General features: G+C 41.7%; 3 protein-coding genes across 4 annotated transcripts; 1 reads left to right on the forward strand and 2 right to left on the reverse strand.

The window, feature by feature from the left end:
* Positions 1-4,086: 4,086 nt before the first annotated feature.
* On the reverse strand, positions 4,087-13,014 carry LOC130185433 (glycerophosphodiester phosphodiesterase 1-like). Its single transcript, XM_056401904.1, has 6 exons — positions 12,215-13,014; positions 10,036-10,211; positions 9,456-9,561; positions 6,887-6,979; positions 6,387-6,598; positions 4,087-5,527 (listed from the first exon to the last, which is right to left on the reverse strand). Exons 1-6 carry the CDS (start codon positions 12,473-12,475, stop codon positions 5,380-5,382), a joined length of 996 nt encoding a protein of 331 aa, XP_056257879.1. The 5' UTR covers positions 12,476-13,014; the 3' UTR covers positions 4,087-5,379.
* A 126-nt stretch (positions 13,015-13,140) lies between these two features.
* LOC130185434 (dynein axonemal assembly factor 5-like) lies at positions 13,141-38,264 on the reverse strand. The gene is made up of 13 exons (XM_056401905.1): positions 37,520-38,264; positions 36,446-36,630; positions 36,105-36,223; positions 35,827-35,945; positions 33,432-33,664; positions 32,693-32,917; positions 28,303-28,446; positions 26,680-26,848; positions 23,369-23,516; positions 20,051-20,201; positions 18,171-18,327; positions 17,647-17,838; positions 13,141-13,630 (listed from the first exon to the last, which is right to left on the reverse strand). Exons 1-13 carry the CDS (start codon positions 38,055-38,057, stop codon positions 13,476-13,478), a joined length of 2,535 nt encoding a protein of 844 aa, XP_056257880.1. The 5' UTR covers positions 38,058-38,264; the 3' UTR covers positions 13,141-13,475.
* Positions 38,265-38,858: 594 nt separating this feature from the next.
* On the forward strand, positions 38,859-103,138 carry prkar1b (protein kinase, cAMP-dependent, regulatory, type I, beta). Of its 2 annotated transcripts, XM_056402043.1 has the most exons (11): positions 38,859-39,015; positions 40,404-40,591; positions 54,143-54,313; positions 57,676-57,767; positions 77,624-77,685; positions 81,618-81,664; positions 84,722-84,880; positions 90,032-90,092; positions 92,482-92,603; positions 100,755-100,836; positions 101,617-103,138. In XM_056402043.1, the coding sequence occupies exons 2-11, from the start codon at positions 40,418-40,420 to the stop codon at positions 101,787-101,789; spliced, it is 1,143 nt and encodes a 380-aa protein (XP_056258018.1). In that variant the 5' UTR covers positions 38,859-39,015; positions 40,404-40,417; the 3' UTR covers positions 101,790-103,138. The 2 variants fall into 2 exon arrangements, with proteins under 2 accessions (XP_056258018.1, XP_056258019.1); XM_056402044.1 differs by lacking the exons at positions 38,859-39,015; positions 40,404-40,591 and adding an exon at positions 50,552-50,956.
* The last annotated feature ends 12,318 nt before the right edge of the window (positions 103,139-115,456 follow it).

Consider the following 115,456-nt stretch of genomic DNA (forward strand, 5'->3'; position numbering starts at 1 on the left):
CTATGATGTTTTTGGGAATTTTTGTGCCATACTATATAATGACCTTTTTATGCATTATTATGCCATATTATATTATTTCGTCTCATGCATCGCCATACTACGACATTTATATGACCTTTTATGCCTTAATATACTATGATGATTTTTTGACGTTTTATGCCATACTATACTATGATGTTTTTTGGCATTTTTATGCCATACTATATTTTCATGTTTTTTGGTTCTGTTGTGGGATACCCCCCTTGACCCGGTGGAGGTAGTGGGTGACAGGAGGATGGTGGCTAAGTTATCATACCTGTTTGAAAACATCTTCCACCCCATGCAGGACACTCTGACAGCACTGAGCAGCTTGTTCGACGACAGGCTGCTGCACCCACGGTGTGTGATGGAGAGATACTGCAAGTCTTTCCTTCCTGCTACTGCTATACTGTACAACAAATTGTATTGTGTTTTGTTTGTTTTGTATTTAATGTCAAATTGTAAGTATTATACTATTTAGCGGTTTTTAGTACTTGGTACTAACATTTCAGTTTTTTCTTTCTAGTGCTGTCACGTTGCTGCTGTAATACTGCAAATTTCCCCACTGTGTGACGAATAAAGCAATATCTTTTCTTTTGTTTTCTTTTCCCTTCTTATCTTATACGATATACTAAAGGCTAGCATATATTAAGACTTTCTTATTCCTTAATATACTATGACATTTTTGTACCTGACTTTACTATGATGTTTTTGTGCTATACTATATTTTGAGGTTTTTTGGCATTATTATGCCTTACTATATTATTTTGTCTTATGCCTTGCCATACTATGACCTTTTTATGACCTTTTATGCCTTAATATACTATGATGATTTTTTGAAGTTTTATGCCATACTATACTATGATGTTTTTTGGCATTTTTGTGCCATACTATATAATGACCTTTTTATGCATTATTATGCCATATTATAGTATTTCGTCTCATGCATCGCCATAATACGACATTTATATGACCTTTTATGCCTTAATATACTATGATGATTTTTTGACGTTTTATGCTGTACTATACTATGACGTTCTTTGGCATTTTTATGCCATAGTATACTTTGACGTTTTTTGGCATTTTTATGCCATACTATATTTTCATGTTTTTTGGCATTTTTATGCCTTACTATACTATTTTGTCTTATGCCTTGCCATACTATGACCTTTTTATGACCTTTCATGCCTTAATATACTATGATGTTTTTTTTTAAGTTTTATGCCATACTATACTATGATGTTTTTTGGCATTTTTGTGCCATACTATATTTTGAGGTTTTTTGGCATTATTATGCCTTACTATATTATTTTGTCTTATGCCTTGCCATACTATGACCTTTTTATGACCTTTTATGCCTTAATATACTATGATGATTTTTTTGAAGTTTTATGCCATACTGTACTATGATGTTTTTGGGAATTTTTGTGCCATACTATATAATGACCTTTTTATGCATTATTATGCCATATTATATTATTTCGTCTCATGCATCGCCATAATACGACATTTATATGACCTTTTATGCCTTAATATACTATGATGATTTTTGACGTTTTATGCTGTACTATACTATGACGTTCTTTGGCATTTTTATGCCATAGTATACTTTGATGTTTTTTGGCATATTTATGCCTTATTATATTATTTCGTCCCATGCCTTGCCATACTATCACGTTTATATGACCTTTCATGCCTTAATATACTAAGATTTTTTTTTGACGTTTTATGCCATACTATACTATGACGTCTTTTGGCATTTTTATGCCATACTATATTTTCATGTTTTTTGGCATTTTTATGCCTTACTATATTATTTTGTCTTATGCCTTGCCATACTATGACCTTTTTATGACCTTTCATGCCTTAATATACTATGATGTTTTTTTTGAAGTTTTATGCCATACTGTACTATGATGTTTTTTGGCATTTTTGTGCCATACTATATTTTGAGGTTTTTTGGCATTATTATGCGTTACTATATTATTTTGTCTTATGCCTTGCCATACTATGACCTTTTTATGACCTTTTATGCCTTAATATACTATGATGATTTTTTTGAAGTTTTATGCCATACTGTACTATGATGTTTTTGGGAATTTTTGTGCCATACTATATAATGACCTTTTTATGCATTATTATGCCATATTATATTATTTTGTCTCATGCATCGCCATACTACGACATTTATATGACCTTTTATGCCTTAATATACTAACATCTTTTTTTATGTTTTATGCCAAACTATACTATGACGTTTTTATGAACTTTTATGCCATACTATACTATGATGTTTTTTGGCATTTTTGTGCTATACTATATTTTGAGGTTTTTTGGCATTATTATGCCTTACTATATTATTTTGTCTCATGCCTTGCCATACTATGACCTTTTTATGACCTTTCATGCCTTAATATACTATGATGTTTTTTTTAAGTTTTATGCCATACTATACTATGATGTTTTTTGGCATATTTATTCCTTATTATATTATTTCATCCCATGCCTTGCCATACTATGACGTTTATATGACCTTTCATGCCTTAATATACTAAGATTTTTTTTTGACGTTTTATGCCAAACTATACTATGACGTTTTTTGGCATTTTTATGCCATACTATATTTTCATGTTTTTTGGCATTTTTATGCCATACTATATTTTCATGTTTTTTGGCATTTTTATGCCTTACTATATTATTTTGTCTTATGCTTTGCCATACTATGACGTTTATATGACCTTTTATGGTTTAATATACTATGATGATTTTTTTGACGTTTTATGCCTTTCTATACTATGACATTCTTTTTACTTTTTATGCCTTACTATACTATGACATTTTATGAATTTTTATGCCTTACTATAAAATGACCTTTTTATGCCTTACTATATATAACGATTTTATATACATTGTTATACTATGATGCTTTTAGGACTTTTTATGCCTTACTATACTATGTCGTTTTCATGACTTTTCATGTCTTACTATAATATGAGGTTCTTATGAATTTTTATGCCTTACTATACTATGATGTTTTTATGACTTTTCATGCCTTAATATCCTAAGACGTTTTAATGCCTTTCTATACCATGACGTTTTTATGACTTACTATACTGTGAATCATTTATGCCATACTATGCTATGACACTTTTCTGACTCACTATACTGTGACTTCTTTATGCATCACTAAACCATGACTTTCTGTGGCTTAATTTTCGGTGAATATTTATGCCTAACTATACTTCGACTTCCTGGGCCTGGGGCCTTTCTTCGCGGAATATATGCCTTACTATTTTTCTTACTATATGCTATCACTTTTTTTTATTCCGTATTATACTATGACGTTTTCATGCCTCATTATACTATGGTGTTTTTTTATGGCTTACTATACTATGACTTTTTTATGACTAACCATACTATGATGTTTTTATGCCTTAGTCACTATGACTATACATATAACATATATGTCCCTATATCAAGAGTGATGTTACCATATGTGTCACATATAACAAGATATATTATTATGACATATATATATATATATATATATATATATATATATATATATAAAACCTCTGGATATATGAAGACAAAAGTTCATAACATATGTGATATACTCATAGTAAAATGTATCTTCATGAAACAACATCCTTTTTAAAATTCTGTTTGTCACTGATTTTCTTAATAATATCTCTTTGAATTTAATCATACATGTCTATCTTTTATATTTAAGTTCATAATATGAACATATACTGACAGGCTTTGGGATGGATTTATATTTATGTAACATGTTTGTAATTTAATTTTCATTTTGGAAGGGTAGCGGGATTGTTGCGTCCCTTCCGATGTTGATACTAAACCTATGCCTATGCACACACGCCTCTGTTTATAATGCAACCATGCTTAACTATATACTAACAAGTGGCACTGAGGTGGATGAGTTTTGTAAACTGGTTTTACATTCTAAAAATTTAATAGAGCCAAACAAGGAAGATTAGATATTTTGATGATTTGTCTGTGGTGTATGTGGTGTAAGCAAATAAAAAAGAAGGAAATGCAAGAGAAATGTTGATTTCTTTCTTTCTTTATTTAATTTTTATTTCAGAGAAAGTTGTCAACAAGATTAGGTTGTTAAGCCTTTTATCTACAAGAAACAAAAAAATCAAAAAGGAAAATCTTTTTTGGTTTGTTTTGTTTCTGGGACTTTGGAGTTTACATTCTGCAGTTACAGACAAGTTATGGTGGGCATCTTAAGGCTGAGTCTGATATTAGTCAGTTTCTCTAAATTTGAATGTATCATTATGTGGCATGTTAAAATTGACAGAAAATATAAATGAAATGTTTGAAAGGAAATTTGATTGTACATATGGTACAGAGGTCTTTAGTGTTAAGTCAAACATTTCTTTCTCAGGCAGGATGGATGACACTGAAAACGAGTTATCCTTCTCCATTGATGATTCATGATGTGTTTATCAAACAAGTCACACAGGTATGGCAGAGTTCATCTAAAACGTCTACTTTCCCTCAAAAAAGAACATCTTTGGAGCATACAATCAAATTATACTATCATTACAGCCGAGTCATTCAACATTTTAATATCTTGCAGCAAAGTTTTTAGTGTATTTGTGCAACTGTGGCACATAATGACAGCAGGCAAGTTTCTGAACAATCATACAATCAAGTAATCAGTGTAGAATATTCACAAGAGATCCGCTATTAAATAAATATCATGATAGCAGGCGTTGGTATGGTGCCAACATGTCTAACGTTACATCTATTTGCACTGATGTCTCTTAAAGGTGCAACAAACATCAGCACAGAAGGTAAAAAAGATCTTTAAATTAGCATAATCCTAATCCCTGGTCCAGGAGAGCTGGAGGTATTGCTGCTGGTAGTAGGATAAGGACATGGAGGTTTACAGTTTAGCTTTCATGGTTGCCTGTAGAGTTAAAGGGAAATTACCTGTATGCCAGCTACAGGTAATGATGTGTTCTTAATCTACAGTATTTCATACATGCATATCTATAAAGCTTGGGTTATTCGATTACCACTACAGAGCTGGTTAGCACCAAATTTTTTTCTTCCTCCTTAAATTTAAACTTAATCTACTGTATATATCTCAGTGTTTTATGTTCATTAAAAAGACAAGAAAATATGAATGTGAATATGAAACATGATTTTTTTTTTTCTTTTTTGGCCAATCAAAAAGTTTCCAATGTCTACTTTCTTCACTGTGAAGCTGTGGAACATTACTTTTTCTTTGAGGTTTTGATCACCTCTGTATGTCTTGAACTGCTGTATATGTGTGTGTGTGTGTGTGTGTGTGTGTGTGTGTGTGTGTGTGTGTGATAGACCATTCCTTCAGTATTGAGGATCACAGTCTTCCAGCAAACTGTCAGTGATGTAGCCAATCTTCAGCTGGTTTTGGTAGTAGTCTTTCTCCACAGCGGTGTTTACAGTCCAGCCCACAACCTCCACACCGCGCTCTGCCCAGTACTGAACATAGTCTCTGAGTGAGAGAAAGGAGGAGGAAGATAGGAGAATATAGCTCAGTCAATAAGGAGCAGCACCCACAAATTTTTGGTTGCAAACAACACATGATATGGAATGATATGGTTCCAAACCTTTTGGCTTGTGACCCCATTAAATTAAGCAAAAATGACCTATGACCTGTCATCATAGTTTATGGTCTTGCTGTAGACATGAGCTGCGAGCAGTTCAACAAAAACTAGATTTTTTCTTTTTCAGATTGTTTCATTTGAAGGATTTTTGAAGGGTGAATTGGTCAAACTGTCCAGTATTTTGTGAGGAAAAAAAATAGAGGGAAGTCAGAAAAAGTATAGACAAGCTGCATAACAGAAATATATCTTTTTTGTATTTATCCCTTTAACCACTCCCGGATTTATCTTGGGAGTCCTCAGGGGATCATGATCGCCAGTTTGGCCTGGTGTGGACATGTCTCGACACCAAACAAATGAAACCATTTTGAACAGCACAGAACAATGTTGCAGTTTCGAGGCCCCAGCTCCAGCAGTTACAGAGATGTAGCACACACTGGTGCTTTTCAATCATGACTGATCTCTGCAGTTACTATGGTTAAATTGGACAAACAGTTCTGTGTGGACCTATAAAGACAGCAATTTTCTTGCATGGAAAGAATCTTGATTTTTTGATGTTTTGAATGAATTTCTTTTCAGTGATTCAAATGAAAACCAAATTGCAATTCTTCCTAATTATCAAGTTACTTTTAAATGAATACACCAAATAAATACAAAAGAAGCGTCCTCTTAACATCTTAAACACTGACAATTAAAACACATCATTGTGGCCGTGCAGTGCAGGGATAAATCACTTCTAATTTCACCTACAGTGAGATGAAGTCTTTCTGCACCAGGATGGCAGAGACCCCACAAAGTTTCCACAGGATGTGGTGGTGCGCCCAGTCCAACAAGACATCGAGAACCCCCGTCCAGAGCTGACCTGATGTTGACAGGGTCCGAGAAGTGCCATCACTAAAGCGACTCAGTCTCCAGGGCCGGTGGGTCAGGGCCGTGACCACGTTGGGGTCAGTCTGACGCATCTGTGGATCAGAAGAGGTCAGAGGTCAACAAAAAGCTGTCTTATTAGAAATTAGAAGCAGGCCCTCGCATTGTCTTAGATTATTTATGTGACAAACACTTTCAGTCAGTGGGTGTTGTCATTGCTCCTTTTACATACATGCAGACACGGACTCAGACAAAATTGATTTTGCATTCGTACAATGTTGTTAAGTTGGAAACATTGGAAATATAATTTCCTCTAAAAGATTAAAATAACTGTCCAAAGATGATGATTAGAATTTGTGTTCATTATTCATAATTTTTGTTACCTTGTAGATAACTTTGGGCTCCAAGGACGAAACAACACTGGAATTGTAAAGGGCAGGGAACTTCTTGTAAATCTCATGAAGCACTGATGCTGCCTGAAAAAGAGGAAAACGTATTAATATTCCATAAAAATGGGGGAAATGACCAAGAGAACAAGAGAACAGTGTGTAACTGTGATTATATGAAGAGGCTACTGGAAATTGTGTTTCCTAATAGAGTCGAAGCTCAAAAATGGAAGTATCCTGAGTGTTTCTGAGACTGGTTGTACATTGTACAAACAGACAGCTGTAACTTAAATGTTTCTGATCACTGCATTGAGCGTGTCTTCATGTAATTAGTCTTATCCATGTCATCATTTCAAAAGCAACTGCATATTTGTTGAAATTGTTCAGTTTGTGAAAGGTGCTCCACATACACTGTATACATGTACATATACATATACATAGTGTACATAGACATACACATCTAAATAAATACAGGAAAAAGGAGTTAGGGTGCAATAGTTCATCATCATATGCATCATTTTAACATAGTTCAAACATTTCATCTGTCTTTTTAATAGGAAAAAATGTTACCTCTTTTATATATCAGTATATAATAACTAGAAAATTCCAGGGAAATTTTGAGTGCCACGGGGGCTACTGCCGGGATGAGTACATGATTTATTTCCAGTGTTCAAAAGTCACCCTGATCATATTCTGGTTTTGAGAAATGTCTTGATATAAAAGACTCTGATACAAAATAATGTCACATCCCTCCATCATGTATTATGTGGGAAATATCTCATATTCTGTGTTGTTTTTTTTAATAAAACAAGAGGCGACATGTCTTCAAACTGGCATTTAAAGGGTTAAAATCCCAAAAACTAATAAACATTTGGTAGGTTTGAGCAGAACTGAAGTGGTTTAAGAGATTTATGCAAAAAAAGCTGAAAAAAATATTGATATATGATGATTTTATAGCATTTTCTTTGTGTGTCCTTTTTTGGACGCGAGGAACACCAGAGGGTACAAAATGTGTTACCAGTGTATAATAGACCTGTAATAGTAACTGACATTAGATTTTAAAAATATGTAAAAAAAGAAACTTTCTTGCAGAAATCCATACCTTCAGCTGTAACACAGCCAAAATGATCAGCAAATCAAAAAAGAAAATGAAAGTGAAGAAAATGTCCAAAAAAGGACAGAGGGACCCCTTAGGGTTAATAAATCCCATGAACCGCCATTTAAATTACCACTATTATGTTTCTTTCTGTGCTAAATTTAACATTACTGGGGAGGAGAGCAACGCGACTAGAAGTGACAGCGAGAGAGGGCTAGTAGCTTCTCCTCTCCTCTGTCTCAGCGGAGACCGTCACAACTTCATTCACTCTTTTAACAAAACAAAAAAAAAAGCAACGAAGGAAGCAGTAAATGGACTTACATATTTAAGACCTAACTAAATGTAATTTAAGACCTAACATGCGGCTAATGTAAAGCTAGCAGAGCTTGGAGAGTTGGTTATCTGGTTGCTAGGCGCACGCACGCACGCACACAGGTCAGGAGCTGCCGTTGCCATGGCAATGTGAAAATCTGCCCAGAATTTGGCTTCTACATGGCTTCAAACAACTGCAAATTATGAGAGAACCGTTACTTCTTTTCATAAACCGAAAAGACCGTGCCAGACACTGAAGCCAGAAGTTTCTACAGTCTCTATTTTATTCAGATATTCCTTAAAATGAGTGCGTAAGCTCAGTGCGAAGACAGAGAGAGATTCTTTTGAAAAAAAAAGACGATTACATTAGGTGTCAATGAAAGTGAGACAGGTATTGCTGCCGGACTCGGCACCCCCGTTTAAATTTTGTGCAGACCCTGCCTGTCAAAGTTACATTTTATGAATCCCAACAACTATGTCTACATTTTCAGAAATAATTATTTGTCTCCTTTTTACGGTTTGGCCGTGAGCTCGAGTTAAAAATAAAAATAAAGGTTATTTTTTACTGCTTCACGCACTCTAGCCAACTGACGCTTTCACTCTAACTTTGAAGAAAAAGTGATTTGCACTCCTCCTTTGAGTGCTCACAGTTTGAAAAGTTTACATGTTATGTAAAAACAGTTCCTATCTTTTTGAGAGAGCAGAAGTTTTCCTCCGTTTTACAGTTTGAATCACATTTCTACGTGCAGGTATGAGAGAGCTGGGTGACTCAGCAAAAAGGTGCAATTTTGTCGAAAAAAGGTGGGTTTCTAAAGAAAATTCCAATGCATTCCTAATGCATTATTTATTCCCAGTTTTTTGGGAATAACTTTGGGAAAAATTGGAATTTTAACACCAAAAGTCATAGCACCCCTTGCGGGATCAAGACGCACGTTTTGATGTATATATTACCGGGGTTTTCTCAAAGCTGCGGGACGAGTTACGCGCCGAAATTTGGCGGAAGAATAATAAACCCGAAACAGAATATTAATAATCCGCCCGAGGCAGAATATTAATAATCCGCCCCGAGGCACTCCTCTCAGCTATTCTAGCTGTAGAGGAGTGCCTCGGAGCTGAGCACCCGTGGCACTAAATATACTATGTCAGTAAACTTAGCACCTTATCGGGTTGACCTTTAACATCAAAGAATATGGTCAGCTGGTGTCTTATGCATTCCTCCACGGCCTCCTGCAGAGTCGGGACTTTCTCTCCACTGAACTTGACCCTGGAGATGAGAGAAACCACAGCAGTTTTGGAAGTTGATACTGAGATGATACAGTATTCATCATGCATCAGCATCACACATTCAAGTCTGTTTATCTTGTTCGCTTCTTTGAAGTCTTTGAAAACCAAGTAGGAAGAAAAGATTTTTTTCCTCAAACCACTCTGATGAAAAATAACAAAAGAGGCAAATATTCTCATATGTATAAAATTAAGTGAGATTTACAAACAAATAAGATAAGAGAGAGCCAAAATCTTTACAAAGTGACATATTTGTGAAGGGTGAGGGTTCACTGAAAAATAGCCTTTTTGCAACTCAACACAACTATTTATTTATTTTTTTTTTTTTTAAATTCAAGAACATCCTCACAGAGGATTTGCAATCCTATTTCATGGACACACTGTCCTTAGTTTCCTTATCAGAGCATGAAATCACAAGTTTAAGCAAACTGAAGTGACTGTTTGAGAGGAAGCATACTTCAGCCTGTGATGAGCAGCAGCATCTAATCTCCTTAGTTGGACAATTTGCAGTTTGTTAACTGGTCCAGAGCCGTTGGTGGTGCGGTCAACAGTCTCGTCATGCATCAGTACCGGCACGCCGTCGGCTGTGAAACTCAGGTCCAGCTCCACTCCGGTTGCCCCGTTCCTGCTGGCCTAAAACATTAAATCACCAGGAGGAAAAGAAGACAAAAAGACAGAAAGAAATCTTGGCAAAATGGAAATGTATGGGAAGTTTTTGTCATGGGGGCTTCAAACAATGGGAGCCTACAAAAGTCAGAAAGTGTGACACAGTGGCTCAGTGCTGTCATTTAACAGTAAGGATATACCCGTCGTTTCAGAGTGACAGAGACATGCTGATGTAAACAGAAGACTAAACTAACTATAGATGCCGACATTCTGTGTAGCAAGGAAGATCAAGAGGGTGAAGATAATCAATTAATTAAAATTGGGCTTGTTGATCTACAGGGTGGCTGCTCCAGTTTTTGGCAAAGACAACAAAAGATTATTCGACTTCACTTCCTTATGAGGACACAAAGCCTCAGTAATGTATGAGCCTAGCTCTTTCTAGCCCTGGCCTTTTATAGGAAATGATCAGAAGAATTTTTCCATGTTTGACTGGCAGTCAGTGGTAGAGGAAACAGTATCTAGTTGTTACCAAAAGCAGAATGTTCTCAGATGCGAGGTTAGATTAGACAGGCTATGAAAAGATTTACTCTGGAGATGAACATGAATAAAGCATGAGTAAATATTCCAAAATAATCAAAACAAAAAATATTGGCTCTAGTGGGGTTTCTTAGCTGGATAACAAAGACTGAGTGACATGTTAATCAAAATATAATTTGTCAAAAGTGACACCTGGAGGACTGCGAATTGCACACCACAGGAACAAAAAAAGCACATTTTGCACAGACGCTGGTCTCACCCAGTGACTGAGCAGACATGCAGTAGAGAAAAATGTGTGTGGTCCAATGCTTATGAAAGCACCTTAAATTACCAAAGTGAAAAAAACTAAAGAGCTTATCTCATAACCATGAGATAATATACCATAGACTAATGGAACAAATAGTTTTGTAATATTTTAGGCAACTTTGTGAATCATTATCACAATTTCCACCTGCAATAGGTTCGGCTATATCCCAGACATTTCAAAGGGATACATGATCCTGATCTCTTAATTATGTGATAGATAGTGAGTCACAATTATGAGATAAGGTCTTCAATTATTTTTTCTTTGTGTGGTTCTGTAGATAACATCTACAGCTTCCAAATAAACGAGGAAAAAATAAACGCTGTAGAGTCTCAATTCAAGTCACTGACTGATTCAAGAACAGTCTCCTCTCTGCATGTCTGAAGGGTGAACATAACTGTCACCAGAAAATGAAAATTCTTTTTGGTGGTTACCCAGACATACTTGTCTATAGTCAGTAATGTCAAAGACAGCATCAGCATCACTCCTCAGCATCAGCATAGTTAGGGTGTCCTTACTGACTGAAGAGAAAAGGTTATCTATTTTTTTGTAATAGGAGGCTGAACAATAGCTTGTTGGAATAAAAGAAACTCATCCAGGGGGTGAAGGAACTGGTCAGATGAGAGGTATGACCCCAGAGAGCTTGGTTAGAATAATGTAGGCATGTGGGAGCAGCTGATGTACAAAAACAGAAACTGTGAGGGAAGGGAGGGTTTACAAGCCTGTGAGTCAAGAGTTATGCAACTGTAGACTTCATCAAGAAGGTGGCATCAATTTATGGACAACTCATATTATAGAAAAGGCTATGCAGCACAATGAGCCACTGATCTGCAAAGGCTGATACAAACCTGTCTCACATTATTAGCTTCCCTGGCCATTTAGAATAGTGGATGTGGTGCTCTGCTAACACTGCAAAATAGCAGGGAAGTCACGACATGCGAATACTATCAATGTATTTATCATCAAAGAAAAATCCCTCGTGCATTTGCCGTAATATTTCATTAGGGCATCCCTTGCAAGTGTAGAGCTCTAGATCCCTACAGAAACTAAATATAGGCTGTCATTTAATTCAACGCTAAATATCTGCAGCCTGCATGTCTATAACCTTATTTTTTCGCTCTATAGTACAAGGCCCATGCACAGCTCAACATCCCCATCAGAACAGGTGACTAATGCATGTCAGTCTGACTTCTCTGATCGCTGCCAAGGTGTTCTCCGGGGCGTCGTGGCTCCCTCCGCGATGCGCCACCACAGGGACGCCGCCTGAAGGAGCCCTGGGCCGCAGGACGCGGCCGGCCTGGTCTGCTGGCACCGGAGGGAACCGGAACATCACCATGAAGACATAGAGGAATGCGGTGAGCAGGGAGGCCGCGGTAGCGCTCCTCGTCGCCAACACCACCAGCAGAAACACCGCCGAGAAGTACACCACCTCATCTCCGATCTGCAGCATGGCGGAAGGAGGGCGGGATAATTATCTTATGGCACGAGCGTACGGGAGGATGAAAGAGGCGTTGTTCAGAGAGATGGCTTGGATGGAGCTCTGCTGTCAGCAGCACGGTGGTGACTACATGTTGGTGGGTACGAGAGTAGATCACACACAGATGGCGGAGAATCAGCACTTCTCGCTTTGTGATTGAGCAGAGGACGGATGGGAGAAGGGAGGAGAGGGAGCGTCGCTGCTATCGTCAATGTCAAGTGTAAAAGAAAAAAAAAAAAACTAGAAATATATTTAAAAAATTATAAAAAAAAATACATTTCGCTATGTGTTTAAATTCAGCATGTAGAGCTGACGTGACTTGCTTAATGAGACCTGAATAAAAGTGCTATTTTGGCTTACAAAATATACAACATTTAAACATGGTTTCATTTAGTAGAGTCTATTTAAAAGATTGTGATTTATTTTTATGTGATTTGTATTAACACATCTCAATAGGTCAGTCTTTTTAACAAAATATATATAAAAAAACACTTTTATTTTGAAGCCAAAATCACAGAGCCAGCTCATCTCAGACTCAGCACCATCTGGAGGCTGGGATGTTGAGAGTTTGGTTACAGGAAAGTGATAAGAGATCTGATGAAGATTTCATTAAAATATGTAAACACAACCATAGTGCATCAAATATCAGTTTGTTTTCATTAAACTTCAGAACAAAAATCATAAAATGCAATGGATGCAGAAAAAAGATATCCTTGAACAAATGAAGTAAAGGAGAGATTCTGCATTAAAATACATACTGAAAAGTTAACCTAAAAACTGAAAGTTCAGTCATTTGAAAGAGTAAAAACTCCACTGAATTTAAGGCCAGCAGCTAAATAATGACTGACTTTCATTTTAAGTGAAAACATACTTCATTAAATTGTTATAAAACCGGCTTTGATGAACAAAAAGTGACTGTTCTCTGAATGAAGGCACAAACTTCGGTGTTTGTTTGTCTTGTATGAGTTTCACGTCACTCAGGACAGTCTGCTGTAGACTCTGTGGGCAGGGAGCTGATGTGCTGGAGCAGCTGGTCGCAGTAGAGAGGACTCCGCTGTTTGTCTCTCACAGCCTCCACCTCCCTCCTCAGAAGCACCGAGTGAACCAAGCTGCCTTTCTTCAGGATCTCTGGACACACACACACACACACACACACACACACACACACACACACACACACACACACACACACACACACACACACACACACACACACACACAAAAATGACAAGAGTCAGTACTCAGGATATGAGATGCTAAGTGGACACAGTCAAATAAAGGGGAATATTAAATAAAAAAAAAAAAACACAAACGTGTGAAAATTAACAGCTTCTTAATATCCTATTATTCTAACTAAGGTACAATTCCTGCATTTAAAACAACAAAATGTCCTTTAGGTGTCAAATGTTAAATAAATCATTATGCAGCAGAAAAGCCTCTGCCAGTGTTATTATTATTATATATTACAGTAGTGGATTATTATTACTGAATGATTACTGTGAAAGCAGCCTTTTCATGTTGTTGCTGGAGGAGGTGTACTGTTAACTACTTCATTCACCGTTTATCTACTTTAAGCTGTAACTGCACATCAGATTTTATAGACTGTTTTGGATCTAAAACCTGAATCTCAAAAGTAACCAGCAGTTATAACTGTCAAATACATGTAGAGGAGTAAATTATGCAATAGTCCCCTCTGAAATGGGTAGAAGTATAAAGAAGCATCCATTTAAATATTCAAGTACAACTTTGGGGTACTTGTGCTTAACTTAAGTTCAGTACTGGAGTAAATGTAATTGTAGTTATATTCCACTACTGAGGAAGACTTAAGATCAACTTAAAACTTAAGTTTGGAAGGATGTGATCTTCCATGTATTTCATTATTTAGTCATACCTGCCCTGATTGCATATGAACTACTTAGTTTCTAACTTGGGTTTAAGTCAGATACTGATTTGGTGTTTTCTATGTCAGAACAGCAGCAGATGGCAGTGATGAACTACAGTACATCCACTCCGCCATCCAAGTGCACTTTTCTTCCACTGGGAGGCGATAATTCTCTTTTCAAATCCTTTCTTCCCACCATTCCCACACCGTCTGCTGATTTTCAGAGGTATATAGAATTACTTGAGTTGCTGTCAACTACATAAATGCTTTGGAAACCACAATGAAAAAGTGCTGTTCCAGTGGTGACATGCCGTCACTCTGGATGAGTTAGCTCATGTAAACTCATCATCTGATACCTGCCTTTGTTCTTCAAGGAGACAGAGGGGATTTTTAGCTTTCGTGTATACTGTACCCGGCTGGGATGGAGGAAGGGGAGGTGGGACTCTGAATTAAAGGAGAACAATGATGACTTGTGAGAAGTGAGTTATGCCCGTGCCAACAGTCTGTGTGATTGAGCAGGTAGCAACCGTGCTGCCAGGACTGTGGGATTATCAGGGTGGAGGACTGAAGGAGTGATAGAAGAAGAGATGAGATGGAGGGGGGGTGGCGGTGCTGTCCATCATGCTGTCAGGACATGCTGCATACATCAAGCCACAACACAGATATGCGTTTGAAATCCAAGAAGCATAAGAATGGGATCAACTATTAAAGGAACAAAGAGAAAGAAATGGAAGAGAGAGAGTGGGAGGAAAAGAAGAAAGCTTCAAACAGGGCCGTCAGGATTGCTTCCACATTTGTGGCGCAGGCGGTTATGGGTGCTGTCAGATACAGACGATCACTCAGCATGATGTGAGGTCATCTCATTTCACAAAGAGACTCCGAGCTGTCTACCAGTCAATTGCACTTCATGGGGATCACAGTTTGAAAATCTGGGCTACACACAATGGCTCATATTTGTATCTTTACACTGTATAGGCCATATATGATGACACACTATGTACAGCTGACAAACATGTATAATGCACTTCTGTCGTTACTGATGCATCACCAACATTTTCAGATTTGATAATGAGGATGTTGAAAAAAAAAAAAAAAGAATCATTTCTATTCATTACTCTCCCTCAACAATATAAACGTAGCTCATTGGTTTTGAAGGTTAAAACTGCTTTTTTGAGCATCAATGGAGGTAAAGAGGAGTAAGATATATCAGGCTTTGGCAACACATCCAATAATTGTTAGTAGTGTCAATTCAGTGTTGGTCTTTTCATTGGATTTGTTGGCAGTAAGAACTAGACTTACCACCTTGTGGTTGTATGACTCTGCCACTCAGACTAGTGTCAGGTTTACATCCCTGTTTATCCAGAATCATATAAAATATGAACCATTTGTGTGAAATTTTGTCATAATTGCTGTGTGAAGTCGTGAGTTATGGCTAAAAAGGTGTTTTGTGTCACCGCAACCTTGTCCTTTGACCATCATCAGATCAGTCCATCCTTGAGTCCAAGTAAATGTTTGTTTTAAATTTGAGGAAGTTCGTCAAGGTGTTACTGAGATATTGCGTTCATCATGAGAATGGGACTGACAACCCGAAACAATATGCTCTGGCTGTCGCTGCCATCAAGGCATAAAATATAAATTATCAACAGACTTATCCTTTAACAAGTATCAGCTTTGGTGGGTAACTAATTGCCAGAGCGTCAGTTAAAGATAAATCAATGCAGCGTATCCAGCATAGCTTGAGACAGCAAAGAAATTCTCCAAAATCGTTCCTTTCATGTACAAACTTTAACATACTCTGTGACAGTATAGTTTTTCAAAGAGAATCCTTAAACCACACATGCACAGACATGACAGGAAATCACTCAGCTACAAGAAATACAGACGTACAGTATGAGGGTGAAGGCCGGTTTATAAAGTTGATTTATATGCGTTATTCTGCCTTCTGCAGTCAAGGTTACAGACACTTGATAACCACTGGCAAAAACAAAACTGCTTATCATCCTTACATGTCTATCAAAAGCTATCTGGCAGAGCTAGAATTCATGGTATGGAAGCTATTGCTGCATCTGGTGAGTGTGTGAATGCCTTCTTTTTTTCCCCCCTCTGTCTCGCTGTATGAAAATGAGAGATCCAGTAGTGAGGCCTCTCATCGCTGGCTAAGGCATCAGCGCTCACCTGTGTCCTGTCAGAAGTAATGACAGCTAACATCCATGAGAGTGGGAGAGAGTGAAAGTCCAGAGGAGCTGAGTCTCGGTTACGCACTTCAGGAGAAGCCACTCAGACTTTCCACTGACACATGAATAAAACACAGCCGTGAAGCTACAGGCCGTCACAGAAAACACTGGGTATGAGAGAAGGAAGAGAGATGGACAGATAAAAGACGGCGGGATTAGCCGGGAATGGGGGGGGGGGGGTCCCCATGTGGTTGTCATTAGTTGGGACCATTGTGCATTAGGGGGGGGTGGGGTTCCTGGGTGGAGAGGCAGAGATTTGGTGTATTAGAGGGGGAATTATACAGACCAGTGTCTCTCTCAGGTGGGCGCTTATTTTTATCTGGATCTTGTGTTTCACTCTTGAGGGCCACCTCCAGGCTAGCCCTGAAGGCACTTACTCTGGCAGGAGGAATTCAGCGGCTCTTGGTGATGAATTGCATGGAAAAGAAGGATAATGGGGAGCTTTTGAAATAAAGGAGAAGGGGAATCTGTTGGCAGCGTGCCAGTACAATAACCTAGTCCCAGACACAGCAGGCTGGTCTGCAGATCATCACATCTAAACTCTGCTATCATCGCTGGCTTACATTCACTATTATCAGCTTTGCTATCTGTATCAGCTAAATATGTGTATCAAATTGTTAAGGTCAGAATGTCCAGATCACATCATTTCAAGTCAGATACAGTATGTGAGCTTGAGGATGTTTCAAATTATGCATCCCATTGTTATATTCACAATCTTTCCTTAAGTGGTATCAAGGTCTGTCAACAATTCACTAAAGGCCAACAAGAAAAAAAGTTTGCTATGTTTTGTCAAGAGTTATGGTCACGATTAACAGTGAAGAGTTAAGGGAAACGCTATGATACATTCCATGTGGACCAGAAAATATTTTTGTCCACATTTCTAAGATCCAGACTAATTATTCATTTCTGCACCCACTTCAACAGATCATTATCAGGACATGTGCACATCTTCCCTTTCCATCAACAAGCTATCAACACTCCCTCCTCATCGCTGAGGTCGCTGTTTCAAACACCCCACCCAGTCTCACCGAGCACTTGCTCCTGCACCGAGGCATTGGGATCATCCAGGTGCAGGAGGAGCTGCTGGAAGAGGAGCTGCAGATGAGGAGCGCAGAGCTCGGGGTTGTAGTCTTTGGTCAGGTTGGACAGCCAATGCCCAAGGGCCTGCAGAGCAACGCCGCGCACCTCCTCGCTGCTGTCGTCCAGACGTTTCAGCAGCCCTGTCGAGGAAAGACACACACGAAATATAGATTCACAGGATTAAGAAATAAAAAATTCTAAAATATTTCAGTCGTTGAATGGGTTAGCTACTTTCATCCCCATAATTATCATGTTTAGTTTTGAGGATCAATTTCCTATTACTACACTTTTGGTATGTGAGATACACAATTATCCTGAATGAAAACAGATATTTTAAATCAAGTAAAATGTTTCCCATGCATTAATTAAAGCTAAATCTGTGACATGATTATACAGAATTAAGAGCAATGCATTCATGTGAAGTGTGACAGAATGCAGTCAACTAATTTCTGTGTGTGTGTTTGTCATTTACCAGGGTAGATCTTGTTGAGGGCCTCAGGGTGCAGACTGGTTCCGATGAGTCTGAGAATGGTAGATACAGAACGACAAGCCAACAGTCTGCTCATCTGAGAGTCCTCTTCCAGGGCCGACAACACATGGGGACTCAGCTTCTCCTCCAGACACAGCAGCTGCACACAGAAAAGGCAAGAGAAGCATACTCAGCTTTTAAATGTTAGATGATAAGATCAAAAGTCTGCCCAACTGTTTCATACAATACATCACTAAAAAGAGAAATCTGGTCTCTAGTTTACAAAGTCAGAAAGTTTGTCATTTTCCATTTAGATGTCCACAATGGTAAAGAATGCACTCCTCTATTAGAGGGCTGCATTGTCAGGACCACTTATTTTAATGTCTAAAATCCTGTCTAAAATGTTTGCTTCCAATTGTTTTACAAACCTGAGTTATTGACAATGATAAAAGGAAAAACAAGGCTGGTCAGTGAAAGTGACAACACACGCTTAAAGAATATTTTACACACTTTTCTTCAATAATTTTTTTTTTTTTTTTTTTTAAACTCAAGTGAAATATCAACTGAAAGCATGACAGATTCACATCAGGTCTGGATCAGTCTGTACAGACACATGGGCACAGAGCCCATCTTCAGAAGTCCAGTGAGGACCAATGTTTTCATCACACCAACAGATGAGAAACAGATGAAATGGACAAACAAGGTGAGGCTGAGCGCCACGAGCCATGGGGCCAAGAGGTGATGGCTAAAACCTCTGTCACCCCGTCTGTTTGCTATCGAAACCACGCTGGCAAAACAGTAAAGAAAAAAAACTGTGAGGGGAGAAAGAGAGGCAAGGAGACAGAAAGAGGAGGAAAATTTGGCAGAGGAGTGATCCGGCATTACATCAGTGACAATGTGAGGATGCCAAATGTAATTGGAGCTGCTAATTGTTTTCACAGGGAGCAGTGAGGAAACAATGTCCTTCTGAACGAAAGGCTGTTTGATTTGCTCGTGGAAATAACCTTCTGTTGTTATACCAGTCAGGACATGTTTATTTCATCTCAACTGGAACCTCATTTCTAACCTAAGAGCCCAGAGTAACACGGTCGTATTTAATCACCACTTTTCCACGTTTTCTATTCTTGTGAGGACGTTTGGGTGCCATTTGATAGTAAAAGTCTGATCACACACCTAAACCCACACACCCACACCCAAGCTCACATTGTCCCCCAGCTGTTTGCTTTGCCTTGTAGTTAAAGACGTGTGAATAGAGGAGGTGTGTGAGCCAGTTCCAATTGGTCACTCAGCACACGTGAGGGCAAACACAGCCAGATGTGTGCGTGTGAGCACACATACTGTATATGGGCACATGCTCCGACAGGCAGGTGCAAGGGCATGTCCCAGTGATAGTTCCTACATATAACGAGGGCCCAGAACACTGGACGCATTGTTCCCCAGGGACAAAGGTATGTGAACCCGCTTGCCCCCACGTACACCTGCTACCTCCTACGGCCAACTCTTTCAGCCAAGGAGAGAAAGATGGCCGATAATATATTTTCCTAAATGACCAGTGGGACCGTCTATTTTGTTGTGAAATGGATAAAACAGAGACTTTGAAGTAAATGTCAATTCCTGATGGATTAGAAGAATGCACTACCACATCTTTTCCTTTACAGCTGAGTCAATAAAAAAGTGTTTCTGCAGAGTAGAGATCAGGAGTACGCACTACTGGAGGAGGTTCACATCCGGTGTTTGCCTCCAATATTTATGAGTCCCTTTGCACAGGTGGAAGTAAATGTAACCAGTGTATCAAACGTGCCTTTGTGCAGGAAGATGTATTAGTAGATGTCATCTCTGCAGAGTTGGTGTGTGTGTGTGTGTGTGTGTGTGTGTGATTGTACCTGTCCAGGTGTGATGGCCCCTCCATGCAGCAGTGCCAACAGACAGCTGAGGGCTGAGGTGCGGACGGCAGCAGCAGTGCGGCCTGCGTGCCACACAAGGTTAGGAAGCAGGACGTCACACAGGAACTTCTCGGAAACACCACTGAAATGCCTGGAAGAATGCAGAGAGTAAGAACACGGAGACACGACAGAGAAACACATTTCTATTGCTTCATGTGGTAACTAGCGAGCCACCGTGAGGATGAGTGAATGATGATGGCGGTTGGGAATGGAACGTGACTGCTCGATTCATAAACAACTGCAACACAATGCCTTTACTGCAGTCATTTTCCCACACTCTTACTAAGACGGGCAGACGGGTGGTTGGGCAGTAGAGGAGAAGTGGGAGGCGAGGAGTACAACATCTGGGTGTCCTCTGTTCCCTTCTCCCTCTCTTTCCCATGCTGGCTTAGGCCCGACATCCTCACACACACTACCAGAGTCTGCAAAGCTCTTTGCTCCAATCCAACTCCACAAGCTCTGGTTGCTGCCTCTAGCCTCTGTCTGTTCAGCTGGTGTCACAATAAATTTGTCATGCATTTGATAAAGTGTGCTGTAATGTTTCAAGGCCAGCAGGGGGAGACGGTGTGCCACTAATACAGCCCGGTCTGTGCTGCTGTGTAAACTAAGTGTCTTCCTCCTGACAGGTGTTGAAAGCTCATCAAGAATGACGGCAGACGATGGAAAGACATATTTCCACATTACAGGGATGATGTCCAAGAGAAAGAAGACTAGGAGGTTTTTACCTTTCACTTGGATGTCTCTGCACACACACACAAGTGCCAGGGAAATTTGACTGTACATCTCATGGGTCTCTACACAGTGGAGCTGCCTGTGCTTCTGTAATGGTCACAAAGCAGCTGTAGAGCAAACAATTCTCCCTCACAGCAGAAAATCGACATCTTAACAAGCGACCGAGTTTGCCATCAAGTAGGACTGGGCAGTCATTCAGTAAAATAGATTTTCAGATTTCAGCAAAATCATTGAATGATGGTATCATATACTTGTTCTAGACATATCTGTTATCCAAATAACTTCATACAAATTCCTTTTCATACAAATGAGTTGTTTCAGTTTGTGACTGACACATTCAGAGAATTTGGTATCATGTGTTGCATAATACTGGAACACAGTTCATTATTCTTTGTGTGATTTTGCATACATTTGACATATCGTGATATATATTGGTATTGGAAATATCCATATTATTACTGTGATAATGTAAATTATATTACCTATTCCCCTCGTCAGGTTTTAAAATCTTATTTTCTTAAAACTGAGTTTCAGGAATTTTGTAAAATCTGTAACTGAATAAAGTGTTATTTTTGATACAAGCACAGTTGGATCTCCTTTATTTTGTCTCGTTTCATGTTACTGACAAGCATTATAGACAATCTGCAGAATCTAGGAAAGTCCTGGAAGAAGGAAAAACCCCATTTGGAATAAGAGGACCATCTCACCCAGAGCAGCAGTTTTGTTTGATGTCTTGAAAGCTGAAATTAACACTCAAGACGGATGTCTTCTGCCGTTCACACATGCATGAAAACACACACTCTTATCTCACTTGGAAGTGGCACATGTGTTTGGCCTGCCACATCCAGGGAGAAGAAGTATGAATTTTTTTGTCACACATCACCTTCTACTTAAATTTCACATCCAGCTTCACCGCACACAAATCCACATGAAACAAAACACAGTACCATGCACAAAAACATACTTTCCCTTTCTGCTTGTTGTGTAGTGGAGCTGTCATTAAGTCATTTTGGTTGTAGAACAAAGAGAAGAGGTTTTCTCTATGACTATCATTGTCCTCTTGATGACATACAGCATGTGCGTGTGGGCTACAATCTCCTGAGCAAAGATCAGGCCATAAATCATGAATGGAGGGATGAGATGAGTATGAATGGAAATATTATGGCAGACCACACAGCTCCACATAGTGTAAGTTAAGCATTTGTTTGAAACCTTTTGAAGGTGTAACATGATTTGTGTCTCCTGATGGTTCTGTGATTACCAAAGATACAGCTCAGGAAAGAGAGACGCAGTTAGCAGCACAGGTGGCCACGGGGAAGAGACAGAGGCTTCTTTTGTCTAATATTCACATCTATGGATAAAATAATCTGATGAAAGCTGAAAGCAAAGTTCCAATTTCCACGTTTTTGGCAAAGGAGGCAGAATATTTTGGCTTAAGAACACTTCCCGTTGTTTATGCAACATATTTCACTGACAAGGAGATAATTTAGTCTTGTATTCTTTACATTGTTGCCAGGTCCAGGCCAAAGGCACTTTCAACATCCTCCCATACAAAGATTAGCAGTTTATCCCCTTGATTATCCAGTGGAAACACCTACCATCCCGTACAGACCTTTTGGCTGTAGGGTTAGGGTTAGTGACATGCTGCGCAGATGTCTCTATGGCAACCCCATTGACAAGGTTTGTCTTTCTGATCCACAGGAACAGCTGCTGCGATCACCGTGACCCGGGATGGGCCTCAGGCTTAATGCATTCCCTCAGATTAGAGCTCTGAGCCCCGGGCTGAAGGCTGCACAGCTGAGGACTCGGAAGGGACCGTGGAGGGTGGGGTGGGGGGGCTTCACAGAGGGGAAGAATCCACAAACAGGAGCTTCTCTCTAGGTGTCAGACAACCCTCCAATCCTACTTCCGTCATCAGTCAATAATCATTTAAATTACTGACGAGACATTCAGACAGCATGTGCCATCTTCTTCTTCAGGCATGCTGGGAAGGGATTCATTTGAGTCAGTCTATGTGATACTCCCTAAGAGACTAATTCAAGTCTAGTGGGACCCGCTACAGTCACTTCTGGACTACCATTAACTGTATCACGCCTGGATATAACCCTATCGTGCACTACATGACTATCTGAATAAACCGCAGGTCCAAAAGAAACTGAGAGGGTTATAACAGCCTCATGGAAATAGACCATTTTGTGTGTTTATGGTTCCTTGTGGGTGTGGCACTAATTTGCAGGTTAATGTGAAGCAAAGTCTAAAAATCACAAGCCATGATAATAATGATGACTTAGAAAACTCAGACTAGATAAACCCAAACAACTGAGTGCAACATCATACAATAATGAAAAGGTGCAAAATTAACCAGCAATTCAGCATGCTGTGTGTGTGTGCCTTTGTTCAACGGAAAACTTGCAACTTTTCATTAACCTACTAAAGAAACATTTCGTTCCAAAATTTGTTTCATGAGTTACCTTGCTCTGTGTGTATATTTCTATGTGAATGTGTGCGTGCGTGCGTCCCTCTCACCCCTGGGAATCCAGTGTGTTGGCTGCGTCCAGTAGCAACTTGGCAAGCATCGTGAAGGTGCTCATTCTCATTTCTGGGTCTTTGTCTGGTTGGAGGCAGCTCCGGAGCAGGAGCATCAGCTGGCTCACAAACTCCCCTATCACTGGACCTGCAACACATACACAAACACACGCATATGTCTGTGTTGATACTGTAATGCTCCATCTGCTGAAATCAACAGTCAATTGACTTCAATACATTCTCATTTTCAGCCTCCCCACTAAAGACTTGACCTATCCTTAAAATCTCTAGTGTGTCTTTTTTAGAGAGAAGGCGATTTTCATTCTGCCTTTTAATTCTTAATTTTTTTCTTTGTCAGGACCAAATGTCAAATGGCAAAAAAGAAAAAGCCTACATGAACCGAAGACCTTTTTTTGTGTTAAGCACTGACCAGAGGGCTTGTGTTATTGAGAACTTGACTGAGTGGTGAGACAGTGACACAGAGCTCTGAGGAAATGAGGCATAAAAAGGTCTTTGTGTGACAGAGTGTTTCTATACAAGTGTCTATTACAGGAAAATGAGAAACTTGCAGTGCAAGTGTTCCCAGTTACACTGATGCCCACACACACACACCCACCAACAGTCTGACTGCATGTTTACAGAGCTATATATAGTAATCTGTGTGTGTGTGTGTGTAACCAGTGATAAGTGCCCATGCCCTGTTTGGACTCAATTGTACAGACATGAGAGTAGACGGAGGAAATCCTGCAACTGCCTGAGGGTGGCGGCCAACGTCATAAAGAGATATGGGAAAACAGAAAGAAAGAGAGAGAGAGAGAGAGAGAGAGAGAGAGACACATACTTCATCCAGCGGGAATGCATGAATCAAAGGGTGTGTCATTTAATCAGGGGTGTTGGAGGAGACGTCTGCAGGTCATCTCTCAGTGACTTCAGAGATGACAAGACAGCGATAGGAGATTTCACTACACTAATAGACAAACACACTTTTCATTAGTGCTTAGAAACACTGTCGACGTGTATCCTGTCCTTGGGCAAGGCTCTAAGACCTACCACAGAGAAAGAGAGAGTGGGAGATTGTGCCAATCTACACACAAAGGATCAGACAGTCTCACACCAGCTGAAGAACAAAAGACTGTGAGGAGGATATGAGAGAGCAATAATTATTCCTGTCTCCAACAAACACAGATGGAGTGTGTGAAGAGCTGATGAGCAAGCAAAATGACCAATTCTCATTGTCATTTTAACTACCGTCAATTGTTCAGCACAGGACCGATTTCCCTGAGTCATGTGCACATCAAACGCAATGTCCACACGCTGCCTGTTTTGCTGCAAGTAATAAAGTCCTAGGGCTGTGTTAATAGACCAAAGATCCCATCTGAAAGAACTAGAATGACCGTCTCGTGGTTGTGGGCCTCTGCCAACCATTGCAGTTGCAGTTTATATGCATGTTTGTGCAGACTCAGATAATATACTATATGTGGTGCTTGGCTTAACTTTGTTAAGCTTTGTTGTTCTTGTTCTACTGTATGTCTATTAGTGTGCAGGTTCATTAAAAGTCAAATTCCCTGTATGTCTTCACATGCTTGGCCAATAAAGCTGAGTCAGTAGACAATTCTTCAAATATGGATGTTGCTGCAAAGAAGCTACAAATTCTATAACATGGATGCTTCACTCACATCTGAACAATGGCCAGAAAATTGCTTTTGCAGAACATGATGTCACAGCGAAGTTGACCTTTAGCATGTGAATTCTTGAGTTTTGTTCACAGCGACCTTGACATTTGACCTTTGACCACCAAATTCTAATGAGTTCATCCAGGTGTTACAGAGATATGACATTCATGAGAGTGGGGCGGACACACGGACCATTGGCCACGGCTGTCGCCAGTGTAGAGGCATACTAAAACTTAGGAAGGCTTAGAGCAGCATTCAACATGCACAAATAAAACACACCCATACACACATGCTGACACACACGCACTGAGCTTCAAAGTGGCCTTGATCCTGGGGAAGGTCAAGAGCAGGCGGCTGTGGTGCTGTTTGATGTAGTGACCTGTATGGAGATGACTGAGTGGACTTCGACTGCACTGGTCAGTTAGCCGTGGGAGTGTGTGTGTGTGTGTGTGTGTGTGTGTGTGTGTGTGTTTCTGTGTGTGTGAGGATTAGAGGGGTACCCTGCTGCCCAGTCAATTAGAAAGAGAGTGGAGGGAGGGAGAAAGAGGTGGAGATGAAAGTGTGGCACAGGGAGGTGCTGATGATGGAGGATTATATGGTATAGGGGGAGGTAAAGTAAAGTCTCAGCACCAAAGACAGGGTCACAGCTTTTTAACCCACTGCACCACACACACCCATACCCACACAGGCACAGACTAACCCCTTTAGTCAAGTCTGAGACACACTGACTGACTGACAAACAGAGGGAGAGACAGGGATTTACAAAAGTCAGTAAGCCAACTGCTGCTAATGACAGCCATGTTTTTTTTTCTGTGTGGGTGTGTTTGACTATGACCCTCTCTGCTTGGGTAACGAAAAATAATGAAAACTTTTTCCACTATGCTTCTGAGTGAGGGTCATTGATGGGCATCCTTTTTGGACAACAGAGTGAAACCCCACACATCCGTCAGTGCATCAAGCAATAAATCATACAGAATTGAACCTTAAACATTTGACAGACCTCACATCTGTCAAGCAGCGTTGACACTTGCTCCAACCAGCACTGACACTCGTGTCCAGGTTTTGTTGCCTAATATTCACCTCAATAGTTCACCTCAGGAGCAGTCTGGGACTATAAAAAAAATACGGATGAGGAGGACGCTGGCCTGTTTTTGTGAGTGCGACTGCATGAAAGAGATACATCCGGACACATTTCAAACTATTTTAATAAACTATGAGGAGCATTTGTGCAAGACAGAATTCGGGTTGCTGCTTTGACAGTTGCTGTACTTGCCGTGATGATGGATCATGTGCTAACAGGACCAACAGCTTGGCGCTTAAAATATGATGTAACATGTTGTGTCTGAACAAGTTCAGGAAAGAATGGCTTCACCAATCACACCATGAAGTAATGTTTAATAAAACATTACAAAGATTATAGTCTCACCGACATGCTGGGGTGAAACGGAGCCAAAAACCATGTTCAGATTGATGACTGATGCAGTTATTTTCTTATCATTAACAAGGAATTTGACTGACCAATCTCTTAAAAACCACACTGTATTTCTTTGACCGTTATGGTGTCTCAATATGTGCAAACCTCAGCACCTGCGGTATGACTTGGCAATGTCTAGTGCACATTCAGGCTTCACTTCTCACCTGACTGTATGACTATGATATGCAGTTGGAGTCTCTGTGGGGAGTAACTGGACCAAGTGTTGACAGAGGCAGACAGCCAGTCCAGCAGCTGGCCCATATGTTGTCTATAGATCTCCATCACTGAGTCCAGGCCCTGCACCTTACACAAGCACTGTACACTCTGCAAGGCCTGAGGGAGAGAGGGATAGAGGGAACAAAATTATGTCAATTATGCCACGTTTTGAAGCTGCAATTTTTATTTGAAATTATAAAGAATTTAGTCAAAAAAGACAAAGAAACATCAGGTGGGTGAAAGATTAAATGAAGAAATCTATGAGAATAAGTGTTAACAACACTCTGTTTAAGTTGAACAATTACAGTTTCTTTCTTGTAATTTCAGGAATTCTTCAGGTCATGCTCACATGGGAGGCAGAAAACCATCATGTGAAACCACGGGAAGAACAACACTGCAGACATGACAAGGTCTCACACATAAAACCACTTAGAAACAAAAACCCTGATAAATATACAGGATGTCACAAAGGCACAGGAACCGACAGTAAACGCGCACACGCACAGACACACATCAATAAAGCTGGGCTGAGAGGAAAGGGCAGGAATGAGAGATATGAGAGTAAATAATTAGGGCAGGGTAACAGACCTTTAGGGCACTTCATAGTTCCCTTCATAGTCCCTCAGGGATGGACAGGGAGAGAGACAATGTCTGAGTCACAGATTGGGCCGTTCAGAAGAGAACTAGACAACCCTGAGCTGTCCACTGATGGGAAAGACATGCCCCCTTCCTGGGAAAACAAGTTTGACTTTTCCTCTGGGTCCGGAAGTGCCCAAGGCCATTCTCACCCTCCCTCTCTTTCTTAATCCATTCCTTCCCATCTCTTCTCTAACACTGCTGCCTGTCTGAACATACACACTGATGCAGACAGACGTAAACACATGCACACACTGGTGGACCATGTGGTGTCTGGTAAGCATCAGTGCCAGTTCCTTCCCGCTCCTCTCCCTGTCATTAGCCTCCTATGGCGACAAGAAGTTAGGCGACACACTGGTCTCAGACACCAGTGGCTTCCCTTCTCAATTTTCCTGTTTGTCGCTTTGTATTTGGAGGCTGACCACAACATGAAAGCCTATCATGCATATCAGCTTGTTTTTGTGACCTGAGGAGGTGTAATGGGGTTGGGCTGATGACACACCTGCTAAGAAACACAGCTCATGTCTCCCTATGTTTTTTTTTCTCTATTTCTGTCTTGTCTTTCTCTTTCTCCACCTTTCACCCGCCTCCTTTAACCCAGGACTGGATTTAAAGTTCCACTCCAAAGGTGCAATTTCAGCTCCCCTGGCTAAGTGGGTAATTATACTGTTAGCCATGCCCACTTTGAACCTGTACAAATGCTTACATTCCTCGAACAGCTCTCTTGCTTCATAAAACCTGCTTACCTTTCTAATAAAAAAGGATGGAAAAAAGAAAATTGAAGGGGAAAGGGGTTAAAAGAAATATGCCATTTCAGAGTAGAATTATTGAAGAGTTACAAAGATGAGGTGACATGCTGGTTTTCCCACGGTGAACAAACCGATGGCAGAGCAGCAAAGAATATGAATCTGTATCTTCAAGTTATGTTTTCTCACCTTTTCACTCAGATTTGCTTCAGTGGAGAGGCTCTGAACAGTGACCAGCACCTGCAGCAGCTGCAGGCTGACTGAGCCACAGTCTGACTCACACTGACACAGCAGCACATCCACACAGGCCAACAACTGTTCCAAGTACATAACCTGGGAAAGAGGGAGAGAGGAAGAAGTATTATGAGATTGTCTTGTCTGGTTTATGACAGATGTGACTCCTGTGAGACGGATTCAATTTGTGTGCTCACTGCATCTTCCAATGAACCCCATTCCATTTCAGTCCTCACGATCCCCTTTTTCTGCCCCAGTCCCTCTCCACTTTCTCCCCCAAAGCACACCATGTCCTTATATACTCTTCATTAACTCTAAGAGGTAATCCCACTTTAGTGACCACTTGTCTCTTATTTCATACAAAAATGACAAGAACAACAAGATACAATAACTCAAAGTGAGAACTCTGTTTCCATCTCTGAGAATGAGCGTGTGTGAGATTTCCATCACTTGTCAGCCAGTGTTGTGGTGAGCTCATGTTTAGACAAAGACCTGCGGCTCGGGCTAATTTCCATGCCATCACTGGGATCACAGCCTCTTTTCCTGTTTTCTCGCAGCCTGTCATTATAGCTGGTTGGGGGGGAGGTGACTTAAGAGCGTGTGTGTGTGAGTGAGCAAGAAATTCTCAATGTACACTTATACCTAAACATATTCTCCATCACTCAAAAAGCAGTCACTCAGATACCACAAACCAGAGCTCCATCACTAGGGGGCGCACTATCTTTTCCCAAATTTGAGTAGCTATTGTGCAGCACAGCTTGGCATTAGTCTGCAAGAAAAAACAAGTGCTAAGCCAAGTAAAGATGCTCAGAGCATTAAAAAAAAGCCAGGATTTGTGAGAAGGAATGGTCGCTAAGGGACTTCCAGTCTGTGAGACACATGAGCAAATGTTTTTATTTTGCAATGGAGTGCTGAGCACACAGTGGAAAAAAGTTTGTTACACATATCTTGAGTCCAGGGTGTTAGTTAAGTGTGTAAACACATTTTCATGAAGCAGTCTGAGGCTAAACTAAACTTTCATGCAGCTCTGAACAACCACGATTTGCCCTCATTTCTTCAGCTAACAAGGCTCAAAATACTTCCAAAGGGTTACAGCAGTGTGTTAATGCCCTACTTGTGTGAATATGTTCAAATAGTCATTGATGGGGGAAATCCCTGCCTGTGACCAACTTATTCACTGGCACATAAACACAGCAGGAGCTCAAGGGAGGTGGTCGTGGAAAAAACATAACAAACACATTAGCGTACACACATACGGACACACATAATATACATGGGCAGAAAGCAACCATTAGGGCTGGCCGAAAGAGGGAAAGAGGGAGAGCGGAAAAAGTGTTGCAGTGTAATGACTAGGTGGACACCTGGAGCCAGGTGAGATACACCTGGTTTCATTGGCCCGGGCACGCTCCAGGGGACTCATTACACAGTGTGTGTGCGCATCTGTCCACCACTGGATACATCAATTACACACACACGCACACGACTCCACTTTAAGGAGCCATACACCAGGCGATAGATTCCTATCCAGAAGGGAGCCCCCCCCATGCAGCTCCTGATGTTGCTAAGGCAACAGGAAAACAAACACTGGCGGTGGATACGATGCCGACCCCTTGTAGTACGGTAAAGTTTGCTCTCCTGCCTTTCTTCTCCTCTCTTCGTCCGTCATTCAACAGAGCAGTGAGCAGTATGCAGCTGTCATTAATGACAAAGGGCAGGCACGCAGGAGACATGCTGATATATCGAGGTATGTTTGCGTAGTCAGCAGAATACCGGCCGTTGTGGCAATGTGAAGTTTGTCCACGCACAGACAACATGAAAAGAGACATACTGATCTGTTCCTCCGGTCTACTGTAGGTCAGGCACTTTTTACAGAGTTTCACCAAGACAGCATGCTAGCTGTAAACAAGCCCGGCTATAAATATAACTGCTAATTCACTGTCAGGCCCCCTCTTTATGGCGTACTCCCTCTTTCTCAAAACTATCTTTACTTATTTATACTTTCCCTGCAGATACTGTGATGCCTACATAACCATGGCAACTCACAACACTGCCATACTCAGCTGTGTAAGGTGTGTGTGATCGTGGGGGTTTGTTAATCCTCTGTGGAATACCCCTTTAAAAAGAAGCCCATATGTGATTCATAAGCAAACACCCCGTACAAACTACACAGGGTACCTCAGAACACAGTGGCTTCTCTAACCACTGGTTTGCCTTTCATTTTTCCTCAAGCACTTGACATCATCTTAAATTTATAACCAATATTTTTATTTTCTGCTGAGCATCTGTCATGTATTTTTGTAAGCTGCCTTTTCCCCTACTGAAATAAAGAAAAGAAAACAGGCACTTGAAAGAGTGGCGAGGTTAAGTTGTGCAGAAGCATCATATATCAGCTTCCAATTCTTCAGCTTGTTCCCCGCACTCCCCACGGAGCCTCGCAGTTCCCCCTGCCTCTGTTCACTTTGAAGATTATTTATATTTCTTTTCTTAACAGGCTTCATTTTGTCCAAGTCAAATTTCACTTTTTCTTTCCCTCTGCCTCTGGTTCAAGTGGCACACAACTCTCTCAAGTTGGAACCAAATGCACATACTTTAAAAGTTCTTAAGATGCCTTATTTAAAAAAAAAAAAGTTAAATAAAATAAAACAAAGGTACTGAGTGTGCTATTTCTTTTATAGCTTCACTATTTTTGTGTCTGCAGATAATTAAACCGTTATCAAATAAAAGTAAATCAGTCCCCTGTGAAGGATCTAAAGGCTTACTAACACGCGTGCGCTAAGTGAGTGCACAATATTCTGGGTCAGCATTTCACCACAGAGACAAAGAGGGAGAGCGGGATGCAGGTGCTCCCGTCTCCAGTGGTGTTATTTACAGCTACACAGTGATCTGGCCCTGCTCCCCGCTATGAACCCTGTCTGTTGTCGAAGAATGTTGCAGGTGCTGTGTCTGGGTGAGCTCTTGAATCACAACGCTCTATGCCTTGCCCTCTGAAACAGAGACACACGGAATGACACATGGAGATAGATGGAGAAACAGACAGAGAGGAAGCAGAGGTCTGCCTCCATCTGTGCGACAACATGTGACCGTCCCGTCCTGTTAGTTCTTTCTCTAATTGACCCTGCTGGACAGCGATGAGGGAGGACAGAAAGGGGTCAGCGTCCCTCCCCATTTATCACCGGCCTTGACCAGGCAGGCTTTGAAATTTCAGGGATTCTTTCAATGGTGCAGCTGAACTGCAGTCCGGTGCAGAGACCTTACACATGGCTATAAAAAAAAAAAGACAAAGACTATGCACTGCCTTCTCTGCTCAGAGGGGTCAGGGCAGACATGCAGGGGTCACGTGAAATTACTGGATTTTTGTTATTATTATCCCAGGGAGGAAATTCTTGCTGGCCTCATAGGGAGGGGGCTGGGGTCATGGTTATAGGTGAGTCAGTAGTGCGGCAGGATCAGAAAATAACTCTCTGCTAGACAACGGTTATTTTGATTCTGAAAGAGAAACATATTTGGTGGAAGAGGAAAGGACGCGGGGAAGAGTCTGCTCCGGACTCAATGGGATTTTTCCACTGGCAGATTGTTATTTGTAGAGAAACGCCAGAGACATTTTTAACAATTGCTTTTACTATGTAAATAACAAACAAACAAACAAAAAAAAGACATTCAATGTCGAGGGAGCACATTTCACAGTTGCGTGTGAGCAGACGGGTTTGATCATAGACTGAAATGTTAGATTTGAAAAACACCATGTGGCCGGACTGTCACTTTAGCAGGGTCGGCATTTTGGAGAATTACCCAATGATGAACCCACTGAACTCACTGTGTACAGTAGTGCTATTGAAAACTCTTCAACTAAAGCCCTTTTAAAGAGATGTGGCATCTTATCACGAAACCTATTTCCATAAGGGACAAATTAGGCAAGAAATATACAGCTTGACTGCTGCACTGTCACTGCCAAAAATAAGAGACCAAGGTACACAGAGAGAGTAGAAAATGACCTTCTATGACACTGCCAAGATCACCTAACAAGACTGGAAGAGAAACAGCTGGTGCACACAGATCAGGGGGGAAAATCAAGACATGGCAACCAACGAGGACAGAGAAAACCTGGCAAACCTGTCATCAAAACAAGTCTGACTTTAATGTTTTAATATTTTAAACAGAAACTCTTTCCCCTTTCACAGTAAACTTCAGATGTGCTACTCCAATGAAGCTACTCAGTTAACAACAGTAGAAGGATGTGGTTGTACTGGGTGTGAATGAGGTAGATACTGGCAAACAACAGTCATTCCCAGGCAAATAAGTTAAAAACAGATCAACCATAACCAAACCCAAGCTTCCCTCTGCTGACCTGTTGATATTCCTGGCAGACGTCAGGCTGGGCCAGTGTGTTGGCGATCTGTTCGAGATGTGGTTTAAGGAGGGGTTTGGAGCAGCCACCCAACATCGCAGCAAGCACCATGAGGGGGGCCCAGGGATGGGAGGAAGAGTAGGGGGTTGTCACATGATCCAGCAGCAGCTTGAGGAAGACGGCTGGAGGGACAAAGGTCCCCAACAGTTTAGCAGCTGCCAGGCACTAGATGTAGGTAAAGAGAGAGAGAGGAAGACAGTGAAAAGAGACATGAGGGAGTGTAAAGGAGAGCAAGAACAACAGGAAATCCACTTTAAATCTGCCACACATCAAAGATCCGCACAATCCTCCTAACGTAAACAGGTGCATCCCAAGTCCTTGAGCCCTGCTTGGTCCAGTCTAAATTGAGAACTAGAAATGCTTACTCAAAGCTCAACAGATGTATCCTGAAATCATCCCATCTGGTAATAATTTAAATATCACTAAGCAATTCTACTGTGTGTGCAGAGGTCAAGAATTACTAAATGCCACATTTGACCATCCAAAAAAAGGAAGGAAATACAGCATCATGTATAACATCCTGCTAATATGATGACTGGGACTTACTTATTCCCAGTACACACAGATTTTCTTAATTGAAACATTAAATTAGGTCTTTCTTACTGTGCACCATTCACACCAATGTTGTTAAACTTGTTAAAACTGAAAGTCACAGACCCCACCCTCTCCTCAAACTTACATTGCTGACCACATCCCTCTCTGTGTCAGTGCAGGCCCGGTAGAGAGTGGCCAGCAGAGGCTGCATATGCTGGATGCTGTGGTCCTCGGCGTGGAGCAGCAGCAAGGATAGCAGCTGAGATGTCCTGACCCGCGTGGGGACCAGCCAGTCGGTTACATCGTGGGTGATGGCTGGCACCAGCCTTCCCAGGTTTCTCATCACCAACTCTCTGCAGCCCAGCCCTGGACGCTCCACTGGAGGAAAAAATTACGAATATTCACCTTTGCATAGATTTCAGTTTGTGATGTTCGGAACATTTGCTATTTATCTAACTTTCTTTTTTAGGAACAAATTTTCTCTCTCTGTGTAGTTTATTTTTTTAAGAACATATTGGAAACAGCAATTCCAGAACAATAAATATCACTGATTCACAGGTTTTCAAATATATGTTGACTGTGAAGCAACTCGTCACATTTTCTATTTGTAAGTTCTTATGATTAAGATTTCCCCACAAGAGACTTGTCAGAGCAAGTGAAACGCATTCTCAAATCCTGCAACCCCCCCCCTCCCTCTCTCTCTCACTTTCTTTCTTTCTCTGTCTCACCTTATTCTTCTTCTCCTAAAAGGCACACTAATGAGAGAGGAAGAGGTGACTAAAGGAAGACAGAGATAAATCAGAGAAACACACCAGGACAAGACAAAACAAGCCCCTTTCTGGTCGTCTCTCACTGTCTGACAGTGACCTCTTCACACTGGGAGGCCCAGCAGATTTATGACAGCAAGAAAGAGAAAGACAAAGAGGGAGTGGGAGCCTCTTCCTTTCCTTTCCTTTCCTTTCCTTTCCTTTCCTGTCCTCAGGCACAGTCTGTATTCATCCACATTGTCACATGTGTAGCTGTGGGACACTTATATTAGCTTTAACCAAAATGCAGGGCCCAAAAAACTCTACCCTTGACACATATACACTTAGCCTAGCCTCACAGGCAAGCCGTGGTCACCATGTTCAGGTTCACACTCATTCCCAGCCCCAAGGCAGACACTTATCTTTCCAAGCCAGTGCCTGCCCTGAAAACTACGCTGTCATACAAAGCATCATATTTTACTGTATATAATAATCTTGGACAGATGTAATAAAAAGAGATGATTTAATGCAGCAAGGTGTGGGTGATTACATTTACATTCAAAATTTACATTTGCATTTAACTGGTGTGACAGGTATTTCATTATGCATGGGGAGAGACCAGTGAAGCCAATGCACCTGGAAACTGCTCTGTTGTAACATTGGAATACAAACACCATTCCAACCTTAGATTTCACCTTAATCAATCCTTCTACTCAAACAGCCAAAAAGATCATCTTACAGGATGTAAGAAAGTCTGAGTTTATCGTCTGAGTTTAAGCTGAATCCAATGGATTTTCCTACTCAGGTTATTTCACCAAGTTAACACCAGGTCTGGCTAGACAGTCTAGGTCTTCCATCACACAGGCTTGACTTACAGTTTTTTCCTCACTGCTGTGGATGACAACAATGGATGCTAATAAGAGCTATAGATGGCAGGAGTTATAATGCTCCCGCATCATCCTGCACTCTCTAACCTATTCTACAGGGATGTATCTGTGTGTGTTCTTAACAGTAACAAACAGCCCACATCTTTGTAGAATTTGTGTATGGCGCTCAGGTTTTTTTTAAAAGCAAGTCTGCTTCAAACTTGCTGTTTAAATGCTTTCAAACCTCACAATGAGTACAGTGGTTCTTCTCTTTAAACCTATGGGGTAGTTATTTGTATTTTAAACAACACACAAGTGGGATGATACCTGGGCACATTCTTAAGGGTGAGTAGAGTAGTTCACATAAACATATATTACCCTACAGTACTGGTTGATTTCCCTTTAAGTCTTATTCATACCTTAAAACACAAGAGTAATATGCTACTGAAGAAACATGAGACTACTTTTATGGCCTTGAGTTTACATGAGAATGAAAACGGAATAGCACAGCTGTCTGATACCGTCTCTCCACACACATGGAATAGAGTTTGATTGCTCTGATTCCAGCAACTCACACAGTATATTAATAAGACATCCCTCTGTAACTGACCTAGTTTAAAGTGTGAGAGCCAGATCAAATAACTGGGGAGGATAAGCCAAAAGACAGAGAATAAACAAATCATACCCTTATGGTAAATATTTGTAGATCAAGATATAACAAGAACTCTTATATTTGCCATATATGAATGAATATGCACATGTAAAATCTAAGTAAGTGCAATTGTTGATTGTAAGAGTTCTTCATCATCCACTCTGTTAAACTTGGATTCTATATATCTCCCTAACAAATTATCAATCTGTTTGCCTATCTAAATTAAAAATGACAGAGAGCAGGGAAGAAGCTGCCGCTTTGCCAGCTGTGACTGACCTCCTGGTGGGTAGAAAGGAGGTGGGGTGAGGAGGAAGTCCATCTTGTCCTTGATGTCGTCTTCATTCTCCTTCTCCCACTGTGTGCCTACCTGTCTCCATAAATCAGCTGCTAGAAGTCTGCAGAAGGGGAATGAAAACATATGTTATAGATATGTTATAGATATTTAGATGCTCAAACTTCCCTGACCTTAAACTGAAGACTATTATATGACATATTTGTGTGGCATATTATATTATAACGTAAAGGGGGATGTATGACAGTGTCCAGTAAATTACCTTATTTCTGGGATCTCATCATCGATGCTGCTCAGCAGGATTGGGATGAGTTTGTGGAAGTAAGAGTATCTGTCTCTCATGTGAAGTAGCCAATCGCCAACAACTGCAGTCACAGTTTTCTCACCTGGACAACAAAAAAGAAAGAGACAGCGAGAGCTAAAATTTATCACATGCATGCTTCACTGAAGAAGTGGACTATTGGTTTATTTAATCCCAAAATGGCAAGCTTTGATGGTGAAGATGAGCGTAAGTCCTGGATGCGAATAACTTAGCAAGCAGCACATGTAAGGACCACACAGTAGGTAGGAGTTCTAACAGTGGATTGTTTGCAAAAACTGAACCTGTGGCGAGTCGTCAAACAGTCTCTGTGCCAGGTGAGAGAGTACGTCATCCACGTTTTTCCCAGTGCCGTGCTGAATGACTGCCCCGGTGGCTTCAATGACAGACACTCGTACTCGGGAGTGCTGATGAGCAATCGTCTGCATGAGAGGCTTGACCAGACTCTCAGCCTGCATGTGAAAGTGCTCTGAGGAGAAAGTGGTGAAATGCACTTCAGTCCATTCATTTCAGTTGCCGTAGATCTGATTGAAACATTTATATATTATAAATACTTTAATAATTTTAATAATGGGATAAATTCTGGGATTTTGGTTATCATAACATTACAATGTAGCTTAGTTATTTTTATTTCAAAGGATAAATTACAGTCCTTTACTGATTACACAGAATTTTTGATTGACAAGAGTGTCCATCCTCTGACACTAACTGAATGAAATTAAGAATTAATTCGAGATAATGTAGGTTTGTGAATTCATCTGACTGTCTGTGTTGTCCAAAAAGAATAATTAGGGACAACTAGGCCTTTTTAATCAGGGCTCTGCAGCTTTGGAACCATCTGCTGAAGTATCTCAGGCAAGCCAAATAAAAAAAGGGTTTTAAGGTAGATGAGAAGGAATGATCAATTAATTGATTAATCAATTAATAGAAAATGTATAGACTAAAACCGGGATTTTAGTCCATCTGACAGGGTGCAAGACATTCCTAATTTTTACTTGTGAATTACTGAAAAATTTCTTCAGGCACATGAAAATGATTCATATAAGGCAAAATGATTAACCTGATGTAAATCATACAGACATCTTCAACTGGTTTCAACGCGGCTGGCGTTGGTTGTTGTTGATCTATGTGTTAAGGGTCAAAAAAGTCCAAACGGTTGAGAACCCCCAGACTGAGCGATTAACTGAGAAAGTAATCTAAAGTAATAGAGAATATATACATTTTTTGCGTTAAAAAGTAATGGGAAGGCTGTGGATACTAATAATAACCCGAATTCAAGTATTTTAGCCACTCAGTTGTCTGGGTGCCTCGAAACCATGGCAACAGACTTTCTCAACAACAAAAAGCGCTTCACGAACCTGGCACACACTTCGCGAACTTTAATGTGCATTTGCAGCTTTCTCTTTTGACATCCGGGAAAGGGTCGACGATGGTTCTCTGCAGTATGTTGATCATTTCGTTCAGATATGGCGCTAAATGCTTCCCGCATACTTCCACTGTCAGAGTCAACATCTCCACGGCCGACAGCCGAAGCTCCTCCGCCGGCTCCAGGATCTCTTTCTCCCCGAGCCTCTGAGCCAGGCACGGCATGAGATAAGGCAGCGACTCCTCCGGTTTGGGGACACAACGAATAAACTCTGTTATCACCGCTATTGTGGTTTCTCTGCATCTTTCCATCGGATCTGTCAGACATTTGAGGAGAGGCTTGAGTAGGGCAGAGAAAACCTCCTGTAAGACGCTACTGGAAAGTCCTTTATCTACAGTCTCCCTCTTGATTTGCTCAAGAGCCCTCTTTCTTGTCGCCTTGTTGTCTTCGTTCAGACAGTTTAAATGTCGGGCAATCCCTCTCAAAACTTCAGAGGCAGCATGCTCGTCCCCGGCCGCCATCGCTGCCATCTTGACTGTCGTTATGGCAACCAGCAGCTGCACGACAAACAAATGCCTGCTTTACGATAGCTTCCGATTCAAAAACTCAATCTTTATTAGCATTCACAAACGCAACCTTTATTCTTGCATGAAGCCTAAATTTACTTATATCCTCTGATTTATGTCTATGTTTTTATTTGATCACTCCCGGATATTTGATCATTCCTACGTATTATTCAAATAATCCAATAATTTAATCTCTCGGTAAAGCATTTTGGTCCATGTTTGTTCCTTTTTACTGTGTTCTATAAATAAATGTCACCACACAAAATATACAAAATCCATAGTTTCATATAACGCCAAATTTCCTATTTTGAATTAAAATGAAAGCAATTATTATGTTAAAACTGAGTGTGAAATACACACAATTGTAGGATTATTAAGATGATTTCTCATAAAGCAGCTTTTTATCCACTTGGCAACAGCCCCACTCCCTCAGTTCAAAGTTTACAGTGAGGTTTGTATTTGACTGAATGCATTAAAAATAATTTGTAATATCATTTTTGCTGAAATGAAAGCCCTTTTGAGGCAGATCCTGTATAACTGGGGGCCACTTCTTGTTGCCTAATGGGCAAAAAAATCTAGTTTTATAAAATTGTAGGTTTAAGACTGGATATGCTGTTATAGTCTAAAGCGAGAGATCTGCCAAAAGCTGCCCCACTATACCTGAAATCAATCTACACTCCACTTTTTAGGGTGGATGTTTCCTTTAAAGATTTTTACCTGCAAACTGGCGCGTGCTCTGCCGCTGCGGTCGAGGAGATGACAGATTGACGTCATCGGGACTGACGCAGAGCGAGCCGTGGTAGCGGAGAGGCACAGCAGCAGCAGCAGCAGCAGCAGCATCATCCCAGCTAACAAACAGTACCTCACCTATCTCCCACCACCAGCGAGGTGTTTTCTCACTGAGCATCCTCCAAAAATAACGGTAGGGACACCAGCGAGAGCACCGGCTAAATGGTGTTATTATGAACACTAAAAAGCGGTTTAGACCTGGCCCTTGATAGTGTTTACGCCGTGGTAGTCGCAGTAATTCCACTTCGTTGTGGTTTGGTTGTCATTGTGAGGTTAGCAAAGCTAGCTGGGTTAGCTATGTATTGAATGCAACCGAACAGGTGCTCAGTTTCATCACTAGCTCCACAGTGTACATTGCAAAATTGCTATACGCGGGCACTGCTTTGCTATTTGCTGTGAAGCAACTGCACTCGGTAGATGTCATGCCCTAAAGTGATAACTGATTGTGATTTATTATGCAGCAAGAACCATACCGTAGATGCGATTTCCCATTGAGGAAGTGAGGGTAGTTGACAGTTAGCTGCACCTACTCATCTTCCTGGCTTGTTATGTGACATACTGCTATGTTATTTGACATAACTGTAGCCAAGCTTTTGTCAGTTGTCATACACTAACATTATTTGCTTTGCTTCCACATGCTGAAGTGTTTACTCTCACAAATAACATTAAAGCACCAGTTTAGGAAACGTTCATGAACAATCTTCAATTACAAAGAAACATACAACTGCATAACTTGTCATGCATTAGGAGTTCATTGTTTAAACATGAAGTGTACACTTTAGTAAATGTACGTGTTGAATACTGTTTATGCCATTTTTAGTTTAACCATAACCCTCTTTTCACCTGTCCACAATCAAAGACACAGGTAAAAGGTTTGTGCATTCTGAGAGACAATTTTACTATTAACATGTCAACCACACAAGAGTGGGTGGTAAGAATAAAAGTCTCTATCTTCACATATGTAACTGTATATTGCGATATATTGATATATATTGTAATTACTGAATTGCAGCATTACCCACAGAGGTGTAATACACTCAGAGATATTACATGGGTAGCTACCTGGATATAAACAGTATGGCAAAATCTCACAGTTTACGTTGTCCCACAGTATATATTGTTATATTGCTCAACCCAACAGGCAATATACAAACTTTATTATAGGTTTTTACAAGTTATCTGTCTTCAACTAAGAAAGGTAACATATACCTGCAACAATCACCTTTATCATACACTGTCATGTCTCGTTTAGGGTTTTGCCAACTGACAACAGTTCATTGCATGGGGCCATTCACAGGAAACTTTGGCAACAGGGTGTAAAATGTTCAGTTACCTTATTCCCACGATCCATTGCAGTTCCATTCTCTTCCATTCTCCCTGCTTATCATACTGTGTGGGCTCCCCATTTCGCCCGTCCCTTCTATTTTGTGTTTCCAACCCTTGTTCCCTGCTACCCTGTTCTCTGTTCTGCTTTCCCTCCCCTCCTCTCATGGTCCACCCTGTTTTCTCCCACTGCCACAGAGATAAAAGATAAGATGGCCACCTCCTCCTCCACTCTGGAAGAAGACGAGAGTTTGAAGGGCTGTGAAATTTTTGTGCAGAAGCACAACATCCAGCAGATCCTCAAAGAGTGCATTGTGAACCTCTGCATCGCTAAGCCTGAGCGTCCTATGAAGTTCCTGCGGGAGCATTTTGAAAAACTGGAGAAGGTTGGTGATAACAAAGTTCTGTGTTTATATGAGTTAGGACTCTATGTCTGTGTCTCTTTTTATAATGTGGGGTTCTGTGTAGCCTGATTTTTTTATGTGGTGAGCTTGAAGTTGTTAGTTGCCATGCACTTTTTAACCTGAGTATATGTGGCAAATGTTCATTGCAGTGTGTGCCAAGTAGTGATTTCTTGTCAGATTTCTCAGATTTTAATATTTTCTCACCATACAGTTTATGTGAGTGGAAGAGTCTTTAAATAATACGAGTTAGACAATGTTAATATTGGCTCATTTATTAGGTGGAATGCTCTTTTAATATTGTGGATACTTGTGTGTGTGAAAATACAAATTTAATCGAGTGCGCTGGTATTTCACATGTACCAATTTATTTGATACATTTTATCTGCTCAACTGATGTTTGTGACACCATCACATATGAGCAGACAAAGAACATCCCAGCCAGCCACTAACAAAAAACAGACTGTGCTCAAACTGTTATAACAGAGCTTTCATTTTTCATCCTATAATGGGAGAATCCATTAGGGAATGTGAGAGGAGCACCCATAAAAGGGCAGTGTCCTGTTTGCAGGCTGAGGGAAGAGACTGTTTGTATCTGCCTGTCTCTCTATCTGCCTGTCTGTCTGTCTTTCTGTAAGAAGAGAGACAAAAGACAAGACATTCATTAAAACTAACAGCTACAAAGGGGAGAGTAGGCTTTCGTGAACAGAGGGAAAAGAAATATCATAACTAGAAAACAGGTTAAAACAGGGGCAACCTCTGTAGCACATTCCCCGTGGCCCAGAAACAACATGACTGCTCAGCCTGTAAATGTGTGTGTATGTGTCTCTTTTCAGCGACTGTGTTGACTCCAGCGTGCACCTTCATATAGTGGCAAGATGTTTTCGTGTGTTTAGGAGGCACACTATACTGTCGGTTTTAAGAAATGCACTGACCAAGATTGTCAGTTTTTTTCTGCCTTCTATGAAGTATCATAGGGTTTACAGTTTTTATTAGTTACACCTAGCTAAAACTATATGCAATAAATTCGACCTTCATTAAGGTTATAATGTTCAATCTGTGGATTGACGGTGATTCAACTTCACGGTGCTGTTGAATTGCGTTAAAAAGACAGGTGTTTCTATTATTTTGTCCACCCCATTAATTGTTTTATTTATAACAGAAACACTGTCTGTATAATGCAAAACAGTTCAACAGCACCTCAAACTATATCCTCCAATATGATCATACAGTCGAATCAGCATCTCTTTTAGACAGTTTCAATGAAATCTGAAGTTTATGACCTTCATGAAGAGAGGATTCATTGCAGGACTGTTGTATAAGACTGCATGATTTTTAGGTGTACCTAATAAACAGACAACTGAGTTTACAGATAAATTGTTATTGTGCCTAAAATGCAAGTTAACCTTAAAACAGGCTGTCTCAGGATTGAGCCTAAAAGGATGTTCTTTTCTGATGCTTGGCTTTGATCAAGCAGAGATGCAGATGGATAGTTCGCTCATGAGTGGATCACAAGATTTGTTTGGTTGAACAATGGGCTCTAGTCTTAGACTACCGTTACAAATAGATCATAAAGGTGTATGAGGTGGCGCTGTAGGCTGTTGATGTTGGCCCTAAGATAATTTAAGCCTTGGAAAGAAGTCTCCAACAAGAAAAGTGATTGTGAAGAAACATCAGATATAGGGCGACTCAAGCTCACCATCCCGATGCCTTGAGGAGGGTCTCCATCCTTGCTGCAGTGTTTTGTGTGTGTGTGTGTACGTGTGGTAGCATGTGAGAGTCATCTGATTTGATCAGTTTTTAGAGTGACACATTTTCCGCACCTTTTGTTTTTCTCAGAAATCAAAGGTTTCATTATGTTATTACTTTACCTGCATGTTCAAGTGAATTACATTTATTCATTTGTTTATTCAGTAACCTGTCATTTATTTATCCAGGAAGACCAATCATGTTTATTTACAACAATTTGCACCTGCAATATATCAAGCCAAGGTTTCAGGAGAGAATGCACCAGAAGTTTTAAGGTCAAGATCAGAGTGTTCTTTTTTTTCTTGTGTGTCCTGCACTTGATTACGTGTATGCAACTCAGTGATCTCACAGAGCTCTGTGGTCAAGGAGACCGTGTTGAATTAAGCACAGCATTGATGGTGGAGCTACTGCTGTTAGTTTGGACTGTAATGCTGCATAGTCAGAGAGGCAGCATGAATACTAATGGATGTGATAGAGCTCGGCAGAAGCAATACAGTAGCAAGTTGTGAGGGATTCATGCTGTAAAATGACATACACTGCACACCTTCCCTGTGTGTATCCCATTTTGATAATAAATGAGCCTCAAAGATTTTCTTTTGTGATCAACACCTTCTTGTTAAGAAATTGTGTTGTTTGAAAAATAGGGTTAAATATTTCATGAATGTGCTCATGTTCTGGTACAGTGATGTAATGTGCTTACATCCTTATAGAGAACAGGGTATGAAAAATCAATTTATATCCGAGGACTTATTACGTTGTCAATATAGCTAGCACAGATAAATAGAGTATCGTACACACGCTCTGGTGTCCAAAGGCACCTGTTCAATCTTTATAAGTGGCTGGGGAAGGATAAATACATTGTTATTGGTGAAAAATAATCTTGCATGTGACATTCTTCACTCTCTGCAATGCATAGCCATCACACCCTTTGCAATAAGTTGATTTATGTAAGCTGTTGTGCTCAGTCTTGTTGCTTATGCTGCAACAGCTACATTACAAGTATCACAGTATCATCACTGCTGCTTCTTACATATAGCATTTAATCAGACCCCATTTCCTCATGTGCATCCACCTGTAGAGTCTTATTATAGTGGATTGGTGGAGGTGGAAATGTTTTTGTTGTTTTTGTCACTCCTCAATCATCTGCTGCAGCAAACATCAACGATTGCCATTATAAAAAATAATTTAACTAACAGTTCCACATAACATGTCTGTTTACATGACTGGAAATATTATTTTGATTATCTAGAGGAAATGGGTTTGCTTCAAGACAAAGTGCACCAATATCAAGAGGACACATATCTCGAGGACACCTCCTATACAAGTAATGTTTTCACTGTATCAACTTTGAATATTTTAGGAATTGTTCTACCACTTGATTCATGCCATTTTAGGCTCCCATCTTGCACTTACACTATAAATGTGTGTTTACACATGCACATAATGGCACTATAATAATATGTTCTTATTGCTACTTGTGCTCCTGTCTATGGGTCAAAGTTCTGGATTACAACAGAAACTTTTAAGGCAGTCATGTTGTTGCATGGTGTTCAGTGAAATCACTTGGTGTATATTTACTTGGAATAAAAAGCTCCAGGCTTTCAGTCCTTTTAGGCCCACAGTTGCCCAACACTATTCTAGTCGAGCCGTCCAAATCTGTTCTTGTGTTGTGAGGTCAGTCATTTGTAAAATTGAAACAGGCCATTTATGTTTTTGTGGTGTCCCAGTTATTTAAGGAGCTTATTGTGCTCCTTTCCCCCTGCACAGGGTAACTTTGAGGACAGTATTTGGTTCAACAAGCTATGTCCATTTAATCTGGATTTAGGACTGCAGACTAAAGATCTTATTTTCTGAATTTCCTATTGTTGGTCTCAAGCTTTATCAGTGTTCTACTGCTCAAAGTATTCATCTTAATGTCTTAAAATATTTTTTTTTCTCAGATCAAAATACATAAGTTGATTTTTAAATGCAGAACAACATCCTGAATTTCAAGAATTCAAATAGAACAGGTCGTCAGATCTTGTCCCTGACTCTGGCAGTCTTTCAGAGGAGGCATCTTTTGCTCTCAAAACAAAGAGAAGAAAAAAATGCACCTTTGTCATCACATTTCTCCTGTACTTCACCCTCCATGTTTGTGTGTGTGTTTCTCTGTCGTCTCTCACAGCCATTTTCATCAGCACTCGTCGCCCACTAGAGGCAGTAACCAAGGCAACAGTAGAGGATTGTTAGACTGTAGTCTATCCTGTGTTCAGTCAGCCCCTTTATTCACAAAGTTTATTCCTTCTGTCCTTTCATATGTTCAGCTTTTTCTGTGTGCCAGTTAGATCACCAGGGTAGTCTTTCTAACCTCATTTCATATCTGCACAGGATCCATTTCATACAGCTCTCACAATCTTATCTGGAAAATCTCTTTTCTCTGTCTCAGTTCCTCCATCGTCTGCATTCACAGTTCTTTGATATCTTTTTTTTTTTCTGTCTTCCTTCCTTTTCTTTCTTTCTTTCTTTCTTGTGTCTCTCGCCTACACACACACACACACACACACGCATGCACACACACACGCACGCACACACACACACACACACACACACACACACACACACACACACACACACACACACACACATACACACAGACACAAGCACAAGCTCACTAAATCATCAGTCTGACTAGTTTGTTTTTAACTTTTGTTTTGATATAATAATATGTCTCTGGTCCCCAGCCGGTGTTGTGAATGGGAAAATAACAGGCGTCTCGCTCCCTTTCATCCTGCCTATTTATGCATGGTAATGACGCCTTTGATCTCTACAACAGTAGCTTCAGATGGGTGTTCTCATCTCTGTATCTCTATCAGCTCAGCTCAGTGTGTAATTGCTGAGAAGTGAACCTTCATTTTCGGCATACTACACTGTAAAAAGGCATCATTCATGTGACACCTTAGCCTTAGTTTTTAAAGTATTCCAACATAGCTATCTTTCAAAAGATGTTCTCTATTTTTTTAATATGTATTATTCAATTTAAATTGGCTGCATAGATGGATGTTTACCTTACAGTGGAATATCTGTAATTAGGCAGTAAGTTTCTTGTTAATACAAAAGCTTATTGTAGGAGATTATAGCAAATGGATGGCTTTGAAACAGTGGTTAGAATGAATTTCTAATACACAGTGCTCATTGTTGCAGTCCTTTTTTACCACAATCATGTGCGTAATAAGTGAACATTCCTGCAGAAGGCTATTTTAGATGGTAAAATGAATGTGGCACTAATCCAGAAATGGTGACTGGATCTTATCAGTCTGTATCATCACAGATCTGCTAAAAAGTGCCAGGACTGAATGTGTGAGTGTGGATATGTCACTCAGTTTATCAAGTGGGCAGCTGCCACCGCAGATGTTTTATTGAATTAGGCACATTGCGTGTTCACAAGGCTCAAGGCCTTGCCTGGCCACATTTATGAAAATTTTGACTTGAATTTTGACATCCTGCTTCCTTTTGTAGCACTGTGTTACTATAGCAAATCTATCACGTATTACATTTATATCCCCACCCCTCTCCTCTTTCTATTACTTTCTGTGAGAACATATTTGATTACATAAGAGTTTTCACTTCAGCTATTTAGAAAGTCAACACTGATATGCCACCTGCACTGGGAACCAAATGTTCAGCGCATGACAGCCATCACTCCTCAACTCCATCTGTATGTGTTTGGTGCTTGGACATGAGTCTAAGCGCCACATTTGAGTGAGTAATGCTGCGGCACTCTTCTGTGATCTCAAATTGAAACTCATTGCAATGTGCTGTCCCTCATTAATTTCCGCTGACAGTTTTAGCATCTTATAGTTCATTCCTCCCTGTTTTGTTTTAAATGAACCCTCAAGGACTGTTCCTCGTCTGCCATAGAACAGCTGTGGAAAGTTTTCAATAGTAGCCACTTTCTGCAAAAGGTTGAAAATACTGAAAACTTTTGATAGTTCAGTCTGTGGTAAATTATTTAGAGGAATCTGAACATTGCTGTTGAGTTGTTTGAATATAACTTTTCACTGTTTTGAGCATCACAAACACAATTCCACTCACTTCCACTGTATTGTCGGGGGAGATTTTTCAGTAGCAAAGAACAAAAGAACTAAATCGATCTGCATGGCTAGATACCACTCGTGCTTAGGTGGGAAAGTTTGTCTTTTTATGATTTGGCTGAACTGACCCTTAAATATTACCATTCACATTAACAGTGTGTATATCTGTTTGTGTATGTGTATATATGTTTGTTGTTGTGATTGTGTTTGATTAGCAGAATGCTGCCTGTGTTCTTTAAGCTCACAGGACTGTCATAAGTTTGTGTCTCATGCTTGATGCCTGTTTTTTTTTTGCAACTTCTACCTTATCCCTCATCTTTTCATTGCTCTCGTTTTTCCTCAGGTGTCATATCCATGCAGATTTTCATCCACTTTTGCTTCCCTTCATCTGTCTTTCTATCTAATACCTTGCTCTTATAGTGCATACTTTTACAGTTACAGTTACTTTTATAGTTACATACTTTTCTAATCTCCCATTTCTTTCCCTCTCTTCTCTACATTCATCTCACACATATCATTTGTTGACTGTCCCACTTAGACTTGCTTGATCTCTCCATGTTTCTATGGAACTGAAGAAAATACATCTCCATTTGAACATCCATTCAATGTTTTATGTGTGCGTTTAGGATACATTAAATAAGATTTAATCCTGTAGTTTTAGCAACATTTTATACATTTATGAACTCTCAAGTATGTATGTATAAACGGTAAACCTTTAGATAATCAGAAAAAAGCTCTACTCTCTACTATCAACTCTTCTAAACAGCAGAATTACCTACAGTTTAGGATTTATATCTGATCATGTAACAGAGAAAAGTGCTTTTAAATGGAATTATTTGTTATTTCTGAACTCCAGTAACCTTACTCTCTCCTCCTGTTTTATTGTTTTAAAGTCTAACATAATAACATCAGGGAAGATTGAGGATACAGAAGTGGTGATGTTTGTTTGTCTACATCTCTATGTAGGCCAGTGTTGTAGTGATTGTGTATTGTGCACAGCTCATCATAAAGCATGTCGAGTAAAACAAATGTAAGCTCTGGTGCATCAACTCTGTTTGTGAAAGATCCCATCATGTTGTATTATGGGAGAGTTCCTCGCTCTCTTTTTGTTTCTCTATCAGTCAATCAACCACTGTCTCCCCCTCCCATGTAAGATGAGAAGCCTTTCTTGGCCGCCAGCCATTCAGCTGTCACCAGGACCTATCATAACAAATCCGCCAGTCCCTTCAAAGGCCTGTGATTGACAATTTGTCGGGAGGGTTTGGTTGTTTGTTGAGTCTGCTGAGAGCATTTTGAGGAGAATTAGGTGTAGCTTTGATTATCTTCTGCTTTCCCTTTTGTTTCTTTTACATGGTCCCTGTCTTCCTCTTGCTCTACCCTGAGACCATCGATCTCTATTTGTATGCCAGTGTTGTGTATGTAATAAATTAAGTTCAGAAATTTCAGCTGAGTTCAGAATTACAAACAGTATGTTCTTTCAGAGTTTCGCATCACAAGCGTAATTAGTATCTCCAGCCTCTGTTTGTTCACTCATCACCACTATGCTGCGAGCATGGTATTCTGTCAAAATCAGCCTGGGGTGCAGTGACCCAGGCCTAAACCTCCTCTTCCCTTGCCCACCCTGGGCCCCTACAGGTAATTTGGACCCCCAGCCGCTGTCTCCACGGTGGTCCTTCTTTGTCCTCTTTCATCTGCCCGTTGTATCCTTCCACCTTCCTCTACTTGTGTGAGAAAAGAAAGATATGTACAGAAACTACACAGGATTTAAGCAAAAGATGTTTGCCTGGGCAGTTAACGGTGGAGTAGGCAATTCTAATTCATAGACTGTCGAATTCAGTGAATATCTCCTCACGGTCCACTTGTCTGTTTTGTGTGTATGTGCTGAAAAAAAATATGGTGTTCCTACACAGCTCTGGCTCTGTAAATGTGAAATAAACAAAGTGAATATGACCGACAATTCCAGTCAACACAGAACAAGGGAAAGAAGTAGAAGAGAGGGCTGGGCCTGGGCTGCACCCTTAATGACAGGCACACACAGTGGGCCGTGGAAACTGACTGACAGGGCCAGTAAAAACTTTGTTTGTTATCCCAGAAACTGTATTCTCATTTACGTGTGTTTACTACAGGCCTGATGCCGATGGGGCAATAAAGTTGTTCCTTACAAGTAGTTTAACTTATGTGTATTTTAGGGTTAAGATTTAGCTTAAGGTTGGAGTAAATGCTGGTTATGGGTTAAATGTTAGCCTGTAGGTTTGAGGGTTTAGATTAAAGAATTAATATAGCCAGCAGAGAGGCGCTACTTGGATAGCAAGCTAAATTTATGTGTGTTGCAACCGTAAAGAGAGTGAACATCATCGAACTTTCTGTCCATTGTGGTGCTGTAATGATGTGGAACAGAGTGATGAGTAGACTGTTAGCTCTGCTGGTGGATCTGCTCTCCATGCTTCATTACCTGTGTGTGTGTGTGTGTGTGAGTGTGTGTGTGTGTGTGTTTGTGGCAACTTGTTGGTTTTGGTTCACTCACATGCTTTCAGCCCTGGCAGTGGAGAGTGAAATTGTCTTCGTCACCGGGTTGGGACTACCTAAGGTAACCACTTGCGGTTGTTTGCTTTTCTCTATCTAATATCTTGAATTAACTTGATGGAAGAATGGATATTTTGATGTATTTGCGCTGCAAGCCCACTGATCCTCCTGATGAGTTGAATACTTTTGCGCTGACCGTGATGTGTGGTTGGGCTGATTAACTCTGGTTTGTTAGAGCTATTAGGATGAGAGGTAGTCATAACTTTTGTTCATATCTGATTGGCGTAAATTGGTTCAGGGAATGAACAACACAGGAGAGGCCCATTCTAATATGACTCATCATCCATAAATGAGTTGAAATTGGAACTGATAATGGTTTAATAATGGTTACTTTACACAGAGCAAGGTTGGATGGGATTGGATGAGTGTCATCTTTTGTCTCTGTCTTCATTCTTTGGGTTAATCCCTGACCTACAGTCACTGTGTCCCAAATGAAAGGCCACTTTTTACAAAGCTTCTGTGTCCTGCTTACGCCTGTGTCCTCTGTCTCCCCTCCTATCACTGCTCTGCTGTCTTTTCTCTCTGGCACCCAGCCGCTGATGATGACGCAGGGAGAGCAGAGGAGAGGAGGGAGAGAGAAAGAGGAGGACACACAGCAATAGCACTTATTCTAGAGTCGAGGATATATTAGTAAATAAATAAAATTTGTTGGCAGGATATTAAAGGTGTGCCAGAGGTGTTCTTTTGCAGTTGGAAAGATATTTTATAATATTTGAAATAGAAATTGCACTTCCACAGATTGCGATATGATGGCAAAAAAGTAAAATAGTTGCAAAAAATTGAATGAAATTAGGTTTTGCTTAGCTACTGTACATAATCCTGGAAATAATAAATTGCACTAAAGTGCTGGTGAATACACGTTGCAGCTGTTCTCAGCTCACCTTAGACTAATGAAGGCTCCTCTGTAGATACTTTTACACTTACGATTAAAAGTGTTTTTGTGTCCCTGTGTTTAAGCTCTGGGGACACAACAGTATGAGGACTTGTTGGAGCCAGACACAAAGTCTTCACTTCATGGCTGACCCTCTGACTTCAGAGGAAAGCACTGGGTGGGGCTGGAGATGAGTAAGGACCGAGAAAGACACTGCATGTTACAGTACAGTGTCGGGCACAAACAGGGAATGTATGTGACGATGATGTATCCCTATAGGATTGTTTGGAGCCATTTGCTGGTTGAAAACGCACAGGCATGCCATTTGGTCACAACAGAACTCTGTATTGAAGGGTGTGACGTTCTCCCTTCTGTGAACTGAATCACTATAGATGTGTTAGTGAGAGAGAAGGAGAGAGAGAGAGAGAGGGAGAGAGGGACAATCTGTCAACAGACGTCAGAAGTGTTGTCTGCGTGAATGTAGGAGCGTGAGCTTCCTGCTCAGACTCTCCACCAACTATTCAGGATGCTCACAGTACCCAGTTGTCATAGTGACAGGGGGGAAGCGAGAGGAGCCCGCTCATTGCGCCACCTGATTGTGAGTGTGTGTGCGTGAGAGAGGGAGAGAGAGAGAGGGAGCGAGAGAGGGAGAGTGAGGCTGGAAAGCAGAGACAGAGTTGCGCAGGAGAGATGGAGAGACAGGCTTTTTGCTGTGATCAGTGTTTTCATCAGTAGTCTTGTTCTTTAGCTGCTGTGTCGTGGGGATTGCAGACATTTTTCCACTCGCACTCTCTCACTCTCTCATTCACTGATTTGGATTCTCTGTTTACTTGCACACATACACTCAAACCTGAGTGTGCGCACACACACACACACACACGCAGACGGCAGTCGCTGTACTACTATGGCAAGATGCTGCTGTGGTGTGGCATGTGTGTCAGATGTGTATGAGGTTGGGATCCATGTGTGTTGATTCCCATGCACACTCTGACACACTCACACTTTGACTTGATGCCTGGTGCCTCTGACAGGCTGAGGGACACACAGCAGGCCTGACCAGGGGCCCTCCATGCCATGGTAAATACTACTAAATACTAACCTGTATGATCGCATAAAGGCAGGAGTGTGCAAGTTTTTTTGCAAGGTAAAGATGCTTGGTACCACCTAGTTTGACTGATCGTTAGTGACTGTTCTAGATAACAGCATGTGAACAGTGTTTGCTAGATTGTGAGTCCGACTTGTAGTTTGTCTGGAGTGAGGAGAGAGATGTGTTCATATATTTTATAGTTTATATATAACTGTGTTTGAAGTGCTTGAAAGAAAGGGAAGTGAGTGTTTCCTTTTGCTTTACTGACACTGTCTTCAGAGGATGTGGTGTGTTACCTGATTGCAGACCTTGCCACCTTGATTAAGCTCGATCTGTGAGTTCACCTCTTCCCCTGCAGTCTGCCTGTGCATGTGTTTGTGAGACGGCGTGTGAGCGTGCGTTGATGCTGCTCTCTGGCTCTGCCTCCCCTCTTCTCCTCCTCCTGGCTGTGTTCCCTCAGGCAGTGACTCTGCGTAAGCAAGATGTGTGTGTGTGTGTGTGTGTGTGTGTGTGTGTGTGTGTGTGTGTGTGTGTGTGTGTGTGTGTGTGTGTGTGTCTGTGTTGCCCTGGAGTATGTTTGCTTACATCTCCGAGTGTGTGTGTGTGTGTGTGTGTGTGTGTGTGTGTGTGTGTGTGTGTGTGTGTGTGTGAAATCTGCATTATCACAGGGCACAGCATCACTGTAACCTTAGGATGTAATGTGCATCAGAGAGACAAAGTCAGGCAGAAGAGGGTGTGAATTCAAGAGACTGTGACAAAAACATCATGAGATGGAAGGACTGAGTGAAAGTGCAAGCTGACTGCTGCCTTCCAGATGACTAACTGGCTGATGTTTGTGATCATCACAGCATTACTGTATCACTGTTTCCATTCCCATTACATTACTCTTTTACATTGTGCATTATGCAGATAGTTGAGGAAGAATGTGCAAATAAGTGCTGGGTTGTGAGGTCTGGATTTGACTGCTCTGTTTATCTCATTTTTCAGGTGATATGACAGTCTCCTCACTGTCACCTACTCTCTCCACCTCTCTCCCTGGTTCTCCATGTTTCTGTGGTCTTTCTGATTGCGTTGTCACAGGTTGTCTCTTTCTTCTTCTCTGTCTCTTTCTGTCCCTCCCTGAAGCGGCAGCAATTTCTGCTCTCTGCTCAAGGCATTCAGTAATCACTATGCTCCCAGCTGCTCCAGGTCTCCCTTTTTCTTTCTCCTTTCTCCAGGTTTGCAATTTTTGCTTTTGAGAGAAGTTGCCTCAGTACATTTAATAGAAAATGCTGGTACTTGTATTATACCAGGCCCTCCTAAATTCAAGTTTTATGAGGTCAGTGGAATGGTGACTTAATGGTGACGTAAAATAAGATATGTCTTCTTAAAAAGCTCACTTTTGTCTGTATTTGCTGTTGGTGGCATGCATGTGTCTCATTGTGAACAAGCGATTTCCTTAATTGATTGGTGTCCTTGTTAATGATCAATAGTTGTTCAAGTGTTAAAAGCTCATAGAATACAACTACTTAAATCATAGATTAATGAAACAAAAAAATTTTTATTCGTACATTTACATAATCTTAAATGACACTAAAAAGACTGAACAAAGGCTTCAACTAATGATAATTTTCGTTCTCTCAATGTTAAACGTTAAAGCCCAAGGTGACGTTTAAAGATTGATTGTTTTGTTTGACCAACAGTCGAAAAAGATATTCAGTTTATTATCGTAGAAAAGCCAGAAATCCATTCACTTGGGAAGATGGAACCAGATAATATTTTGTCATTTTTGCATGAAAAATACCTTCCTTGATGAATAATTATCCAAATTGCCAAAATAGTTTTCTTGTTTTCTGATTAGTCGATCCACTAGGCAATAGGCTTTTCTCGAGGACATGAAGCCTGACCAATATTTGTATGAATGTAACGTCTGCAGCGGTCCGATCTTCTGACAAACTCAAGTTTCTGGTTTTCACTACGTGATGTGTGCGTGTCTATCTGGTAGGGAAACAATTGTCTGTTGACTGTGTCTCCTTGTTGAAATTCATTAATAATCAATGAAGTAATAACATTTCTAGAACAAATGGAGGAGAATACAGTAAATTTTGTTTAGTGATTGGACCAAGAAAATCTGTACTATGTGCTCTTTTTCTGTTTATTTCTGTCTGTGGGATGTTTCTGTACTGCAGTGTCAGAGCACCACTTGTAGTTTCACTTTCCTGTCTTGAGTTTTGTCTCTGAGACACCTTTGTTTATTTCTGACTGCACAGTAGCAATGCAGTGAACCAGCAAATAGAAGAAAGGCTCGAAATATACTGAAATGTTGCTAAAAAATGTGTTTACATATGGTCACTGCACCAATATCTGTGGTGGTGAACAACACTGCTGTCAACTCAATACCTAATGTGCTATTAGACACACTAATTCACTCAAATAAAGGAATAAACACGCAGTGCAAGCAAGAGGACACAGATACAGCTATTGTTAGATCTACACATGTACTTTGCGGTGGATACCAGTTACCTTTGCACAACCTGTTATCCCATTGCCCTTGCCTCAACAACCCTACAGTGGTTTTATTGTGTACTTATGCTAATGTTTTAATCAATTTGCAATCAATAATTCATCACCTGCAGAGCGTTCTGCAGTTGAAACAACCGCCAGCCGGAGGCATCCTGTCTCCCCTTTGATGTCTTTATTCCTTGTTGGTCATTATCTGAGAGGAGGAGAGTACCTGGTTAAGCCTTCTTCTCTCTGCATATTCCATTTTTGATAGCTTCCACTTCATACTACAGCAGGCAGATGTCCAGACAGCGTGCACTCAGGACTAGAACGTGTCCACTGTGCTCTCTCTGAGGTTTATTCTCTTCTGTTATCTGACCTGGTTAGGGATCCACATGATGCTTGGTGTTAGACAGGGTGTTTGAAGAGGTTTGTCAGCCCTTCTTCATGTGATTGTTTGTGTGGTTGAAGAATAAGACATGCTCTCAGATGATTTTGTTTGTCTTGCCTGAAGCTACCATAGTAGTTGTATCTGTTGCCCTAAAATACGCCTTTTTTTACACATTGAAATAATTTCTCTAAGACGGACGCTGTTTTTATAGATGTTCTATCTGTTTTATTTTTCTCTCCCTCACTGTCTCGCCCTCTCCAAGCTTGTCCCTCTACCAATCTTGTCTCTTCTCTTGTTTTTACAGGAAGAATGCAAGCAAATCATGGCACGTCAGAAATCTAACAGCCAGTCAGATTCACATGATGATGAGGTTTCTCCCCCACCACCCAACCCGGTTGTCAAGGCCCGGCGCCGCAGGGGAGGGGTCAGCGCCGAGGTCTACACTGAAGAGGACGCTGTCAGCTACGTACGCAAGGTCAGTCTCGGAAGATGGATGCATAAGCAAACATCCGTGCACAGATACACACAGACGCACATATCCAGTACATGCACACGCTTAAGTATGCAAACTCATCAACATGTTTGCACACAGATACAGGCATAATGCATATTACACAGATGAATTCATATGTTGCTGTAACACCGCTGTTTATTATGTAAGCTGTGTAATTTTATGACAGCAGTCAATGAACAGACTTTGACACCCCAGTGAATTTATTTCAAGCAAAATACACAGTTTATGAGTCAGCAGCTGAACTGATGTTCAGGACAGATGCTGAGATTTGACTGTGTTAGACTAATTTTTGCATATAATTGTCATCTTCATCATGAGCAGAGCAACTGTTTTCTTTTAAGCCTGTTTTACTTGCAGCTGATAACCCACATTTTAGTGTACTATCAGTATGTCTACATGCACAACTTAAACCAGGTTTTAGGCTGCAATTAACAATTATTTTCATAATTGATCTGTCAAATATTTTCTTCTTCTTCTTCTTCTTCTTCTTCTTCTTCTTCTTCTTCTTCTTCTTCTTCTTCTTCTTCTTCTCCTTCTTCTTCTTTCACTGTTAATGAAAGCTCAAGGCAATGTCCCAAAAATGTAAAAAATGTGGGAAGCAGCAAGTTTATATTTAAGAAGCTGGAGCCATCAAATGCATTTTTTTCTATAAAAAATGACCTTAACAATTAATCCATTATCAAAGTATTTGGTAGATTTCTGTCATTTATCTAATTGATTAATAAACTAATTTTTGCAGCTATAACTGTGAATAATAAGAAATACAAAGAAAATCTTTGAATAAGGGGAATTCTACCTGGAAAAACTAGGTCTCTCTAATCCCCTACCCTGAATTCAGAAAGTTCCTCTCTTGTCATATGCAGTTTAATAAATCAGAAATCAGAATTGATGAAAGCTGTGCATATACACACACTGACACAAAATCTGAAAGTAGACTTTTTGGTTTTATTTATGCTTGGATTTACTTTGCATCCCTGGTTTGTGAGACAGCTTGACATATATTATGGTTGAGAGATTAAGGGGAAGAGAAGCTAGAATCATTTCTTTTATAAAGAGACCACGTTTTTTCATTGTGGACTGCAAGACTGTTGGAGTTATCAGTCATCTTGAAAGCTGCCCTGTCCATTCCATACTTTATTGGAGCTATAGGAAAAGATGCTCTTTAGCCAGAAACTATAACTCACCTTTCCACATACACACACACTCATACGAACACACACACCCTAGTTGCTATATCATTACCGTGCTCATTCACTTGTAATTAACTTGACTCGCCATTAATTGCTGGGTAATGACATAACGGCATGAACCCTCATCACCACGCTGTAATCACACGGCCACTGAAGCATGTAGTGTGTGTGTGTGTATGTGTCAGGTGTGTGCACACACCCGTGTGCATTTGTGTTTATGGGTCTGAGATCTCTACCAGACGCTGCAGTCATGTGTCGTGGCAACAAGCCGGCCCCCTATCCCCAGCCTCATTTTCCTCGCTGTCCCTTGCTATCTCACGGACTGATACATACACAGACATCCCCAAACCACACGCAACAACTCACACATGCAACCACTCACACAACCACGTCAGCAGCATGTGAAAAAAGGAATTAATTCACATGCTTGTCCAACACAATAGCCCATCACAGAAAAGTGAATTAAAATTGAATTAGAATGAGAGGATTTCTTCTGGCCATTGAGGTAACACACACACAAACGCACATACACTTGCACATACTGTATACTTAGAGCCTATTTGCTGACATCTTCCTACATCATCACTTCCATTAATGACTCCACTGTGAAAATCAACAGCTGGTTTAAATGAACACAATCAATTAGCTAACCCCGTTCATCTGTTTAAAAAAAGCTTTGCCGCAAAGTGTTATTAGTCTTAACAAATTGTGAGGCCTGTCAGTCAGGCCTCATTAACTGAATGAATTCCAGAGCTGGCATCAGATTGATGGGAACTAGTGTGGACAACGTCATGACAAGGTGGGAACAAAATGGACATCAAGTCAGATATTTCCTCTGACTTTAAAGGGCTTTTGTCACATTAAATATTGAATTTATGGATTTTTATGCATATGTCACAACTAACATCATACTGTATATAATGCTGTTGAAGAAAAATAATATTTATATTGCAGATGGAGGCAAATAAGCTTGTCGCTACCCTGACTTTTTCTTATTTCACTATTGAAAACACATGTACTTTGCCCGCTGAATTTGATTTACTTCCTCTCATAACTTCTTGTAGTTGTTAAATCATTAGCAATCCATTTTTTCCCCTGTGGCTTTATGCCATCCTTTTTTTCCAGTTGGCTAGAGGCTAAAGATATCTTAACATTACGATGACAGGTTTGAAACTCTGAAAAATAATTTTGAGTGATTCAAACATTGGTTGCAAGCTGGTAACAAGCTGAGTGCCCTGACATTTAATGGTCCCCTGGGTGACAGTACTGGAGCTGGATCTTGTGGAGGATGATTAGGACGCTGACCTATAATCTTAATCTGAAAATTACTTCTACCACTGAGCCCCACTGGGTGTCTGTGCCCTCCTCCAACTCAGTTTCTAGGCCAGACCAGCCTCTTTCTCTTTCTGTCCACTAGTCCTTAGTAGTGCACAGAGATAAAAAATGTGGTACTTTTTATTTTACATCTGATGTGGTTGTGTGTGTATTTGTGTACAAGTTGTGCAGAGTGCTGCATGGTTGTCCTCATGTGGAGACATCTGTTGGTTTAACGTAATTACAGCCTACCCCCTCCTCTCCACCGCCACCAGAGACAAAACACATGCACACATTCAGTATATGCACACACACATACACACTCCTGTCTTTGTCTCAGTTATTCTGCAGTAAGAAGGATTTAGTTTTCTTACTCTTTCCCCTTTTCTGTTTGTTACTTTTTGCCTTTCTCACCATACGGTAAAAGGAGTTTCTCTTCTAGGAAGCATTTATTTAAATACGGACTTCTGTGGCTTTGTTGTGGCTACAGACTTTGCCATTCCCTCATGAGCACACACTCCACAGTCTGGGACATGAAAATGCATGTTTTATGAATGAGTTCAGGCCTCTTGTGAATTCTTAAGTGCTGTGTGACATTTTGAGTGTAATCCCTGAACAGATGGGCTCTCCCAAAAATACACAGACACATGTGTGGGATATTCCTTTCAGAGTTTGCCAATACACTGCTCTTTAATTACTCAATTTGGTCTGCTTTTGAAGTCAGGGTTATTATGTGTTTGTGCTGGTTTGTTTCATGTGTCCACCTGCACTGTGTTGTTGCAGTCCACTTTAATGGATATTACTGCCTTGTCTACACAGGTGATCCCAAAGGACTACAAGACCATGACTGCCTTGGCCAAGGCCATCTCCAAGAATGTGCTGTTTGCTCACCTGGACGACAATGAGAGAAGGTACAAAACTTGACCCAGATAGATAAAAATGTATTGATCTCGTGAGGGAAACTGTCTTCTTAAATAGGTTTGCACAACATCCACTCTGATGATGTCTGCGACAACTATCCATATGTGTGTGTGTGTGTGGACTCTTGAGTGCATGTTTGTAAACTGATAAAATCATGAACAGGCCATTGTTCCAGTTGGGTGTATTGCCCTTGTGGCCACTGTGTGCCAGTGTTGCCTGTTTTGGGAGCATCTCAAGTCTGCGAAGACACCGACAAAGAGAGAGAAGGAGGGGTTAACATGGACAGATGTGGCAGAGGAGGAGGGGGATGCAGCAAAGGGTGGGTAAGGGGGCAACTGTATGTTTTGTGTGTTGCATTGCGTTGTGTTGTTGTTATGGTAACTTATGTGTATGTGTATCATGTTGTGAATTCAGATATGGGCGGAGGTACAGTGATACATTGCTCAGAAATCAACGATTCGCCATAGTCGTCTTAGAGAGAGGGATGCCAGTTCCCCCCCATCCCTCCCTTTTTCTTGCCATCTGCTCCTATTCATTGTTCTTTCACATTTCTCCTCTCTTCAACCATCCTCTCTCCATCCTTCCATCTGGCCCAGATCTCCACTGATGGCTAGATCTGGCTCTGACAGGGAAGGGGGTGTTGTGGGAAAAGCTCTCAGGTGGCTGGCGGTCCCGCCCGCCAGCCGGAATAGTGTTTCATTGCCGGGGAGAATCCATTATGTCCCATGGAGAGGAAAACACCGGAGCTTTCCTGTTGGCTAAAGCCTCCACGGACCAAACCCAAAACATACTCTTTCCAGTCTTTCGTCAGCTGACAATTTACCGTGCTCCCTTGGCACAGGCACGCAGACCTCTGATTGCACGTCAGAGCCTCTGAAGCAGCCCCGAGCAGAGAGCAACATGTGATAGATCCGGACAGTCTAAAAAACCATGTACTTGGGTGGCTGATGTGGCAGATTAGAATTACACCACAAAAATATGTGGCAGTAGACCATAAACCATCAGGTTTTAATGTACTCAAGGCCTTTTGGCATGCCAAGCTTTGTAATGGCGGTGTCGTCAGCCCATGAAACCATGCATGATGTAGAATTTATTCGACTGGCTGTCATGTTTGCTGTCTCGCTACACACAGCTAGCATCAGCCATTAATGCTGTGCACACAGGAATTCGTTGTTGTGGAATTTGTGGGTGAACATGCAGCTAGCAGCGCTGAAGGCTCTTACTTAGTGTCTGATTTGCTAGATTGTACAGGGACATGGCAGCTAGTTGGCTTTGCCTTTTTCCTCTAACTCTCTATTCCTCTCTCTGTCGCTCTCTCAGTCTTTCCCCCTCTTTTCTGTTCTTCCTCACTCTTCACTTCAAGCTGATGATGCTGGACGGCTGGCTGCTTGGTTGGCTGGTGGCTTGGTCGCACTGCGGTTATGTTGCGGTTGTCGCGCCTGGAGCCCCTACAGATAGAAGTATATTGATATATGGCTAATGTGGTCCTCCAGCATGAATGAAAAACTCAACTGACACAACACAACAGAAAATTAAGCCGAATTCAGTTCTAGAGTAATAATTTTTGCTTATTCATGCCTTCTGTCATTGATATTGATGAAGTCACGCTATGATGTGCATTGGCTTCTTTATATGTGCTGAACTGTCAAGGACTGACGCACATTAGCAGATGGAGTTTGACTGCCAGATCTCTCTCTTCACATTTTGCTCTCTCTCTCTTTCTTGTGCTTCTCTCGTTCTGCAAACAGCTGGCCCTTTGGGTGATCAGATGTTCTTGCTGATGTGGTCTCATTGGGTGAAGAGGTAGTGACAGCTGACCGTTGCTCATTGACATCAGAGGGATGGGTCAATGCATACATCATTGGATGAGAGATAGTTACATGCAAAAAATTGCTTCTGACTAGTTTCTCTTGACTGCTAGTTGGTATTGGACTGTATGTTTTTTATTTTGTTCAATAATTGGCTTGAAGCATTCATAAAATGTCTATTTTTTGTTTGAGAGCTACGTGTGTGAGACAGACAGAGAAAAAACTGATGATAGCCGTGTGTGTGTGTGTTAGTGTGTGTGTTAGTGTGTGTGTGTGTGTGTGTGTCAAGGAAACATCTTGTGTGATTAGTCACTCACCAGTTATGTAAGCTGAACACCACACGATTTGTTCCCCCATTAGCACTATATTATGCTATCATCCCCTTCAGTAATGAGCACAATCGAAAACAATGAAGCCCTCTTTGTTTCCCCTTCTCTCTCCAGTGCTCTCCTTTTCCTCTCATCACTTTTTTTGCAGCCCTCTTTTATGCCTTGTTGTGTTACCCTCTCTCACCCCGTCTCTTGTTCATCATCTATCTCATCTTCTTAAGTAACTTATCTGCCTTTCTAGGAATCCAGGGAGGCTGCACTGGCTCTGTAAGCAGTGCATTTTTAGTGAGCTTTATAACAGACCCTTGTCAACATGGCCACTTTCTACTTTCTAATTTTCTTTTTTCCTGTTAAAAAGATTCTGTCTCTGCGGTAGTTATATATTGTACTGTGTTTGAGCATGTCTGTGGGAAGTTTTATTTTACAGCTCAATCCAGTCTTATACTCTAATTGGTAACAATCAAAATTAGTTTTCTATATTGTTCATGATTTATATCTTCCAGTGTAAAGACTAGGACTACCATAGAGTCAGATGTACAACTAAAAAAATATAAAACGTTTAGAACTTGGGTATAGTTAGTATCCATTTATCATTCCAATCCTTCACTTGCATATGATATTAGTAATAAATGGACTGCAAGTGTTGACTGTGTGTGACTTCATACGTGGTGTCCATATGGACACAGCTGGCACTGCAGGATTTAGAGGGTTTCCAGTAATTTCCTGGTAAATTAATTTAAATCCCTATTGAGACAGCTCTAGAGGATGGGCCAGTGATATACATCCTTGTTGCCTGCCTGACACATATCAGCCAAGTGCATGTGTGTAAAGAGAATCAACCGATTTTAGATTAGATTTGGTTCCAGTAATTCCAGTGTTAAAGCTACACCCCAAACACCCATATATATATATATATATATATATATATATATATATATATATACAGCATACATGTTTTTATATGGATGTATAATCACAGGAACAGGCCAGGCAGCAGAAAATTATCCATGAAGGTGTCATCAAGCAAAAGATTACTTGATATCATATCCTGTTTTGAAAATGCGTGTTTCCTCAGCTTCCATTGTCAGCAATGTAAAAATGTCTGGGTTTATGTTCTGGGGTTAGTGAAAACAGAAAATAAAGAGGGACATTTAGAAGAAGAGCAAGGGCTCTTGTTTTTCTAACAAACTAAATTACCAAAGTACATTCTCTTTTTTCACTTTGTTGAAGTGCTTTTTTACCTGTGCACAGGTAAAGGTGAGAGACAAAGAGTGAAAGAGGCAGAGACAAATAAAACTTTACTTTACAAAGCCATAAAAAGTTAAAATCACAATTGCATATACTCATACAAAATGCAAACACACAGGAATACAATATACTATCTAGTAAAATACATAAGGAACAGAAATGGTACACAGATTACCCAAGTCTGTTTAAACAGGTAAGTCTTTAGCTTCTTTTAAAAAAAAAAAAAAAAAAAGCTGGATAGCTAGTCAGATATAAAACATTTTTGTATCTAATTATGAGAGATGTTACACACTTAAAAACTAAAAGTGGAATCGCTGCAACAGTGGATCGTGCATGTTCAGTCATGTACTTATACTGATAATACTGTAGTAAGTAATTCCAGGAAAGATTGTCTATGTTGGTTATCCATCATAGTTTCATATTTTGGATGGTATTATCATGAAACGGGTAAATTATCTTCTGTATGTTTTAACAAGGTCTTACATTTTACATGAACTCGGTGTTCCCTGCAGAAACTTTATACTCTTATTTCGCTTTTCTCTCTTCCTTAAAACTCAACTGGCGCACTCAACTTTCTGTCTAATGTGGTCAGGTGATTGAGTGAACAACACCATTTGTTTGCTAAAAATGTGGAATCCTTCCTGTTAAACAACATAAACAGTAGTTCTGATGGAGACTGAAAGGCCAAAGTTGTTAAGAGCTTCAGAAAAGACACCCTAACCCTAGCAATACGGCAGCCCATGTGGTTCAAAGGTAAGTAAACATACTCTATACACACACGTGCATGACAGGGATTACTCACTCCAAAGTTCTAAAACTCAAACTGGTCCTCACAATGTATAGCCATACAAGTGCACACACACACACACACACACACACACACACACACACACACACACGCAAGTACATTCTCAAGTATGCATGTCAGACTTTGTTCCCAGTGCGTCTGTTCCAGCTGGGAGCGTGGAGTCTTTGATTAACACACCATTCCATATGTCAAACTTTATGGCCTCAAACTTTCTGAGCTGCACCAGCCGTGTGTGTGTGTGTGTGTGTGTGTGTGTGTGTGTGTGTGTGTGTGTGTGTGTGTGTGTGTGTGTGCGTGTGTGTGTAGTCCATCTTTCCTCAGCTGCCTGGAAGTGAAACCTTAACACATTTTGCCTTCCAGATTTCAGCGAATCGCTGTTTTTGCTTTGAATAGTATTTTTTTTTTTTCAAACACTTGGCAAGCTGAGGACATTACAGAAATAAAGACATCAAAGCACATATTTTTCTTGTACTAATGTTATTTAGGTTTATTCATCAAGACACACATAAATGTACCACTCATGCTTTGTACTATAACATACAGTGCAAAGATTGGAATAGTTTTTTTGTTTTTTTTTCCTGATAAAAGCAAAAGGAGGGAGGGAATGAACACATGCTGTACCATCAGGGGACAGTATCTCTGTGTGTTTATCTCTTTGACCTTGGCTGGACTCTTAACTAACATCTGAACTTCTGCCATGGTGTGGCTCTCAGCGGGCCACTGGGTGGACCTCCCTATTCGTCACCCATTAGCTGCCATAATGACCTCATTATGATATGCCTACACAAACAGACATACAAGCACACAAGATAAGCTGGGAACAGGTGTTTGATTTCATATTGTGCTGAGCCTGTGTTGCTAACACCCAAATCAACCTGCAACCACCTGTCTCAATACTGTAACCGTACAGTAGCTGTTATCATATCGACTGAAACTATTATCTCATCTTACCATCTGGATGTCTGATTATTCTGTTTTGGTTTCAGCTAACTTACAGCACTTAGATGATAGTTTTCAGATTACAGGCTTTGATAAGAAAATATCAGGAATGATAACAAAGAATCAGATTATACACTTTTCCACCAATTTAGATATCTGGCTTCAATCAAACTGTCAAGTTTACAGGTTATTTTGTGTGTATATGCATGTGCACGTGTGCATGCACGTACAGCGTGTTTATCCAGGTGTGCCCTCAGATGAGATTTGCCAGCCTATCTCCCCACCACTTCCCACTGTTAAATGGTCATTGAAAACCAGTCTTTTAATATGGTCAACAGTAGCGCTATCGCCTGTTTAAACACACATTCCTGCAGTTCCTACTGTAATAGGGTTTCTTATCTAACTTCCTATTGAAGTGATACGAAAATGAAACTTGTGATAGCAGTAGACCATGTATGTGTTAATGTTGGCCTGTTTTTGTAAGTTTTTGTGCACGCCTGTATAAATGACCTTGATGATCTCCCACTTTAGTATGTGTGAGTGCAGCAGTGGAGGGGAAGTAGTAAGGAACAGACACAGGAGCAATTCTTTGAGGTCACATTCAGTGAAAAATGAATTACAGAGGAAAAGGCCTCTGGGAAATCGGTCAGAGATGCATTTATCTTTCCCTTGACACAAACTAAACACTCACAAATAGACACATGTATATATGCTCATCAAGTTGTATTCTCCTGTCCGCCTGCATTAATCTAATGCCCTCAGACCACAAAACACTCTCCTGGGGACAGTAGAGACACGAGAAGCCCTGCTCTCTGTATAACCATATAAATAGTCTGGCAGACACAGTGAAACCCTGTTTATCTCATCCTTGAGCTGTCTTCGCAGAGTTTGAAAATATTCTAAAATAACATTGCCATCTGGTAAGAGGCGTTGTTAAATCTTTTCAGATCAAGAGCCAGTTGTAAATCAGGCAAATACTGGACTTCATCCTTGATATGTAGAGAAAGTGAACCGCAAAAACTAGAAAATACAATAAAATAGGATAATAATCTAAAATAAGCCAATTGTATATGATTCCATAAGAAACAACATTCAGTAAAACAATAAAAAGGAGAAAAATGGATTGTAAAGAAGTAGTGCTTACTGCATCCTGCCTGCTTTAATCCTCTAATTAACAAGCAGAGTAATTAGTTGATGAAGTGACTGATTAGTTGACCTCTGACCCCTAAACTCTGACCTCTACACCTTCCCCACTAGCCCCTGCCGATGGACGGGGAACATCTTTATTCTACTGGCACTCTTTTTCTGTGTGTGGTGCTTGAAGAGGTGCAAGAACAACAATAAATGAATCAGCGAGCGACAGAAAAGTTAAATAAACAAACAGCAGTGAAGGGAAAGACACTGAAACTGCCTGAGAGAGATCTGTGTTGTCTCGTGTTCCAGCGGAAGTTTATCTAGGACCCATGCGAAGGAACAAGACAACAAAGAGGATGCAGTGTGAGATAGCGTGCTGTGAAGCCATATCAGGTGAACACAGCTCTCATCATCATATCTGATAGCTCGCTCATTTGAATCAGGCTCCGTATCAATAGATGTACGACTCGCATCTATTGTGCTCCAGCGAATGAGTTCATACTTGAAACAGATACGCTCTTGCTGAAATGAACAGTACAGGCAGTATGGGTTTTGTGATGCAGCCACACACTACCTACATTGACATCCGCATGGACACAGTGACACTCTGTGTTGTTACCATATAGCAGCCCCTAGGGGGTGTTTTTGCCACACACAGATAATACTGATATTAACTATCACTTGAGTCATTGCTTCTGCTAGGAAATACATGTATAATATTATATATTATGTACTTGTTTGTATATACATGTACATACAAACAAGTACATATTATGTCCAAGATTATAGTATGCCTGTTGGCATACACACTTGTACACTTGTATACTTGTGTTAGGTGACCCCCTGCAGACTGTGATTCCTGGCAGCACACTGAGCACGGGAAAAAGGATATAGTGGTACTGAATAGCAGGGTGGGTTGCTGGGAGTCTTCTTCCAGCCAAATCTCTTTTAGGATGAGGACTATTGTGGAGTTGTGTGTGTGTGTGTGTGTGTGTGTGTGTGTGTGTGTGTGTGTGTGTGTGTGTGTGTGTGTGCGTGTGTTGGCTTTACAGTTATTTGTGTGTCTTTTCCTGTCATTGAGAGGACCTGTTTCTCTGTGTGTTCAGGTGGAAGAGTTGTGAGGATGTTTGACTGCATATATGATTAGTATTTTATGGTGGGCTTTGTAATAAGAGCCGTCTGCAGCATGAACAAATTAGCAGGTTTGTGTTGTGCGTTGTTTAGCCTGTTTGTTTGCAGTTGTGTTTGTGTTTCCTGTCTTACTGATTCCCTCTATGACCCTCTGTGTGTTCTCATCCCTGTTCTTCCTGAGAGCCTGGTGGTCCTCTTTTTCCCCTTTTCAGAATTCACTACTTTCTCTCTCTCTTTCTCTTCCTGTCTTTCTCCCTCTCTCAGTCATGCAGGCTCATTCCCATCTACATCCACACTCACATCCAGTCCCTCCCCCACATTCATGTGTAGTCTTCTCCCTCTGTCCCCTGCATGGCTTTGTGCTGCTGCCACAATGCCAGGGGCCAGGCGATGAGGTCACTCTCCACAGGAGAGCTGCAGGCCTGACTGAACCTCGACCATCCCCACAACCACCCAGTGCACAGAGGACTAACAGGCCAACAAGCTCACCTCCCCCAGCACATCACGTCTTCGCCTCCGCTCAGCAACTTCACCTTTATGGCCAAGCAAACCACAGGGCACGCACACAAACATATCATTTTTTACGAAGTTCATATCAGCCAGGCTGCATTCTTGCAAGCCAGTGCAGATAACCACAGTCATACATGCACATCAACAAGCGCACACACATATGCAGAAAACACACAGTTAAACACGCACACAATTGCACAGATAGCTGGAAACTTTTGTCCTCTCTCATACCCTCTGCTGTGTTTCAACCTGTCCCCAGCTGCCTCTTCCGCCCCCTGTCATCTTTCTCCATCCTTCCCTCCATCCATTCCTCCATCCAGTTCTTCGTAAAGTAATGAGTCATGTAGTAGTGTTAGTGTCTGGAGTCCTTTAAAGAACTCTGTATTCCCTCCAAAATGTACCCCAGAGTCTGTGCAGGACAGTTTTCCAGCTAACTATGATTCATCCCTGCCTTTTCAGCTGCTTATACCATCAGTGTCAGAGTGTGTGTTAGTGTCTGTGTGCATTTGCTTGTGTGGGCATGTATGTAGATAAGTTTGTGTATGTGTATGCAGGTAGCTGTATGCAAGATGTTTGCTTGATGCACATTAAGTGTCAAAAAAAGTGGCATGTGAATGTGTGCCTCTGTATGTGTACACATGTACAATGCATGTGAATGTTTTTCTTGCAGTAAACAGGAAAAGGGAGAGAAACCAGCCTCCGTTTTGGATCAGAACAGCAGTTAGATCAAATATCTGCAGTGGGAGAAGTAGTGAATCACCTCACTCTCAACTAACAAAATGGCTCTCAAAAATACTTGGACTACTGAGAGAGTGAAAGTCAAGTGTTGTGAAAAAGGGTATTAAAAACTGTTAACACTTGTAGGCTGAGACACCTGTGTGCATGTCCAGTAGTATATGGGTAGGGTGTGACTTAGGGCATTTGTGATCGTGGTCAGTGTCACGTTTCATTTCATGTGAATGAATATTTAGGGTAAACTTGCGAGTGTGCATGGCAGTGACTTCCTAACCAGTATTTGCCCCTGCTGTGAGGACATGATGTTCCTGCAACCCTTCAGTGCCTTTATAGCTCAGCCAAGCCCAAAGCACAACCCACACACTGACCACCACACATTAGCCGAGGACAGAGCAGCCCAGCGCCCTATAAAATAGCCTGGGTTGGCCCATGGCCTCCTATTGTATACATCCCGTTTGCTTTGTCTATGCTACTGTGATAGGTTCCAGTGCACAGGCACAGACAACAGTCTTGTTATAGCGTGTTAATTCTCCCATGACCTCCTCATTGGTTTGTTGGTGTCACTCTGGTTGCGTTTCATTTAGATTAGAGGCGCTCAGACCATTTCCAAACTTGATAAGGCTCAATATGTGACGTCTCATGGAGTTTCTGTCGTAGATTTTAGGCCATCATAGAGCATTGAGACTTTTAAGTAATAGTTTAGTAAAAGTTGCTAGATTAATGATGTTTTCCATGGCTGAGCAATCTATTGTATTAAAATTTACTATTTTCGTTCACATCACTGTGAAAATGTAGTACATGACAGTGACTCTGCTGTATTTGCATTTGGAGGGAGGTATATTGCATCTCGCCAAGCACTCCTAATTTACTCCATCAACAACTTGCAAGATTGTGTTACACCACATTATGAAGAGTGTAGAGGCACATCTTTTATTGATTTTAACATCTTTTCTCTTTCACTTTTGATTTTTATTAGGAATGGGAACCTCCAAGTTAAATGAGCCTTTTGACATGATCTGCTTCTTTTTTCATGAATTCAGGTCTTTGTAACCAAAGGAATGAGCTTTTTTTGACTGTCAGGCCATGTGGAAGTCTGATACTAACTAGATTAACTTCTTGCTTCTCAAAATCCTCAGTTTAGCCTGTTTGGATGAACATCTCACAATTTGTGGGCAATAAAACGTCCCTCAGTTCTTGATCTGTGTTGGAAAAAGGCCCAGACCTTATTTCTGTGAATCGTTTCAAACTGGAACGAAACCTTCAGCCATCTTTGAGGGGGATCGAATAGTTTGACGACCTAACGCAGGAGCACAGAACATTTTAAAAGCTCTTACAGACAAAGAAAATACTAAATAAATATACTTGTTTAAAATACATTTCCTAAGAAGTGTGATCGAAACTGGTACTAGCAGTTTTGAGTTAGAAAATTTTATTGTTTCCAGAATTGAGAAGCCCTTGCAAATTATAAGTTGGTGAAACAGTTAAATGAGGTGAGTTTGCTAGCTAGCAATTTGCTAACATTAGGGCATTCCATGGTGTTAGCACATTATTCACAAGGTGCTAGTTGGTTGCTCAACACGGTCCAGGTCTGCAGGCGGTGTGTCTGATGAAGCTGTCTGTTTACAGCAGGGAAGGCCTTACGTCAGTCAGATGTCAGCTATTGAATATCAACTATTTCTCTCTCCTCCATGCACCCAGTACACCTATTACCTCACTGCCCAGAGCGCTGGTTGATGAGGTTGTACACACAAAGACACAGACACACAAGTATGGTATACAGTTTTAGCCTTTAGCAGTTTTACAGCGGATACCTCCTCCTTCACTTCACTCCATCGAATCATCCTTCCCTCCCTCTTCCTCAGGAACCTCGGGCTTTTCGGAATTTTCTCTCCGTCTCAATTTCTGCATTTTTATCTTTGTGTTTGATCGTGCACGTATAATGTGCCTTGTTGTGTAAACACGTCTCAGTTTTAAACCCCAACAAAGGACAATTTGTGTCCTGATCTGCTTCTCAAATGCTTATCTTGTCCTAGCGCTTGTCTTCTGCAAGGTGGGAATAAGGAAGGGAGGGAGGGAGGGGAGGGCGGAGGAGAGAGAGGAGAGGAAAAGACATGCCTGCGGGACAGCGGCATGTCTTTTGATGTTTAGCAACGTGTCAGGATATGTGCGTCGTGTGCGTGCATGTGCGTGCATGCGTATGTGTGTGTGTGTGTGTGTGTGTGTGAAAGAGCAAGAGAGGGAGGGAAAAGAGAGAGAGGCACAATTCTTGGCACTTCTACACAATATGAAGGCTTATTTAAAGAAAGATGTATTTTTTATACAATATATTTGTGTGCATTCAGGGGAATTTACTCCTTTTGTCTCTCTGTCTGTCTCTTTCCGTCTCTCCAGTGACATGTCCCCTGTAGACACATCAGAGAGGTAGAGGCTTAGTCCTGTCAGGGCCTGATTTAGCCTGACCCTTTTTCCCTCTTAAGTGGAGGAAGAGCTCTCTTTTCCTGCCCTGGGGCAACAAACAATGGAGACAGTGGGCATTAAGAAAGTGTGAAAATGCATTGAGTACTGGAAATATGATCTAGAGAGACAACATGGAGAAAACAAGTTAAAATAAGCAGAAGAAAAATACGTTTTAGTAAAGATAATCATCAGTACAGCAGCATAATCAGTATACAAAGCAGATGTGAGAAGGGAAAGGGAAAGAAGGGGATATGCAGCAGGGTTGGACATGGTTGTGATACTTTTAAACTGACATCACGGCCGCCTCAGCAGGTGGTGTGTGTTAGATCATCAGGTAGGCCTGTAAAACGGCCTTGTCACGCGTAATACACACAGTAGTCTGAACAGAGGAGAGCAGGGAGCCTCTATCCTCGTCACCAGAAGGACAGCAATGTAGTCTGAGGTTTAGATGCATGTTATTTTTTTTATACCTTTTACTTTCCAGCTGAAATGTTAAAATCTGTTTATGGACATGATGGAGGAGAGAAGGAGAAAATACATTAGATATGGAACCACACGTTTCTTGCAACCTTAGCCAACTGTAATGTTTTACTTGTGCTTTGCCTGGAAAATTATTCAGCTATTCTCTGCAGTAACATATAAATAATCCCATTATTTGAAGATCAAAGGGTTCTGATGTAGCATATATTTACAATCAAGATACTGTGTCAAAGTCTGATGTTTGTTCTTCGTCCTGTAACACATCCTCATTCCTCCTCACATCCTCCTATCAGCCGCTCGTCCTCTCTCACTCTTTTCCTCCTCAGACTGGTCCTTTCTTCCGCTGCCATGCAACTCTGCCTCTCACCTCCCTGATGCCAACCAGGATGTGTATACTTGTGTGTGTGCGTGTGTGTTGCGTGTGGGTATGTTCCAAGCAGTAGTCACAGCAGAGGAATGAGACTGTATGACCTGCAGATCATTATCATTGCCACTGTTAAAACTGTTGGAAATGCTTGTAAAATTGCTTCTTCTTTTTTTTTTAAGCTCACATATGTGAGTGTGATTGTTTATGTGTTTGTTTGTCTGTTTATGCATAAGTGTGAACAGAGTGTTGATTAAGCTCAGTCTGGTAGAAGGCCTAAGCTGTCTGGTATTCACAGCATCAGCTGGCTGCTTCTCAACAGCGCTGGAATATGCTCAATTAAATCCCTTTCTCTTTATATTTTACTGTCTGTCTCTGTTTCTACTTTTCCTCACTTCCTAGCCTTCCTATTGCCATGCCAGCGACACAACAGTGCGAGGAAACGACTGATGCTACAGTAGGTGCTCGGCATGGTGTGGAGGTGAAGTTGCCACTGGCAGGCTAGCAGGGTCCAAGGTGCTGTTTAGGTGGCTGTTCAGCCTGATATTTTATCTGAGGACTGCTGCTTTAATTAGGCTCCAAGGTTTCAGGAAAGCTACTGTGTCAGTTAGTCTTTCCTCCAGATCGGTCATCTCTCCCTGCAAGGTGTTGGTTGTTTGAATAATTGGCAGTATTTGTTTTTGGGGCAGCTGTAAAGTATATTATCTAACTGCCTTGGCTACATCATTAGTGTAGCTACTGTTTACCATGGAGCAGTCACAGCAGGAACGAGGCTCCTGGATTTATTCATTCATTTGGTCATCTTACATTTTGAAACACTGCTGGTCAGATATTGACAAAAACATTTTTTGTCAATTTGGCAGCTCTCTGCTCGGCTTCATCCTGCTACATTTAATTGGACAAATTCACCACTTGCTCAGCTGCCAGTGACCTTTGAGTCTGATTTTCAAACTTGAAAACGAAGGCAGCTGTTTCAGCAATATAGACTTTTCACCTAGATCTGTTTCTGAATAATCTGAGCTGAGAAACAGAATAATTGCTGAATTTTATATTAACAACAGCAACTGCAGTGTAAATATTAATGAAGCGTAGGAGGTAGCAAGTCAAATCATCAACTACGTTCCCCATACTTTGCTGACTGGTCTGATATGTATCTGACCAGGCTGAATCAGTTCTCCAGACATCTCTAAGCAAAACAATGAGCTTGCAAGGTGTAGTCAGGCTAGAAAATGATGCATCACTGTTTTAACGTGTAAAAATACCTATTGGACCAAGTCGATGCTGCAGTTTTCTTGTAATGATCCATGTCACCCAGTCATGTGCAACATGAAATTGGGGATAGGGCAAACGAAGGGAAAATTGGCACTTCACCAATGCCCTTGTGATCTTTCAAACTCATAGGACCTGGAAATGTTCTCTCAGGTGGTCTGATCATTTCAGGACGTATGAATGACACTATTTCCTTTAGCAGGTTTTGGCAGCATTGCACAGGCCACACAGATCAGCAGCAAAAACGCAGCAGCCCTCAGGTGCTTCAGTCCTGCAGTGCATATATGTTTAGACACACGTCTACACTTTGAGGCAACAGGATGCATCCAGGTTTACACCCCTTATAAACCCACCAGGGCCAGGTGTGTGGGTTTAACACAGTGTGCTCCCTGCCCTCTGTTGGTTTTAAATACAACTTCCAACATTTAATCACACAGCTTACTCTAAGTGGACCTCTTTAGACCTCCACGTATGCAAACGTTAGCCCCCATTAGATCTTTGAGACCAAAATATCAGTCTAAAGTGCTCTTAAATTCTATTAAGGATTTAAAAAGTCTTCAGTGTGTAATAGCCCATTGTAAAGTAAAAGAACACTAAATGTGTTTTGGAGCTTATGATGTTTATCAGACGTGGAGTTTTAGAGCCCTGAGGACTACATCCAACGGCAGATTGGGAAAAAGCCAGGTGAGTTTTAGAAAAGTGAGGGTTCTGTTTCTCCTCGCCTGGCTGTGGCCCCTCTCTCTCCTCCCATATTGCTGAGCATCTCTAAGTGGTCATTGCCACTAGCCGTAAACTGTTATGTCCACCTGTTAACTTCCAGGACCACCTCTGTGCTGCATGGTTGCCTGTACACTCTGTATAGGCCATTTCACATCAGCCCAGACAAAGACAGGGACTTTGTAAAATCATTCAAATAAGCTCATAACAGAATGCAATAAAACACTATGGTGTGCAAGAACTTAAATGAAATAGTTAACGAGAAATGTTATCATTATCAACTTGACACAATAAAATGTGAACTCGCATAAACAGGAATTATTCTGTCAGTATGGGATTGCACTGTCTGATGTGTGATTGCTGTTGGAAGTGATCTGAAGTTTAGCTCAGAAATATGCCCAGCTGTGCTTTAAATCATTAAACCACAAAATCTAAAAACCTAAAATAATTACTGCATAGTCTCATCATTTGGCATCTGCAAAAATCATACTGCAGCTGTAGTCTTATTATGAAATACAGTATATCGCCCCGTTCTATTCAAGGTGAACATGGAAGTTTTGAAAGTGGTTGTGATTTGGTGGTATGAGGGGATCTTTGTGGTGTGTCCCTACCAAGTAAGACACAACACACACAGACTTTTGAGGCCGACGTGAAGAAATGGGCAGCAGCTGGCATGGCCCGGTCCCTCCGTTTTTCTCTGGGCCTCCAGGGAGAGACAGGGCGCGTGCCAAGAGCTTTCATGTCATAAATATCTTCACTGAACGCTTCAGTGCTTTATAATTACACCTCTTTCATCTCCCCCATTTCTCTCTCTCTCACTCACACTCTCATACTACAGCCTGCTGTCATTGGTGTGTGTGTGTGTCTGCCTCCATGTGAGTGCATCAATGTGTACATAGCAGTTTATGTAATTTGATGGTATTAAAAAAACAAATGTCATTGCATTCACACTAACAGAGCTCAGTGGGGTGAGTTGGTTGTTCCGTGTGAGTAACTTTGGCTGTGGTTGTTGGTTGTGCTCTACTTTAAACTCTGGACATTAAACTGCACAGCACTTAGTCAGCCTCATAAAGCTGTTTTCCATCTTACTGTGATATACCCATAATGAGTCACACAACAGGCTAGTAAACAATTGTTCCTCTGTCATCAGTGAAAATCGAATTCATGTCTGCATGCTCATTTTTGTGAGTTTGCTTGTGCTTCTTTACGCATTATGCTGACTAATTACAACTCCTCACGTTGCAGCCAAACAAAAAGCAGTACTGCAGTATATGTTATTCACAGAAACTTTTTGCTTTAGTGAAAGTTGTTGAGTTGTTGTTCTGCAGTCTTCCAAGAGCTTTTAAATCTACGTACGTTTCAGTTTAAGTGTGCAGCATTAATTCTGTTTAACATTCCCAGTCACTGAGGTGTTGGGAACCAAAGCCAACAGGACTCCTTAAAACATAATATCAGCCACATTTCCGTCTCATGGCTAATTCATTATTACTTTGGCATCTTTTGCCAAAGTTCAAGATGTGTAACAAATATCATGCAAATAAGAGGTGAAACCTTTTTTACCCTCAGAGGTGTAAGTTAGGGTATGATTCTCCGTTCTTAGGTTTTTCTGTCCTTTGACAGATTATTGTAACCTCTTATAATGCGCCTGGAGGGTGATCACAATTTCACCCTGCTGCCTTTGTTAGCCCACAAAACTTCACAACTTCACTTCTTTTCTTCTGCTGAAGCTAGCATGCTAACCAGCCATCTCTGGCCATCTCGTCACTTTCCGATACTAATTCACCGTAACCTCCAATCTGAAGAAGCAGCGCTGTTCAGAGGGCGTAATATATCCTCTTGTATTGTAAACGCAATGATGGCTAAAGCTCTTGGCAAGCAACCATCACCACTATCTGCTCCTGGCACAAAACCATATTCGGAGGCAGAGAAAACCTGCAAAAGTAGCCCGTTAAAACATATTATATGAATTGTGTGTATTGGTGTCCTCAGGCCATTACTTATATCATGGATTTGTGGCAATTTGCAAAACAAAGACTATTGTTCTGTTTTCAGCAATCTGAATCACTTTCAACTGTGGTAGTGAAAATTAATCCTTCAAGCACTTGCGGCATGAATACTGTGCCAGCCAGACCAGTGGCACACAGCTTGGAGAGCTGTGAAGTTCCCATATGCGGTGCAGTTGTTGATTATTTTAGTTATTGCAAAACCTCTTCCACCCAGACGGAGTGAGCACTCTGGATGGGTTCTCAATGAAGGACTTGTGTAACTCAACATTATGTGGCCCATTAAGAAACACAAAGACATGGCGGCACGCCGTGCTGTGAAAGAGCCCTTTGGTGTTAATGGCATAATGGCAGTGCTGTGTATAGAGGTCGTAATATAAGAGATAAGATGTCTGCTTCTGAACAAATAAACAGCTGTGTTGTAGGAGAGATTAAGAAGAAGGAGGGAAGAAGTGAGAGAGAAACACCATCAATGCCAACCAGGAAGAACAACAAGCAGTCCAGCTACAACAAGCAAGCCTGATTTTATTTCATTAATGACTGAAATCCCCCAAGCTAACCACGTCTTTATGGGTGTTTGAGAACAATAATAGCCTGTTGCTGTGTTGTTGTGTGCATGTGTGTAAAAAGAGAGTGAAGGAGCACATAAAATTTTCCTGTCATTCCCGCACAAACACACACACATGCATGCATACACACATTCACACTTGTGGCAGCTACATTTTAGTGAAGGTCTTTCTTGCACTTTTTTTTTTTGCTTGTTTTCAAAAACCAGTTTCATGATGAGAACAGCACAATACAATGCAGGGCGTTACATGAAGGTATCTCTTCTTTCTAATTGTATCCATTTTGAGGATGATTCTACCCATGACTTCATCTTTTGGCATCATTTGTTCTTCCTTTGAACATAAAACTGCTGGTTCATTGCTGTGATAGTGACTCATATTATTATAGAAGTGCCATTATCTCAAGCTGCTACTTCCTGTGCTGCAAAAGAGCACAATGGGCTATGTACTGTCTATGTGATGTCATCTGTACCAAGACTGTGTGTGCACAGGGGGATAGATTGTAAGGATTTCAAATAAGATCAGCATGATGTCAGCAAGGAGAATATGAAAGTAATTATTAACTGGGTATTTACATGGATGCGATTTTGCAATGTTTGGTCTGTGTTCTTGCATGCATGTGTACCACTGAGTGTGTGTGTGTGTGTGTGTGTGTGTGTGTGTGTGTGTGTGTGTGAAGGCACATACACGTGGGTTTCAGGGAAGTATCTCCACATATCTCAACCATGACAGAAGCTTTGTCCCTCTCCCTAGGGTGAAGGTGAACTTCCTAGCCCCCTCGGAGTCTGCAGGGTCTCTCTGTCTCTTTCTCTCTTTTCTGCCTGTCTCTGTCAGAACAGCACATCCATTGTTAGCCTTCTCCCTTTTCATAAGGTCAGTGGGGCTACAGGTAGCGGAAAGGACAAGATTAATCACTTCATCTGGGAAAGGCAGGGAGGGGGCGATAGACCGAGAGATGGGAGAAATAGGTGGGGCAGGGGGAGAATTAGAGGGAAGAAAGGGGTAATTGAGAGGGGAGAGGAAGAGAAAAAGTGATCGAGAACAGACAGGGAGGAAGTTGGAGATGAAGAAAGGGAAAGAGAGACAGGTAGAAATGAGAGGAAGTAATTACCTGCATAAGTGTCTTTGTTGTGCTCACTGATGCATCCAACGAGAGGCAGGGCATGGAAGAGAGAGGTGGTCAAGGGTAATTACCTAAACACAGGTTTGTTTGCCTTTGATCCGCTCACTATGACTGCGTAGCTCAGTCTCGAACATCCTACTAGCTGCGTGATGCATCATCATCAAGTTGACAAGAGATGAGACATAACTTATGACACAAAACTTTAAGTACCTGTTTTTTTTTTCTTGGCATTCTTACTCTGTTCTCATGCTGTTGGTAATTATTTTCATAAACCACATATTATTAGCTGTACGTGACCTGAAACCCACTGCTCTGAAGCTCCCTGAATAAACAGACTCCATGCCGAGCACAGGTGGTCACAGATGTGTGGAGGGTTGAGGCCACTCCTGCAGATGTTGCACTGACTAATCACCATCAAAGAGAGTTTGAGTTTGCGTGTCATATGAGAGTGCCAGTGTGTGTGTTTTTCATCACAAATGCCTGGTGCTTAAATATGTTGTTCTTACAAGTGTGTGTTTATGTGTGTGTGTGTGTGTGTGTGTGTGTGTGTGTGTGTGTGTGTGTGTGTGTGTGTGTGTGTGTGTGTGTGTATGCACCACGTGTATGCACTGGAGGTTTAATCATACATGAGAGTACCTAAGTGTGTCTGTGCATCTTTTAGCTCGTGTTTGTACACTTCAAAGAGTGAATGTGTTTTTTGTACGTGTGTGTGTGTGTGTGTGTGTGTGTGTGTGTGTGTGTGTGTGTGTGTGTGTGTGTGTGTGTGTGTGTGTGTGTGTGTGTGTGTGTGAGTGTGTCTGTGTGTGTGTGAGTGTGTGTGTGTGTGTGTGTGTGTCGTTGAGGACATGTGAGTCACTGGCCAGCTGCACCGCACAGGGCCTACCTGTGGGTGAAGCTGGCCAGAATCCACCTTCTTAAGTCTGCTCTTTATTCAGTGTCACATAAACAAATACCAGCAGGGTCCGTTCACCTCCAAATCACTCAATAACATCGTCAGATCTCTCCCCAGCATCTGTTGACCTGCAATTTTTTTTTTACCGGGGAGGTTCAAGTAAAGCAACACTTTTATGTGCAAGGTGTGTTTGGCTGTGTAACCCTTTTCATTTCCAAGTGCTGCATAGTCTAGCGTACTGTCATGAGCACAGACATATTCAACACCCACACATTATTTTGTACGAACCTGTGTGTTTTCATAGGCAGTATATACTTCGACTCACATTCAGCGACATACACACTCACACAGACACACAACCAAGAACGGGCTCAAACTTGCCCCACGTTCACTCAGCAGGTCTCGTATGTCTTTGATATGCCTGACCCTCTTTTATTGTTTTTTCTATATTTCTCTATAAGACGGGTGGTATGCAACTGATTAGATAGATAAATATACCCCGAAGGTGTGAGACGGGCAGAGAGGAGGAGAGGAAGGATACTGACTTTTCTCTTGTCCCAACACATCCCAGCAGTGGAACTTTAATCTGCTGAGCCTTCATACATTTAAACGGCTCGATTAGGAACAGTCTAACAGGCACTTTCCCTGCCGGGCTGAAACAGAAATTAAGTGCTTAGGCACAGCCATCGTTTTGTTTGTTTTCGCAGCTCTTCTTTTAGAAGATACACTGAGTGATACAGGCTGTGATCATGTTGTCTAACAACACAAAGTCATGATTAAACCTATGCGCCATACTAATACAATGTACAGATGCAGGGAAAGTGAGTGAAGCCTTGTAATGGTGATTTATCTGGTGATAATATTTTCTTATGTTTTGTAATTGCATTTACCAAGTGGCCTGTGTTTGTTGTTTATGGTGGTTTCAACTGAGGATTGTGGGTGTTTTGTTGGATGTGGATGATGATGATGGAGAAATCAGTTGTGTACTCGTCCAGGTGGGTGTGTTTCATGCAAGTTTGCGTGTGTGCGTGTGTGCGTGTGTGCGTGTGTGTGTGTGTGTGTGTGTTGGGGTCATCCAGAGTTCCCAGGTCCGTATCTTTGGCTGATAGAGTGGACACAGTGATGACGGCTGCTCTGTCATTTCCATCGTGCCGCTCTTCCATGGAACAAACTCTTGTGTGTGTACTGTACGTTTGTGTGTTAGAGTGAGCAAACAGTTCCAAGAACTGCTGTGTTAAGTACCATAATAGCAGGTATGTTGGTAATAACCATGTTCTCCCTCTCTCGTTCCTTCCCTTTTCTTCCTCTACCTTTTTGTCTTTTTCTTTCCCAGTGACATATTTGATGCCATGTTCCCGGTCACTCACATTGCAGGAGAAACAGTCATCCAGCAAGGTATGTATAAATGTTTTGTTCAGGTTAATTTATGCAGTCAACTATAAAGTATTTTATTGTTGTTGAAACTCTATTTTTCATAGAGCTCTCCGCTTGAATATAATAAATTAAAAATAATAAATTATCGGCAGTTTTGCTTGGGGAAAATAAAGCCTAAAATCATCACACAATCAGAATAAAGTGGAGGAGTGAATTCCCTGCTAATAAGCACTGATGATAGATATTGAAACAGATACTGAAGATATTGATATTAAAGGAAGTGTTGTGACAACTCTGATTTTTTCCGTTACATTGCATTGGCATATATTTGATCCACTCAGCCACTTGAAAAGGAAACAATTAAGATGCTGTTCTCACTGATTACCTTTGATGGATTTATCTCAAAGAATGCATGTATTGCATTGCCACTAAGACTCACGTTCACTTAATCCTGTTACACCCAGGTTTCCCTCCCTTTTCCTCTCTTCTCGCCTCACTCTCACATTCCCTCAGTCTGCACCAGATGTCAGTTCCCTCTTTTAACCACAGTCGTCAAAGCCTTGACTCTAGACATCCCTGGACTTTGAAGGAACGCAGAGTTTAGCAGGGCTAGGCTGTATTTTTCCAGTGCCCCCCACTCAAACTCATATCAAACACAGACACAGACATGTTCAACCACATATTTAAAACACTGAAAACACACATCCTCACAGACAAATGCCCACTTTCAGATACTATATAATACTATGTTCACCCCTGCACAAAATCACACAGACTACACTAGAGCATGCCTTACAAACACACTCACATGGATGTTAAGTGAAGGAAAACTGTCAGTGCTTGAACACACACTCGCTCAGTCACTCCCACCTACTCTTAAGTCAGCATCCAGGACTCTATCAGGCCTAATTTGGTGATAATAAGTCTAGCTAACTTTGCAGGGCCCCCTGCCCCAGACAGGCCATTGTTATATACGCTATATAGTGGGGTATATAGTATATACAGTGCTAATGTCTGGACTACTGTACAGCCTCAAGAAACCAACCGTGCTACCGGCCCATCACACACTGTTTAGACACAGCAAGGAGTTATTGACTCTGAGGCTGGAGAGGTATTTAAACAAAGGGAGAATTTACTCTATCATAACATGCAAAAAGGAGGATAGAGGCATTTTCATTGTAATCTCTTGTCTAATTTAATGTATCAAAATATTTTCATTGTTGTTTTTGACACGTATCCAGTGTTGCAGTCATAAAATGGTTCTGTGGTAAAAGGAATATTTTATGGATAATTCCAAACTTGAAATATCAAAATTCCAACATGAAATAAGTTCAGTGGTGCACCAGCATTTTGGGTACAAAACACCTCAGAGGGATGAGGATGTAACCCGTGCTTTCCTTTTGAGCAAAACAGGAGAACCTTAACAGTGTGTACAACAATTATCTTGTGTTAAAACGAGGCCACACTGAGTACACCAGCCTGCGTGTGTGTGTGTGTGTGTGTGTGTGTGTGTGTGTGTGTGTGTGTGTGTGTGTGTGTGTGTGTGTGTGTGTGTATGTGTGTGTCTCTACGTGTTTGTGCACACTCTGGTCAAATATTTGCCTGCGCTCTCAGGCACAGTGGGATTGGAAGGGCGCAAAACAAAGGCTTGAGAACCAAAGTGATAAAAGACAGGAAGAGTAGAAGAGAAGAAAGACAGAGCGAGAGGGGACTGAAAGAAAGATAGATGAGATGAAAGAGAGAGAGGCAGAGACAGTGAGAGGGAGATAGCAGAGGGCCAGGTTGCAGCAGGTTGTGTGTGTGTGTGTTGTGTGTGTGTGTGTGTGTGTGTGTGTGTGTCTGGAGTCTCCTCGGTCAGACCATCAGACGGACAAGGAGCATTTTGTGTGACAAATAGAGCTATATGATTAACGAGCACTCTCCACTCAATATTAATTAGCCGTGTGAACTCCTGTGAACTTTACACACAGGGCGCTCCCAGCCTTTCAACTCCTCAGGTGAACATTCACACAAGAACACATACACACATACACACCCTCACTCGGTACCTATGAAACGCATGCACATGCATACTTGTGTCATGTATATTCATGCATCATTAACCACTTGTACCTGTGAATGGATTTGGATTTTATATGTGATTGTAAGAGGTAGCTGCAGGGAGTGTGCCCATGGCTGTCAGTCCTTTTCAAGGATTTCCTCCTCAGCCCTATGTAACAGATAGCGTAATTAAAGGAACACTTTGCCATTTTTCAGCCTTATCTCCAGACTAGATGCTTTTAGCAGACGACGTCAACCTACCAGATCCTATGGCCCGCTTCAAGGGTTAGGGTTCACTTTGAGATCACAGCATGCTCCCGTCAGTGACACAGCAGGGATCCAGTCAGCAAACCAGAAAACATTTTGAGTTGCAAGCCTTGCAACATATAACAGGCACCCATCAATTGGTTGTGTCTGATATAGCAAGTGAGAGTTAAAGACACAAGTTGAACTTGTGTCCTCTGGAACCAATGAAGTGTATATAATGTATTCTTACTAGAATCGTAGCCACAGTTTCTGCATTTTTTTCTTTTGGCAAGCAGATATTATGAAACACCCTCTGCTAGAAAGGGGGCATAGAAATGGGCAGTGTCATGACAAGTTGCTATATTCCTGACAAGCTGTGTCTGAAAATCCCAAAAGTCCCAAAATTCCCACTGTTCACAGAATAAACCCTTCTGATTTAGGCAACACCATGACTTTTCTACTGGTGAAACCCTTGGGTCAAACTATAGATTTATAATTTGCCAAGCAACAAGAAGAGATTTCAGGATGCTACTGCTCCTCATTATATTCCAGCACATAACCTCTGTTGAGGTGGCAAAATGGCAAATTGAATTGACATTTTGATTAAATGGAATAAATAAACAACGTGTTTCATATTAGTTAATGAGCTATCCATGTAAGTCAGATTTTGTTAATCTTTGTACAAAGCCAGGCTCGCTGTTACTCATGTTTGTATGCTAAGCTAAGATAACTGGCTCCTGGCTCCAGCTACATTTGTACTGTACATGTGTGAGAGTGATCGATGTTCTCATCTAACTCATCTAAAGTTCCCCCCATCGATCTGACAAATTTCTTTCAGTGTAGTTAGCATTACAACTTCATGCTGCTAGCAGGGCTCTACCTTTTATAGCCCTGTTTTTATTCACATTTCATATTTCTCAAAAGGGACAACATGATTACTAATGGAAAATGTGTCTGTACCTATTTTCTGTGTAGAGTAGCATTGTCTCAAAAAGAATAAATGTAGTTGACGTGTATCATGAATCTCTCTGTATTTTACTGAGATGTCTGAATGCTCAGGCACCTCTGTTTCAGAGTTTCCACTATTACGCCACAGAAGCAGCAGCAATGAACTTTGCTGTTGCTGCAACATTCTGTTGGTAAGGGCTGTATTTCACAAAGATAATGTCAGGCCCCCTGATATATGTGTACTGGAGGAGGCAGCAGCATCTTTGACACTGGGTTTGCCCTGAAACTTTTAGAAGGTCTCAATATATAAAGACCCAGAGAAAAATGACCACAAGACAAGAATTACAACCGTTTCTTTATTTTAGGAGAAAGGATCAAACCTGACTGATATGAAGAGGAGAGTGTGAGAAAATATGTGCCTGTGTGTCTTATTGTGTATGTTTCAGGATATTCAAATCCAAACAAGTTCTCAACTTATTATTGTCCTCGAGCAGAAAACTACTGTGGACCAGCTGTTTGACAGATCACTTTAATCTCTTAATCCACAGAGTTGTTCCTCACTTTGGTTTAATGGTTTAAAAATCCACTTTCGAGAATTTAAGGAGGAGGTGGAAGTAACAGGAGGAATAAGCTTTCCTGTTGGTTCCAAGCCAGGTATTTCTCCAAATCTTTTTCTGCTCCCTCACAAACTCCCGTTTCTCCTCTTCTCTTCCCTCCAGGCGATGAAGGAGACAACTTCTATGTGATTGACCAAGGTGAAGTGGACGTAAGTGGCCGACATGGAGACACAAGCACATGTTCATTCATACTCATTCATTGTCTCTTTAGTGCAATTTCTGTCATTATCAGTGGAAAAGGATTAAAGCACACCATTCAAAATAAATTAGCATTGTTTCACCTATTTTCAAGAGTAGGCCATAAGGATTGTGAATCAGTGGGAAAACCCAGCCTTCTCCACTCATATTCCAACAATGTTTCCCTGTAACAATGGACAGGTTGTATCGGATTGCCCCCATGTTTTGTTCTCCTCAAAGTTCGGTTCCACTCTGATGACAATCTGAACATGGCGCTATAGAGTCCATTGGCTGCCTTGACTAGCCAATCTGAGAACGTCTTTTGTCTTAGCAAGCCTGACACAGAGTGATAGAGTTAAGTGGACAGATAAAACAGGAGCTGACGGAAAGTTAAACAGGAAGTGACCTTATCGGCTTACGGCGGCGAGCACAGAGACAGAGAGTAAGAGGAGAGAGAGAAGCAGGTTGGCAAGCTTGGCCGAGCGTGCCGATATAGTCAGCCCACCTGAGACACACTGAGGAGGAAGTGTACAAATACTGCCAGTAGAGATGGTGCCTTGATAGACAAAACCAACTCTTCTAAAACATTATTGCATTTACTTGCATTGGTTTGTGTTTTGTGCTCTTTTCAGATGTGATTAGATAAGTTAAGAGGCTTATTTCTAGATTATGGTGCTATGATTCTTTTCTACAGAAGGTAGTTGTGTGCACATCCAATCCTAAATAAAGTTCAAGACAGGAAATCCAGTGAAGGAAAAAGTGAGAGTATCCATAAACTCGATTATAGCTCCAGGAATAGACTGAACAAGCAACATCTGGACTCTACCTGGTCTACTTCAGACCTGATGAAACATTCTCCTCTTCAGTCTGATTAAGTTTGGGTGCTATCATACAGTCTGCTTTTTTCTTCCATGATTTTTTTTTTTCCTCTTTGCCTCAGCTGTCTTCAATGTGAGGTAGTCTTGTGCAACATCTGATATTCAGTGTATGATAATCTTACTCTCACAATAGAGGCTTTTTAGTGGGCAGCATTGTTTTTGTTTTCACCACTAATCTTACAGTCTGTGGCTTGTCTCTTTTCAAGCAGTTAGTGTATTGAAACACTCAGTCTAGTTGAGTTTAAGGAACAGCCTATCCTTAAACCACAAGTTGATCCTTACAACTCTCTCTAAGCTATGTAACCTTAACTCCTCCAGTGTGTTGAACTGGAGATGTCTGCTCTGGGCTGGGACTTCAACCTCTCTCTGTCTGCCATCGGTGAACCTTTTGCATCTGCTCTCACACCCAAGACCCTGTCAATCTGCACCCAAGCTGGGTGAAGATCCCTGTCCTCTGCCTCACCTCCACCCAAACCCCATGCTCATCTGTGTCTCCTTCACCTCACCCCGCCACCCCCCCCATCTCTAAAGACAGCTGCTGCATACAGCCGAGGTTATTGAAGTGTGGAGATGTCTCTCATTAGACAGGGGTGTAAATCTGCTGGCATCACATAAACAGCCTGAAAGCTGACAACCACTGCCACTGATGTCAGCACCCCTCCAATGTATTCACTTGGAGACACTGGCCTGTATTCATATGGGTGCACCAAAAAGGAAATTAAACCTTTCAATCGTAATTGCAACATTGGAAGCATTTATTGAATATCTTTTATGATTGACACATGATTATATTTGATTTTGTGAGCAAAGGTCTTAAGATAATTCACTGAATTACTTGACAAATGGAGACAGACCTTCTTTCACGCACATTCACACATCTTGCGGGAAAACACACTGCGAGTAATCACAAACAGAAATACACAGCAACACTGCCTGCTCATCCACCTTCCAGTGCTTGTGATTTGTTTGCCTCTTAATTACCACCAGGAGCAAACACTTTGCTGTAGATATTTGTCTACTGAAAAATCAGTGACAGCTGTGAGACAGCAGACATTGTTCAAGGCTTGGATTGTTTCAGTGTTTTTCATCATGAACTCTATTTTACCTTCTCCACACTGCTGACTCAATAAAGTACAACTGTTTCCAGTTTCACTCCTTATCTACCACCTTTTCTGCAACAGTAAAGCTGGAATTAATTAGTCTAGCTTTACTCTTGCAAACCTGGTTTAGGTTTAATCAGATGGAACACCTCTACCCGAGCAGGAGATGCATGAAAGTGTGTGTGAGACCTAATGGGATCACATGTACGACAATGAAGACTGAGCAAAGACTTTCAGGTTAGGGGATACCTGAGGATTGGATTGGAAAACTGCAGGAAAAAATACAATTACCTGTATGCTCTGATGTGACACTTTTGCAACATCCATATAGTTGTTCTCCTCGGCATGACGTAACTGTAGCCAGCAGTCTGCATCTCTTTGAAGCCATCCCAGTTTATAGTGAAGGATGAGTCCCTTGTGGTCTACTCTGAGCCTCAGATATTGGTTTGCAACAATTCTGGCAATTCACAGCAGCCACCGGAGGGATAAACCCTCCCTCCCTCTCCTCCTTTCTCTCTGTTATTAAGTCAACAAGATAGTGGATAGTGTGTCAACAGGTGAAACCGTAACGGCCCCAGAGACAACCTGAATGCTTCTCAATGAGGGTGTATTGTCTGTGGAGCTATAGTGGCTGGCCTAAATAGAACTGTGCATGTGCATGTGCATGTAAGTGACCAAGCATGAGTGTGTGTATGTGTTTTAGATCTGAGAGAAGAAACACAAAGTCTACCACGGCTTTCTGTCCTCCATCACTCCCAAATCAAAGGAAAGACTCGAACAAGACGAGACAGAGGAAATAAAGGGGATAGATGGAGAGATAAGAGGGATAGAGAGCCTTTTAGAGGGTCTCATCTGAGGGCTTAGTGGGGATCAAATGCGTAGGGACAAGCCTAGTGAGTACATCAAGGAGCCTGCAAAATGAGGAGGGGGAGCAGAAGGGTTTGGGAGGGTGTCTCAGGACGGGTAGATAGATTGAAATGACAGTCTATCCAGCAATGACTGACGTTCTTCAGACCCCATCCATCACTCTGTTTTCTTTGTCCGTCTGCAGGTGTATGTGAACGGCGAGTGGGTGACCAGTATTGGAGAAGGAGGTAGTTTTGGAGAGCTGGCCCTGATCTATGGAACTCCCAGAGCTGCCACCGTCAAGGCCAAGACCGATCTAAAACTGTGGGGCATCGACCGAGACAGCTACCGGCGTATCCTCATGGTAAAAACTTCAACACACTGATTCGTATTACTTCAGTACACTCTGGGCTAATTACAAGCTCCCAGCACACATTGCAGCCCAGTGCTGATCATTGTGTAACAGCCTGGTTGGTGCATGGAGAAGGGAATATGTCCGAAGAAGTGAAGTCTCCATCAACTCTTGTAGTATACAGAACAACTTTATTGTTAGACCAATACATTTCTGATTGTGGCCTTTTCTATGGTCATCATACAACACATTTGTATATTTAAATTACACAGATAGGAAACAGAACAATTTGTAAGTCAGCAATTATTTCAAGTTAATATCAATTGCTACTATCAGATGTTTGAGAGGTAACGGAGGTGTACAATGAATTGCCTCTCCTGTTCTCAGTGAAAAGGCTGCAGAACGCTGTAATGCACCTAAGCACTTTAATAACACGTGCAAAATTAAGGATACACCTCACACACCTCATCTTGTAACTCACTTACAGACATATTGACATTAAGCAGGCAGCAGCCCTGGCCAGCCAGTGTAAATTTTGGCACCTGATATTGATTTAGCTCTAGTTTTAGTTTTTTACTGTCCTTGAATTTAGTCCATAAATCTGTTTCTTCAATAGAAAACATTACTGACAGACAAATAACTTTGGAGCGGAGGAAACTGTTAACTGATCAGGAGATACAGTGTATCCTCCCTCAGATGAAACATGTCCATATGTCCGTCTTTCACATTATCACTTAGTTTTTATTCGTTGACGAAATGTTTAATGCATTACATCGTAGTTTTCCTCATTTTCAAGGGTTTCATTTTATTTAGTTTTAGTCTCATTTCCATTGTGAAAAATAGGTTCTCGACGAATAATCATAGACTTTGTTACTGGAATGAACACTAGTACCAGCCATATCAGTATTGCCACCTACAGGCAAAGAAAGTATTAGCTGCTTAAATTTTAGTTAAGTGTGCCACCGGTACATATAAAAAATGAGAGCTTAAACACACACACTAACAGCAGCCATTATCGAATAACTGTGATAATAAAAATGTACTGTTGTAGACTTTCCACGTGTTTATCATTAATGGTCCTTTACTTGCAATATTTTCTCCCACTCTACTACTTAAAACTCCTTAAATACTCTTACAGTTTCGTATTTTTCTCAAAGTACACAAACACACTCACAAACACACACACACAGCAGTGTATCCTCCCATTTTAATGTCTCTCTAGGTCTGATTCTAGATGAAGAAGCGTAAAAAAAAAAAGTAAAAGAGGAGGGGGAGTGAGTGAGGGTTGTAGAGGAGAGAGAGGGTCAACTCTAATGCCTCTACACACACTTCCCGCTCCAGGAGCTTATCTAGCAGGAATGTCTAAATGTTTAAACTGGAAACACAAGGTGCTCTGCCCTAGCTGTCGTACCCGCTCACAGACACACACACATTTTGGATGTTGTTAGAATGACTAATTACTGTGTGTGTGTGTGTGTGTGTGTGTGTGTGTGTGTGCATGTGCGTGTGTGTGTGTCTATATGAGTCTCCATGCCCAACTAAATACTTCCTCAAATGTTCCTAACACCTTGTTCCAAATACATTAGATAGCCTCCAATTAACCTTCCAAACACCTGTGAGCCTCTAAGCCTTCACCAGCAGTGAAGATTCTGCTCTGTGTCAAAAGGTTTGAACCCACAGAGATGAAAGAAGATTTGTTTTTGGACTTTCAGCTCAGTGTAAAGTTGGCACTGGCCTGCCCGGCACTCATGTCACTTCTTAAGCACATAGTTGAACTGAGGGCACAGTCTGCCCTGGTAACCTTTCTTTGAGAGGATTCGCACTCTCTCTCTCTCTCTCTTTCTCTCTCTCTCTCTCTCTCTTTCTCTCTCTCTCTCTCTCTCTCTCTCACTCTCTCCCTCCCTCCCTCTCTCCCTCCCTCTCCAGCTCTCATTCCTGCGTTTATTCCAGCAGCAGCAGCAGCAGCAGGAGGGGAGACGGGGTGAAACAGAATTCAATTATGTGAACCTGTAGTTAATTATTGCTGTCAATGATTTGTAAAGCTGTTTTTATAAAGTGTGGTATTCTGGCAATGTCTTAGGCCAACACAGTGAACATTCTCTCTCTCTCTCTGTCTCTCTCTCTGTCTCTCTCTATCTCTATCTCTCTGTTTGTGTGTGTGTTTCCCTGTAAAATTATTCTGAGTGCCTGTGCCTGTAGCTAGTTAGTTAGGAGCTCTGGAAGGTGCGCTGCCGCTACCATCATTTTCATTGTTTTCACATCTGCCTCTCTCCTGTCCTGTGTCCCAGCTGCATCTTCACATCTGGAAATTGTAAAATAAATAAATGTGATTTGACTGAATAGTTTGACGTAAATAATTAGACACCATCTCTAACAACATTATTCTTTCAAAAGTTTCCAACTTTTGTCAAGTTCACGAACCATTATGCCAATTTATCCTCAATTGAAATTCATTGTGATATAAAACTGACTTTTTGTTTCTAGAGGACAGCTGAATCGTTTGTAGATTAATCAGATACAAGGTCTACTGCAACTGCAAAAAGTCTGATAATGAATGAAAATCTTTACAGTTATTTAATCAAGCAAAAATGACAATGTTTTATATAATTTTAAGTTGAACATAATTGGCTTATTGACTGTTGGACAAAACAAGTTACAGTATTTGAAGGTGTCACCTTGGGGTCTCAGAACTTCTGTGGGGCATTTTTCACAATTATTTGATATTGCATAGATTAAACAGTTAAACAATGAATCAAAACGTAAAGTAACTGGCAGATTGTGTGATCATGAAAATAATTCTGTTCAGAGCCAATGCGGCCCCACAGAACCACCTTATCCCCCTCCTCCTCCACTCCTTCTTATCCTAAAGTGCATTTAGTAAACAATGTAATACCATTCCCTGTGATAAATACACTCTCTCCATTGTGTTGCCAGCAGTCATACAATACCTTCCTTGTTGTGTCATCTTGGTATTTAAACACACACCAAAGACAAAGCCATTAACAAACTAGCAGCTCACTGTCAACAAGTAGAACATAAGACAAGAGGAGACGAGGAGAAATAATATCAAGAAATGAGGAGGGATGTGTGTGTGTGTGTGTGGGGGGTGTGTGTATGTGTTTCACATTGGACAGAGATGAAGGTGATGGGGATGGGGTGTAAGGCGCGGTTGGTTTAGTCTGGCTTCGCTCCACACCTTAACTCTTTGATGATTCTGCCTCAAAGTCAGCGAGCAGACACAGAAGCTGGTTCATCTTTAACCACGGGAGGAGCGAACACATCAGGGCCAACAGGAGTAGGGGAGTGTTGTACATGAAACATGTGCTCAGGCCCTCCCAAGTCGGCAGAAAGGATCAGGACAGATGTAGATAAAAAGAATGCAAAGAGAAAAAAGATGTGAACCAACAAAATAAATGATAACATGAAATTTTAGAATCTGAAATTTAGAAAAGTATCATTTTCATTCCATCCAACCCAGTAAACCCTGTCGTTGCTGACATTGCTCTGGCCCACCCAGCCCTCCTTCCTCCAGTCACATAAATCAGACCTTTTGTATAATGTAATGTTATGTACGCACGGTAAACCCTTTAAGCTCAGCAAGCCTGTCTGCGGAGCTGTATGGGAGGCTATGAAACCCAGCTCAACATCTCTGTGGAGGATGGAGCGTGTGTGTGTGTGTGTTTGTAGGTGCGTGTGAGATTGTGTTAAAAGTAGAGTATACATGTGTGAGTGTTTGCATTTGCTTGCTTAATGAGCATGAAGTTTCGTCTCTGCAGAGACAGCAACGAAACATAATCGGCAGAACTAAAACCAGACTGCATGCTCCACACACACACACACACACACACACACACACACACACACAAACACTGTCTCTCTCTCTCTCTCTCTCTCTCTCTCTCTCTCTCTCTCTCTCTCTCTCTCTCTCTCTCTCTCTCTCTGCATACACACACATAGATACACACAGACTCAAGTCATTTATCCAGGAGGGAGGCGATGCAGGCTAGAATTCCTTTAATCAAGTTGTTTACGATTTTGAGTTTGACGTTGACTCACTTGGGAACATTTTCTCCCCTTTTAAGACAAAATGTGAAATTATATGAAATTAGAGGCAGCAGCGGGACTCAGGCACTTATGCACTAAAGACACCCCAAGCCTCAATATATCATTTCCATATGCAAAGGCTGACACAGGGCGGACAAGATCGTCTCTCCTCACTCTCTCTTTTTCTCATTATGTTCCTGCTCTCGCTGAGTGGCTCTGTGCAATGAAGGAGGGAAAAAAGGAAAAATGCAGTTAGGGAAGGGGTCCTCTGGGTCTAGACTTGTCAGGAAGCACCTGATGTTCATGGCAGAGGCGGAGAGGGGAAAGTCCCCTGCCTGGTGGGTGGGGTGGGCCACACACACAGACACACACATGCATTACCACACAGCTCATACACACCTCCATAAGTCTGACCCCATGAACTATGATCTAGTAATCATATATTATCCTGTAGTGTAGATTCATAGTCTTTCCATATTTCATATTTGGTCAATTTCGAGTCAGCCTTAAAGACAGCTATGGCATTAAGTGTCTCTTATTCCACATGATGTGAGAAGAAAAGTTACAGTGAATTGTAAAACTCTCAGTTCAAGTGAAGAAGAAAGAAAGAAATCCAACACAGACCATACACGGTGAAATATAATGACACGCAAAGTGTAATGGATGGAGTTAATCAACCTCAGACGAGGAAATCTTTTCAATGGAAGTGTGGGAAAAAAAAAAAAGGATCGCTGTCATTTAGAAATACTCTCAATTCGACTTCTATGGCAAGAAAGTGCAGCTTTTGTGTGAGGCTCTTTCTTAGTAGCAGCTTCGCAAAGTAGTAATTATTCAAATTTGTTCAGATTAGGACAGTAAGACAGTATGAGAGACACTTTCTAAAGCAAGTCTTGAAGACTGTGAAAAATACTAGTTGTTAGAAATGAGAGAAGAGAAAACTATATGTTATGGTACCAAACCGCAATAAACCCACTCTACTCCTTGAAACAAGACGTTATGATCACAGTATTTTGCAGACTAATCACAATTATTGTTTTACCATACCTGTGCAGCATCACTATACAATTTCAGTGAGAGTGGGTCCATGTGGTAAATGTGTCTGCTTTGTGTCCTTTACAGGGTAGCACACTGAGGAAGAGAAAGATGTATGAAGAGTTCCTCAGCAAGGTCTCCATCCTTGGTAAGTCCGTATATATGTGTACGTGGATCATGGGGTCTGCGGTTGCATCCCTTTGTTTGTTTCTGCTTATTTTATGAATATGCTGAAGCATGATTGCGTTAGCACGTGTGCGCCATGTTACGTATTAATATTCAACACCAGGTCAGAGAGTCCAGAGTGCAGGCAGTTAAATCTGCTGAGTGCAATATACTGTATACTGTAGATTAGCCCACATAAACACAGGCGCACGTTGTCACACAAGGCCCACAGCTGAGTAAGGTCTGTGTGTACGGTCCTAATCTTCTGTTCATACTAAAGCCAGTCACACTCTGCATTGTCGCTGTGTGGACAATTAAAGAGTAGGGAGTTAAGCTAAGCCTCTCTTTTCCCACTGGAATTTGGATAACACCAGCCTACACAGGCCATTGAGTTTGGAGAAATGGCGAATGAGATTCATTCAGACTTCCAAAACGAGTTGCAATTGGAACTGACATCTCATCCCTTTCCACTTGATCGTGTGTGTGTGGTGTATAGAGTAAGGCCATGCCCCCTGTACAGAGTTATTAGCTGGCTGAGTAAACACACACACTCAATTCAGGTCTTAGGAGAACGTCTCTGCAAGGTCCGCTCTCTTTTCATTCACCTCCTTTCTTCTGCGCCTCCCTTTTTGACAGCCTTGTCGAGGCCTGTATTCAAGTGCCCGCCTCTCTCTCTCTCTCTTCGAAGTGCTTTTCCCCTCTTCATTCCTCTTTCTGTCGCTCTGCTTCTCTGCTCTACCTCTTTGAATTGGAGGAGGGGTAGGGGGCGGGAGTGTTTTTGTTTGTCTTTGATTTTTGAGATAGGCACGAAATTGGGTACAAGCCCTTGATGTTGTGGAGTGAAGGGGTGGGGAGAAACAACATGTTCTTTGTCACACAAACACATACAGAGGCTTCAACATCCCCAATTGTGTGTAATATATATGTGTGTGTAGCAAGGTGATCCAAGTGGGTGCAGGCTCTGCGAAGCGTGAAATGTAGGTTCTTTAGTCACCACATTTGTGTATCACGTTACCTGCCGGGCTGTTAAGGATCACCTCTATAGGACCTGCTGCCTTTAGATTGCAGCCAGACAGAAGACATCCATCTGGGGCCGGCAGACACCACGGCCCCACCGGAGGGGACACTGGACACCTCCAAACCACCAGACTTCACCTTAGTTAATCCTAAGTACATACACATTTAGACACTCACACACACACACACACACACACACACACACACACACACACACACACACACACACACACACAAATAGACACACTGGGATCAGTTACTGAGCACATCAGCAGACAATAGTCTCAGATGCAGAGATTCTGATATAGTTTTATGCCTCTAACTCATGGCCTTAGTCAAATCAAGACACTGAATCATCCTTTCATCTAGACGAAGCTAAAGACTAGTGTGTGTTTTCGCTGCAGATAAGTCACATTCCACACGTAGATGTATAGACTGTTAAGATTAGGCAACAGTAATCTGCTGGATTGTGAAAGAAGGATGAGCTCATTTGGCGAATCTTCTATGTGGAGATATTTAGTTATTAGTGGATGCTCTTTTTATAAATACCACCTCATCTGCGTTGCTCAAAGTTCCTTTGGTTGGAACATTTTTCCCAGTGAAGATGTGTGACCGTCTGTGTTTTTGGTTTCTGTGTGAATACCAACAGCTTCTAGAAATATCCCGGGCTAACCACGTCACTGTACGTGTGGTTGGACAGTCGGAAAGACAGCTGTCGCCACTGGCTCTCGAGATCAACAAAAACTGAAAAAGATAGATTGTATCACAGGTTTTGGCAGTACTCATTCACAAATGGTCAATTTTCTACATCTTTTGAAAGATTTTTAAGTTTTTAAAATGTACTAGAGCCATAGAAATAAATATCTCTTGCAAGGTTTCATGTTCACTTATCATTGAATCTGAATTAGTTTTAATAAAATATTGGATTCCACTGAAGTAAATTTAATTTTAACTTAATTATTACAAATCCGTGCAATTATATGTCCTGTCCCTGGAGTGTAACTGAGACACATTCTTACAGTAACAGAGGGGAAATATTCAGCAACAGCAACAGCTCTCTACCACCACACCCCCAGAATCAGTAGAGCTGAGGTCTTACAGTTTAAAGGTGTTTTAGCACCACAGTGCACCATGATGGGAGGGAGGAGGCAGGGGGGATCAGAGATGTAATGGTCCCTGGTGAAAGACTGGATTAGCCTGAGGCAGGAATTATCATTCACACCAGTTTACTGGACTTGAGCAAGAGACAGCCCCTCAGACCATGAAACATAAACAGAAACACGTTTGTAAATGTGCTGTGATGAGTGTAATTAACACACTGCTCTTACTGACCCGTATGTGTTGTCCATTCACAGAGTCCTTGGATAAGTGGGAACGTTTGACTGTGGCCGATGCCCTGGAGCCCGTTCAGTTTGAGGATGGAGAGAAGATCGTGGTGCAAGGAGAACCTGGTGACGACTTCTTCATTATCACAGAGGTAAGGTGTGTGTGTGTGTGTGTGTGTGTGTGTGTGTGTGTGTGTGTGTGTGAGAGAGAGAGTGTTTGTTAGTGTTTTTTTTTTTTTTTTGTCTTGTAGAAAAAGTAGTAAGGGTGCTAGTAAGGCATTATGTGTGGTAACTTTTCTTTACTGTCACATTTCCTGTAAGCTGTATGTGTTGACATGTGGGGCCCGAGACTGTGTATGTGTCATCAGGTGGGTACACGGGTTGATGTACATGTCATCATGCAGAGACGCTGGTGGGCTCTTTGCTGAGATCGGAACTGATCCTATTTATTGCCACCAGCAGACAGACTACATGGTGGTGTTCCCCTGTCCTGGCCCTCAACCTCTATTACTGTGCATAGACTAGCCCCCCCCCCCCCCCCCCCCCCCCACGCCCCCCACCCCACCCCCACCGACACTGCAGGCTTTGTGAAGCTGGGGCCCCTGGTGCGGCTTCATGAAGGGCCCCCTGCCTGTCATCCTACCACACTTTTGATTAACTCCATACTTACACAGCTATCGTCAGGGTCAAGTCAAGAGGGCTCCGTGAAGAGGGGTGGGGGTGCAATCTACTGTCGTTTTGTCCTTGCCTCCTACTCTCCCCTCTTACTCTCAGATTTACTTGAAGGTTAGTCCGTCTTTCTCACATTGTCATTCTTTCTGTTAGTTCCTATGTCCGTCCAGCTCACTATGTCCATCAAGAGTCCTTGTGCTAAACCAGAGTAGGATTTTATCAAGGTTGCTGAGTGAGGTATCGCTCCTTATCCGGGTTTTGTCTCTCTGTGCTCTCCCATCCAACACAACACCCCTTTTCTCCTCTCCATCCCCCTCTCCTCCATCCCTTCACTCTCCTAGGTATGCCTCTCTTCAAATATATACATTACAGCCCATAAGCCTAAAGTTCTGACTTAGAGCTGTAAAGGTTTTAGCGAGCTCACATCCATGTTGTGTCAACACTGTAGCACTCGTGGCTCTTTTTATGCACAACCCCCAATCAGTCCAACTTAGCATGTGGTTCACTTGCTGAAAACCAAACTGAAGGCAAAAAAATCAAAAAGGGCAAAAACCCCCCAGAACAAGCAAGAGCTGAAGACGACTGTAGAAGAGCATAATCAGGGAGAATGTGTTGGCAGGAAGAAATTGACTGTAAAGCGCGACAGTGTAACTTTAACTGAATAGCATCAATAACGGCCAGTAGCGACATTTACTGGAAAATGGTAAATGCTAAAACATTGTGTAACAGCAGCACAAGTAGAGAAAAGTCATAAATCCAGCAAACTTACTCAGCAAAGTGAGTTGTACAGAAACATATACATGTATATTAATTTTGCTCACTTTAGACACCATAAGCATCTATTCATACTTGACCACATAAGTGTTTTGAATTGACAAGGGTCATTTTATTAGTTCTAAATACAAGTATTCAAATGTAAGAAGAGCAATGTTTTATTTCTTCTTTTCAAAAGTTCCACAGTTGTCACTTTATTCTTCATTTTATGCTAGAGTAGAAAGCCAAACAACAATAATGTGTCCCTATCCAAATATTTATAGACTGCACTGTATATATCTCACATACACCTCACATTATCCAACCAGTGTTGGTCAAGTTTGAAGCCTCCAATTGAAGCTTCCTGGAGCTGCAGAAATCCCTTAAAAGCAGTTTGACTATGCAGAAAAATGAATCCAGTTGGGGTTTAGAACACAAATATAACAGTTAGCAATGCATGACTCATCAATCTGAGACTTTTTACACCCCAGAGAGGAGAAAGGCAAAAATATGCAGAAGAATCTGGGGGATTATAGGATGGAGAGACGGAGGGGGCAGAGGGGAAGGAAAAGAGATGGGAAGGCAACCAACAAATTCCAGTTTGCCGTGTGTCACACCAGACGCTGTGAGGCTCATCATTTCTTTTTAAACAGGCATGGTGCGCCCACACTCATCGTTGAGGAAGAGAGGCAAACTTTCCTAAACTTCTCTTGAACAAGCATAACCTTTCTTTTCAACCTCACTGCTACTTTTTCTTTCCCCAACAACAGCATTTGTCTCTTTCTTTAATCTCTTTCTCCCGTCTATCTTTCATTTTCCAATAAGCTCTCTCTGTCACTCTGTCCCTGCCTCGCTCACCGTCTCTCCGTCTCTCTGTCTCTCATGTAGCAGGGCCTGACTTTCCCAGAGCAGGGTGGACTGTGGTGGAATGTGTGTTGCTGACTTTCACACGGGGTCAGGAGACCCAGCCTCCCGGGAGGGAGACGAGAGAGAGAGAGACAGAGAGAGAGGGAGAAGGATGAGTCAAAAGAGAGCAGGGAGGGACATATGGGTAGAGAGGAGGTTGATTCAAAAAGGACCACATGTAAAGGCGGAGAGAGAGATTTTATGTTCGTCACACAGTGAGATCAGGCTCACCACAACTTGGAGCACATCCTCCTACTGTGAGTCTTTTTCATCATGTACACACCTTTATTTCTTTTGATCAAACCAGACTGAAATGTCAGCTCTTTGTTCAATCAAAACTCTCCCATTTCTCTCATTCTGACCCCCCCCCCTCCTTCTTCTTCTTCTTCTTCTGTCTCTTCTCACTCTCTTTTGTTGTTTCTGTGGTTTTGGAGCATCAGCCAAAGACAAACCCCACAATCACTAATTACATGCTGCTGATAGGGAGGATTTACAAAAGGGAGGTATAGAGACATCACTTTCTTTGCCTGCCTGGAGGAATGGGGCCCTAATGAAAAGTGACATGTTTACATTTTTTTCTCACACTGTACAAACAAGCCTTTACAGAACTCCGGGGCCGTGAAGACTCTTCCTCACCTTCCCTTGCGTCAACCTCCCCTCCTTCCATTTTTCAGGGCTTATGCCTCTACTCATCCAACATGCACACTGTTCCTTCCTCATGCCCATACACTCAGACCCAGTAGCATGTCTTTCATAAACTTGTCGAACATCAGAGAGGAAGACGTCAGTGAGAGTTTTGAAACTGTATTGAAAAGGACAAAAGTGTGGAGGATGTGCTGTTCCTATCTATGTAAAAGCAGTAATATTAGTAATTGTCAGCTTATTAACTTTACTATCTGTCACTATGTTAACCAAGTAACATTTACATTACACTTTTGCCTGATTATGATCACTAATTAAAAGTCAGACCAACTGTCTTTCCCCTTATTTTCTTTAACTTTCATTCATGCCGCCTTCATCGATGAATAAATTAATATCCAGCAAAGTTCTGACAAACAGCATGTGAACATAAAAGAATCAAACAAGAGCCGGGCACTGTTGAACATTATAAAAAATGCAGAAGATTTTACCATCTAATAAATAATCAAACAAACAAGCACTAAAAAGGAGATCCCCTGTAATAACTGGCAGTGAGCGTCCCTCATGCTCCCTTATGCTGCCAAACTTAATTTCATTGTGTTTTTAATGCAATGACAATAAAGAATCTTATCTATCTATAAAGGAGGCAGAGGGGGGGGGGATGACATGCAGCCGTCCGACGCAGGACTCAAACCGGGGCCAACTGCAGCGAGGACTGTAGCCTCTACACATGGGGGGCCTGCTTAGACCACTACGCCACACGACGCCCCCCATCATTTGCCTTTCATTCACATTAAACATTTAAATAGACTTAGAGTTAGTAATTTACAGAAATGATAAATGCTTTTTAAAGTTTGTATATATTACAACCAAACTAACCTCATAACATTTAAATACAGAATGATACAAGTGTGCCTTGGTAAGTTATTCACATGACACAATTAAAGTTGTTTTTTATTTCTGAAACCAGATTATTTTTTCTCTGGATGAAAATTCAGTAAAATCAGGTGAGGGCTGTTAGTTCTCGTTCTGTCCTCTCTGCTAATTCATTCACTCTCGTCTCCTCCAATCATCAATCTCAATGTGTTCGTCTCATATTTGTCCTTTGACCCCATACAGAAGTAATCATGCTGAATGGATCTAAAAGGTCCCGGTGGGTCACACAGAAGAGAAATCCTCTGTGGGTCACTGATCGCCTGTTACTGTAACCTACGTGTATGAGCAGAAATGCAATTAAGCTAATGGAGCCAAACACTTTTATAGACTAAAGATCAATGCAGTTAATGAATTAAGTCATTTTTGTCCGTGTGCAAGTGTAGAGACACGAGAACAAAGGTGAGGACTAACAGGTCTTGATTGCGTTAAACCATTTTCGAGTTATTTTCTCTTTGAAGAAAACGGTTCAAAGGCCGTTTCATGTCTGCAGGAGAACAGGTCTTGTGAGAAGAGCTGCTGTCTTCAAGTGTGTTCAGTAAGCGATCTATGTGTGTCTGTTGTGTGTCGGCGTTTGAATGAGAAGGTGCAGACACTGCTGATACCGGGTGGCCTCACCAACAGGCTACTGAGGATATCACCTTTCGTCTTGCATCTCTGCTGGTGCCTCCCTGATTTGTTCCCTCTCTCTCTCTCTCTCTCTCTCTCTCTCTCTCTCTCTCTCTCTCTATACCTGTTGTTGACCCAGAGGTTGATACTTCCTACATGCAAGAAGCTACACTTTGACATGGCAACACGAGCTGGCTCGCTATGCTCTGTGTGTGGTATATGTGTTCAGGTATGAGTGGGTGTGAATGTGCATTTTAGTTAAGGACTGTGACGGGTGACCAGCAATACCACTTAGTAGTGATGATTTCTTACTTGTGCTTTTCAGTTGGCTCACGCTCCCCTCTCTCTCTTTCTCTGCGACTTGTTTAGTATCCATTCGTTCATTCATACTTTCTTTTTGTTTTCCTCTCTCTGTGTCTGTCTTACCTCTGTTATCTTTTGTTTTTGCCAGTCCCTCACACCCTGTGCCGGCCAGCGTGGTGAGGAGGATCTCCGATGTTTATAAAAGAAAATATCTGTGGAGCAGAGCGCTGCCCCTGGGATGGTACAGTGTGAGATGGTTATCTAGACCACACTGGATGAGGCCTGTTCACGAATGAACTACTGTACATGATGGTGCTGCACTGTCTCACTTTCTTTGTTTGGACATGAAGGGAAAGGAGAGGAATCAACTAGTTGTAAACACAGGAGCTTCAATGCCCCATCCCCCTCGGTGTCTCCCCATTCACATCTCTCTCTGTTTTATACCACTGTTAAACTCAAGCTGCTTGTTTGGTGCGGCGTAATGAAGTTCATTAAAAGTGGCCGCAGCAGTATTTACTCTCGAGATCAAACATGGGAGATGGTGCAGACAGTTGTATAATTTTATGGGATTACTCTTCTTTGATCTCCTTATGAAAAGTTAATGCAATAACCTTCACACAACAGCCGTGGTTAACTATCTGTAGTAGAATGTTTTTCATTATTATTTTCTGAAGCATTTTTATGCCTTATTAGGTAGCAGACAGCAGAGATAAAAGAATACGAGTGGAGACAGGGATGGGGTAAGACATGCAACAATGGTCCCCAGCTGGATGCAACTCATGGTCATGTTGATGATACCAAAGATGACCTAAAGAGAGTGGAATTTTTGGATGAGAGGAATACAGATCAATAATAATTAATCCCATGTCTTTGAGTCAGTCTGTTGAGGATTTAAGCGTCTTCATTTCCTTCTTCCTCCGGGTGATGTTGTAGGCTGTATTTGCCTTTGCTGTAGTCTTCTTCTTCATGCTGTGTTCACATTGTGGCTTACATGCCACAGAGTATGCCATGAAAAGCTGAACTGGTCAGCATAGCAGCATTTTAGTCAACCACAAATGCAAACTGTGAAACACCAGGCTTTTCTCTGCCGCTTGCTGCCGTATGATCATAAGGAGTTAGGCAGCAGTCTGGAGCAGCGCTAGGACCCAGTGTAGCAGGAAGTTACCTGCCTCTAGCCTTCAGTCTCGTGCCCAGCGCAGTTCAGATAACTGTCCTGGCTGATCAGTTCAGCTACTGGGACTGGTTAATCTTTAATCATTAAGGCCTAATCAGACAAAATTTACACAGAAGCCAGTTGATTGTAATTTTGGCTGCGATCCTCATCATCTGTCGAGCTCGTCAAAATCAAGTTGAAAGATACACAATTACACACACAAGTATTGCAAGTAATACTCACAAGCAACTATGCAAATATTACATGTACATTTCTACTAATCTTGGTAACACTCACCACTTCCTCAAACAAGCTGACAGAAAAATTATAAGAAAACACACAACTTACTGATTATTGATCATTTGGATAAAACGGGTTTTAAATGTGAAAAAAATAAACTCATACTTTGAACGACTGAATATACTGTACACCCACATTTTAAGTGAATTTAGGTCTGTTTCCACATTAGTTCTCAGTTGTTTGTTTTTTTTGTTTGTTTGTTTGAGAGATATGATACAGTTCTACTACATTTTGTTTATTTCTATGGTCATCCGTGAACAAGACAACATGAATCCTCCGTCCGGCAACTCCCGAGTTACATATGCAGAGCACGGTGCAGCTTATCCTCTTTTGCTGAGACACAAACTCCAAAGGTGACGAATAAGCTCTATATTCTCAACATCTTCAGCCACGATTAGCTTCAGTATCACTGCTCTATTGTAGAGTGGTGAAGGGAACCCCTTCTCCACAGCATAATCCACCCTGCTGTGTCACATGTGTTGCAGTAATGGCATCACAAGCGCAGTTTGGCCAGGTAGTACTTGGAAGTGACGCTCACACGGTGTTCCTAACTCACTTTAACAGTATTCCCCCACTTCTCCACAGTCCATTTCAAGCACAAACTCACTCAGTCACACACATCCCTTTCAGTGAAATACAGTCTCAGCTTTGTATGTCTGCAGTGAGTCGCTGGCAGTTTTGGGGTTTCTCATTAAGGCTCATTATATTCATATTTAGCATTATAAGCCTGGTCAGCACAAGGAGCAGAGAGAGCAGAGAAGGATTAGAGACGCTGGAACGGTCAAGTCTGTTTTATCAGGCGGTCCAAGACAAGCTGGGAAGTTCCCTTACTGATTTTTTTTTTTTTTTTTACCTGCTACCAATTCCAGCTGAACTCAAGTACTTGTGAATGTCTAGACATCGACACTGAAAGCACAAACAGTATTTTACCTCCGTCTACACATATGCATGTCAAACATACATATCTCCTTCATACACCATGCTTCAAGGAAATGAGTCATCAAGTGTCTGTCAGATAAATGTTAGTGTGGAAATGTAGGGCATGGAGTGCGACTCCAGACGCTTTGTGGCAGCGCATGTGCAAAGACAGATATTCAAACATGTCCTCATTCACACACAGAGTTTCTTAACAGCTGCAAGATACGACAACATGAACTGTTATCATCTGTTGGGCAGAGTGAACGGAAATCAAATTTCCTCCCTTATACTTTTTAGATGAGTCACTCACACACACACACACACACACACACACATACCAGCGGGTGATCATAATATGCGTAGCGTAGTTGGTCATAGAATCCATCCTGACTTTCCAGCAGTCATCAGCTGTTGATTTTCTCACTGGTTGTGTGTATGTGGCTTTGCGTTTCATTCTGCCTCCATCTGTGTCTGTGTGCTCCTTTTTGTCATTGCCTCGCTGTGTGTGTTTGCAGACACGCGGTATAGCACTCTAAGTTAGCAAGGGACATGCTATTGAGCCACTCTGAGTTTGCAGTGTGTTAGTGTTTTGGGGTTAGTTAGGGACACTATATTGGAGCTCCCTCAGTCTTGGACAATACAGTTGTTTCCATTTTGTGGGTTAGTGCTGATAAAGGGGATTATGTGATGGAGACACTGAGGAATCAGCTTAGCCTCTAATGGGCTTAGATGTTTGTATTTATTACACTCTGGAGGAAACAAGGCAGAACCGATCAGATTTTGTATCACGTACCCGTTGGAATATCTGAGTGTGTGTTGTTTCTTGTTTCTGCTCAGACGCATCCCACAAAGCTGGTGACGGTCCACAGAAAAGCGGCCTAAATCCTGTGCACCTGTGTTCTTCTGAAGCAAAGGAATTTCTCTTTGGCTTAATCCTCCCGATGATTTTCAGCCCCTTGCTGAATAACTCCTCCTTTTCTCTCCCTCCTCCTTTCTTCCATCTTTCCCACCAACACCCCCCCCCCTTTTCTTTTTCTCCCCTTCTCACCTTGTTTTTTCTCTTGTCTCTGGCTGTTCTTTCTTTTCCCCTGACTCTCCTTTTCTTCTCTGTCTTCAGGGAATAGCCTCTGTTCTGCAGCGCAGGTCTGACAATGAGGAGTATGTGGAGGTTGGACGCCTCGGACCCTCTGACTACTTTGGTGAGTGGCTGTAGGCCAATGGAGCCTTTTACTCATATTAATATAAACTGTGAAAAAAATAGCAGGTCAGGCATGTCACATAGCTGAGAAAGTCAAAAGTTGATTAAATTGTAATAATGTGTAGCCTGGATATGCTTTGTTGATATATCGATATAACTACATAGCTATAGTTTTTCATATCTAACCAGAGAGTCTTAAGCAGTTTTTGTCATCAAACAGTTTGGATTGTAGATCATCTTCCCTTATAAAATGATATATAGTATATTATAAATCAATTTAAAAAATGTTGATGTTGATGTTGATGTTGATGTTGAATTTTGTTTTGTTTGATTAATCGATCAGGCGACCAATCACTTCAGCTTTAAACACAATATATTGTTCTACCAATATTTTACATTACCCTCAATGTTTAGTGCAATAAATCTAAATATGAGTAAAAGTACTTGGACTACTATCACAAAATGAACTGTCATCAGTGATTTAGTCCTTTTCTCCAGGAAGTTGCTCTCTGCTAGCATACAACTACTTCATGCTGTTTTGGATCTGCTCGTTGCCAGACTGCTGTCTCCCGAAAAACAGATCCGCAGGATGGAAAAAATGAAAACAAGAAGCAGACAATCAGAGCAGCTATAATTATTTCTTTCATAGATACATTACTGAGGCTGAGATAAAATTCATTCCAAATACTTCCATTGTTATTTTTTACAGACTCTCAAAACTATGCAGATTTGGAACACATTTAATGACATCCCAGTTGATTGTTCTGTCTTCCTCCTCCAGGTGAAATTGCCCTGCTGTTGAACCGTCCCAGGGCAGCCACCGTAGTCGCACGTGGTCCGCTCAAGTGTGTGAAGCTGGACAGGCCTCGCTTCGAGCGTGTGCTGGGGCCGTGCTCAGAGATCCTCAAGAGGAACATCCAGAGATACAACAGCTTCATATCTCTCACCGTGTGACAGGCTGGCCCTTCTGGGCCCCACCAGCAGGGGTGGGCAACATCAGCATCAGAGTTTTGGTCGATGGGTGGGAAGGGGTGACGATGTGGGGTAAAGGACATGGGTTTTACATCTACAATAACAGGGCGCTCATTTCCTGCCTTTTTTTTCCATTTTGCGCATTTCTTTCTTTTGATCTTGTGCACTTTGACTTGACCTGTGCTGTCACGTAGCTTTATGTCAACAACTACATGCAGGAGTGTGAAATTCAGAGCGAGGACAGAGATCATTCAGCTCATTATATTCTGAGTCATATATACAGTGTGTCAACTGTATATGATGCATGCTTCTAGACTGACAAAGAACGGCGTTTGCACTTTTGTGAATTTATGAAACGTACAGAGGAATTCAGGAAATAAGAAGGAAGTAAAAGTCATGTTTACGTACAGCGGGAGCAAGTGAGTCCACATTTCTTTGCTCGCTTGCTGTCGTTTGCCTTTTTTTCACTTCTGAGTATGTGCGGTGCCATTTGTAGGTCAAGTCAGACCCGCACCACACTGACCTCTGTTCCCTAAAATGTAGATGTAGAGGTAGGAAAAACAAATTCCTGGCTGTTTCATTCATTTTTAGTGCTTTTTAAGTGTACTGCTGTTATCATTTTGGGGGTTGGGGGGGGGGGGGGGGCTGTTAGAGGCAGTGATATGTTGAGTTAAGATTTTAATAATATGTGGCGTGTGACAGCCAAATTAATTTACAAGTTGCTTTTTTTTCCCAAGAAAACCTCTCTGTCCCAATATTCCCTGAAGCGGTTCAGTCTGATGTGTGAGCCGTGTGGAGCTTCCAAAGGTGCAGTAGTGTTATCAGTCCAGTCCACATACACACAAGCAGAGTCTGAAACACACTGACATGAACCACACAACCATACTGTATATGCTTACACTGTCTCAGGACTAAATAAATCTTCAACACAGACACAGATACACACACACACACACACTCACACACACCTCTTACCTGATGCTTTTTTAAGCTGATTTTGTTCTATGTTATATTGCTAGATGAAAGCTTTTGCACCACTTTAGAGTTCGTAACGTTGGGTCAAGACAACAGTTTGATTTAGCTGTTTTTAAGACATGACTTCTATGTTATAAATATATATAATATAAAAGAAAGGTAAAAAAAAAAATACACTTGTGTTCCTTTCCTTTGATCTACTGTAATCTGTCAAAAGTTGCACAACTGACCCAGCGACTGATGTTGTATAAAATGGGACCTTAAGAAAAGAATCTTTCTGTATTTTCTCTCTCTGTATCTCTGTATTTCTTTGAACTATCAAACCATCTTGAGCAAATAAAGATAAGTCTCTGAAATCCTTTTGATTTGAGTTGTTATTTTCTCTTGATCAGCCCCTCCTTGTCCCACAGTGAATGTGACTCTTTTTCACATTCTTTTCCCTTCGTTTATCCCAATTTCTGGCATCCTCTCCTCCTCTCCTGACTGGACTTAGTTCTCTCTTTCCCTTTATCTCATCTCATGCCCTTTAAATCCACACCCTTGCATCCCTAGATGTTATACCTCTATTAATCTCACTTTTCTTTCTCTAAAGTGCAAACTGTCCTCCTAAATCACACTTTTCGCATTTCTTCCAACAGGTACCTCCTCTCCATCCCCCTTACTCTGTCTGGTTCCCTCCACTCCACTCTGTTCTCCATCCTTCTCACACTAAGCCAAGTGTCAGTCATCCGTCAGTCTGAGCTGTCAGAAAGCCTCAGAGCTCCTCCCAGCCAGTTTACCACACAGTGGACTAAAGCGCCTACAGCTTTGACACATTCCTCTTCATCTTAATGCCCACTAAATCAACTAAGGAATGTGCCCCCAACTCGCCGACATTGAGTTTAGTACCCCCCTCCCCACACATACACACTCACACACACACCTTCATCACTTGGACAGTACACGCTAACACACATAAACACACAAGTTTGGGGTTTGTTGCTCAGTGAAAAAGGTATTTCTCTTCCATCCGCAAAGGCAGCAACGGCTGCAGGGTTTGATTTGCAGCATGGAAAGATGTGTCCACATTCTTGCAAATGCACACACTTGCATGTGGCACTGGGTAAGTTATATGCTGTGATTTTGTTTCAGACCACACTGACAGTAATGCATTTTGACTACATAATTTTAAAACTGCTGACTCATGAAGTTTTTTCCCAGCAGGTTTTCTTGATTCACAATTTCATCTTTTCGGTTGTGTTGGCTTCCTTGGAGAAGATGCCGCCGGTGTTTCAGTTATGTATCCAACCAAACTTGCAGTTGAGAAATGGTTGGTGATTCTCGAGACCCAAAGGAAGGATAGATTGATACAAATGGCTGAAGGTTCTGGAAAAAGGCTAATAAGGGAACCTTTGTTAATGATTAAGTCAAGCCACTTTTTCCAAGGTCAAGGCTTCACTTTTACAAGGTTCCCATGTGTCCTGGAAAACCTGGAAACCAGTTGAACATTTTTCCAGTCATGGAAAACATATGGTAAATGAGAGAAAAAGTAAAATGTCCTGGAAAATATTGTGTTGTCCTGGAAAATTATGTCAAATTCTCCCAGTTATGTTTAGCATCATGTTGCTGTTCAATTGGTAGGCTGGTTTATGGACAATATTTTTAATAGGTTGCTATCGGTTTTGTTTGGCAATGCTGTGAACGCACCCCAAAGTCACATATGTTTGAAGGTTGGATGATTTACAACTTAAGTGGCCCGAAACTCTGAATAATAAGCAGTAAATAATCTTTAAACGTCTAAATTGTACATTTGGCTAAAGTTCAGTGTAGATTTGTCAGTAGGGAAAATTGTATGTTACTATTTAGTTATTGATCGATGGTTAAAATGTCCTTTTTGATTGGTTGTTGTTGACCGTGTGAGTGTTGATGGCTGGGGCTTTCCACATTTGATGATCGTCCTGCTTGCAATGTGTATGCACCATCACCTGAACTGATGTCAGCATAGCAGGTGAAATGTTTTTGCTCTCAGTGTTACAGGCACAGTGGGGACCACAGGAGCTGTGTTACAGATTATGGGACTGTGAAAGCAAAAAGCAAAGCAAACACAGACCTGCGTGAGCTAAATTAAAAGACAGTCAAAGAGTGTGTGAAAGTGTGTGTGTTTGGTTGTGCTCTCTCAGTCTCACACAGGCACAGTGCCAAGGTAGCAAGGCTTCACCTTACTACCCATGCGATAGTGCCAGGATTTGTCCTCAACTGGCCCACCCAGGATGGCCCAGTAGTGGCCCGCTCTAATCAGGTGCTATGGACTCACGCACACACTCACACACATACAAACTCAGGTCAGTTAAGGTTGAATTTTCATTCTCGTGATACCAAGGTTATCAAAAAGGCATTTGTTGGAAGAGAAGGACATCTTGGTTGTTTGACAAAAAAATCCCAGCTCAATGTCCACTTTTTTTTGTGTGAATGAATGCTCTCCATCCACGCAAACTGATGCAGACTCCATCCAGTTATGAGCGGTGGTTGTCATGGAGATGGTTCTGTTGACATGGGACCTCAGTACCCGTTATGACTCCATTCAAAGCACTTTTGGCACACCTCTGTGTAACTAAAACAATGTTCTCACTCCTTTTTAGAGATCATTTTTTTAGGACATTTTCAGTGATGATCTAGCTCATATGACAGACAGGAAATAGACCATACACCAATATATTCTTATCTGTGGAAGTCTGATGGTAAGATGTGAACTGATTTTATTTCCATTATTAGTTAAATGCTGCGGATCACTTGCAGACTAGTCAAACAGGTCACTTGCAGAACTGAAGAAACTCAAGGCTACAGTTTAAAAAAACTTCTGGATCAGTATTTTTAGTCTCACATGCAGTCATTGAGATGTTTTACATGCCTCCAGGTTACACACTGATATCTTTTAATAAAATTTCTTTCTTTGAATGTGAAACGACTTTTTCTAGTTGTTGTTATGAGTGCAAACTTATGATTTTCCATGTTTGGCTCACAGGCAGCTTGTTACTCATTAAGTGATTTCAGGCTTGCTTTCGCTGCCAAACCCCTCTGACCACTTGGACTGAGTTTTAGCTTGTTGTGCCTCGTTGTCACTCTCATTTATCACAGAATAGAGTCAGTTCATGAAAGGGGGAAAGCAGCAGTAGCAGTGACATGGGAGGCTGATTGACCCAAACTGCAGCACCATCCTTCCTACTCCCTTTTGCTGCTGCAGCTTGGCGCTACTACAACTCCCTGCTAGTCCCACATTGGAGTATCTTCAGTGCCGTGTTTTTTTGTTGTCTAAACAAACAAAAGGCCCGACTCAGTGAGATGGTGGGGAGGAGGAGATGGAGAGGATGTAGAGGATAAAGAAGGAGGTGGAGAAGGAGATGAACATGCACGAGGAGGAGGAGGAATGTTAAGAAATGCTGTGCCAGCTTCACTGACAGGGCTTCTAATATGCTTTCACTTGGTTTTTGAGTGCACTCCTGAGTGGTGTGAAATCCACTGAGAGCCACTGAGATAAATTTTGAAGAATTTATCACAGCAAGGGAACATTTAGCCTCCTCTAGCTTCTTAAGTACATCCCTCCAAATTGCAAGTTTTATATAAGAGTTGCCAAAAATTTTACAAGATAAGATGTCTGGGAGTTATTTGGTATGTGTGTGTGGGCATGCTTACATGTGTATTTGCCTCATCCCATAACCAGCCACAGCCACCCATGGTCTCGTGAGAGGATGTTTTATTTGGTGCATATTTAGATCTGGCACAGTGAGTGTAGCCCCTGGGCGTGCGACCCTCACCCTCCCTCTCTCTATTTCTCCCTGATTCTCTCTCTTTTGTTTCCTGTCCTCTTCTCTTGCTCTCCGTGTTCCCATAGCCGCCATCTCCGGTTCCTTCTATCCCCTTGTCTGGGAAGATCCAGGCTAATTAAAATGCCTGCCAACACTAGGCTACAACCTCCATTGATTCTGACTGCCTTCTCCCTCCTCCATGATCCCCACACCCTGGTGGAAAAAAAAAATCAGCCCCCGATCACTTGCACTAATGACCATAGCCTTTGATACGTAGCTCTTTTCTTGTCAAGATATATTGAGTGTGGCGACCTGACTGTTCCAGAGCAGAGTTCAGCCCAGCTGGGTCGAAACTCATGGTCCAGGGGCATCTCATCTCTGTCTGGTCCCCACCTCTGCTGCTCTGATTCTCAACTCTAATCGTGACCCTCTGAGGTCATAGGTCAGCACCCAGGCCTGGTCACAGGTGAGTGAGCAATAGTGAGGCTGATGGGATTGAAAGGTTAGGGATGAGAGGGGGTGTCGCGCCGAGGTCAGGCGGAGAAGGAGAGTCAAAAAATCGGTCAGGAGATCATCACAAGGTCCGGCTCAGTTGAACAGCAGCCGCTCTATATAGTGACGACCGAATAACTTGGTGGTCAGTTTTGGTGTCATTAGAGCAAAGAGCCCTCCACCAATTTAGCTCCTGTAGCAGTGACCGCACATTATTCCACACGATCACCTTCCATGGCGCCAACATTACCGACAATGCAACTCAACTGCTGATAGTTTGGTCAGCGACTTGGGTTTGTTTTGGTGGTAGTGGCTAATGAGGGTACCTCAATCAGAGATGAAGAGCAGGCAAGTGACATCACAGAAGGCAATTTATCAGACTTTGCATAGCTCCCTCTGGAGCCACAAAAGGCTTTATACAACTACCTTCACATGTGCAGTAGCACTCCAACACCTGTAAACAGACTGTGACATGTAAAATCGATTCAGTTCCCCTTTAACAAGGCAACCATTTTTCTCGTAACACTAACAGTTATGGGCCAACTGTGAGTAATTGAAATTATTTACTTTGAAATTATGTCTTCTTCCTGCCACTGTCTTTGAAGTGACACATCCTTTGCTGTTTGTCCTCACTGGGACACAAGCGACTCCCTTAGAGAAAAGGAAGGAGAAAAAGAGAAAGCACGAAATGAAGGAGGGGATGAGATACCATCTGTTTGTTTTTCTGCCTTTCTTTCCCAAGCTTGTTATCGTTCCTCATTTCCTGCTGGACGACAAGTAAATAATTCACATGTATACATGTACCAACACTGAGACCAGGCCTCCCTGCCTCGCCTCAGTTTTGGCCTCGGTTTCAAAGCTGCTCCCAGCTAACTGAGCCTTGGTGACTCTCCTCCAAACGATGTGTAGAAAAAACAAACAAAAGACTGAAATGTTCTCCTGACATTCAGCATGCTCAAGGAAAAAAAAAAATGGGTTCGAAGCATTTTTCTGAGTGAGATATTCCATCATGCACATGACTCTGCAATCTCCAGCCCACGTTGAGCCCGACCCAGCACAATCCATCTCTTCACTTCGGCTCTGACTTCACTCTCTGGGGAGGCAGCTCAGCAAATGTCTCAATTGTTCCTTTTTTTTTCACTGCCTCCTACTCTCTGAGGAATTGTTGGGGTTTTGAGTGCAGATCATAAAAGTAGTTGAACTATGTTCTAATCACATTAGGAAAATGAAGGAATGCAATGAGTGAAGAGTCCCAGTAGGGCTGTTTAGGAAATGGTCTCAAAAGCTTACTCAGATATTTTTAATAGATCTTTAGCTTTGAGACATCTTGGTTGAATCGTTTGCTTCAGGCTCCTGGGATTCCTGCACTTAAATCATCTCTTATTTCTAAATCAATGTTCAGTTTTTGAGATGCGATGCTCCAAATTGGACTTGGTGAGACTTTCTTCGATTGGCATCCCTCCTCTGGGACTAACATGTGTTGGGTTCTATTAGATGAGTGCCTCACTAAGTCTCTCCTACCATACCAGAAGATTCGCCTCATCCCTTACAACACAGCCCCTCACTGCAGGTGTGCAATGTCACAAGGCAAATGCTTTCAAGTGTCTCCTGATTGTCAGGCCACCCTAGACATCCACAACCCTCCAGCCCCTCCTCAAGGACCCTCAGATCCATTCAACAGCCCCAGCTGTACCCTGAGCATTGCCTCTGGGCTGAGGCAGTGGCTGGGGAGCCTGTGGGGGTCCACGGGGGTGACCCGGCTCTCTCTAAACCCTGCAGGAATGTGTGGATTTGAGTGAGTGCTGTAACCAGAGACCACTCTCTCCTATCTTTAAGCCTATAATGGAGCCACTTCCTGTTGATAATCAGTTTGTTGTGATCTCCCTCTGCCTCTGGATTTTGACACTTCATCTTGAGTCCTTGGAGACGAGGAAGAGGAGGAGGAGAGGCATTATTATGGTTCTGGTCTGTGTACCATAATGACAGTATGAGCTGGAATCAAAGGCTCGTGGACCAAAAAATGTTATTTATCTAATTGGAGCTAGATGCTACAATAAACCTCTGAGTGCATATGCACACACACATGTGCATGCATGCAGCTGTGACATTAGTCATACAGAGAATAGATTGTAGGGCATCAAGCATGTGCGCCATGTGGGGGTGACATCTCCAGTTCATTTCTGGCAGAGAACTTTCCCCTTTTTCTTGTTACTTTCTACTGCTGATTATTTAATAAAAGGAAGAATGCCAGGAAAAACAGGAATGGGGGTCCTGCTCACTCCGTCCTTGTCTTCTCATTTTTTCCTCTCTTTCTTTCTCCTTCCCTTGCTGACATACATCCTTCAGTGTTGGATCTGGATCTGGTACTACTTTTATGGCCCCCCCAATAATAACAACAACAACAATAAAAGCCAAAAACCTGCTGTAATTATTTTTTAAAAGCAGCTATGGTGCTGCTTCCAGAGGAGCTAACTGGGAGCTTGTTATGGTAGGGGGCTCACATTAACCACCATTAATCGTTACCACGATTCGTGCGAAACGGCATCACAGTACCGCCCATAAACTGGGTAGGACTTCTCTCCTGGAGGTAAAATGCTTTCATGGCTCAGTTAGGTGTGGTTGCTATAAGAATGTGTTGAGGAAAATCTCATACAAATTTCAGGGCCCTGACGTGTGTCATACCTCAAGCTGTGTAGGGTCCTGGGGATGATGGCACGGTGAGCGACCAGGTGCACCAAAGTGGATTCTCTAACTGGTCTTAATCACCTTTTAATTTAAGAGGTTTTCTATTAGTGGTATCTATGGTTCAAGCCGTTGCCACCTTTCCTCATCTCCTCACACCCTCATTCCTCCTCCTTCCCTCCAAGTCTTCTTTGCTCTTCACCTCTGTCACGGATAGCTAATGTCGCTCAAGTCGGGAAATCTCTCCTTAATCCCCCTGATACAGAATCCTGCCCCCCTCCCACATACACTTCACCACTACCATCATCACGACCACCAGTAGTACCCCCATCTCGTGGTCCCTACACCATCAGTGGGGCGGCCCACGGCTAGTGAAAGACAAGAGGAGAAGGAAGGGTAAATAACTGACATGCCAATTGGAGTAATTATGGGCTTATGGGCTCCTAATACATTTCTGAGGACAGCTTTGTTTGCCCCCACTGAGAGCTGAGCTTGTCTGTCATGTGGCAACGTAAAGATGACTTATCATGGGGCCCAGTGACCCATTTAATAAAAATGTAGTTTTTTTACTCATTTTGTCCTATGAATTGCACATCCACTTTTTACTCATGATATCAGTTTCTTGCTATTTGTTTGGATGACTTTTCTCTACAAGTCAAAGCCATTTCTTTCCACTCACCATTAATGTATAATCCTATAAACTCTCATGTTTATTATGAGTATGTCCCTGTATATGTTTCATTCTTTAATGTCCTTATTTCAGGGCCAGATTCATGTAAGGCAATACTAGTCAGTTATTTTCCCACTGGCACCAACAGAAAGCTTACATTTGTGCCACTATAATGTCTGCGCTCTACACATTTTCCTCCATCCCCTTGGGATGGCAGTGAGACAGGGCAGCTCTGTCTCCCCCTGTCCTTTCCACATCGTCCTGTCCCGCCTTTGATGTCCCCCTGCCAAGAGCCTGATTTGTGGCTTAGCCGTTTTCTCCCCTTCTAGTCTCCGAACCCAAAGAACATGGGGGCGCAGTGGGAGTTCCCAGAGTTTTAGGGGAGTTGCAGTGGAGAAAGGAGGGGGGAGGTTGGGTCAGACCACCACAGAGCCGGGGAGACCCTTGTCTTCCTCCACGCCGGTTCCCACCGCTCCCAACACGGCACACACATGTTGAAAAGGTCAGGTCTTGATAGACAACAGAGCACCGGTAATTATGCTGCTATTTCTCAGTGGCTGGAAGTCCCCTTTTTTCTGCAAGTGTGTGTGTGCAGAAAGAGAGAGTGTTTTTTTTTTCTTTTTTTCGCTCATCGAGAATAAAGAGGCAGTGTTTTAAGGGGAAAAGGAGCTGGGACGGGGGAAACAGGGAACTGCATGTAAGGACGTGTGCACAGATTGCTTCATGTCTGTCTGTCTGTCTGTCCATTTGTGGAAATTGGAGAATATGCATGAGAGTGCAGGTGTGTGATTGTTGCCTGTTCACTGTAGATTCCCACATATACAGTCTATGTGTGAATGTATGAGAGAAGAGAGAATGCATGTGTGGGTAAGTTCATACCTGAGCTACAAACCTGATTTTGTTTCTAAATGGGATTTCCTATCCTCACATCTGGAGCTGAGGCTTTCTGCCTCTGTACTGTTGCGGTTGGAGGCGGCGATCAGGAGTCCATCTCTGACCTCAACAACAGGGTAAAACCTTGGAACCTGCAGCGGCTGGATGCTGAGGCTGCAAGGAACGTGAAAAAACACACACACTCATTCAAACACACAGATTTCCTCTACAGTATTTTCTCTCTTCGGTGTCATTTCTCCTTCACACCGAACACCTATTTCTAGCTCTCTAAGGATGGCTTTCATGCGGGAGTACAGAGTGAAAAAGTCAAGGCGGAGTTCTGACAAGAGCAGGCCGCTGTTTGACAGATTTGGAGATCACACGGAGAGGATGCCGCGGTCTCTTAACAACTGGAGTGCGCTGCTGTAATGTATAATGTGTTGCAGCTGAAAGTTAGCCCAGCATACCTTGTATCGCCAGCTTTGTGCATGTACGTGTGCATGTGGTTATAATGTTTGATCGCAGAGGTGGACTTGACTACACACTTGTGACTTTTGAAAGAGCCGTTGGGCATTGTGCCCCCTGAATGCCTGCACACCTATAGTGCCGTAAAGGAAAAAGGGGGTGCAAAGGGGTGCTGGGAGGCCCCACGGTGGGCTTCATTCAGGTTGCTATGCATGTTGGAGAGATGAAGGCCTGTAAATGGCTGCCAGTAATCATCCCTATAAAAGAACAGCTGCGTCTAGGACCAGTTGGAGGTATGGCTCCTGTACCGTCCCCCCACACCCCCCTTCAACTCCTTTATATTCAGCGAACAAGCAGCAAGAGTGTGTGTTTGAGTCTGTCTATGAGTGATTGCGTGTATGTGCGTCGTTCGGCTACTTGTTTATGTGTGTGGAGGTTGCCCTGGATATGCACTCTGCTCTGGATAATTTCCATGTCCAATCTATATCACTACCAGCCTCTGGAATGTACCTTTGCTCCTGGGAAATTTCACCTGAATTACTGGAGTGTGTAAGTGTGTGTGTGTGTGTGTGTGTACATGAGTAACCCAACCATAAATGTTACCGCTCTTTCTAATGGGCCTATTACAAGACATCAGCTCGTGTCAAATATCACACAGCTCCGCACTAAAAACATCAAGACACAACCCACTAATGTAATCAACTTTGTCATCACAGACACTGATGAGCTAGTTTGGGCTTTTAGTTAGCTGCGTCTAATTCTACCCTGAGGAGGAGGGAGGAGATCACACGGTAGTCTACAAAGGACCTGTTCCTCGTGTCCGTGACTCATGCATGCTCCTGATATGGCTGGGTGGTGCTGTTGGAGACACCAGGTGAAAATATTTGTTTGTTTCTCTGTTGCAAGGCAATCCACTCTGTAATCCACTCGGTCTTTGACATTATGAGGTGTCATAGAAGTGGGATGCCCAGTGGAAAATATGTGATAGCTCTCATTGGAAAGGAAATATAACAGTTGCAGGTATCATAACTGTTGTGAATATGCAGCTATCAGTATATTGAGTTTCTATTGCTATCTTTTTATGGTTCCCCAGCTCACTGAAGTGTGAGAGTCTTTGCTTTGGTTGCAGGGTCAGAGTTCAGGATCGAGTTGAGATTGGGTTATGGACGAAAATGTGTGTGTTATAACACTTACTGGACTAAGATACTGGGTCTTTTGCTTTGAGCATATCAAAAAGGTGTCGGGACTGTATCGCATTATGGATGATAAAAGAATTTCACAGGTCAGAGATAAGGTATAAATGCTTGTATTCTATCTTGTTGAACATTGGTGGAGGGAAAGACCAGGGACAATTATAAAATTAGGTCCAGACCTTCATCGTTCTTTTTATCCCTAAATCTGGTATGTTGTAATGTAAAATAATGTAGTTTAAGATTTTGTCAATAAGCCAAACCAAATAATACAGCAGTAAATTCTGAAGTATTTCATCAATGAAGCCTCTTTGCTATTTTTTAACCTCATTTTTATTCTTCCTCAATCTCCATTGTCATCGATTCATTCTGATTATAAAACAGATCTGAAACTAAGCCCAAAATGGCAGTTTAAGAAATATTTGGGCTCACAAGGTCAAGACTCCTGAAATTATCACTCCCTCCTACTATGGAAATAGATGATAAGAACAGACAGACTTCATCCAGACTGAGAGGCACACTCCATTCCCCCAGGGGCCATGCAACTCATTTCCACTGCATTCTTAAAAAAAAAAAAAAAATCCCCCCCTTTTTCCTACGCTTCTCTCTCTGGGAACTATGTGTGGCCCGGGGGAGAAACGGGAGTCATCACCTCACTCAGAGAACGTCCTCTCCGCAGCGTCTTTATGGCTAGATTTACTGTGCACCAGCATCTATAAAACCATTTAATGGGGTTAATGTTGTTAGGTACACAATGCTCAGTTGCCAGTAAACATGTTGCCTAATAGCTTATGCAGAAAAGAAGGAGGGAGAGAGAATGATTTCTGAATCTTGTTTTCATTTTTTCTTCTCTCCCTAAATGTGGTTCTCGTGATTCTTCTTTTTACCTCTTTTGCGCAGTTTTTCTTCATGTGAACGTTTTCTTTTTATCTTCCTGTCATCACCTCTGCCATCCTCGTCACCTCACACCTGCATCACTCTCCTCTGTCTGAAGCTCAGGTTTAAGATATTTTTTCTCCACATTCATTAGATTAAAGTACGATCATCGAAACACAACAGACACTTTAACATTGAACAACAGAGAAAGACTGAAAACGCATCATCCTCACCTGCTAGTTTTTTCCTTTTACTCACTTCTTCACCTGACACACATTCACAGTCACCCTCTCCCACTCTTTCTCTGACTCCCCTTCACCCACCACGATGCAAAGTGCACACCTCTAAGAAACACTGATTCATGCATCCCAGTGAGAGGCAGAGAGGCTGACCTGTGTTGTAGCCATGACGACACTATAGGGCTGTTGCCTACCACACAGGGGTCATGATGAACCTGCCTGTCACACCAGCCTGCCTTAGTCATTTTGCTGTAGCATCACATTCTTGAAGGCACAGTTACTCATGAATTGTTAAAGTGAGGAATGATCAGTGCAATAAATTAGAAAAAAAGAGGCTTCAATGGGAGCAATGTGTCACATAAATCGTTTTAGCAGAGGGAAATTTATTTTAAAGATATTACATTCATTTTACAGTGCTGGTACCATCTCTAAAATGAATTTCATTGTCCTATTAAAATAGCTACATTAATTACTCCACCAGCTGCTGCACTGCTTTTCTCCATGCAGCGTTCCCAGCCACGACGCCTTCAGGCTGGCCTTGCGCTCTGCGATCCAGCTGAATGGACAAGGTGGAGGGCGGACCACCTGGTTGGCTGACCTATGGCTCCCCGCTGATTGTCACCTGTGGCTGATAATGTGTGTGCACGCTGTCTCTGTCTGCGTCTCTGCTCCTGCAGGTATGTCTCGTTTATCAGGCCCTCAGGCCTCGTCTCCCAGACCTCCCAGCGCAGATCAGCACCGCACAGCCTCCAGCCTCCAGCCTCCAGCCTCCAGCCTCCAGCCTCCAGCCTCCAGCCTCCAGCCTCCTCACAACAAGTTAGGACCAGTCTGTTGTTAACCTGCAGTTAACTAGTTGCTTCCTGTGTACCAATGTCATCCCCACATGTATGGGTGTTCGATGATTAAAACAATATTGGGTCACTTTCATCATACATATGTCATCGTCCTTATAATTTGACCTGTGTTTGGTAAATTTACAGATGTTTATATTTAAGTTAACTTAGATGTTCAGACATACTACATAAATGTGTTCTTTCTTCAAATTAAATGCACAAAGAGCGCTTGTGTTACTCTGTCATCATCATGAGACATCATGAGTCACCACCATCATCATTACCATGATAATGGGCATCGTCATTTTACATTTTTGTCTAGTTTGTCCAAATTTAGTTACTGCCTGAAAATCATAAAACATCCTGAGTGATTAAATATAAATTTGATTATCACCTTCCTCTGCTCCTAATTCTTTAATGCCTTTAGCATCTAATCATCATCACCATCATCATCAGTAGCCTCATCCCTTTTGTCTCACTTTGTCCAAAGTTATTAGTCAGTTTTACACCTTTTCCAATCAGAGCTAATCAATATCGATTACAGTCTGAATCTCTGAATGGGCTCTCTGCTG

Source organism: Seriola aureovittata, chromosome 17 (genome assembly GCF_021018895.1).
Source record: "Seriola aureovittata isolate HTS-2021-v1 ecotype China chromosome 17, ASM2101889v1, whole genome shotgun sequence".
In the NCBI taxonomy this organism is placed as follows: domain Eukaryota; kingdom Metazoa; phylum Chordata; class Actinopteri; order Carangiformes; family Carangidae; genus Seriola; species Seriola aureovittata.

Coding starts and splice junctions, on each gene's coding strand:
- LOC130185433 (XM_056401904.1), bottom strand. CDS start 12,475: ATGCTGCAGATCGGAGATGAGGTGGTGTACTTCTCGGCGGTGTTTCTG. Junction 10,212..12,214: donor CCTTGGCAGCGATCAGAGAA/GTCAGACTGACA, acceptor TTAATGTTTTAG/GCCAGCAGGAACGGGGCAAC. Junction 9,562..10,035: donor GCTGCTCATCACAGGCTGAA/GTATGCTTCCTC, acceptor TCTCATCTCCAG/GGTCAAGTTCAGTGGAGAGA.
- LOC130185434 (XM_056401905.1), bottom strand. CDS start 38,057: ATGGCAGCGATGGCGGCCGGGGACGAGCATGCTGCCTCTGAAGTTTTG. Junction 18,328..20,050: donor GGGCCATCACACCTGGACAG/GTACAATCACAC, acceptor TTCTGTGTGCAG/CTGCTGTGTCTGGAGGAGAA. Junction 13,631..17,646: donor GGTGCAGGAGCAAGTGCTCG/GTGAGACTGGGT, acceptor GTGTGTGTCCAG/AGATCCTGAAGAAAGGCAGC.
- prkar1b (XM_056402043.1), top strand. CDS start 40,418: ATGGCCACCTCCTCCTCCACTCTGGAAGAAGACGAGAGTTTGAAGGGC. Junction 54,314..57,675: donor CTGTCAGCTACGTACGCAAG/GTCAGTCTCGGA, acceptor TTGTCTACACAG/GTGATCCCAAAGGACTACAA. Junction 77,686..81,617: donor AGAAACAGTCATCCAGCAAG/GTATGTATAAAT, acceptor TCTTCCCTCCAG/GCGATGAAGGAGACAACTTC.